Raw genomic sequence first — 114686 nt, 5'->3', positions numbered from 1 at the left:
GCCTCTTTTATCAATCATCCAATAAACAAGTGTGATAAAACAGATGGATTGTAATTGAATTATAAACAAACTAATAAACATCTAAGAAGTAGTATCTGATTATTTGGCACTTGTGTTTAATCATATAAAGACTTGATAAAAAAAGAAACACCAGCGTGTGCAGGTAATTAGCACAAACAATAGAAACACTGTTACACATTACACCATAATTTCAACCTTATGCTTCATTAATAAAAATGCATTCCAAATTTCAGTTAAATCTTCAATAATTGTTAAATTCTAATTAGATCAGAATATTTATTTCAGTCTGAACGGAACTCCTCGTCTTACCCTCTCCCTAAAACCAAAAAAAGAAATTTTTTTAGGTATTTCTTATTATTTCACTTATTACATTCCCCTCCTTTAACCGTCTTTGAGTCCTTTCCTTTTTTGGTTCAGTACCTTCTTAGTGCTCTGCTGGTCTGGATGGGTTGTGTCGGGGACTGTGCATACCGCATTGACTTGTTGCTCTTTGTTCTATTTTTTAATTTTACATGTATGAACAATCCTATAATTAAGTATAATCTCTTACATAGTATAATTAAAAACAAAAGTATCGAATAAAAAAGTTTAATTTTTATTTCTCAAAATGAAAGCTTTTAGTTTTTGGTGTCCTGATATAGTTTAAATAAGAAGTATTTTTAAAAAAGATACTCGGCCCAAGTAAAACTGGTAAACATGCAAAATTATGTTATTTCTCAGTTTTCAATGCAAAAAGAAATGTTAGCAATGCTTGCATTATAATCATGTCTTGAACTTAAGACAATACCCATATAAACATTGAAATTAAATCATAGCATAATGATATTAATGATTTTTCAGAGTAGTACAACTATCAAAACTATTCCTTACATTTTATCTTAGAGCTATCCTTAAAATTTTATTTTAGAATGGTAAGGACTTAACTTTATATTTTTATTTTAAAATGGTTAGAATTGCCCTTTACATTTTATTTTGGAATGACCAATTTGATTCACCGACTTCAGTTTTGTAATTTTAAAATGAGCAATGAAATTTCCTCTAATATCCAGTCCTTCACTGTTATTTTTACAGGAAGTCAAACTGATAACAAACGGACTTCGTCCAAAAAAAACAACTTAAATTGTGAGCAATCACCTGGATCAGCCTTTGCTTCTGTTACATTTTGGCAATCAGTACAATTATAGTGATTTAGTATGTTGTATTGAAGTCAAGATACTATTTTGTTTTTAAAAAAACGCTTACTTTCTGACGTATAACGTGCCTGTTATATGAAGAATGCATCCGGGAGTTACAATCCCACTTGTGACTGATACTGAAGTTCCCGGAACTGAAGTCGATAATTATGTGTTCAAATAAAAAAGTAACGAGCGTCTACAAACAATTGGAATGTACTAAATATTGACAGTTGTTCACTTTATCATTCTTGCAAGTAACCGCGAGTTGATAATACTTCCGGGTGCATTCTTCAGTTTGTAAAGATGCTTTTCTTTTTTTATATAACTTTTGTAAACATGTTCTTTGCAATAGTGTTTGGCAATATTGACCGTAGACATTTGAATATTCAATGACCTTTTGTCGGTAATTGTCGGATTCAGAAGTAGATCATACGATTTTAAAGAATGACATAACGGTATACATGGTTTATGTATAACTTAAAGTAACCGAAACAAGACTTGCCTAACTAGCCTCGGTGATGAAGGTTGCAGGTTCGAATCTTAATGAAAAATAGTTTTCATTGTGTTATTTTTTTAATCATATTTTGAGAAAACCATGACTACTTCTAAGTTTTTGTGCATGCCAATCACCCATTGTACGACTGTATAAATTGAAATTATAAAAATACATAGACATTTATATATCAAAGTAATGATTTTTTTAAGGAAAAGACACAAAAGAATTAAAGAAATGATTCATCCACTAATGTTGCATATAATTGAAAAATAGTAATGGAAATATAAAAAAAAAAGGTTTGTTGATGATTCGAACTTGTAATTCGCGATTGATTTGCTATCATACTATACTGTGCTCCTCTTAGTTCACGGTACTAAGCGCTTTAAACCAAGAAAGAAAACAACAGATGAAACTTATGGTACAAAATTTTTTATAAGCTGTAACATAAAGGTATTTTCTGCTGTATGACACAAGGAAACAACAATATTTTCAGTCAAAATTAGTTTAAATGGGCCAGACGTAGACCATATGTCGGTCATTTTGAAAACCGTATGCCATCATTTACATCGCGGTAATGGTGTTTTATTTCATTTTTTTCAGTTTATTCATGTTTCAGTCAAAATGCCTACATGTTATTCTACTTAATTTTTAATATGAAAACTATCTTTACTTTGTCACTCAAAATTTATTTCTTCAACAAACAAGAACATTCAGAAAATGATGATTGTTTCAGACGTATGCACGAATTTAACGGACTATTGTTGCTTTTTGCAGAAGTTTGTAAAATGTTGTTCTGTTTTACGTCAAAATCTACAGATTTAAAATATTTTGCACAAAAACTTGTATGGGTGTTTGAATAAAATATGTCAATTCTGGCCAATTTTAACACTGGTTACATGAAAATATGCCATTACCGTGGAATAAGTGATGTTGAGTATAACCACTAGACCACCGGGACGTTAGTATAAAATAAATATCGAGAACTTTCCAATCATTAAAAATCAATTAGTAAATCGTAATAAATTACGGAAAATGAGGAAAAGGCTTCCGAAAATTAATAAGTTTTAGGTCAATATTGCCAAACATTAGCATTTAGCTTGCTAACCAACATAACAACAACATACACAACAAACGTACAAAAAGATCATGTCATTTAGCTTAGAGCCACGCCAATTGTTTTATCAGATGTACCAATGTATTTTTATCAGCATCTAGTTTATCAGCGTTCTCATTTTCCTGTATGATGTAATGACTATAACTATAAACAAACATTATGAATAATTGGCATTCCAGTAACAACATCTCATAGACGAGTACTCACTCAATTCATGATTACATAATATACATAAACGACTGTGCCGACATATTTGAAAAGAATTCGTGTTAAATACTGACAAGAAAAGCATTGATGCAAAGCATCAAAGGGCGTCCAAACAGCAGGTGCAGATGAACTAGTAGATATATGATGACAAGATATTCTTATAAACTTTTCAATGGTTCATTGGGTTTTACCAGAATTGTATATCACTTTTGAATGAACGGACGAAAGACATTGTTCATTATTTATAACTTTGATCGGCATGCTAGAAATTAGAATATTACTTGTTATTTCTTTATGATCGTGGTTATTAAAAGTAACGGATATACATGTATACAATCATTTATAATCCATATGTGTAACGCATGATCAACACCATACTTGTGTAATTGTCCCTTATTATGTTATTGCTATTAACGAGGACCCCCTCTTAAGGTATCTGCTCACACTAAAGTAACAAATATGACACTTGTTATATTACCATGTTTGATCATGTTGAGCATAATGGTTTATTATACAATAAATGTAATTTCTATTTTAATAAAAAAAATACAGATTTTATGAATATTGTTTTCTTTTCTTTTTTTTGTGTGTGTTTTTATGTGCTATTTTAATACTGAGTTTTACGTTTACTACTATTTTAAGAATTCAATTGTCATAATGATCGACGATTATAAGTCAAAACTTAACTGGAAAAAGTCAGTAAATCATGGTTAATCTTTCAATTTATAATATTGTTTATTCTTAAACCATATACATGTACATTTGTATTTTTCTTTATCATTTTTTAAATTATCAATCAATTGAATAATTCATAAAATCTGATTTGTAACTTTGAATAATTCCTCGGAATCTTTACTAAACACGAATAACAAATTATATAAAAATGTTTTAAAGTTGATAGTGTCATAGTAATGCCATAAAAATGTACATTTTTTCTCAATTATTGTACATATTTATTGTTTTTATCTCATATAGATAAAATATAACATGCGATTTGTGTTGTTGGTTTTTTTTTCGAATTGTATGTTTATGTATAATAATAATCAATCAATTCGAGAGTTGATCTGTGTTTATTAATTATTGTAACCAAACTAAGTGACAAACATTCATTTTGAAAAAAGCTTATTTATCTGTAAAATATTTGTTCTGTTCTGTAACGATATCTACTCCAAAACTGGGAGAGACCGGACAATAAACGTGTGGTACTATTCGCCGGTCATTAGTAAATCCCGGGAGAGACCGGGAATTACCTAGGAGTACATCCCTCTATAAATAGATTTTCGGAATATTAAGGTCATCAACTCATCATTCTTTTAACAGCTTTCGGAATAACATACCATAATAACCCACTGTGTACTACAAAATGATAAGCAAAAATGCCCCGAAGAGCGCGATTTATTGACGGAAAAGGTTATTTCATTTGAAAATGTTTGCATTGCGAAATTCTCCAGTTCGCCATTCATTGTACATATCGCGACTAATTAACAATCAAGCACCCTCATACCGATCGGAATGATCGGCTTTTATTATTGGCAACTATAAAAGGCTCGAGAATGTCGCCCTTTCACAAAATCTCATTTCATTCCAATAGGCGCCGCGCTTCGGCGCGGACGCCAATGATAAGGTTCAGGTGAATAACCAAGTCTATGGACCAGAATAATTTCATATTCATCGCTTCCTATCCCTTAATAAGCGGACGGAAAGCGTAGAAAATGTTTACCTATGTTTGGCATTGGATTCTATTTTAACGTGGGTAAATGTTCAAAGTAAACTGCTGCAAAACGCTTTTTTGTTTTTTCTTGCATTTTTGACATGAAGCAGCCTATTTTTTGTAATCTATGATTTATTTTATGTAACGTTTATTTGATTGGTCGGTTAGTACTCTATATACTGTATATAAAGATAAAATTCCTAAATAAATCCGAAACGGCAGAACTGAAAATGTTGCAGGCTCGGTGTGATTGGGTCATTAGCTCCTGGTTTCTTATAACAATGTCATACGTAGCGATCGCCCCAGGTGAGTACAATATGCCTAGGGAGATAATAACTGTGAGGTGTTTACTCATATTATAGGGTGTTAAATTTAAAGCGCCACTCTTTATGACGTTATAACGCAGTTTGTTTTGCACAATATAACAAGGTGGCTATCCCTTTCTATTGCACTGGGATATTGGCAGTCATATATTAAAGACTTGCATCACACCCCATGCCGCTTTTTGCTACTTTAGTGTGAACGGTAACTTGCACTTTCAAGTACCGTCCATGAACAGGCTCAATCAAACCGAGCCTGCAACATTTTCAATTTTGTTGTGTTGGACTTTCTTTAGGGATTCTGGTTTTCTCTATTTTGTAAAATGGTATTGCACGGCCGTGCATATATTTTGGTGTGACATTTTTTGCGATATATAAACATAGCGTTTAGACGCGCTAAATGTTAGCGTTTTACTAAAGGCGCGTCAATGAAAAATGGTACTTTTTTAAAAATTCAAATCTCTTTTTTTTTGGTTGTGAAAAAATAGAATTTTAAAATTGGGTGTAGCTTAAATAAGGGAATTTTATTGAACTCTTTTGAATAAAAAAATTTTAAAATCCCTCGCAGAGGCCCATATAAAATTTTTAATCAACTTTTTTAAATAATTTAAAATTAAATGTCGTCTATTTATTTCACTACTTTAATGCCCAAATCTATTTGGGCCCTTTTTAAAAACCAAAGGGGATATGCAAAATAAATCTTTAATCAGACCCAAACCCGTAAAAAATACGCCTTATTTAAATTTAAACCAGGGGACAAAAATTTTAAATGCATACGAAATTCCGATATACCCCTTTTTCTTTTTTTAAATAGTCAACATATCAATATCAAATGCATATTACATTGTATAGTCCATCTAGCCTTATGTTCATTTTCAGTGTCGAACAATTTAAGCTGAAGTAAAAAAGTACTCCTACAATGATGCTCGGAGGAATTTTTTTTAATGCGTTAATGTCCTGAATACAGCCTCGGGACTAAGTATACATTTCAATCATAAACAGTACTTAACAACCTTTTACTGAGAGCCCATTAGTTTGATATCCTAGAGTCATTAGTTTTGACGCCCTTAAGCTGTTTAACTAGTGCATTTTTTATATTTAACTTGATCAATATAAAGTTACTATGACATGTGGTTTATCACTGCAAACCATTTTTATGTTTGTTTAAAGTTCAAAATCACTAAGTTTTGTACTTAAGTAAACATACCGTGGAGGCATCCATTGTTGTTTACAGTCATACGTAATAACGCCTTTTCATTGGGTGGTTATTTTTAAAGGATATTTCACTGTAATGCAATATGTACAGCAAAAGAAGTTTTTAAATGAGCAAACCTGTAATGTATCAACATTGTGAAAACTTAAAATTATATTTTATTTCATATAAAACTATCCATTATTTAGTAACCGCCTCCGTGGTCGAGGGGTTAGAGTCGATGACTTCTAATCAAGTTACCTCTCTGGCGTGGGTTCGATCCCCGGGAGATGCTTTGGTAGTTTAGCACGGAGGAAGGTAGTCTAGTACTGGTGTAACTCTCCAGGAACGATGGTTAGGAAACTACCCGCATATATGACTGAAATACTGTTGGGAAAAGGCGTAAAATGAAACAAACAAACAAACAAACAAATCCATTATTTAGGAATGCCATACACCCTGGCAGTGGTATTCATACGTGCATTTGTCTCTTTCACCTTGAATGTATTTACCAATAATCTTGATGAATAGCATCTGTTTTTGGCTTACAGAGCTGAAAAATATATCTAAATGAAAGATGTTGTAAAGATATGTATACTGTTGATTAAAAATGATTTATTGTCTTCTTTTTTAAATTATATACAATAACTTTAACTCAATATGTATAATTTTGTAACGTTGTAAATTTTTTTTTTTTTTTTTTTTTTTTTTTTTTTTTTTTTTTTTTTTTTTTTTTTTTTTTTTTTTTTTTTTTTTTTTTTTTTTTTTTTTTTTTTTTTTTTTTTTTTTTTTTTTTTTTTTTTTTTTTTTTTTTTTTTTTTTTTTTTTTTTTTTTTTTTTTTTTTTTTTTTTTTTTTTTTTTTTTTTTTTTTTTTTTTTTTTTTTTTTTTTTTTTTCCAGTATTTTAAATTTTATTAAGTTTAAATACATGCTTGCAGTGCAGTCAGCAAATTATTACGTCAATCGAGGTCGTTTTCACCAATTATTAGGTCAAAACAAAAATGGCGTCAAAATAGATGAGCGTCAAAAGACATGACCGGACGATACTATCAGAAGGAAAAGAAAATATGTCGTGCATCATTTGAATTTCAAAGAGCACAATGAAGAATGAAAAAAAAAATAATTAAAACCCCCCAGGGCAAGCAGTTCTTTTGTTTTTCTTTTAAGCAAACGTATTACACTCCAGGTATTGAACAGATAGGAATAATATTGACAATAATTGCCTCTTGATATCTGGGCATCTAGTATTGACAATAATTACCTCTTGATATCTGGGCATCTATCAATCCTGTTTCGCCTATGATTATTTTATTGTCGTTCAGGGGCCCTCTATTACACTGTTGTAATTTCAACAAAGAAAAGTAGGCTACGGAAATGTTTGTTTTTTTTACAAACCATCGGAGGGTTTAAATACAGGGTTTTGTGTTCTGCTGTTCTACTTGCCGGTAGTTCGGTGTTGTTTTGTTGTGTTGGGGGATGCGTTCATTCTTTCTTGTTGGTATTTGTTTTCATATTAAATACCGAAAGAACAAATAACCGCATCAACTAACGTCCATATCATTCGACATCTGGCGGTCATTGTTCTTGAATGAGAGATTTATTTCTTATGTTGCTGTAAGTAGGAGCCTCAAACATATTACACTAGCCGTTCTGCATTAACTTCAGACTAACGCTAGCTCACCGTGAGCTCCGGAATAAGTTTTACCTAAAATACGTACATATTTACATACAAGCAGACGAAATCTCTAGCAGGATCAAATGCATGGTTCACGCAGACTGTGTTCAAGAGTGTTTTTTTCATAATGTTACCGTAAAAAGGGGCCTATGACACTGGCATATACGTAGCGGTTTAAAGCTTCGAACTCCTGAACATAGTTTTTAATTTTACATACATTCAAGCAGACGAAATGGCCGTGTAGTAACACTCGGGCTTTGGCGGTCATGTTCCTTTGGATTGCTCCATGTGCCTTATATTGACGTAAAACAACACTCAAACCTATTGCACTGTACGATTTGCAATAAAGTCGCATGAAAGAGTAGGACTTCGGTACATGGTGATTTTAACAAAATTAAACCAATGGGTACCTTACTGTGGGTTCCAGAATATAATGTGTTTTTGTTTCTTTGCAATTTATCTTGCTCACTCTGATTTTATTCTTAAGATTTACTATACTTTACATACCTTTAACGCTGACTTAAACGACTATAATTCACAAGCATCTTGTGGTCATGTTCTTAAGGCAAGCTCTACATACCTTTTATTGCCAATATAAGGCAACACCAATTTATGGTGTTTATAACGGTTCGCTTCAGGAAATGGTGCTTTTTACGAAAAGTCTTAGACTTTATATACAGAAAAAACAAATTGTCGATCCAAAAAGCGCCACGACGTGCGGACCTCTCACGGCTATTTTTCTTGAGTTAGACCTTTGGACCTTATATTGCTGTAAATAAGAGCCTAAAAAACTCAGCCCTGCAGATTTCTTGGTCAGATCATACGCATCAAAACTCCTAGCCGGTGTTACGTAGCCGATAAATACCGCTAAGATCGATATCGATCATGTCTTAATTACAAAACAATGTTTATTAAGCTGCATTTCTCAAATACAAAAGGATGATAAATATCATGTATATTAGAAGAAAATATTTAGTTCAAAGCATCAGAAAACAATTTGCAAATAATAAGTTAACGAAACATCCCAAATTTAAGCGAAATATGTCGTCTTAAATACATATAATAAATGATAAATAAATGATTTGAACATAACGAATTATTTGTTTTGAACAAAAGAAGATTAACATATACAAGTCTTTTACAAAATAATATATAGTTTCATGCATGACATTTGAATGAAAAATTCAAAACTCATGGCTGTTTAAAGGAATGCTTAAGCATTAGTAGCAAAAACTCTGGAACGTCATGGCTGCTTTCTATACAAATTTCTAAAGTGGTATTGTCCTTTCGTAAAATGGTACTGTGATTTTGATATATGGTGATGTCGCTTTGATAGATGATGATGTCGTTAAGGTAGCTAATGATGTCGTTTAGATAGCTGATAATGTCGTTAAGGTAGCTGATGATGTCGTTTTGATAGCTGATGATGTCGTTCAGATAGCTGATGATGTCGTTTTGATAGATGGTGATGTCGTTTAGATAGCTGATGATGTCGTTTAGATAGCCGATGATGTCGTTTTGATAGATGGTGATGTCGTTTTGATAGATGGTGATGTCGTTAAGATAGCTGATGATGTCGTTTAGATAGCTGATGATGTCGTTTTGATAGCTGATTATGTCGTTTTGATAGATGGTGATGTCGTTTTGATAGATGGTGATGTCGTTTTGATAGATGGTGATGTCGTTTTGATAGCTGATAATGTCGTTAAGATAGCTAATGATGTCGTTTAGATAGCTGATGATGTCGTTTAGATAGCTGATGATGTCGTTTAGATAGCTGATGATGTCGTTTAGATAGCTGATGATGTCGTTTTGATAGATGGTGATGTCGTTTTGATAGATGGTGATGTCGTTTTGACAGCTGATGATGTCGTTGAGATAGCTGATGATGTCGTTTTGATAGATGGTGATGTCGTTTTGATAAATGATGATGTCGTTTTGATAGATGGTGATGTCGTTTTGATAAATGATGATGTCGTTAAGATAGCTAATGATGAACGTTTAGATAGCTGATGATGTCGTTATGATAGCTAATGATGTCGTTTAGATAGCTGATGATGTCGTTTAGATAGCTGATGATGTCGTTTAGATAGCTGATGATGTCGTTTAGATAGCTGATGATGTCGTTTAGATAGCTGATGATGTCGTTTTTTGATAGATGGTGATGTCGTTAAGGTAGCTGATGATGCCGTTTAAATAGCTGATGATGTCGTTTTGATAGATGGTGATGTCGTTTTTGATAAATGATGATGTTCGTTTTGATAGATGGTGATGTCATTTTGATAAATGATGATGTCGTTAAGATAGCTAATGATGTCGTTAAGATAGCTGATGATGTCGTTTTGATAGATGGTGATGTCGTTTAGATAGCTGATGATGTCGTTTAGATAGCTGATGATGTCGTTTAGATAGCTGATGATGTCGTTTAGATAGCTGATGATGTCGTTTTGATAGATTGTGATGTCGTTAAGGTAGCTGATGATGTCGTTTAGATAGATGATGATGTCGTTTAGATAGCTGATGATGTCGTTTTGATAGATGGTGATGTCGTTTTGATAAATGATGATGTCGTTTAGATAGCTGATGATGTCGTTTTGATAGATGGTTATGTCGTTAAGGTAGCTAATGATGTCGTTTTGATAAATGATGATGTCGTTTTGATAGATGGTGATGTCGTTTTGATAAATTATGATGTCGTGTAGATAGCTGATGATGTCGTTTTGATAGATGGTGATGTCGTTTTGATAAATTATGATGTCGTTTAGATAGCTGATGATGTCGTTTAGATAGCTGATGATGTCGTTTTGATAGATGGTGATGTCGTTTTGATAGATGGTGATGTCGTTTTGATAGCTGATGATGTCGTTAAGGTAGCTAATGATGTCGTTTAGATAGCTGATGATGTCGTTTAGATAGCTGATGATGTCGTTTTGATAGCTGATGATGTCGTTTAGATAGCTGATGATGTCGTTTTGATAGATGGTGATGTCGTTTTGATAGATGATGATATCGTTTAGATACCTGATGATGTCGTTTAGATAGCTGATGATGTCGTTTAGATAGCTGATGATGTCGTTTTGATAGATGGTGATGTCGTTTTGATAAATGATGATGTCGTTAAGATAGCTGATAATGTCGTTGGGATAAATTATGATGTCGTTTTGATAGCTGATGATGTCGTTTTGATAGATTGTGATGTCATCTTCATATATGATGATGTCGTTTAGACAGATAATGATGCCGTTTTCATATATGTTGCTGCGGTTTTGATAAATAATGATATAATTTGGGTATACGGTGTTGTCAGTTTATCTAGAGCGCTGAGATTTTCATTACATTGAATGTTCCAAGAGTACGCATTATAAACACATCGGCGGATGTTTCTTAATTCAAAATTTCAAAATTTCTATGTTTAAATATTGACTTTTGCTTAAAAGGTGTGGACGGTAGCATGCATTAACCACTACCATCTACGAACAGGCTCAGTCAAACCGAGCCTACAACATTTTCAAGTTTGCCGTTTACGCGTTCTTAATGAATTCTAGCTTCTAATAAAGAAATAATTATATTGGATGGTCACGGGGTAGAATTAAAAAAGAAAATATCAGATTTTAATTAAAATGGAATGGGCGCATTTTCAATAGATAGTTCAAATATTGATAAAAACTATAGAAATGATTATTTCTTACAAAAAAATCATTAGAATAATGTTGATGAAGTTTCAATTTATTTAGGATGAGCATTTAGAAGATGAATGATAATATTCTGTTCCAGAACATTTTATTATCTGCTATGTAAATAAATCATGTATTTCACACTTCCCAAAAACTTTTGAGCATATTTAATTATTTCGTGGGTGTTGTTAAGTCTAATACTGAATGCTATCAATAATGAATGAATGATTATTCATTGTATTATAGACCTTGCATTATATACCAGTTCACTTTAATCACTAATTCTCACTTAAGTACGATATTCCATGTCTTCAATATTCAATTACAATTGGTAGAAATATATAAACCCGAATATTCCTGTAAAATGTTTTAACAATTGGTACTGCATCAAAGATTTAGTTTGAGCGCAAGTTTAATAGCTTATTGGTCTGACTTTGCTAGCGACAATCGCTTTTGCATGGAAGGGGTAAGAAAAACAGCATGTCGAAGTATGTTTCATTGCACGTACCGTTGTACAAATTATCGTGGTTGACAGTACATAGCTTATTTTCGTTATTATATTGCAGATTTTGACACACAAAACTGTTTTAGATATTACGAAAATTAATTTTCTCAAAATCAAATTTGAATTGCCTGTCTTCATTAACGAGTCTTAATTGCCAAACAATATAAATAATACATGGTAATGTATTAGTGGTTTATTCAGTAGTGATAGTAAGTCTACAGTAATATTTTAGCATAAAATATGAAAATTAAGAGTATCTGTGTAACCATTTTGTTCAGGATTTCACGTTAATTTGGATTTTATAAGCGTAATTTTTACAAAATCATTTACGAGGCTCTTAAAACCATGCGTACTACAATATATTTTCAATAATATCAATGTTATAATACTTCAGATATCTAGAGCGGATATTTGTCTTGCTTATATTCTGTTATACATGTAAACCATTTAACAATTTCTCATAAAATTCCCCTGTCAAACAAATTTTCAACATTTACGAGCCTATCATTTACGGGACTCACCCTCTTTCACTTTTTTTTGTGATTTATTCTGCTTGATTTGTTGAATTATATCAACTTGTTAATGGACGTTGGTATTATTGCCACAAAATCAAAAAATATCCGTGTTTTTAAAAATACGCATTTAATGTGTGTTTTTGACTTACACTTAGCTCCTAAAAATCATAATTTTAATATTGTTATTGATATTTAGACGTTTTGACTATTATAGAGTTCAATGGATACCTACTTTCATAAACGAATACATTTGAACTTTGCAATCACAAAAATGATGTAAGCATGAAAACAGACGTGTCCCGTATCTACGAAACCCCGGTAGGGCCATTTCAACTTCATGAATTCTTAATTTCATCTTCATGAATTCCCGATTTTAACTTCACGAATTCACGATTTCAACTTCATGAATTCACGATTTCAACTTCATGAATTCACGATTTCGTAAAAACGAAATATTATTTCGTTATTACGAAATATTATTTCGTAAAAACGAAATATTATTTCGTTATTACGAAATATTATTTCGTTATTACGAAATAATATTTCCTAAAAACGAATTAATATTCCGTAATAACGAATTAATATTTCGTTATAACGAAATAAATACTATGCGTTAACGGAATCAAAATATGCAAAATAGCCTCTTTCGCTCTTTCTTGTCGGCTTACATTGTACCTATGGCTTTACTATTTATTATTTAGTGTTTTTATGATCGCATGGTGCTAATGAATAAATTTAAAGAAAATATATTTAAAGTGAAAATCTGGAAGCCAGCCCCTTCAAGTTTTACCAATGTGTATGATAAAATGTAAATAATACTATAGTCATTTGCTTTTTTTAGAAGAAACATGTCAGAAAAGATTAATTGTCTCAGAAATAAAAACATTTTGATTTTTTGCCAGCTGTTTGTAATGTTTTTGGAAAAGGGGTAAAGAGGATGTTTTGGATTGAAAATGACTTCTAATTCAAAAACCCTGTTCACTCAAATATAATAACTTGAGAGCCATTACACTTATTATCGTTATATTTGGTGGCAGTGTTGATCCAGGCTCGTAAATAACCACTTTTGATTAATGTGAGGTTAGAAGATTCTATGTCAAACTGTTTATGGTTACTAGAAAACGAATTATTATTTCGTAAAAACGAATTAATATTTCGTAAAAACAAAATTATAGTTCGTCAAAACGAATAAATATTTCGTAATTACGAATTAAACTTTCGTAAAAACGAATTAATATTTCGTAAAAAATGAATTATTATTTCGTAAAAACGAATTAATATTTCGTAATTACAATTTAATATTTCGTAAAAACTAATTAAGTCCCGGGGAAAAAATGTAGAAAATGTCACTTTAGGGGCTCCGTAGGAAAATTTGATTCCATGCTTATTGGTGTAAACGCAATGATAATGGAGTATATTGTGTTAATTGTAAGATAGAAGGTTTCTTGGAGACAGAAACCGGAGGAGGAGTGAGACTAAAAATGAGCACTGGTATGTATGAATTTTTCAAATACGCAACTGAATGCTATTATTCCTCTGATAAAGTGAACTATACAAAGAAAATCATACCAGTTTGTGACAACAAAGGGAACCTCGTTGAAACCATATATAAAATGTCAAACGGGCGTGCAAGTATCACAGTATATAAACGATTTGAACCCCAACCGGATCTTGTGAGAAGATTTTAGTGTCAGCCATATTCTGCCGCTTCACTTGTTTACGATATTGGTATTTATATTGATACTGATGGACGTAAGGTTAGTAAATCTATATTTATATTGTAAGAGAGAAACTTTATTAAACGTCTAAGTTATGCAAAACATAAACGTTAGCACGAAGGTTATAAAATAATCGAAACTCACGAACTGCTTTCATGTGATCAACACTGAACACGAACAAAAATCCGTCTTATTCCAAGGTTGATTTAGTTTAACATTGAATTGTGATATCGAACTACTAAAGTAATCAATAACAAACGATAATTTAGTCATATGCATAACATATTGCTATATCTTGAACATAAATTTAAGAGTTTTACCAAGGAGGTCATTTCCGTAAACTGAACGTTACTTGCTGGTGATTGTGAACTCTACTTGTGAGTTTACGAATTTTATCTGTACCCTGACTTGTGAGTACTTCTAAAGATTTATTGGAGAAAACGTTTACGTTAATTGCGATTTTGTATCAATTATTGCGAGAAAATATAAATGATTGTAATAGAATTTTATTATATAAGGTTGGATCTAAAGTATTTACCGAGAATTGGTTTAACTGATACTATTATTAATCATTTATGTAATAAAATATATAGTGTTATGTATAATTTTCTTTCAGATCACCATAAAAAAATACAACTGCATATACTGTTCAGTAAAGACTACATAATTATGTACGAATTTCAATACCGTCATTGACCACATAATTAATCGCCATCCAGACTGCAACTTGAAAATAAGAATAAATAATGATCAGAATAAAATTTCCTACTTAGAAAATTTCAGCGTCACAGCCAATAACGTAAAAACAAGAAATTTATAACACCAATAGCTGAAACACTGACAATTAAAATTTCAAAAATTCCCGAATATTCTCCGTTTAAAAAGATGCCAAAATTGTCGATACCTATGAAAGAAAAAAAAGACGTTTATAACTCCAATAGCTGAAACACTGACAATTAAAATTTCAAAAATTCCCGAATATTCTCCGTTTAAAAAGATGCCAAAATTGTCGACGCCAATGAAAGATATACAAAAATAAAAGTCGTACATGTCAGTAATAGAAAGTCAATGAATTTCTGAGAATATAAAACCTTGTTTGAAAAAGCAGAATGAAATCAACGGTAGGTGTAAAGCTTTCAACATGTTGCAAAAATTCTTGTAATCTTGTAATGATATTTCGAGGTTTATTGATACGTGATGTTTTATAATGGTCACGTCAAAACTAACAACAATTCCGTTGAACTAAATATAAGAAATTTATAGTACATACGTAATATTTTAGCTTTATATCTTTCCAAAGAAAAATGAATGGTAAGTGAAGATGAGGTTTGTTAGTTAATTATTCCAAGAAATAATTGACTTTCTGGTTCGCATAATGCTGGTATTTTCGTACACAGTGAAAACATGACGAAGCTCCATTCATAAGCAGTTTTAGTTATTTACATAGAACTAAAACATGTACCATGCTCTTGTGACACAAAAACTTCGTATTTTGCACAATAAAATTTGGATTATATGATAAAAACACAATAAATATCATCAAAAGTGACTCGCAAGTAATGGTTCAGAGAAAACACAAGTAGGGTACAGATCATTAAAATTGTTTTAGCAAGACGGGTACAGTTATCAGAAATGTCGCCTCTATTATTTACTATGTTTTATCAATATTCAAAGCTATTTTCACAAGTGTCTGTCCGGTAATATGAGGTTAAGACAATAAAGTAAAGATTCAGATATGAGTTATAGTGAAGTAAAACAATTTTGAGCATAAATTTGCTAGTGTAATCGGCGTGTGTTGACATAAACAAAACATTAGGCGAAGAGCACAGCGTTGTACGCGCATATATTTTACGAAGAAGGTTATGGATGTATATATAAGCAAAGATAAAGTATATCTCAATATGTTTCAAATGTTAACATATCGTAACATACTGAAATTAAGCCAAACTTTAATAGTTTAATGTGTCATCCCGCCTAATTGTACGTTTATATGCTGAGATCTTCTCACAAGATCCGGTTGGGGTTCAAATCGTTTATATACTGTGAGTATGTTTCCTTTAAATATGTACCACACAACATCGTCTGCTCTTATCAATGGCCGGGATACAGGACATTTTATGAGCAATGATCTTTACGATCTTCTACACTGCATAGAGTACGAAGTTCAAAAAGGAACATGTACCGTAGGGAATCTAAATAACAACATTAGACAGTTGATTTTAAAGCACCTTAATAATAAAAAGTGTGAGTCAGAACCAAGCCAATGCTCACCGTTGTCTATAGAGTGTTATAATTCAACTGATGTCGATGTTATTTCTAAATCCGACAGAGACAATCCTAACACTGATAACACCAATAGTAGATCTGATATTTCGGTACAGACTGAAACACCGTGTGATATAAACAGTCATTACATCGTTGAGTTGTTGCGCGATATACAAATTGAATTGAAAATAGTGAAGGCTTCTCTAACACGGGGGAGGAAGTGTTACACGAAGGATGGAGTTCTTATGATAACTTGTTTGGAGTTCTTATGATAACTGTCACGGAGTTCCTGGAAAATGTTACGGATTTCTGTGGAAAACTTTTCTATATACTTGGAGAACTCGCCTAAAAAATGGTTATTTTTAACTTTAAATGGGAAGTTTGAGGTGCTAAATTAAACTTTGATAATTAAGCTTGCCCTACATATTGTATTTTGTTTCAGAAAAAATCGTTTAGTCCATATTTTGTCGCCTTTTTTAAAAAAAATCTGCAGTTTTGAGAAAAATTACCAAATTACTTGCTAATTCGTACATATTGACCTTTTCATTTGTGATCTTCTTCGTTGCTATACTTAATTACCTAATTATTATGGAGAGTCGCAAACATAAAGCTCGGGCTAATAAATTTATACCCGATTTTTCAAAATGTTACGGAGTTCTTGCGATAACTCAAAATATGTCCTGGAGTTCTTATGATAACTTTTGTTACTGCCAGTGTGTTTTTGGTGCTTAATCACGGCGCGTTTAAGCGTAGTTTATTAGACAATAAGTGTGTAAATCATTATGAAGCATAGTACGCTTATCATTTGCACAAAATTTGGTTATATACCGTTGGTTTTGATCGTGTTTTTCAGTTCAAGAGATATTTTTCTTACCTCCGTTTCTTGTGTTTTTTTGTGTTTGTTTTGGTCTTTTTGTGTGTGTGTGTGTGTTTTTTTTTATATTTTATTGGAATGACTGTAAACATACTTGATGTAGAGCATTTACTTACAGGATAAAAATACGCTTTGAATCATGATTTCGTCATTATATACATTATTCCTGGCAGTTTTAAGAGAACATTAAGTAACTAATGCAATCGGTATGCATGTAAATGTTTTCAGCAAAATAGGAGGTAGTATGCACTACCTTTATCTAAATTTAATGAGGTTGGGTGTCGTCTTTATGTTTCAACGGGTATTTCAATTTCTAAAAGGTATCAGTTTTTGTCATAGAAACGTATAAAGTTCTATGACAATGATCACGGTGCATATCCATATCGGTACCCTCTTTGCGAAATCTGCTCAAACGGTACCCTCTTCGAACATGCACAGGTCATTCTCTGATAAAAAACAAACCAGCGATGGATAACAATCCAGTAAAATTTCATGGTAATAAGGAAAGGAGGTATGACACGTAGAAAAGATGTATACCACGGAACACTAGAATGTTTTATTTATGTGCTGATTTGTCATGTGCACGTTTTCATGTACTGCAAATTCACAATAAGCTACAAAAAATCGACATGTCTTGCCTCGCCCATCACATCGACATATTTTTTCGGGCTGAAATGAACCTATGGCTTGATTATATATGCATCACACATATTTAATATGTTCATATACATATCATCTTCGGACAAATGGCAGTATATATTGAAAAATTCATAAAAACACCCTACTTTCGGTTTTGCAGCGGCACTGGCTACCTCTCTTCATTTGAATTTTTATATCACAGGTACCCTCTCATTTTTGAACACATAGGTACCCTCAAAGCACGACATATGCTTTTATTTGCGTTAATCGTTAAGTATGTATGTAATATTTCTTACTTTTATGTAAATATTACATACTTAGCGATTAACACATAAAAGTATATGTCGTGATTAAGCACAAAAACACACTGGCAGTAAACAAAAGTTATCATAAGAACTCCAGGACATATTTTGAGTTATCGCAAGAACTCCGTAACATTTGAAAAATCGGGTATAAATTTATTAGCCCGGGCTTTATGTTTGCAACTCTCCATAATAATTAGGTAATTAAGTATAGCAACGAAGAAGATCACAAATGAAAAGGTCAATATGTACGAATTTAGCAAAGTAATTTGGTAAATTTTTCTTCAAAACTTGCAGATTTTTTAAAAAAAGGCGACAAAATATGGACTTAAAGATTTTTTCTGAAACAAAATACAATATGCAGGGCAAGCTTAATTATCAAAGTTTAATTTAGCACCTCAAACTCCCCATTTAAAGTTAAAAATAACCATTTTTTAGGCGAGTTCTCCAAGTATAAAGAAAAGTTTTCCACAGAAATCCGTAACATTTTCCAGGAACTCCGTGACAGTTATCATAAGAACTCCAAACAAGTTATCATAAGAACTCCATCCTTCGTGTAACACTTCCTCCCCCGTGTCTAACTTATCAAGCGTTGAGCTACCAAAATCAAGTAGGCCAATTACGAGATGAAATAATCAGCATAAAACGGCAAGTATCGCAAATAAATTCTAATGCTAATGATCGAGTTGAATCGTTGTGCGATAGCACTTTGAAATTAGATAATGACATTGCCAAATATTCAGAAACACTGCTGAAGAAAGTACAGTCTGTTCATGACATTCTTAAACACTTCCACGACAAGGGACACAATTTTTTCACGCACAGAAACTGAAACACCTAATATTATCCCCCCTGTTCACACACCCTCGGAATCCAGAACTCCATGACAGTAATGAACAAAACTTCCATAAATGCTAGGACTCCGTACAATCAAAAATCTGATACTGTCATTCTCGGAGATTCAATACTGAAAGGAATAAAAGAGAAAGGCCTCCGTTCAGATATAAGAACTGCGTGCATTTGCGGAGCTAGAGCCAGTGATGCGCTTTCACGGGTTCGTCACTGGAATATTAATGAATGTAAAAACGTTGTGATTCATGTAGGCGGAAATGGCATCTCTTCCAAAAGCTTCACTTTCCACAACATGTGATGATATTATAAAAACTGTTACAAGTCTTCAGAAACAAGAAATCCGTGTACATTTGTGTACAATTTGTCCAAGATCTGACGTAGACGTCACACATCTAAATGATGAAATCCGTGCAATATGTACGTCAACCAACGCGACTCTTATTGATGTGTACAAATCGTTCGTGTACGGAGATGTTGGGGTCGTTAAGCTGTTCTTCCACCGTGATGGGATTCATCTTAATGAAACTGGATCTAGAACACTGGTGATGGCAATAAATCAAGTGCTTAACATCATTCCGCAAAAACGCTCGGTTTATGAGAAGCATCTTTCTACACGTGCAATCGTAACGCCGCGCTCGCCACGTGCTACCGGAATGCCGCGATTTACACGTGCAAACGGAGGTAGTGACTATGAACAAATAAGGGAGTCGGACAGGCACATGGGTCGGCGCCATCAGCTCTACAACAGGATTCATTGCGACAACTGTGAACGTAATAATCACGTTACGGCTCAGTGCAGACTAACAAATGATGTTACAAATAGCAGACGACTCGATTATGGATGGAATCAACCCCCTGGCCGACGAGATGGAAAAACTAAACTATATAGACATATGCATTATTCACATTAGGATATTTTTGACAGGCACTCACATGACACTATGTATAGCTCAGAAATTAGGTATGGGTTTTTAATTAGTTTATTTTATGATTGTAATTCATACAAATGTAAATGTTTTTATGAAAATAACTTTAACAATTTATCTAACAAATTTTATGAGGTTAGTAATATAAGTTACAGCGTTAGTCTTAAAAATGCATGTGAGTCTTTTAAAATACATTATCTATGTACATCGGAAACAGAGGAACAATATGATACAGTAATATCAATTATCTCCTATTCATTTTACCAATATCTATGGATACTGGCATTTATAAGCGTTGTTAAATTATGCTGTAGCGTTCATACATACACATTAATTTTTGGGGAGGCTATGCCGACCCAATGTTAATAACTGTTCGTCAAATCTTACTGCCGCGGTAATCAGGTCACTGCCGCGGTAATCAGGTCAAAAAATAGTACCTTGATCTTTTCTAAGCTGACTCATCACTCATCACAGACATTTACAATATGAAAATATTTTCATTCTTTAATTTCATATCTGCAATTTGTAAAGATAATAATTCTCTGAAAAATTCTTGATTTTTGTTTAAATCACTACTCCGTGACGTCATACTGCCGCGGTAATCAGGTTTAGGCATACGTGCGTCTGTAATAAATAGTTCTGGTATGAAAACCCTTCAAAATAATAATTTTATCAATATTTTTTTAACAAAAAGCATAAATGAAAATTTGTAAGTAAATGCTTTAATTTAGTGGCAAATATTCTTTATTATTCTTGATAACAATTTTCCAATTACTACGCAGCGACCAACTGTTTATGACGGGTCATTAACTAGAACGTTCCAACACCGTATTCTCCATTGTGTACACCGGTCTTACTGACGATATTTGAGACCGGTGTATATACAATGCCGTATTCTCAATATCATGCATGTTCTTTTGTTGTTATAAACCATTAAAAGTCCTTAATATTTTTTAAAGACAAATAATTGTAAACTGTCGCTTACATCAGAGACATGGATCATGCTTGCGTGATACCTAAGGAAAACTAACTTATTAGTACACCCCAGGAGGCTGTACGCGGAAAACGGTCATAAACCGCTATATCATAGCTGTTAGTAAATATTTTGCATACATTTAACTAAAAATTCAGTGATGGTGATGAGCATATAGTTTGAAACATTATATTCTTGAACCATTATCGCCGAAAAAAAACTATTTAACTACAAAACCCCTATAAGGACCTTCCGACAAAATTCCAGCACAATATTACATTTTACATTAGCAAAATAAAAAAGCAATACTTATATTTTCATCTTACATAATTCATTAATCAAACTTTTAACATAAAAGTATATTTGGCAATTGACAGATCCCTACTCTGATCTTTTATTTGTATAGGAATAAATTTAAACATGTGCTCTTTTGTTTAGGAATATTTTGTAGTGAAAGTCTTATATATTCACTGATCTCATAATTAGAATTAGACAGGTCAGGGATTTATACAACCAGTTGTTTACTTAACTATGCTCATTTTAATCCCAATAGAAACATTCAAATATTTGGGGTAAAAAACATGACCAAAGTACCTAGTAGTCGTTTACCCGGTGGTGATATCCCATTAAACTGATTATAGATTCGAATTGATTAGAAAACACAAATAGAAACATGTGTTTCCGTACATCAAAAATCGGAAGTAAAGTGAACAGTTAATTGACAGAAATATGTGGTCAAATATGTTTAACAAAATAATAATTATTTCAGAGAAAGACGCAAAGATCAGTATGACCCCGTATTGTGTAATTAGAAAGTTTATTCAATTCTAGGGCATACATCATAATTTGATAGTCCATGTGTAATAAAATTCAAATTTTCAAATACAGATTATGAGATACATAAAAAATATAAAAGAATAAGAAAGCTTTAATTAAAAAAACAAAAACAAAAAAAAACCGCATACATATAGTAATTACTTACAGTCGAGCATCGGGAAGTCATTAACATATCTTACGAAACTTTAATTTGAAAACGATATTTGCGCGCGCTGAAGTGATTAATGTTTATTTGAAAAAATAAAAAAATAGAACTTTTATGTTCGTGTTCTAAAAATAATCGGCGGCATAAGAGGAATTTCTTATTCATTTTACAACACTTGAAAAATTACTACAGAAAATGTGTTGTTGTTTTTTTGTTTTGTTTTTTTCAACAAAACGTGAGTGTGTTTAAGTTTATTTATACTCGGCGCCGGAATAACCATATGTCCGAGATTATAGCATCTGGGACGTCTTTTTCAAGCAGATTCTTCCTGGAAGCCCATTCTTCGTTCTTTGGTGGTAAAGGAGACGACAATACCGTCAAGGCATCAACTTTCTGACTGACGACAACAAAAACGGCATCTATTAGCGCCAAACCTCCAGAGTAAGTCACGACAGGTCAACCAATCACCTCTGGTACTTATGATGACTTGACTATGTCCTTCCGTGTGCCTTCTCCGCGACGTGCACGCCTCTGGAGGAAATTGGAGAAGTTTCAACAAAAACTAAGTTTCAACAAAAACTTCCAAAACACGCCATTTATAACATCATTCATAGCACTGACGGCTTCGATGTTCTCATCTATTTGCAGGAAATGGTCGACAGGGAAAACCCTACGTAATAACCGCACACCCTGTTAACAACAGATTTTCCGCAGTATATATTTCAAGCTAGTGAGGTTTAAAAATACACAAGCTATCGATTAACTACCATTAGTTGGTTGAGTGTTGGCGGTAAAAAAAGAAGATATAACTTCCTGATCAATTTTTCACTTAGGTTGATTCAGTTTTGAAATAAGCTTGCAGATATGTATTTTTTTTCAAGAAATATTTAGCTTTAATATTATCCGACGCCGTCAGTAATGAAATGGGAATAATTTTCTGAAACGTGATTTTATTCGAGAATTGCTTCTGGAGAAGACAACCTTCTGTCCGTAGAGCATGAATATTAATACTCATCACAAGACAGTATCTTATTGATCTCAATTATGGTACATCTAAACGTGTATAATTTTTATGTTCAATAAAAATGTTGCATCACTTGCAGTTGTTAAATATTATCATTCAATAATATTAAAATGACATAAAGTATTTATGATGAACAGTCCTAGAATATTTTGACACAGGAACTTGAAATTCTATCAAAAAACCAATATTAATTATAATATCCAAATATACCTCCTATATACTGATTAAAACTGCTATCAAATTTGTATCGTTATTATCGGTATAAATCGTGCTTTGTTGATCATTTATTTTTCAATACGTTTAATAGCTATTATAAAAGACGACTACTTAGTTTAGAATATAATGTAAACAAGAAAAAGCTTACTACTTTACATAAGCCTGGAAATGGAAATAATGTTACAAATCAAAACAATATCAACACTTTTGACTATTTTTCTAAGGGCTTGCGGTTTGCGTTCGTCAATATACAACATTTGATGCCAAAAATGGATGAAATCAGATATCATCTAGGAAAAATGAACAAACTAGATATCTTTGGTATTTGTGAAACATATCTAAATGAAAATATTCATAATAATGAATTGAAAATAGAAAACTTTGTTTTTGAAAGAAAGGATAGAAATGGAAGAAACGGAGGGGGGGGTGATAGTTTTCATAAATGAGAAAGTGCCCTACAAACGTCGAAATGACCTAGAAAATGAAAATTTAGAATCTCTTTAGATAGAGATAAACTACCTTAATACAAAAACGTTTCTAGTAAACTATGTATACCGCCCTCCAAAAGTACGTCAATTTTTTCTGTCAATCCATAGCATCTGAATATTGTGTCACTTACGGGACAAAAATCATTTACGAGTCCGTAATAAGTTGTCAATATATGAGATGACGTAAATTATTTCATATTTGACAGTTGATTAATAAATAAGTAGGCACCATCAAGAATTTGTCAGTAATTTTCACATTTTCTTAACCGTCCATTGTAAAGATCTGTGGATTTTGTAAGGTTATTCATTTTGAAAGTGAGATTTAAGCATTTTCGGTACAAAATACATTTCTATGAGTTGTTTTAAAAAAAGTGTATTTTTTGTTAGTTCAATGATTGATTCCCATTCCCAGATGTTCATTTAAATTAATGTACTTAGTTGAGAATGAGTGTAATACAGAATAATGTTAAACTGATAAAGATGAAACATTTATGTGCTGGTATTGACAAATATAAACTTTATAAGGATTTTTAGGCGTTTGGAGTTTCACATTCCAAGTCTCTGTGGCCTATCCCAAATGATGGCAAAATTGCCACACCATCTCATCAAACTAATTCTGTCAACAACCAGATAAAGAAATTAGACATCATAGTAATAAAAATGATAGAACCAGTAAAAATACTCCATACGGTGAAATAACGGCTCTTGACAAAAATTTTCATACGCTTACGAAAGCAGGTATATGTAGACTCAATGTTTTGGTTCAGCCCCATGTTCCGTATATCGCTGTAAAAGAAAACATCCGGTCTATCAGTTGTGCTTATCTGGAACTGAATTTGAAGTAAAGGAAAGATGGCAGCCACCATACTATGGTGGCTGATTTGGAACGCTTTTGTGCGTCGTGTTGGCGCTAGCGACAACAGGACAAAGCGCCAAACGGCGCGTTGTTAGACTTTCGTTTTATCGTCATCTTGTCCTGTCGCTAACGATGTACGCCAAACGGCGCGTTGTCGTGCGGCGTGTTGTCACGATGTCACGTTGTCGCTCGGTTCAAATTGACAGATTGGCTTATAAGCCAGGCGACAAGGCGACATCGCGACAACGCTACGCACGACAACGCACTGTTAAGCGTGCTTCGTTAGAGAGAGCACAACAAGACGACAACGCGCCGTTTGGCTCTTTGTCGTGTTGTCGCTAGCGACAAGACGAAAAGGCGATAACGATATAGGTTGCACAACGCGCAATGTACCAAAAATATGTACGAAATATTCTGCTTTTACAAAATTCTGCAAGATTTTGTAGTAATAGAAGAAAAGTACTTGAATATTGACGCCTATGCCATGCGAACACAATTATGGTGCTAACATGCATTTCACTAGCGTCATGTGCCTGTAATTGTCGCAAAGGGGAGACTAACAGTTAAATCTTGAATTAATCAGAGAGATTATTTAAGCGTGGGCTCCGGGAAATTATTTGGTACTGCAAATCCGAAGAAATCCCATCACTCCCTAACTTCAATGGCGTATGACAATTTTGTGACTGACAGCATAACTTCATATTTAGCTGTAACGGGCATCCTCAAGATTGTTGTCTGAGTCAAATTGCAAATAATTGTAACGGTGTGCTTCAGAATTTTGACAAAAATGCGTGATTTTTATTAATTTATAGAAGAATCGACTCGAGGGGTTAAACGCTTATGAGACATGGTTTGGTGATTTGGTGTCATTGTCCTTTAGTATCATAAGTTCTAACATTTTAAGTGTTGAGAATTGAGTACCGCTAAAGTTGGTGTCAAGGGCGTGAGGGCTGTTGCACTTTTTCATTATCTCTATTGTAAAGACTAAATCAAACCGAGTCTGTAATTTCTTGTAATTTTCTTGTGATTAATACTTCCGAAGGATCACATTTTATTCAGTTTTTTAGTCATGTGGCCTTTACTGTCGTAAATAGGACAACAAATAAGTGTTACAGGTGCTTAAATAGACAAGATAAATATAATCCTGACACAGTATGCTGACTTGTGTTTGTTTTTATCCTTCAAATATATTATCCAATCATTAAAACATCGTTTTAGCTGTAATTATACTAATGTATGTAGCTGTAGGCCGTAGCATAGTCCGTAGGATGCCGTTTCAGGTAACATTCTATTTATCTAATCTTTCTAACTGTGCACTTCCTATTGTTGTGCTAAATATTTAAGTGTATCGACTGATCGAAATGTACAATATCAATGAGACTACCATTTAATCATTGAATTGTACGTACATTCGATTTGAAACTACATCTAAATAAATACAAATATATATAAGTCGTGCTTATAAACCCTCAATCCTCAGACGACAGACTTATAAACCGTATCTACAGAATCATATAACATATATATGAGAACCCATACTGTAAGACCAGTAGGTTTATAGTGTAATGATACGACATTGTACCCATCTCAAGAGCCGTAACGAAACGTCCATGCTACAACAAGTCGGATTAAAGGGTACGTGACATTGGCGGCGCAAGCATTACGCGCCTTTTTTACTTGACATGCTCCATGTTTTTATATAGCCTTTAAGAGGAATTTTAAAACTATTGCATTAGCCAATCAGTAGTGAAATCGGACCAGTTTAGGTGCAAGAATGTCCAGGAAAGGTGTTTTCACTACGGAAAAAAGTTAATTTTCATCCATGCTCCGGAGGACGGACAAAATAACAAACGGACGGACGAACGATAAACAGAGTAAATAATTATACAATACATATATAAGCAAATCATATAATGAACGTATATTATTACACGTGTTTCCTTTTAAATATATTGATAATATTGATTTTAAAGTATATAGATATACATGTATGTTGTAGGAGTCAAAATTCTGTATAATGAATAAGAAAATAAATACTTTTGTGCAGTAAACCTCTCCTTAATAAATAACCATGAACAAAATAGTGTTTGAGACAACTTAGATAAATGTCTATATAAAATTTAGAATAAAAAATGTATGTTATTTCCATTGCCTTGAACGAGTTGTAACATATATGAGCCGTGTCATGACAAAACCAACATAATGGCTTTGCGACCAGCATGGATCCAGACCAGCCTGCGCATCCGCGCAGTCTGATCAGGATCCATGCTGTTCGCTATCAGTTTCTCTACTTGTTATAGGGTTGGTAAGCGAACAGCATGGATCCTGATCAGACTGCGCGGATGCGCAGGCTGGTCTGGATCCATGCTGGTCGCAAACCCATTATGTTGGTTTTGTCGTGACACGGCTCATATATGTTTTTTGTGATTAAATAATCTTTGCACGTAAACAGAATAGGATGTCCGGAAACAAATAATATGCTGCTATTTCAAGAAGTTTTTTTTAAACCATTTAGCAATGACTTCATGCAGTCGCTATTTATTCTCAAGAAAACAACAACAAGAAAAAAACAATATTTTTTTTTAACAGGTAGAATCTTTTTTGGAAACATTCTTTTTCATAGTTTATATATTTTTAAAGTGTTGGGAATTAATTATAAGAAATACTATGTTCGTGAAGTTGGCAGCCTAGCAGCCTATCAGCCTGAAGTTGGCAGCCTAACAGCCTGACAGCCTAACAGCTGACAGCCTAACAGCCTAAAGAAAACTAAGAATAGTACAAACATGAAAACCGTCGGAAATACATTAGTAGCACTTCTTTAGATCATTCCACGCCTTTTTCAATATCGTGATCTTTATTTTTTAAGATGTTGAACTTTATCGTAACATATTTATTTTATTCTGACGCTTCGAAATTTGTGAAGTTAGCAGCCTAGCAGGATAATAGAAACATGAAAACCGTCGGAAATGAATCGGTAGCAAATACTAAGACCATTCCACGTCGTATTTCAGTATCGCGTACTTTATTTTTCTTTAAATAATTCACTTTTTTTTTATTTTGACACTTCGAAATTTGTGAAGTTAGCAGCCTTGCAGCCTGGCAGCCTAACAGCCTAGCCTAGCAGCCTAACAGCCTAAAGAAAACTAAGGATAATACAAACATGAACACCGTCGGAAACGAGTCGGTAGCACATACTTAGACCATTCCACGTCTTATTTCAGTATCGCGAACTTTATTTTTTTAAATATTGAACTTTGTTTTTTATTTTATTATTTTTTTTTTGACACTTCGAAATTTGTAAAGTTAGCAGCCTAGCAGCCTAGCAGCCTAAAGAAAACTACATTTAAATTGTCTGACATATTATAATTAATAAGAATTGCTAGAATTGATAATTTATTAACATTAATTTTCCAAAATTTTTAGTTTTGTAAACATTTTAAACTGGACACATGGCTTTCAGCATCATCACTTGTATTTCGGGAAAAAATCCATATACAGAACCGTTTTAAAAGTGGGTATCTAACATTAAGTTATAAGTAAGTGTTAATTTCAAAAGGATCAATACAATTTTAAAGCTCTATCTTAATTTTTTACTTTTTTATCATCACGTTTGATAAATCTATGTTATTTGCATAATATTCAGTCGATTTCCATTTTCTCCTGCCGGAGTATATTGACATAGTCATTGTCAGAGGTTTTCAAATAAAAATATATACGTTTAGATTAACACCTGACTGGATTATGTAAAGAACAAACTGGGGGGGGGGGATTTTTCTACATGTTCACCGGGTGGTCGCTAGGACTACCTACGCGCGACGCTTTAATAGAACGGTTTAATCATACTTCTGTGACAGAGATTGTGTTACCAGACCTGTGTTTACTTGGGTTTTAAAAAAGACAAAGTGATTTAAACAATGGAGGAACAGGTAGGACTTTGCTATTTTTTGTTTGAAAAAAAAAACATTTTAAAACATGCATTTATTAGTATATGTACTGAAAAAAGTAGTTAATGGTTATTTAGGAAGTACAAAACTGTAGTAACAATTTGATAGAAGAATAAAAACTTCCATTTAAATCCATACAGATTAAATCTTCGGACCGAAGTATTTTTAAACACAATGCACACGTATTAGGATTAAGATTATCCGGTTTAAATTGTTTATAATTCCGTGATAAATCTTTGCCAATATATATCATTGTAGATTATTATACTTTCTATATTGATTTTAAGGCTTGTTGATGTTTTAAATAGTAGTAGTTATTTGCATTACCCGACCAAAAAAAATGAAAAGGGGATTCTATCTTTTAGATTAATTTGACAAACGTTTTAGATCTATATAGATTTACTAAAAAGGCAAACAGAAAAGGAACAAACAAATAAAACATTTCTACTCTGATAAACACGTATCTTGGTTAACAAAACCATGATAATGCAATAATTATGATCTTATGATCAACGTGTCTATATAAAAAAAAACCTATTCATTTAAAGTTTATCAATGCCGATTTATAATTTGATATTCTGATTTACTTTGGCAGTGTAAAACTTGCCGGATTTATTGAGATAATACGTCTTTATACATTCATTGTCAGACTTTGATTTGAATTTCAACTAGCAGGGTAATATTACGGTTTGTAATAGCTTACATAAAAACAGAGGGCACTAGGATTTTTCGGAAGAATCTATAGCTCGCATGATAAAATGATTTTTGATACTACTAACAATATAAATCATGTTTATGTGACACATTATCTCGGAAAGAAAATAAGAAAAGTGTTATATACTGATAAAGATATCTCGAGGACAAACTAGCAATATATGTACAGAGTAGCATAAAGTGTAACATCTACAAAGCGGTCATTTGAAAGTAATAACCTCTTCATAAAAACGGTTTTATTTCTGCCCCTTTTAAACACTTAATAATAATGGCAGCCTCTTTACAACAACACCTTTCAAAAACAACCAAGATCATTGTCTCTGAAATGGTATTGATCTGCATAGCCTGTTGCTAAGTATATGTAGCCTTTATAAAAAAAAATGCCAAAGATGAATGAATTAATTATTCAGACATAAAAGTAAATATCGTCACAAGCCATGAACCGTACAATTATATAAGTGCACTGCAACATTATATAGAAAGTCAGAATAACGAGAAAAATAAATTCCTTCAATACCAATTAAAAAGGAATACAATTTTATTATCATATAGAATGCTCTTGCTAAACATAAAAGATGCAAAAAAAGGGACCAAATGAAATTGGGTGGCAACAGATAAGTGAATTTTGTGAGATCTTAATCTATCTAGTCCTTTAGTTTTGTTATCTTTGCACGTGTTCTCAAGCGTCATTTTGTACGAAATCCTATCATAATTACCTGCAATAAATTACCTTGCATTTCTATAAATTAAAAACAAGCCCCACTTAGTGGCTTTAAATGCGTATCTCCTTCACATAATCTACTTGTTTTGTTTTCAAGAGTTTTCAATATTCATAATTTAATACTTCACTGTTACGGTTTTTGTCGCAATGAAATAGATGTGTTTAAATCAAATGTGTCAGCGCAAATCATTTGCTGTTATGCATTGAAGTGCCTGTTTGTAATAGACTTTTTTTCAATTATAGAAGCGCCGGATGTTATAAATATGGTATCGGTATACATACGTGGCACCGTTCAATATTTAGTGACAGGCACGTGTTGTAACGTGCGAGCGATTCTATATGAGACAGCTATGTTGTTTAAATTAATTAATAAAATCATAACTTTCACTAAAACTGACGTGCATTGTTGTCGAAACTTCATTTTATTTTGCATAAATATTAAGTGATATGAAAATTATCCGTCGTCATATTTACAAGACTTTGTAATATAAGGTATATATTATATACATGTATCTGTTTATATGTATAGTTGGTATATATTAAAAAAGGCACTGTTAACATTGTTGGATCGATTGATCTTTCATTCATTTTCCTTTTCAAATTCACACAATAAGTTAAACGAACAATTATATGGAGTTATTGAACGAATGTTTTCTTACGCTCGAAAGCAGTAAAAGGTCTATAATTTGTAATATCCTTTCTAGGTTATATGGCATAAAAGGAAATATCGTTCCAGATATTCGGAGCAGGATATTAACAGATTGCATGACCTGGTTTTTAGAATTTAATAAAAATGCTAGAACTTTGTAAGGATTTTTTTTAAAGTATATATATATATATTACAAAAATATCGGATCTTTTACGTCCATGACATGTATTAAACATAAACCTTTTTAATGCAAAACAAGATCTATTCTATAAGTATTCCGAATACACTTTTTCATTTTATTGGCATTTGAATTATATACTTGAAGTAAAACGACAAACAAGTTTCTCTGATATAAGCTTTATTGTCCCATTTATATTATTGTGGCTTTGTCCGTAAGCTATAATGAAATTAATGCCAATAAAATCAACAAATCAACAAAAAGTATATGAATATGCGTTCCTATTAGAACTATATGCCTGTAGGTAAAGATCCCAATTAAGTCTCTTGTGTCGAAAATAAGAACGTTTATTGAGATCATATCTAATTCTAAACCGAAAAAGAAATACGTATGAATGTTGCGACCACTATTTATCACTTGAAATAGATATGAAATAATGTATATTTTACCTCTATTTCGTCGTCTATGATTGGATGAAGTAAGTTTATTGCGATCATATTTTTTTTCACTTAAAAAGGAATAAATACGTGTATTTACGCTGCGACACTTGAAATAGATATAGATTAGATATATTTCATCCTTTTGGGGATTAAGTACATACGTTGCGATCACATGTCATTCTGCCAAAATTCATTATTTGCGATAGAAATAAATAATTACGAGTTACTTTTATTTGGTCGCCTTTAACGGAAATAAATATAAGTATAACATAAGTTTGAGTGTAGGTGTAACCATTATATCTCATTATATGTTACATTTTAGTGCAGCCACGTTTCAGTTACGACCACTTTCTTTAAACGATGGTCTTTGAAAGGTAATATAAAAAGATTTCACATTGCTCGTGCCATACTTTCTTTCGTCCTTTCAAATTTCTTTTTACGTGTACCCATTCATCTTGTCTGTCTGTAAAGAACATTTATTAACATGTCGGGTATTAATAGACACCATTTGTAAAAGACCGTTGATATGTGTAAACACTGAAATCTTTTGATGAAAAAAAACCTTTAAACGCCGGGTATACCCACCGTCTCTTCCCCTTCTATTGAAGTAAATCGCCGTGATATTCCGTTGTAAAGACGGCGGTTAATGCTATTCTACTCGAGTGTAGATATCCATTAGATTGCACTAAAATTGCTCCGCTGAATTACTTTACAGCATAGATTTACAATTTATAATCTGTCGGTCTTTTGTATCCTGGGCCTTGAAATTCTCATAAGATATTAAAGAGACTTTGCAACATATTTGTCTGCGTTTGATATTTAATTAAGATCTATTGAACTTTGTAAGTAAATTGTCAGTTTGTTATTAGGTGAAATTGTATAGAATGACCTAAATCTAATGAATTACAGTCAAATTACAAATACAGTCGAAACTGAAAATAGCGGCTCACTGAATAGAAAGGTTTATGCCTACATAACCTATTGTCATGTTTTGAATCCAAGAAGCATTTGTTAAAACAAGTGAACAACCAAACACTGTATAATTTGTATTTACTCATACAAAATTAAAGGTATATCAATGTGTTTTGTTTTCGACAAGAATAAATAAAAATCCCATGTATCGTCGAGTCTCAAAAAAGTAGGATCTGACCCCCAAGTGTATGGTGTACAAAGCTTCATTCATTATATTATGTACATGAGTCTTAAATGAAAATATATAGCTTTCCAACGTTAATCTACATAATCGGTTTAAACTTTAAACTGTTATACACAGGGAATTCGTATTAGCCCAATATTATTACACTAGCATTAAAATCATCGACCGGTCTTGAATACAGTAGCCTTAATATAACCGTGTTTATCTAAACTCTCTCAAATATTTACTTTTTCCTTCACGGTATCTGTTAGAATAATTTGTCTTCAAGCTTGTTCAAATTGTTGAATTTTCAATCAATAAAGTAAATAAAGTAGCGTAGTAGTTATCAACACCCCCACCCCACGAACTTTTTATCCCGAGTTCGTCGTTGGAATTTTGTCTATTCTATATTTATTAACAAGAAGCTATTTCTTCCCTGCAATTTTGTTTTTTAACTTCATGGAGAATTGCGTAAGCTTAAAGAATTTAAACTCTTTAATCTAGATCGATATACCATTTTAATTTTGACTGATCTACTTTATACAGATTATGATTATCGAATCCCTTGGTGTAGTTTTAAGTGTAATTTGTCACGCGTTATTCAATAAATTTTGTCGTCAGCCCATAGCGATTTTAAAAACTACATTTCGTATTGATTTGATATATCTTAAGTTTTTTTGGAATTCATTTGTTCATTTGTTCGTTCGTTCATTCATTCATTCATTCATTCATTCATTCATTCATAAATTCATTCAGTTATTCATTCATTCATTCAGTTATTCCTTCCTTCTTTCCTTCCTTCCTTCCTTCCTTCTTTCCTTCCTTCCTTCCTTCCTTCATTCATTCATTCCTTCCTTCCTTCCTTCCTTCCTTCCTTCCTTCCTTCCTTCCTTCCTTCATTCATTCATTCATTCATTCATTCGTCCTTTCTTCACTTTTAATGGCTTCTCCGTCCATTCGTCTAGGGGTATTGTTTGTTGTTGTTGTTTCTTCATGTTTCTGTTCGGTCCATATTTAAGAATCCAGCATTTCTGGATATTGTGTGACTGTTGTTCTCCCTTGTTAGTCTCTTTTATTTTCCCATTTTTATTATCAAAAATGGCATATCCATTACTTTAGTGCAATCTTTAAAAACAATAATAAGGTTTATTATTAGCTAAAATTGCAGGATGCATCCTGTTGATCACGTTGGACGCTTGGTTGCTCTATATAGCACCGCATTAAACACATATCAGTCTGAACGGTATAATGTATTGGATTATGGAGGTTTGGATTTGTGACACGTGCATTGCGTAAAGACGTACGTTGGAAAGCACAGCAAATGACTGCTTTTCTTTTCTTTTGGTCGTGTTTAAAACTTTAAAAAGTTCTGTCCATCCGTAACCCCCAAATTCCTCCGGCCGCTTCTCATAATATGATGTACATACCCCAACGCTAAGCTTAAGACAAGGGACACTTATGATTTCAACATGGTGTAACTTAAATATTCTGTTTGCACCTCCTACTGGCAATGTTTTCGTGATCTCGTCCTGGCTGCAATACATTACTTTACGATAAATGGTCGGAAGAAAAATCTTTATTTTAATATACCTCATATCATTGCTTATTACAATTTGAAATTTCTTGTTAATGCATGCGCATAGTCATTTGCAAAGCCATTATTAGGAATGAATGTCGTATTTTAAACTTTAACGAGCAGCCATCGTTCAATGATTACTATATTTCACTGTTACTTTAATTTATTTACCTTTAAAGTGAAACAAAATACTTCAGTTGTTAACTCGCCTGCTTTAACTTGTCAATATATTCACGGCAGACGATAATTCTCATTCCAGACGCATTAAGTTTTAAAAAAAGATAGGGAAGGAAAAAAATATAATTGAATACAAACTGGTGTACTTGATTATTTCCCTAATCAAGTGTTAAAGATTTTAAAACAATATATTACTAATTCATTATTTTATGCCAGGCAAATACTTATTTGTTACTGATTTGACCTTGACCCTTGGAATATTCAAAAAGCTATTTAAACACGCCGTTAGCTTAATGGTTGCTTTTTTCATCTGTTATACAATGTACTTTTTTATCCACAATAAAGATTTATTATCAATTGTTAAATGTCATTCGTCCATCATGCGTAGTATAATAATATACAGTACAATTGTACACACGTTTACTAATGAATAAAACATGGGGAATTGATACCTGATCAAGTAACGATATATCCCGTAATGTCGTACTATATTGATCGGTTAATAAATAAAGACAACGAACTTTGATATACAATCATAAAATGAAATGTTTTGGGATACTAACACGGTATAACAGATATTGAGATGCTGGATAACGCAAAGCTTATCTAGAAATGATTTTTTTTAAAAACGAGTCCATGAAACACGAAAATAACGATAAGGTTGATTTTCATCATTCATTCATTCATTCATTCATTCATTCATTCATTCATATGTAAAATAGTTAGTAAATCCATTCATTTATCCCTTTATTTTTTATTTATTCACCTATTTAATGATTTATTCATCAATTGATTGATTGATTGATTGATTGATTGATTGATTGATTGAATTATTGATTCATTCATTCGTTCATTCATTTATTCATTCATTTATTAATTTATTCATTCATTCTTTTCTTCCATTCATTCTTGTCTTTCATTCATTCATTAATTTATTTATTTATTTATTTATTTATTTATTTATTTATTTATCTATTTATTTATTTATTTATTTATTTATTCATTCATTAATTCATTCATTTCTTCCATTCATTCTTGTCTGTCATTCATTCATTTATTCATTCATTTTACATGGACATTGTCATATATCTACTTTCACACGGGTTAAACCATCCATCTCAGTTAAATCTTTGTACTCCATATCTCATTGAAATCAATTGATATTTTCTGAACACTTGTCTTGTTTCCAGGGCAACGATGACGTTGAACAACAGAAGAAGGTCAAGTTTGAGGAGAAGAGTGATGAGCAAGCACCTGCTAAGAAGGAAACAAAAGAAAATAAAGAACATAAAGATGAAGAAGACGAAGAAGAAGGTAGGTTCACTGAATTAATTATTTTCCACACATTTCCTTGTTTTAATCATGTTTTTGTATTAATCCACCATAACAGTTTGCAAGGTTTTGGTCACTAAAAACTTGTTTGGTTTTTAAAACAAAATTTAATTTGATTAGGTTTAAATTATAGTATACGACATTTTTGTTTTTATATATATTGTCAAGATATAGAACTATTTGCTCTTACATAGAAAACTAGCTATTATGTCTATATGTGCACATTTAGATATTTTTGTTGAAGCTCTTGCTTTTTTATTTCTTATTTAAGTTATTTATGTAGTTGTTATTGAACTATTTCATGCTTCTTTCTAAAGGCATTTTTTTTGGCGATGGCACATAACTTTTTTATTGTGTATTCAAGAGCATAAATTATTTTCTCTCTTATTTTCAACTAACTTGTTTATGACTCTGATTTAATTATGTGAAATGAGAAATAAAATTGAAATGGTATTCGTCAAGGTGCTATTCTTATGCCGCTTTTATTGCATAGGGAATTTTGACTTCGTACACAGAAATCGGATGCCCATACTTTCGAATAGCGTTTCATTCTAGACTTCTTTTTAAATTGATTTATTTGTGCTTTAATATTTTCTTAAATATTGATTTCTGGTATTCGCTGATGTACTTTGATAATTTCTCAGAGAGATTGTAATGGAAGTTTTATTATCAAAACATAAAACAATATCAGAACTATGTTTTGAACGTATTTTGTGCTATTTTTTTTCTATTATTTTTTTCCTCATCCGACAAATAATCAGTTTAAATTTCAAATACAGATAAAATTTTATATTGACTTTGTCTGGACCACAACTTGAATAGCTAAATGTATAGAAAAATATATACATTTTTAATTTTCAAGCACAATCAATATAATATTATCAACAAAAGGAGATGATGTTAACCAGCTTCACTGGACGATTTATGTTAATTACCTTTTTTTTATCGAGTTCTATCAAACGACATTTTACAAAACGAGAGAGCCCAACTATTGGATGTTTAAATTTTTTTTCTGGCTGTGTGTTTAGGTCGAAGGTCAAGGGCGAGTCGATCAAGCAGATTATGTAGCGCTGGTAGGCATAAACTAACAGAAACCTTAAGCAAATCAAACTAGTTTGTTTCTTGTCGTTCTTTTAAAAGCAAATAATAACTTATTCTTTATTAAGTAGTGTTTCAAAATGAAAATGAAGCCATGAATCGGCGATTTTACTCAAGGGCCAAAAAGAACGGCAAGAAAGATAATTTTATAGATAGTGGCCTTTTACAAGTTTGCATGATTTGATGGTATAAAGGAAACGCTTTCAGCCTGCTAGCTTTTTGACTTGATTTCTGTCATTCTCTTGAAACTTTTAACTCATATAATTATATTCCGGTACTAGAAGCAAAAAAACATTTCAGTTACAGAACTGTAAAATAACTTTGTCAATAACTTAATGAATTATATTCAAATAACTTGATAATCAGATCATGCAGTTGAAGTTATCTGTCAATGACACGATGCTTAGCCCATCATGAAGATTTTGTCATTTTACACTTGACACCAACTTTAATACTTACACCAACATATATAATGCCCGGATATGTTATCTTTTTGGATTACCCGCTTCTGACACCATGTGATAATGGTGTTACACCATGTGATAATGGTGTTACACCATGTGATAATGGTGTTACACCATGTGATAATGGTGTTACACCATGTGATAATGGTGTTACACCATGTGATAATGGTGTCGTTTTTGGCCGGGAACCAGGCGAGACAGTCACTTTTAATATGGTCTATTTCCCTATTATGGTTCCTATCCGAAATGGCTTTAAAGAAGAACCCATTTTATAGCGCCATCATTATACTAATTATTTAACCTCAGTCCCACACTGCTACGGTTTTTAAAACTTTTCTTTACTAAGATGTCTAATAGAATTCCGAGGAGTGTATTTTTATCAATTAAAGTGAATTCTTTAAAATAAAAAAATATGTTTTGCCTTTTATGATTGGCCAGTATTATGCTTTTCAGGTCATTTTGTGTAAAGTGTATATTTAATAACACTTATTTTAAAATTTGTTGTTCTGTGATAAATTTTACATTTCAAATTTCCGGTGTTTTAGCTTTTTTATTTTATGTGTGTAAGTTTCTCCTTTTTATATTAATCGACAGTTTATATTGCATTTTTGGATAATTATATAGTAAAATAAACACTATTACTCGTCTTGAAACCAAAAGAATAATGAACATGTCTTGTTCTCGGCGACCTATTACTTACTTGTACCCGTTTAACAAAATAAATTGTACCAAATAAAATTTTAATCAAGCGTATTTAATCTCGATTTACAGTAAAAATAATACAAATGTACTTGTAACCGTCGTTAAATATAATGAACCTTTATTTGACTTACATTTTTATAGCGTGTTGCAAGCTGTCAATTAACATAATTTAACATTTGAATAATTTCTATTAAAATGCACGTTTTAAAACATACTGATATGTTTAACATTAGCGCAGACTTTTATGTGTTTTATTAATGTTTATATCATTTCAAGAAATGATGTTATATTATTTCATATGTAATATAATCTAATCGCATAACAATAAGCATTGTGGTTTTGTTGGCATCAGCGTTCTCAGTATTCTTCTGTACGCAAGCGCAGCATTGTAAGACGCCATCTTCTATACGCATGCGCGATATTGACATATGGTGTCATTTTTGTTTGCATTCAATAAGTAAAATTTATTCTTTCACTTGTCTTCCATAGCGTTTGCTTGAAGTTTCACTTACAATGCTTACAATTCTAATATATATGAGTATTTTTCCTAATCTCTTCTGTTTTTTTCCGCTTCTAACATGTCCTCTATCGTTTCAGGACGGCGACTGATAAAATTATATATGTTTATAAATTTAAAACAGACAACGAGATAAGATTGATTATAATGCAAGTGTTTCTATGGACAGTAGTTCTGCTACAGTTATTTTCCAATTTTAGTTGTCCAATTTTAATTTAACATTTCTTAGTTTATAAATAGGGGTGAGGAGATAATGGTTAATATAGTGGGATTCGTCTTCCTGCATGTCTATAAAATGTCAAAATTTTAATTAATACTTTGAAATGAAAAAAGTTATTATATTTCGCAATGCCTTTCCACACTGGTTTGGTCGTTTTGGGAATTGGTTTTCCGTAAAATAAATTTTAAAGATATGCACTTTAAATTTAAGCTTCAAAAGACGGACACCAATGTAACAAAATTTAGGTTAACAGCTATAATTAAAGTTTATTTCGTAAATGTAATTCAGATTCTTTGGTTGGGAAGTCCGATGACGATAAGCATGCTCAAAATGATATTAAATCTGCAAATACAGAACAGGAGAAAAATAAAACATCCGCTGAAAATAATATTGATAAAAATGATGGATTAGGAAATGATTTGGAAATGCTTGAGGCCGCTTATAAACGTGAAGGAGAAAATAACCAAACCTCTAAAAATGAACTAGATAAAATTATTGAAAATAAGAATGAAAATCCAAGTGAAAAAGAAAGAAAAACAAGTACTGCTTCAAAGAAATCAGACTCTGTAAGCGACGAGGAAAAGGCAAAACTAAAGAAAGAAAGTAAAACTGTCGAGTTTGATAGAGTTAGCAACGCATCTGGATATTCATTAAATAGTAGACGATCGAATGGTGAACGAAGTGCTCTGACAGAGACCGCCAAAAGTAAATCACCTGAAAAATCTAATGATAAAACGCCTAAAAGGTCTCAAAATAAATCACCTATAAAGAAAAACGAGAAAAGGAAAGTATTAAAATCAGACGATGAGGACACATCTGATTTTCGGACCTCTGTCGAGTCTCTTTCATCGGGGGTTGGTAATCCTAAGGAATACAAGATAGCAAAGGACGCGCTTTCTAATACGTCGGACGACTATAAATCTAAAGAGCAGCCTAAAGAAGTCACGGAGAAGAATACTGTCAACAGGTCAAATACAAGTTTGAGGAGGGAACCAGACAACGAATCAAAGAAGGAACATTCTAAGGATTCTGATAAGGATCTAGTCAAAGAGTTTACAGAAAAGTCAGAGACAGACATGAGAAGAGAACCAGTAAAAGTCTTGTATGGAGAACCAGAAAGTGATTTAAAGGAACCAGGTCAAGTATCAAAGGTTGATCACGATTCACCGAGGGAAGAATCGGGTAAAACTACAAATGCAATAGATGATGATAAACAATCATCTAAGCAAGACGAAGGAATTAAGCATGTCATAGATAAAGATGATCCCCAGTACCAGGTTGACGAAGATGGTGAAGAATCTACATCATATAAGTCAAAGAAAGTAAACGAAACTAAAGTGACTATGCAAGTAACTGTTGATGACACCAAGCCTTCAAATAATGAAGAACCAACGAAACCAGTAAAGGAACCAGAGCCTAGATCTGTAACTGTTACTACAAAATATAAGAAGCCACCTGCTAGCACTGCTAGTTCTTCAGTAAATTCGTCATCGAATCAAAGTTATCCACGACCAAGTCGTACTGAAACCATGTCACCACGTGACATTGTTGCAGAAAAAAGGAAAGAACGTCGACAGCAGTCACAGAGTGCACGATATCCATCACAGAGCAAATCTTCCGCTCGTGACGCGACTATGGCAACTCGAACTTCATCGAGGGCTTCCACATTTAGAAGTTCAAGACCACCTAGCCGGGCTAGGACAGCACTGAGCTTCTCTACAGGTGAACTCTGATGAATACATTCATCTTATTTTATAGACAGAATAAGAAAGTATAGCGCTAGAAAATCTTGTAGAAGTTTCTCAATGGTGGAACTGATCATGTTTTGTTCTTTTCTTGAAATTTACATGAGTATATCATAGGTATAAGATGTATTGGTTTATTGCATGAGATCGCATGTACCATGAACTGCTTTGACCTTTGTTTCACGCTATTTTGCACGGCTTTTCCGCACCTACCAAACTAACACCTATTAACCGCACAAAACTAATTGCATGGTTTTAGGTATAAATTTTATGTTAAAAGTATAATTGTCGTTTTATTGAATGTTGCTAAATTTACTTAATATAAAGGGTTAATTAAGTTTCTTTGACACAGTTATTCTGAACTTATTTACATACAGTTGTAAGAAATTATTTTATGCCGATGATGATGCCTTACGTATGTCGGTGGTATTACAATTTATATGACTGAATCCATTTCTGAAGTAAAATAATTGATATGCCATATACATGTATCTGTACATTTACTTCCCTTTGTTTTCTTTGTTTATCTCCTTTTGTGATTCTTTGTTATTATCCCCTTTGTTTTCTTTGATTATCTCATTTTGTTTACCTCTTGTATGTTGTAATCACTTCACGCTTAGATATAATTATTTCCTCCTTTTCACCAAAACAAACAAAACCCCAAATTCCTCTACATGTTTGTTCATTTACCTTTTACCTGTTGAATTTGTGTCATTTTAAACTCGGAACAGTCGAGTCAAAGAATTCAAATTGAGCTCCGACCTCACTCCACTCTATACTAGTGGCAAGTTTGTATTCAGCAGGTGAACGGTTAAATGTCACTTTGTCTTGTTGTTGTTTAGTGCCATGTAAGTTTTGTTTGGCAATATTGACCTGAGACATTTGAACTTGTCGGTAATTATTGGATTCCGAAGTAAATATTACGGATTTTAAAGTATGGCATAACGGTAAAGTACATGTATGACACAACGGTATACATGGTTTATGTGTAACTTAAAGTAACACAGCATTTGCCTAAATAGACTAACTGACAAGGAGTTTCAATTTTAAGGTAGAGTAGGTTCGAATTTAGTGAAACACTTCTTGTTGTTTTTATTTAAGAAATAATATATCCCAAACTGTGATTTTATCGCTCAATAATATCACTGTTTGGAGTTCGGATGCGAGGAATTATATCACGAGGGCGTAGCCCGAGTGATATAATGATGCGCATCCGAACGACAAACAGTGATGTTATCAAGCGATAAAATCACCGATTTGGATATATTATTTCAATTCTAACACGACTTCAACAATAAATGTTACTGTACCTGATAATAAGCTAAATTGCACCTGATTTGTTTCCGTACTAATTTTCAGCGCGTCGCATTTTTAGTGGTTACGTCTCATGTATATAGAGAATAATAGGTTGGTGCCGTGGATGAAGAAAGTTTATCTGGTGAGGCGGAGGAATTTATTGGGTGAGCCGAAGGCGAACCCAATAAATTCCGGAGCAGAGCCAGATAAACTTCCTCCATCCACGGCATAAATCTATTATTCTATTTATCCTGTCACCGTTTTTTTTTTTAAAGAATTTTTTATCCTGTCACTTGTATCAATTTCGGCCCGATAACAAGGTGCCGTATATTTTTACTGATCTACGGCACTTGATCACGTGGTATGCATGTTTGTCGGACTACTTTTAAAGAAAAAATATAAAAACTGTCGTTAAATCTTCTGTGTGTAGAATAACGAATTTTGGAAACGTTGATAAAACTTTGTTTGTTTATTTTATTTCACTCTATAATTTTTCAAGCGAAATAAAAATTGTTAAAAGTTAAATAAATGTAAAACTTAACTCGTTTGCGATATTAAAATAGCGTACTTGATTTGATTGTTTTGCACGTGCTGTTTGGCGCTACATTGTGACGTCACGTAAACAATACTTTAAACGTCTGTACAGCGTTAACGACTGAATAAAAGATATTGGTGTTCGAATTAATTTTCTTAGTTAGACCATTTTCTTTCATTCTAGATAGTTTTCACAACAAAATTCGACAAAAAAATGTTTTTATTTATCACATTTTTCAAACAAAATGACGCTCTCAATGTGAAAATACACAGGGAGATAATAAGAACGGCGAGTGCATTGTTGTAGAATAATTAGGGCCTTCTTTGTTTATAAAGAAACATTTAAGATAGTGTGATTAAAGGTAGTTTGCCAAATAAAATTCTTTAAAAAAAACGGTGACAGGATAAATAGAATAATAGATTGGTGCCGTGGATGGAGAAAGTTTATCTGGCTCTGCTCCGGAATTTATTGGGTTCGCCTTCGGCTCACCCAATAAATTCCTCCGCCTCGCCAGATAAACTTTCTCCATCCACGGCACCAACCTATTATTCTCTATATTAGGCAAACTACCTTTAATCACACTATCGGAAATGTTTCTTTATAAACAAAGAAGGCCCGAAGCGTGCATTATTCTACAACAATGCACTCGCCGTTCTTATTATCTCCCTGTGTATTTTCACATTGAGGGCGCCATTTTGTTTGAAAAATGTGATAAATAAAAACAATTTTTTGTCGAATTTTGTTGTGTAAACTATCTAGAATGAAAGAAAATGGTCTAACTAAGAAAATTAATTCGAACACCAATATCTTTTATTCAGTCGTTAACGCTGTACAGACGTTTAAAGTATTGTTTACGTGACGTCACAATGTAACGCCAAACAGCACGTGCAAAACAATCAAATCATGTACGCTTTTTTAATGTCGCAAACGAGTTAAGTTTTACATTTATTTCACTTTTAATAATTTTTATTTCGCTTGAAAAATTATAGAGTGAAATAAAATAAACAAAGTTTTATCAACGTTTCCAAAATTCGTTATTCTACACACAGAATTAAAGTCCAACATTATAATAATAATTATATTTTTTCTTGAAAAGTAGTCCGGCAAACCATGCACACCACGTGATCAAGTGCCGTAGATCAGTAAAAATATACGGCACCTTGTTATCGGGCCGAAATTGATACAAGTGACAGGATAAATAATGATTACGTCACAAATCTAAATATAGAACGTCAACAGTGATTTTGTTGCATAATAACACACACTTTCGGTTCTTCTATGTTCAATAGGGAAAAATGCGGGTCGTGTTAGAATTGCTGATATGAACCTGCAACTTCGCGATTACAATGTCAACCTTGTTACCACAAGGGCATCATATTGTATTTGTGCAAATGGAAGTATCGTGAACTTTACTATCATTAAAAATTAATGTGTAAATCGTAATAAATTACGGAAACTAATGAAAAACCTTCCCAAAATTGATCAGTCTCAGGTCAATATTGTCAAACAGTATTTCATAAATATGAATAAAGTTCTGTAATGTTTTCTTTCCCGTTCCATTCCGTCAAAAATACTCTATACAAACAACGAAATTGCGCTTTTTAGCTATTCATTTAGAACAGACTTATTTCTTTGAAGTCGGTTTATTAAATTATGCTTTCAGTTCTTATAAAGCCCGTGTTAAATTTGCAAAAGTTGATTTAAACGGCACTTGTCCATGTTGTACAGCCACAAATACGGAAATGATGAAAATTATTATTATTCATGTCAAGAACAAAATATAAAACAATTCTGAAATAATTTTATTATGATAAACACCCTTATGATTTATTTACCTTTGGTCAAAATGTTTAACTTTCCGGAGTAATGAATGTAACCATGCTAAACACGTTTTATTTTCCCCGGGGTATTAAATAACGGAGGAGGAATTGTTACACGAAGGATGGAGTTCTTTTGATAACTTGTCAGGAACTGTCACGGAGTTCCCTGAAAACGTTACGGATTTCGCCGGAAAAAAGTTTATATACCGAAGAAACTTGTCAAATATGGTGATTTTCATCTTTAAAAGAGAGTGTGAGGTGCTAAACTCTGTGACAGATATCACACGAACTTCTGACAAGTTATCATAAGAATTCCATCCTTCGTGTAACAGTTCCTCACCTGTGTTAATTTTGCATGATGACCCTGAGGGCGAGGGAGGAAAAGACCTTTTTATGATGAGGAAACCTTTATCTCAGGAAATGTTATGTTGCCATGTTCGGGAAATTCCTCCTTATTAATAATCAAAAGTAATGAATAAACCCAATATTCACAAAACTAGTCTTAACATTCTTGCTACACATAAGCTGAATTAATTAACTAGAAATTCTATTCACTCCTGATAGTATGCATGATACAACTTATAAGGCTAACTTATTCTGGATTCTCTCCTGCTAAATTAAATTCCTTGGGAAAGGATATGCAAATATATACAGCTTTCACAACTGATTTTTAACTCGAAAGCTTACATGATTTTCACTGTCCTCCCAAGAATTAATTAAAACACTAATAATCAAATTTTGAAAATAAGATTAATATAACTTTTTCTTGATGACGATGGCATGCATTGAAACTGTCCTTCATTCCAGTCCGAGTATGTATGTACGTACGTACGTACGTACGTACGTACGTATGTATGTATAGTTACCTCCCTTTATTGTGATATAACGTTTTAAAGATGTGTCACGTGGTACCTGTCCTCCACATAATTCACAACCATTCATAACTCTATTCTTAGCAGAATATGTGTTAGGCATATCAGTTCATACCATTGAAAAACTGTCTACATTTCTTTTCTATGTGTCTATAAATAACTTTGCCTTTGTGTCTAAAAATAGTTGTTTTGATTTCTATAATTAAATAGCTGTCTTATAGCATCGTTTTCTCATTATGTTTAACTCTTCTGCATTAAAGATAAATTTTGCACATATATACAGGCATACATGTAGGAAATATAGTTTGTATAGTTGAATTCTAAAAACTGCAGATTAAGCTTCTTGCACAATGATAACAAGCGTCTGGCTTTAATGACTTTATGTAATTTGCATAATTTATTCAGACGAATGCAATTAATGAATATGTAAATGTGGCTTTAATCTTATGACATATTTGTGAAGTCTCTTGTCATGTCGGTGTACATATCATTTTATGTATGTCTGATAAATTTAGTTATAAATTCTTTAATTAAATCGCCTGGACCTTTTTTGTCCCCAAACAGAAAGAAGACGGAAAGAGCGGGAGTTTTTCCATGCGGAGCTACAGCGTCTGAAGGATAGTCTAAGAAAAGAATCGAAGAAAATTAAAAAGCCAAAAGTGTAAGTTGACCCTAAATTCATTATCGTCATATTTGCAAATAAGATAGACCGGCTATTCAAATAATTGTCCAAGCTTCCGTAAAAGATCGACTAAGTGATTTGCACCTTTAGAAATAGTCTTCAGTCGTTTAACGATCAGTAAACTTCGTCTTTGTCATTATTTCTTGCTTTCAGTATGTAATTTTTTAGGCTTCCAGCAATTTATGTATAGAAATAGGATATTTGTCGTGTTTTAATTAATAGAAAGAAAATCGATACTCAAAACTTTCTGATTTGTGCAAGAGGGTGTAGCCCCAGAGTATAAATCAGATTGTCAAGTGTTTTGATGTTCTTTAGGCACATAGAAACACGTTCCCTGACGTCACAATATGAAATCCAAGAAGGTCTCCAAACTGTGATACAAGTAATAGTAAATTTGTTTTATAGTTTGGAGAGCTTTCTTTTGAAATGTGTCTCAGTTATATCGTATACCCATGCATGCACAGTGCATTAACTGGAGCGAGGGTATTAGGAACCTGCACTTTAGTTACCGCACTCTCTGGCAGGGATAACATAAAAGAGTATGCTCGTTGATTGGCTCATTTTTTATACGATTTAGATGCTCGTACAATGGTTGCTTTTTTCTGAGATTTAATATTGTGACGAAAAGTTTTTATGTTTGCCTATGATACAAAAGAAAATAGCTTTAAGATACTCGGCACTCTGATTTATAAAAATCTTTAAAATGGACTGGGGTCGAAGTTACCGAATTTACCTACGACAGAAGTTCTTACTCTGCTTTGAGTTTAGAACTTTTACTTGGGGTTAAGAATAAAAGAAATCTAGCAGCCACTATTATAAAGACTTACTTGTCAGATTGTCTGGCAAATGCATATCATTATTATTGCAATTTTCTAAAATACTTATTGCTTCACAAACCTCATTTATTTCAAAAAAGATTTATTAATGAGGAATATTCTGCAGACATGTCTTTATTAAAGGAACTCCACTGAGGTCTAAAAGCACAAAAATATAAAAATTGAAATTCTTTCTTTAAACAGCTTGGGTACTTAAACTAGAAGTATATGGCATAATGCTAACAATAATTAAGACATATAGATTTCTACTCAGAATTAAATTGAAACTTGTATTTTTGTGCTTCTCTTGTCCCAATTAGGGTGAAAAGCTTTCAGTTTAAGGTAATTTTTAACAAGTTGAATAATTATCCTGGGAACAAACAAAAAACTTTTGGATTGAGCGAATGATCTGAATTTTTGCAAACAAGTTGTTGGTTTTGACCAACATCAAATGGAACATTAATCTCAAAAGAAACTGTTTTCAGCCTCGTCTTGTCAAGAAACCACAGTGGAGCCCCTTTAATTTGATTCCGTTTATCTTTATTTATTGGTTGTTATTTTTAATACCTAGACGGGACCATTACCCCGATGTGTTTACAAGCCTAGCACCGTACTTCGACACGTACACAGCGAATTTTCTTATCAAAATGGTATGTTAGTTTTCCTTCAAATTTTAGATTTATATTGTGTGTCCCTCTTTTGATCTTTGTACGTGTCTATTGTATTTATCTGTCTCTTTATTGAAAACATTCAACATATAAACAAGAGCTATCATCTTCATTTTTGATGTAAAATGATATGACCTTGACCTCTAAATCAGACTACACTTGAAATAATCAGGTGGCGAAATGTACCGAACATTTCCGAGCTTTGGACTTATACACTATTGTACTATAAGATGATATACACTAGACTGGTGATAGATAATGTAAAATTGCTCCTTGAGCTCTCACATAATGCATATCTTATTTCATACAGCCTGAACTTGGGTACAAAGAAAACCAGCCCCCTGAGGTAAAGAAACAACCGACCGTTGAATCCGAAGAGGTAAGTTTCCAGAAAAATGATTTTGAATGAGAAATTATTGCATTCTATAGTCATTTCATTTAATCGAATGGGTATAATAATAATGAAAAGCAAACTTGTGTGTCGTAACGCAATCGACTTTCTAGAATTGTTTGTAAAATGAAAAATGGCGCACTGAAACACCATTATAAGGCAATAACAGTTTTAGCCAAATAAGTTGATGGAAGGAAAAAATGTAGTCTTAAACTATGTCATGATTTATTTTCTTGTAGACACACGATTTAATGTACACCACTAGGTGTACGGCAATAGGACTGTGCGACCCATGTGTGAGTCTCAGTATGGATAGGAATGTTTTACCCAAGTTGGAAACAGCTGAGATCCGCAGAAAGAGGATCGAACAAATGCATGCCGGTGATTCAAAACCTAAGTCGTAAGTTTGTACTGAATATTTTAATAAGTGCCACCTCTGCAAAGCACCACCCTTTCTGAGAAAAAGTTTGTCGTTGCTGCTTAAAGATTTATTGTGAAGTCCTATATCTGGAATTACCGATACTGTTTTTAAAAGGTAATTGCTCTACAACGGGCCGCTTTGCCAAGGTTGCACTTCTATATGTTATGAATTGTCAAAAATATTCAGGTTTGGCTTCATGTGAATTAGTTTTTGTATTCTTTTAAATGTAACTTAATGTACATGTAATTGATTTGTAGTGATTTAAGTTTTTAATCCCTCTATTTATAAAAGACCGGCCGCTTCGTTAAATATGTTTTATTCAGTGTTTCATCAGAAGTGAATTTTCGTTTAATTCTGAAACTAATATGGCTTGTATATGCTGTTTCATTTTGACTATTTAAAAAAACGTTTATTAAATAAGGCACTGTCACTTTGTAATGCAGATTATATAAGAACACCGAAGCAGTGGTCGGTCTTTCATTGATATCTAAATTTAGACTAGATTTAACGACGTCAAATTTTTATCAACAGGTGCCTTTAACAAATGTTACGTCTCTATAATGCATATTTTTATGTTTTAACAAGTGAAATTTTCGCCTCAGTTTTCTTAATTTACATGGAGTGTTCATGAATAACTTTTGCAATAAGTGTGGATGGTGCAATAACTTTTGCAATACCAGTATTATGTTTTTACAAAAACGTGTATAATGATGTGTTTACTTTTGCAATACTTGTAGAGACTTAACTCTTGCAATGCATTTAATGTAATGTATTTTGCAATACCTGCATTATGATTCAAACAGTTTTGAAATACCTGTAATATATAAAATGCAGCATGAGTATCGATGCAATAACTTTTCTGATAGCTGTATTTTGGTGCATAAACTTAGGTCATGTGATATTATTTGATATATAGGTAAATTGTATGCCTATTATTTAATAGGTACAATAATATTTATGATAATCGCACAAGTTTTACATGTATTTCAAAATTGATTGTAACAGCACGAGTCTAGTATGTACATGTTCTATAGCGTAGATTTCCTCGTTTTAGCACGAGTTTTAATGTACATTAACGTAGACTGCCTTATAATAGCACGGGTTGTACATGTATTTAACGCATTTATAATTCAGAGGCAGGGCTTCTTCTAATACAGACAGGAACGGAAAAACGTAAGTGCACATTATAATAAAAAAAGCTATCGCAGTATGTCAAATGTCACATTTTGAAACACGAAAGACAGCCATGCAACAACAATATATAAAATGTATTTTTATAAAAGAAAAGGCAATGTGTATCTGTTTAATTTCATATCTTTTTGGTTTTCTTTTATCGCTGTTCAAACATTTTTCTTACTTACCTAACACTGGTTGGCCAATTTCTGAACCAACTATAGGTTTTAGAGATCTAAAGCCTATTATTTATCTTTCTAAAAAAGCAACACATTATGGATTAAAAATTGATATATTTTACTTACAGTCTTTTTAATGTAGTTCTTTTCGCTTCGAACTGTATAATTCAACTCCAAATGAAATCTTTGACATTGTACAACGTTTAGCCAAGGTTTTTCTTTTTGATTTTAGAATTAAATACATTTTTTAAAACTATTTTCTGAATCTCTGGTTACAGAGCTAGATATTGCTCTTAAATGTGACATAAACTTTAATAAGCACTTTACTTTAGACTGACACCTTCTAATTAACTTCTACACTAGTTATCTCCCCTTAGTTCTTCCCCACTTATCCCCCATTTTAGCCACTCGTTTATCACGTGATCATAAGCTTTAATTGTACCAGTTTGAAAAATGAAGATGTTTATTTAAAAGCGATCAAGTAGTTATTAGATATGGTTAACTAGCAGCAGACGAACATTTTTTACCCCTTCATTTTCAACACTTGCTTGTTCTCGTTTGCGAGAACTATAACTGCAATTTTTATTTCAATATTTTAAATTTTATGTGTTAATAATATACATGTTCGTGCAATTTTGAAACTTTCTTTCATTCAGAGGCAGTGAATCTAACAATGCGCACGATCCAGAGTAAGTTTACACATTTTATACAAATAAGTATTGTAATTATGGTGCCTACAGCGCTTTGATCTGCCTATGTCGACAGTAGGATGGTAGGTCGGCTGTTTTGAACGTTAAAAGAAATTGTATTGTTTATTATATACGTAAAGGAATGTCGTGTCGTGGTTTGTTTCTGTTCATTATTTAAAAAATACTTGTATTATACTTAACAACAAAATCATTTTAAAGCACATCCAGTCAATAGCAATCTTAGATTTTAACGAAACAATTCGTTGAATTTCTGTTGTTATTTTGTTGTTACACCACATTAGAATTCACCATGTATTATTTATATAGTATCTTATAATCGCATTTTTGCACGTAGCTGCTTTTTTCCGTATAATATCTACAGACGTAGATTTCGTAGACTTAAAAAAGTAATGACACATGCTCTTTAGTGGGGCGGGGTAGGGGTACTGTAATCTTGTGAAGAGGAAAATTTAAAATGTTAGCCGAATATTTGAGGAAAATATTACTATGGCAAAAAAAACTAAACTATCCTAATATGTATATTATCCTACTTCTTTTAATAAATTCAGAACTGATCAGAATAATAAATAATAATAATTATATAGATATATTATCCTACTTCTTTTAACAAATTCAGAACTGATCAAAATAATAATAATAATAATAATAATAATAATAATAATAAAATAGCAATAAAATCTTTATAAAAAAAACTTCATAATATAATGCATTGATTTAGGGTTGTTTCTAGATACCATACCTGCATTTCGCATTTTGTCAAACTTGTAACAACAACAAAAAAATCAAGTTAAAATTACACAGGATGACGACCTGAAAGGTTATTGACAATCGAGTTTTAAAAAAATGGAGTTGAGTCAAGCGTTTTTAATCTTAAAAAAAACTTCGAGAGATGACAACCAATATGGCTAATTGAACATTAATTTTTGTAAGTAAAGCAGTGATTTCACATGCCGATAATGCATCAAAGTATGCAATTTGTTATAACATCAAGCGTCTATTCTTTCTCTCTTTCTTGTATTACTGATTTACGTTTTTTTAAACTATCATCGAGAATGGACAAACGAAAGAAACGGTAAACATTTTAATCATTTTTTTTTATTCAGATCTCCACGCCAGAAGCGACCGGAAGCTAAGCAGGGTAGCACGAGATTGCCTAAGTTCCCAGTGATAGCGCCACCTAACTCTGACCTTACCACTAAAGAACTTCACTACGGTGATGTACCAATGTTGAGGTGAGTTCCGAATGAATGTATCCTTCATAAATAAATAGTGAAGGTACAAAAAACATAAAACAATGAAACGTTTTCTCAATACCAAGTTTGTACGAGGAATGACAATGCACATGCTTTTTACAAAGTTATTAAATACAAATATAACAAAATATTTGTTTACTTGATTTTTACGAATCAAAATAAAACTTATTAACACAACATGACATTAACTGCTAATAATAACAGCTCCTTCCATAGCCCAAAATAAAAGCATTCCATAAGAGACGACGCCGTTCACCGGCGTCGCCAATAAAGAAATATCAGTTGAAATACAGTAAAACTTTTGCAGAACGGCCCTCTGTTGAGCAATAACCTCTTTACAACAACAGCATCAATTGTTTCAAAAGTAAGACTTGACAATAATTTTAAAATCTACATCAACCCCTCTTAACAACAACCAAAATATTTGTCTCCCATAGGATGTTGCTTTGTACAGGTTATACTGTACATTGATCATTGCATTTGTTTTAATAATGTAAACACGGATAATTTGATAAGATACAACTGATTATAGATCAATCAAAATGTAACCGATTTCCATTAGAGGAAACAAAAGGATGTCTTTAAAAGCACATCGATCAGTGTTAGAATTATATAGAATTATTTACAAAATTTCCCTTCTTCCTGGTCTTAGACGGTATTAATATTATTATCAGTCACAAACTATGGTAATTTCGCCGATGTTATTATCTTTCATAAGAAATTAAAGCGACAGTACTTATGACCATATAGCAACTAGTATACATGTACATTTCCGCGGCCAATAGCTTTATAGTCTTAATCGCGTGACCTCTCTTGGCTTCTTTTCAATAAAACCATTACCATCATGTATTTTTTTACATAAAACGCCTGTAATATAGCGGCCATTTTTGATGTCAATGCCAAGCGTCTTTATATATAGCAAAATAAAGTTAAAAAAGGGCCGTTTTGAAGATGACGTAGATTGTCGAGCTGTACCTATAGATAGAATCTATATATTTATTTATGCTGTATATTTTGCAGGGATGAAATGATCAAATCTTTCAGTCACTATGGTGAAGGCAGGAAAAAGTCGGACTATGACAGAACAAAACAAGATTTCTACCGTATGGAATTAGACAGGTACAAAATGGCCTCTTAAATAAAATGGATACATTACAAAAGTATCACATACTGGTGTCTGAAATTTAGAAATATTACATCTATGATTTGAGGCTGTAATTATAGTTAAACATTTAACTTATATAAAAATTGTACCCAAAATGTTCAAAACAGTTATGCAAATGAAACTAAAAGAGTTTTTTAGTGTATTAATAAACAAAGGGTCAATTAGCAATGTGATTTATAAATAAAGTAAACGAAACAGTAAAATAAGGAATATGATGTGTATAAAATGCTTAAACCTTTTTCCAACTGACAGAAACTTAAAGGACTTGGTACTTTTTTAATATTAATTATATACCATTATGGTATTAAACAACCATTAAGACGTTACCAGGCATTTCATTCAGAAAAATATACCAGCATATAATGTTAAGGAAAATATACCAGCATAATACCATTACAATGAAAACGACATATTTGTTTACAGCCTATAGCAGACACATATATGAGCCGCGTCACGACAAAACCAACATAATGGGTTTGCGACCAGCATGGATCCAGACCAGCCTGCGCATCCGCGCAGTCTGGTCAGGATCCATGCTGTTCGCTTACCAACTCTATTACAAGTTGAGAAACTGATAGCGAACAGCATGGATCCTGATCAGACTGCGCGGATGCGCAGGCTGGTCTGGATCCATGCTGGTCGCAAACCCATTATGTTGGTTTTGTCGTGACGCGGCTCATATATTTTATTTTATTGTATATTCAGATTAGATGAGTATCACCATACGACGAGACCCCACATGAGGGCCGCTTACTTCGCGTACCTTCAGAACACGCCTGGTTCCCGTAAAGCAATATACGACTGTATGAAGGACGTTTCAAACCCGAAGAAAAAGGAGGAACAATCCCCACAGGCGGTGGCATGAGTGTAGAGACTAATTAATATTCTATAAATAATCATAATTTATCTTGAACTTAAAGAAAAATGAATCGTTATATATTTCTAACAAAGTATGAGTCCTGCAGTTGCATTAAAGTGAAATATTAGGATAATTTTGTATCAAAAATATTGTGTACTAATAAATATCTTAAATAAACATTCTAGATTGACACAGAGTTCAGTGGAGGATTTTCTTTTCACTTTTACTATCAAAACGAACTCCAAGTTGCATGAATCTTATTTTCTTTGTTAAATTATTGTCCAAAGATGGAATGTGCGACCTTTTCTACTGATGAATTCATTTTTTAACGAATTCTATGACAAAAATAAATGGAGTTTATTATCAGTTCTTAGAACCCTTTGTTTTGGCAATAAAGTGTTCATCCGAAAGAATATCTTTATTTAGTCTTGATTGAATCGGAGCTTGTCTTGAAGCTATCGTGCTAGTCCTGAACCAATAGAAATAGAACAATTTGTCTTATTAGATTTTTATTCGTTTTTAATGCCATGCTGTTCGCTTACATACACTATAACAAGTAAAGAAACTGGTAGCGAACAGCATGGATCCTGATCAGACTGCGCGGATGCTCAGGCTGGTCTGGATCCATGCTGGTCGCAAATCCATTATGTTGTTTTTGTCGTGACGCGGCTCATTTAGTCTTGATTGAATCGGAGCTTGTCTTGAAGCTATCGTGCTAAAATGGCCAGTTCCTGAACCAATAGAAATAGAACAATTGTTCTTATTAGATTTTTATTCGTTTTTTTTTATTTGGACAAAGTGTATTGATATATTAAACGTTCAGAATTTGTTTTTTATAACTAGATGTTTATCAAATGTCATTCATCAATGTTTTTGATGCTGCACATGGTGGTTATATATCACGTGGCAAATAACACGTGGCAATGTACACAATTTATCTGATGTCATGTCTGTGATAAAACCCAGTATTTATATATGTATTGTGATTGTTAAAGTTGTGAATATGTTCTGTTTCTGAGATTTAACTATATGTTTACTCATTTTTTTCTTTACTTTATTGACTTTTTTTTTCGTTATGAAAGCCAGGTTATATTTGGTCGATTGTAAGATGCATTTTATTTCAGTTAAGTTTTGGTGATAATCTTGAAAAACATTAAATAGAGTAATATGTTTTTATCATAAAGAAGACTTGATTGATTGATTGATTGATTGGTTGATTGATTAATTGGTGGATTTATCATTCAATATCAAGTCATCGAGATATTATAAGTAATATAAAACTTTTCTATATGCTGTAATAAGTTTGTTTTTTCATATGTATCTAAATATATATTGTTATGGTATTTTCAAAAATGCACGTTTTTCACGATTTTAAGCATTTAAATTCACTGTCATTCATTCCTGTTTCTGTATTAAGGTACATTATGTTTGGTGAAAGATGAATAGCCTCGAATGACTTCTTTATCTGTTTTGCATGTATTTTCTTTTAAATCTTTTTTTACTATTAAACTGTTTTTACATCGACTGTAAGAGTTTAATTTTTGTTTCCTGTTTATTGACACAGTGTCATTCTATTTCCTTCATAATCGTGGGGATGGGGGTAAAGGGTTTAAATCCCGCCAAGGCTTTCGGATTTCAAGAAGCTATCCATCCAGTTTACAAAAGGTGTTGGTTCTATTAAGGCACCCTCTCTCTTGCCCAGATCGATTCCATGAGTTGCATCTTGTACTGAATGTCTGTAGAGCTATAGAAGTATCCTTCCACATTACAAAACAACAGAAATTTATACTGTGCAGTAAAACAAAAATCCTAACCGGATAAAACGAATAAAAAGAACTATAAAGAGACCATTAAACGATTGTGTACCTTGATGTACAAACGTAGGAAAACTTACTTTTGCTAAATTTATGACCTTCCTTGGAATCAATAGCAGCTGTGTTACTTAATGCAATCGCATATAAAACAACTGATGCCGGCATTTTAAAATGTAATGATCTTAAAATAATTATATTGGAATTGGTAGGCAACATTTGTGTTGTTTTTTTTTTCAACAAATTTAGGGTTCTAAAATAAATTCTTGACTTTCAGTACAAAATCTACAAATGGCAAAATATTTTCAGGGTCGTAGAGACAACACAAGAACAGTTTTGAATTTGTAAACTTCATAAAAATATTAATTTAAATTTGTTATATAGATAAACGGAAAAAAACAAGTAACATTTTACAGAGAAACCTGTGTTGAAGACCACCTCTGAATAAAGAAAACCCTGCAAATAAAAGCAGGTCACGTTTTATAACCCTTCATTTAAAAAACATGTGACCACCAAATAAAGACGATTTAACTCATTACAGGAATCTAGACGATTGCAAAATTCATGATCACAAAATAGACAAATATCGTTTTCTTTTCTCCGATTATTACATTTTTCATGCATTACCATGCGGAAATCGGTGTGAAAAGATGAATAAGACCTTTTAAAGTTCATTCCGTTGGGTAAAAAGACAAGATTTTAGCATTTTATCATTCAAGCCCCTTGTCCGGTATTTACCGGAATACGGTATTTAGTGTGGTGCTCCAATCCTTTTTTTAGTCTCATTCAATATAGACCACTTGTCTAAAAAGGTCATTACGTGTTTCTCCCTTGGTAGCTTTAGTTCACAAGTTTGACATTGACGTTAGAGAATATCACGAAAAATAGTCGTCACGGTCTTAGGAATAAAATGTAAAGTGTGTTTGGGATTTATAATGAAAAAGCAGCGTTTTTCTCTCATCTGTATTTCGATCTACACATTATATAGACATTTTATTACAAATATAATATCTTCAAAGAAAAATATATTTACATAACAGCGAACAAAAACTATGCAAAATATAATAATTATAGTTATCACAGTTCATGCAACAATGCTGCTGGAATTTTACTGCAACAAAATGCTTAAAATATCTACTTATCATTATATGAAAATATGTTATAAACATTTCGCATAACATCTAAACATTTCGCGTAACATAGGCAAAATTCAGTAATATCCGTTAAAGCAAATGCAAAGTTTATTCTACTTTAGATTAAAGGTGGTATACCACGATTTAAACAGAATGCAAATTATTACGTCCTGATTTAACATACCAACTTTATACGTTTAAGAAATTTAGGCACCTGTTTTAATTTTAAGGTATATCAAGGCCCGTTACTTTGTTATGAATATTGTAATCTCAAATTATTAATCATTATGTTCGCATGAGTTGTCTCTCTTGTCACCTACAACTATGCAACTATGGCGTACAATGAATGTTTTTGTACGGCGACGTTGACAGGCCAAAAGGCGAAATCGCAACATGCGACGAGCATGAAAATTGCCATTCTTTCAAACTCTCACCTTTTCTGTCCGCCACATGCATCTTTTCAATTTCATGACATAAATCAGCCACCGTATTACTGTTATCAATTTTGACCTGAATGAATATGGCATTTTTATATGTAACATATGAAACGCCAATGTTTATGATACAAACTTTTCTTTCCATAACAGAGCATTTACAGGATATTCATATAATCACTCCCATAAAATATTACATAAATGATTTAAATATCTCAAACGCAGGTAACTATCACTGTTCGCAGCCGCCCTTCAACAAAATACATTGGATTCTCTTATAAACAGATAAATGTTCGCTGATTTCATGTAAATTGGTCCCAATTTAAATATTTCAAAAATTATGAGAATAAACTTATAGGAACTTTAATAAATTTCCATAACACACATTTACTATAAATAGTGTATACCTTAATGTACCACTTCCTGAATCTTAACTCCTGGAGCCAGTCGTCAGATTTTCGAGTACTTAAAAAAAAACAATTGTTCAGTAGACACTTAAACTCGTGTTGTCAGGATTTTTGCCGACCGGAAGTAGGAATATCAAGTTGTCATGGTTTATTAAAGAAAGGCCGAAGTTTCTAAGAAGTCAGTAAATAGAGTTTCAAGGACACTCTACTTTTAAGACGCAATAAATTATGAGTTAATTCAATTATGTTTAGAGCAGTTCCACATATATCTATGTCAGTAGATAAGAGAGTTAATATCTTCGTTTCTTTTGATAGTTATTACGCCACCATTTTGATTGTTAGCAAATGTCCGCCATGTTTACACTACATTCTATTTGTTTCGTCACTGTTCTTGGTTTAAAATCTGGAACACAGAATTCTACAACACCCCTCACATTACACAGCCACTCTGTTGAAAGAACGGGATTTCCAATCATGAAAACCTGAATTGCATCAGGTGTCACTTTCTGTTACAATGGTTACACCTGACGTCATAGATTCGGACTGAATGGTCTCACTTTCACTTACTACAAATTTAACACTCTTTTCATTAGGAGGCTTATACAGTTGATGTGCTAAAACAAACAATAAAATAGAAACGATTTTAAAAGCGGCGACAAATATGAAAAAGTTCAAACTAAGTTCATCATTGCTATAAATCCAACACGAGGCATGTTTTCCACATTTTTCCCGCCATATAATGCAGGTGTTGTCAATAATTGCGCCGAACATGATTGGACCCGGTACTGTGCCTAAAACAAAGAAGCAAATAATTCTCTATGATGACATGTTTAATTAAAATTTCACTTAATGTATTTAAGTTCACCTAAATAAAAGTCCTTATTACATTTAAATAAAGTTAACATTGCCTGAATAAAGTCCTCATTACACATTAAGTCCTCGTTACACGTAAATAAAGTTATCATTACACATAAAGTCAGAGTTACACCTAGAGTCCTAAGTACACCTAAATCCTCATTGCACCTACATTACATAAAAATAAAGTTCTTATTTCAACTTAATAAAGTCATCATTACACTAAAAGAAAGTTCTCGTTAGTCCTATTACCAAATATATTAAGTCCTCATAATGAATACATAGATATACCACTGCTGGGAATTACGTAACTCTCCAGGAAGCGCGTTCTTTACATTATGGCGGCCACAAATCGTCAAATAAGAGACAATTTTCAGGTATTTTGGCATTATGTTTGTTTAACAAATGTAACATACATTAAGTTATTCTACTGTATAAAGTCTTGTAAGAGAGATTGAATCAAAGTCTGGCATGTCAATAGGCGACATTATAACCGGCCCATGGTTACTTTAGGTCGAACTATTGGTATAAACAATGTAACACAAAGATAGAAGCTTACCTAGAAGTCTAACAATGAACCACTTTAAACCAAGACCCAAAGTCCGATGACTGTCATGTATACATCTGGAAAAAAAATAAAAATAGCAAAATGAATTAGTAACGTTTAACCGAAATTGTATACAAGTAAATCATTTACAATTATTTTATATGCATTTCTTTACCCTTTTAATACCCAACGTGACTACATCCAATACAAAATTTGAGATTTAAAATATCTCTGAACGAAATTGTTTATCTATCTACAAGTTTGCGGAAATCAACAAATAATTGAAGTAGAATTATAAATCCTAAAATTTCAATCTTGACTAGTTTTAACTGTGCCTTTCCATAGTTTTTTTAAATAAATTAAATCACGTTAGTTCATTCTTTTAAAAATAAAGCAAGTTCTCAGAAGATATCATTACAATTTATATTTATACACTTCATATTCATAATTTAAGAAATGGAAGAACTATTTAAATTAGCTTTACCTGCAAACATCATTAAGTTCTATAATACATGTACATGTAATAGGCTATCTCCTCCTTGAAATTGGAATATTTTGTTAATATCAATCGTTTTTGTGAGTGGTTTCAATATCATAATAAGCTACGAACAAGCAACCAAAGGTATAAAGCTTGGTCAGGCAACATAGTCTTCAGGGCTGACCAGTTCTGGTAATTTATTAAATCATAGGCAAGAGATTATCGGTACAACAAGCGTCCATGTTTCAACTCAATACAGTTACATCAGTGTCGCAGCGAGCGTTCATATATTTCATCATTTAACTATAGTTAGCCCAGTGTTGCAGCGAGCGTTCATATATATCATCATATAACTGTATAGTTACCTCAGTGTTGCAGCGACAGCGGGTGGGGATGGAACAAACAGCAGAAATATTGCTATGAACACCATTGGTAGGAACACATACAGCATATCACAATTATCCTGGCACTTTCCAACGGTCACCATGGATACGTTGCTACCTGATTCTGGCATTACACACGAACATGAGCTATAAGACTAGAACAAATATATAAAAAGGTGATACTGATTACATTATAGCAATGTGTTTTATAAGGTAACATTGTCCACACCCCTAATGACATTATTAAACCTAGTGTTAGGCGAACGAGTTCATACATTCCCCTTACCGGTTCAATTTCTTAAATAGATTTGTTTATTAAAGGCACTTAAAGCCTCAGAACTGATAACATTTTTTTATTCAGAAAAGGCAAACATTTGTATTATACTGTTTTAATAATGAATTTAGAGCATGTTAGGTGATTTTAACTAGAATAACTTGGCGCTGAATGTGAAATTTTGTGTCATAAAAGCAAAGTGGTATTTCGACTTCCATACAAAATACTAATTTCCTATAGCTATACTAAATGTCAAAATGTAAAGAAGTTCACAAATATTAAACTGCTCTGTTAAAAATGTGGTTAACAAACCTCTGCATCTTTTGAGACTACAGAACAGCCGGCATGACAAGGTGAGAAATATTGCACGCCGTGAGAATCACACACTGGTTCGTACAACTCCGTATGACATCGGCAATCCATATTGCACGGGTGCGTAAGCTGGGGTAACGTCGAATCCGTACTGTAATGCATGAGGCGAACACATTATTTATGTGTTAAATGATATAAGTGTTTTATTGTTAATTATACTAAAACATCAGATGGACAGACAAGCCTGAGACTATATGCCCTCCTTTCGCATGACATGCGACTTTTGTAGTGGGCTTGGTATTTCGAACCAGATGAACCCCCGTAAGCTCAAGGTCAAATAAAGTTTTACAGATAAAATTATAAATACAGTCTCATTCCCCGCAAAGGTTACGTCTCTAAACTAATCAGGGGGAGTAACTGCTGCAAGTTTAATTTTAAACATTGTTACAATAAACGTAACATTAGTTTCAAAGATGAACAAACATTTTCTGCATTCTCAACACTGCAAGTTAATATTAACATACCATTTCACAAGTAAAACAACACATATAATAACTATAAAATCAAACATGAAACATATTTCCACATAATACCAATCTTTATTATTACACAGTTTGCAGGCAACACTGTCAACACGGTCAATATGGTAAAAACAGTCCAAATATACAATCAGAAAACTACGTAGAGTCCGACTTAAATTTGAAGGGGAAATTATTTTAACACCTAACCCCTGAATGTGTGTAAATGATCGCCCTGCTTTGAATTTGGATTATACGGATAAGTCCATTTAAAGTTAAAAGAATTTTAATATCAAATTACAATATTTGAGCTAGTAACAGTATAACTTCACTAATGTACAAGTTCGTCTGGCTCTCTACTGGTGGCAAATGCTAATCATACTTTCGGTTCCAGCAGGTTAGGGGTAAAGTAATAACAATAAAACTATTTTATATGCTTACCTATTTGAATATTCTCGTGATACCCCTGCTACGTTGTCATGGCTACATCTTATCCATAAAACAGAAGACACTAGCAAAGCACAGCTCGAACATATGATGGCAACCCGTATACAACCTTTTACCTTGAGTTTCAGGCACTTACACAAATACCCGCCAAAAAACTGACCTCCGGCGGCACCAGGTACAGCCATAAATCCTGGAAAAATAGTACAAAAATGCTTGAACGACAACCGGAAGTCAACTGATAAAAATTATGATCATTTCCGGTGGTGAGGGTAAAGAAACCAAACGGTCAAATGGCTTCTTGTTTCTTATTATAAATATAAACAGGTTGTTTTATATACATGTTTTAGCAAAACTGAATTCATGCAAAGAATGATAATCAACCAAATTGCATTAAAAATATCAAAAGACATTCGAAACCTTAGAAACGGTTGTTTTTAACTGACTGCTGTCTTTCTTCTCTTTTTGTTCATTGTTTGTCCTTTCTGACATATATATCAATAGTCTCATAAATATATGTGCAATCGATCAACAAACTTTATTTAAATGCATCGTCGCACAATAAACGACGCAAAGTTATTGAACGGACAGGACAGAAATTATCCGAATCACATCGGGTTTCCGGTTTCACATTTTTCGGGAAGACGTGAATTCATGTTGACGCGAAATAATTATTTTGGACATTTTGCCTCAAATTCGCGAAATAAGGTTCTCGCGAAAAATAAATGTTTTACAGTAACTGCGAGAAGAATAACGTTGCATTAAATCAAATGGTTATATCTCACGCGCGTTTATCATTAAGATATACATTATGACTATGCATGTATATTTCATTAAAGAGAAAAGGAGTCACGTGACTAGGCTATGTTGGATGACAATACATTAGTGCAATCTGCAGACACTTTTATTCACAGACAATATAATATAATAATAAAATTGGGTCAATACTTTATTATAAATTATAACAAGCGTTGTCACTTACACCGCTCTTGACCGTTTCAAGTGCTGGGTAATTAAACAAGAACAAGGCACAAAAAAGGGGGAAATAGTTCAAGAGAATACATCCTAGTTATGGGTCTTAGATATTACAATAAACGTGCATGAAGTTTTTAGTTTTATACCGCCATGAGTTGTGTGGCATTTGTGGGGCGAAACGTTACATATGCAAAATTTTAACCTGATTTTTTGGGGTACATTATTCAGCTAAAATGCCATGCTGAAAATTCCAGTCTAAGTCAATGATTAAATTTAAGATCAACATGACATGTGTAGAGTTAAACAGAAATTAAAGTCCATGTCAAACTTTAAGGAAACGTTATGATTTGCCAACCATGAAGCTGTTGGGAAAGAAGTAAACTTGTGCCACTATACTTTGACTTGTCGAGCATAAAGCTTTTTAGGCAAATTTGTAATATGGAAAGTATAGACTTTCATACATAAATATAGTTAAACTTTGACCAAGTATTCATGGGGGCATATATTGTGAAAACGGACAAGTAGGCTTCCTTCAAATTAGCACAGTACAAACCTCTTCAAACAGAGACATAGTCCATGAGTTTAATCCATTATTTGTTATTCTTGTTTTAAGTGGGATGCCCACGTGAGACTTTATATATAAAATAATTATAATACAAAGAGGGTATTCTTTAAATAAATACTGACTATTTTCATCATTTGTAATTTGATTCGAACACAGACATAATAATTTGCTTATATTCCTTTGCAGGTTGTTTTAACAATGTCGTCTGATGAACCGTCACCAAGCAACGGTTTCATAAAGATCAATGCTAAACGAAAAAAGTTTTGCCTAGACGAAATATTTTATCGGAAACTAAGAAATATCGTTTTAATTACAGTTTGCTTTTCTTATACTGAATCATGTTTGAATCAGTCGTTTTTGTTGTTGATGTTATTTGTCTTTCGCTTTTGCATGAAAGATTGTCATAGTTACTTACCAGTGAGCATGGCCGCCCATCCAGCACTGACCCCGAACTGATTTTGTATAAACTTGGGCATAAATGTTGCAAAGCCGGATGTTATCATCCCTAAAATGTATAAAACAACATTTTTTAACAAAAGAAATAAAATGACTAAAATAGACATGCTTAGCAAATTCATAAATGCGTTGTACGAAATGTTTTGCTACGCTCCAAAATTATAATTAGATACTAAATAAAACAAATTATAAAAATTATGCTAAATCCTATAATTAATATAATAATTTGACCTTGAAAGTCAATGCCATTTAACAGTCAAGGTCATATGTTAAAACAGTGTGTTAACTGTGTTGTGTCCATACAAGGACAGACAAGGCAAACCAAACTGACAATTTTATTTTGGTTGAGCGCATAAAAAACAAAGCTATTTTATTGTGGGTCTTCTAAATTTAGTGCTAATTGCAATTTCGATTAAGAATGATTTTTTAAATCATTATTAAATTTTCAATCATGAAAATCATTCTTTAACTATCCATCAATGGTTGCTCATTAATGACCGTCAAGAAGTAAAAATTGGTACATTTAAGTTACGATGGTAATTATAGAAGTAATGCTGTATTCACTGGTAGCAAGACGGTCCAGATCAGGTCATCTGATTTTCGGATCTGCACTGTTCTCTATTCAGTAGTTGATACCAGTTGGATAAATGGACAAACTTCATTTCAGATTTTATATTTCACATGTAATAATACATTTAAAGTAACAATATGCCGAAACAAGTGTAAATTGTCAGTGAACAGGTACAATTGAAATTATCTTGACATTTACTCATTTAGTCATAATTGTGTTCAATTTTATATTTTACCATCTCATTTTATATTTTACCATTGCAAAAAAAAACCAGTAATCCATGTGACCTACGATAATTTCTATAAATATCGATAATTTCTATAAATATCGATAATTTCTATAAATATCGATAATTTCTATAAATATCGATCAGAATATACAGGTAACACTTAATTCTTAATAAGAGTGCGGCAGTCTTTATTATAATAGAGGTAGTTTTTATAATGTATCATACACAGTTTTCATTATCAATTATTGGTAAATCTCTTCTTTTGAAATCTAACAATAATTCAATTCAACTTTGTAGGGACAAAAATTAGCATTATGTCACTTTACCATGGTAAGGATTTAGCAATAAAAGGTAGAATGAAATACCTTCAGTCGCGCCAGCTAAAGTTATGAACAAAAATGGTGGTGTTTTAAGAAGTTGGAGTATCTGTGCAGGTAAATATTTTAGGTCCCGGAGTTTCCTCCCCTCCGAGGCTAGGGGCACGGCCATTGAACCGTCATCACCGTGCATCTCTGAAACACGGGTTTCACGCACATGTCTGGCGGCTGAAATATTGAAAGCAGCAGATTTAAAACTAGAAGACTGAAATATAAAAGCAGTCAAGCGTATCTAAAAACTATAAACTTTTGTAATGATATATCAATTCATTCATCTTTTTCTTAAAGGCACATTAAGCCTTAGAAACTGCATACATTAAATATATGAACATTCTAACGTGGGCTTCATGATGTTTTAATCACTGATTTAGAGAATGTTAAGTGCTTATCACCTAAAGGTGTATAAATGGTAATTATTGTTCATAAAAATAGCAAAATGTAAATAATCTGAAACAATCCGATATGCACTAAACAACAGACCTAGACGCAATTTTGATTGTTCACAAATATTATAAGACTACTTTCCTGGTGTGACCACATATTCCACCTCGAATGACTAGATTTTCTACGATTGTAAAAATATCAAATCTTGAATTGGTTCCCGAATGTACTAAGCATAAGTTTAAAGTGTCTTGCTCATGGACACATCTGCTTGCCCCTGACAGGTCCAACGCGTAAACCATTCGGGCACTCTGCCATTCAAATACCAATCTTTGATATAATAAGGGAAAGTACTTACTTGGTAGCTCCGCCCCAAACAGTGATATTGGTACGGCGGCTAATACAAACAAAATTGAAGCTATGACAAAACCTATCCACCATGCCCCAACCCACCGAGGATCATCCGGATTTATTCGGACACTGAAAATCAATAGTAACATGTAAACGTCGAGATTGAGAAAATTATAACAATTTACAAATGGCATGCCAAGTACAATGCTTATTTCATGTTAAATTATGCTATACTACCAAGCCCAATGAATTATTTTATATTTAAACGCACCATATATAAGTTTATGTTTGGCCTATCGAATGCAATACGCCTAAACTCAACATGTTTCGCACCATTAGGATTTCCTTGAACCAGTGAATATAAAATATTTACGACATAACTACTCTCATAAAATCATGTATCATAAACTTATATAAATGAAATATTGAGAAATATTGATGAAATAAAATGCGTATTTCCATTTTCCGTATTTTCACAGTATTTTCACAGTAAAATATATATTTGTAACTACACTGAAACATATTTTCCGTATTTTCACATGTCTTGCCTGACTACTTAATTGAATAACCTTATGTAAATATATTGAAAAAAGATGAAACTTGATAGTTTTTCCTTACTTCTAGACCTTAATAGAATTTAATGTATTTAGCCAAAGTTTTTCTTCGATATGAAATCCTGAGATTCTAATGGGTCACGTGACTTACTCTGATAAAGGCACTGTATCAAAATCTACATAAATATCTAGCAGTTGTCCACCGATGATGTATCCCATAGCTGGACCTAGAGTCGCAAAGGCGTACATAATACCTGAAAATTATAATATTTTGTTTTTAATTTGTTTGCTTGATATCTTAACAGATGTTTATATAAAAAAAATCAAGTCTTATTCGGAAGTCTTTAATAAAAAATCTAACGAGACGTTGAACAATCGCAACTTTTCGGCCTTTTCGGTCAAACTTTCTATAATCGTGAAAGGCGATGTATTTTATTGTACAGGCGAGGTCACTATAATTTCTAGTTTGTAATTCTATTTCAGCGATATCCGATACCAATTTGGTGTTTACTTAAGCTTCTTTTTCGTATTTATTATTAAATGTCAAATATAAAGTGTCCGTAAATTAACCTTGCAAACGTTTCGTATCGCTACCAAATGACCGTTTATGAAAACACCACTCAAGGCTACGATAAAAAAAAAAATATGATGACACCGCGAAGAGATACAGGCGATAGAATGATAACATAATTATCTTAGTTTTATTTACTTTATATATGTAATAGATATCTGTTATCAATTATATCTTGTACATATTTGCTGACCTAACACTTGGATGATAATTATATAACCTGTTTTGATTGCCAATAAGCAGGCAGTTTGGACCATGTCAAGTTAGTCAGAATTCACTCAAGATTTGCATTTCGAATTTTTCGATATTGAAATCCGTTTTACCTACAGTTAAGAGTTAAAAGCAAGACAATTTTATTATAGACAGGTAGCATGGTTAAATGGATAGAGAAGAAATTGTTAACTATTAAAATAACCAGAGTAATCTTTAACTAGCTGAGTCTGACTTTAAGCGTGGCATTCACCTCAAAACCATCCACTGTGTCAAAAAAAGTTTTGTGAAGTTTTTATTGTATTTAGAGAATTTAAATGTGATATGGTATGTGTCACATGTTCCTTGATTTCCCAGTATTTACGACTGAGTCTAAAAACAGTATGTGCCCTTCCGGGAATTTTTAACAGGAATTTAGGTAAAAAGTGTCAATATTAAGTTCGGCTCGATAATAACACCACTTAATTGCAATTCTTTACAACAAACCCATCTGAAAGACTTTCAGAATACCCCTGAATTACCTGGTAATAATCTATTGATTTAGTATGACTTCAAGGCGTAAATGGATAGTTTTCTTACCTATATACATCGGTGAGCTACTGGCGGGGACGCTGTCGTCAATCAGCGACACCCCGACGGTATATAACGTCGTGCCGCCGAGACCGTGCAACAACTGGCCCAGTATTAGCACATATAAATAATTCTGTAACTCCGAGTCGCCGTCACAGTTAGCTGTAACATCTGAAAGAACAGAAGATTTGATAAACACTACTTCCAAAATACTCAGTTACAGCTTAAATGATATAGGTTTTAGTATGATATAATTATACATGTATTTATGAAATATACAGTATCAAGGACCGAATAAAAGCAAATTTCATCTTTGAACATATGACAATATAATGGAGATTGATCCTAATTCAAAGAAAGCACCAGAATGATTTTCACCCACTTCGTTAACGTACAGACACGTGATGTTGGACCACCGACCATATTTAAGCTAGCTTGACAGCTTCAAGACACGTAAAAATCCACCGGTAGCGTCATTGACAGGCAAACCACGCACATATATCAATAAGTGCAACTCTCATATTAACGTGACTGAGGGTTATATTTGCGAAGTTTACCGCATCCGTCCCCTCTAACACCGCGACTGACAACTGTAAGCACTCAGTCTTTGAATAACCATTCGTCTAACATTAATAATCGATATTTTTAGCTTTATTTGATTAAGCTGTTTTTTATTTGCATATATCAGTTACAAAGGTTCTTTAAAGAAACCTTTTACCATTTTGAAGTAAACTATATAGATGGCAGCTATCCAATCAAACTTTGTACATGTACACAAATATTTTGTTAGGGAGCCAACACTGTATATACATGTTTATATACCATAAGTCTAAAATGTTAAAATGTTGTTTATGCTAGAAGTAGTAAGATAAATGTTGCTTGTCACAGTACTGTATATAGTGTGAAAAACTGTATGGTGGATAATTATAGCCACTTACATTTTTTTGCATGTGACAGAATGTACAAAAATTCGAAACCACGACAGTAACGAACCGAAGCTTTTCGGCCATTTCCGTAGAAGTTTGGGTTATGATTATTGAGAATCGGATAACGTGGTGTTTCCACACATTTCACATACATACATGTACATACATGTTCTTGGAACACATATTTCACCGTAATTGTCATATAAGTGGTGTCGTATTGTAGCGTTAACATTAAAAAATAAAAAATAACGTCTTACCTTCTTTTGTACATGCTAGTGCTATATTCTGTCCCCATTCGTATTTTCCGGATGTAAAATGGGGCAGAGCCATAACAAAAGACCCAACTGCCATGGTTAGACACGCCCATGCTAACCATTTCGCTTTCTGACGCCCGGAGCCCATAAAACTTATAAAAATTCCTAAGATGGCAGCCGACAGGTCATAGGAGCTAGAGATCATACCTACACGGCTGCTAGGCAACTGAAACCGTCTCTCAACAGAAGTTGTACTTACATTGTTGATACCGTTTACCACAAAGCCTGCAAGAACAAAATATAATTATATATTATATAACCGACGTTAGGTATAAATACGGACACCAAGGGCCAACTAGGAATATTAAACAGTTACTTTAACATGCAAAATGATGTATAATTATGTGTAAATCTAAAACACTATACTTCACATGACCTAGGTCAACAGTCTCGCGCTAAAGACTCCGTCTCATGTATCTTTTTTAAAATCTATTTTTCCCCTCATATGGAAAAGTTTAGTGGACTTTTTACGTCTGAATAAATTATAAGAAGATTGTGTTAAAAAAGATATACCATTCAGCCACTATTTTCATTAGATTAATCACTATAGACCATGCTTTTACAAGATACACTGGATATAAATTACAACTTATACCCCCGTGTGTTTAAATTATAAAGATTGTAAAGGTCATTTTGAATCTGATATCAATGTATACAATATAAGATGTCAAAATATTTGTAAAAATAGGCATCTATATAAAGTTTGTTTCTATTCAAGTGGTGTGAAAGTAAAATAACGAATAATGTATGTACGGATAAAAAATGTATAACCGTAAAATTAAAACCAACCTTGTGCCATTGCAAAGAAAGACAGAAACAGAAGAAGGCATTTTGGATTATTGCAGTTTTGGAGGATTTTAGGACGGCATGACCAGTATCCACATCTCAATTCCGGATTCTCATCCTTGCATTCTTTGACCTATTAATCCGTAGAAAAAAAGAAGAAAAACGTGTGTAGAAAAGTATTAAAGTCACTGTGTTAATTATGTCTTTAGAGGCACTTAAATAGGCACTTGGGGACAATGGCATACATTGCACTTCCTTGAAAACATGTAAGCGACTTCAAAGATAACGTGACTTTACTGCTCTGCAAAAACATCTTGACCAATAAATGCATTCTTCAAGACATTTGATAAAATTGTGACGTCATTCATCTTTTCATTCGTTGTACCGTTGGGGGTCATCGTAAAGCCTCGGTCTCACTTACTCCCGGCAGAGCCCAGGACCATCCCGGTAAGTTACCGGGATGATCCGGGACGATCCAGGATGAAATTATTGTTGCGGTCACACTTACCTCCGGTCAGCACTACGGTAGTTCCCCTACTAACACCCGGATGCGCTCCGGATCATCCAGGCAGAGCCCATGTGAAGCTACGGTTCATGCCGGTGCTTTTCCCGCGGTCCGTTCCCCCGATGACCCCGGAAGAGCCCCCGGTTGAACCCAGGCAGAGCCCCGGTCGATCCAGGCAGAGTGGCAGAGCCCAGGACGAATCCCAGCGCAGAGCCCCGGGTAGAACCCAGTGGATTGAAAAAAGCCCTGAAAATGATAACATTGATACATAATTTTTATTTAAAATAATAATATCTATTGTTCCAGAATAGTAATTCATGATGATTTCTGAAAAATCCTTATGCCCATAACTGGATAGAAGGGGAAGGGAAGGCTTTTAATACAAGCAAGTGCAATCATCGCAAATTGTCGTTATTTTCTTTTGAAATGATCCGGGCTTTGCCGGGGTCTGCCGGAATCAACCGTAGCTCTACCTTTATCCTCCGGGGCTCTGCCTGTAGTTACCGGGCTCTGCCGGCATTTACACGGGGCTCTTACCGTACTCTACGGCTATAGTGCATACCCCGGATTCATCCCGTTTTGTGCCGGCAGAGCTAAGCGGTGCTTTCCCGGTAATAACCCGGTCGTTCGGGCAGAGCTAAGGATGAAGCCGGCAAGCTATACCTTCCCGGATCATCCCGGACCACCCGGTGATATTAAATATTTTTCCATCCGGGGTCGATCCCGGATGTTCCCCGATCATCCCGGATCATCCAGGAGTTGCCGCAGAGTTACGGATGTACCCCGGTTGTTCCCGGGGTAGTACCCCCGGTCGTTCCCGGATCACCCAGGATGTCTACGGGGCTCTGCCGGATGTAAGTGAGACTGTAGTAGCTTAACATCGGCGACCTAGAACAAACCTTGAATAGTCAAGCAACAAAACAATGTGCCGAATCTACTAAACAATATGCCGCTGCAATAAGACGATATGCCGAAACGATGGTATGATAAGAAAACGCGAGATAAATATCGTAACATCTCATCGTCTCACACCTCATTCGAATGACCCTATCCCCCTCTTCGCACCGGCGCACCGTCTTGTCGCTTCAGCACATCATGCCAACAAGAATTCATACGTACTTTTACTTGCAAGTTAGCATATTAGTTGTAAAAATAAAGTGAAAAAGGGCACGTGTCAAAAAGTTCTAAGTACTGATTTTTTAAACACAAGAACGACAGAACTCCAATGAATCGTGAAAAATAGCTTTTATTTTTTTTCAAGGAGAGGAAGATTTTTCTACTGTGTTTTTAAATGTCCCATTCAAAACCTAAAAATACACATCTTTTTCCAATGAGTATAATAAAAAAGAAAATGGCAAAAACTTGCGATTTTTTTTAAATCCTCCCTTTTTTGTAAATAATATCACCTTTAGTAATCCATTTTCGAGGGGAGTGCAAAGGGGGTCTCAAAAGTTCTGGTACCCGGGTCTTGGTCTGTTCTTCCATTGTGTCCGAGTCAGTTGAGAGTGCGAGGGGAACCAACTCGTCGTCGGTGGCAGGCTCGGACCGCCGTCCGTGCCACTTCGAGACCTGAAATTAGATATGGCGGAACATGTGGATAATGATGTATCAATCGATAACATAAATTTGTCTACAAATCTTGATACATGTTTGATGAGGGCTTACTTTGTTTACTTGGTTTTACGGTACACCAACAAAATTCAAGCCGAAACACAAACAGGAAAGATTTTTTGTGCTACAAATTTAAAGCAACATCGAGGGTCAAAACGACCACACCTGCTAAAACTAAGAGATGCAGAAACTACAATAGTTCAAACCCATTTAGTCGCCTCTTACGATCATATGTGGTATGTGGTGTTATGTGGTAAACGGTAGTTGCAATTCTGATGCCTGGCAACCCGTCAGCCACAATGGCACTGAAGGCTAACTTATCATTGCCGACGTTAAGTGTGTACGTACATTTTCAGTGATAGGTAGTTAGACAAGAGTTATGATAATGCACAAATGCTCGATATTACAAACATAAATAATTCAGTGAAAAGCACTATTTGAGTTATGGGTCTTATAGTAGGCAGTGACCTACAGTTTATGTTCATATAGACATGTGTGAGGTTTCAATGGTATTTTTCGAACTACAATATTTCCCGGGTTTTAAAAATTAAAAAAGGAAATAAAAAAAAAATTGCTTTTTTACATCTCAAAGACATTTCCCAAAAAAGAAAATTTTTTTAAACTTTATCTATTCCCCCCCCCCTTTCCCTTTTTTAAACAACCCCAGATCACGTTAAAGGTGCCCCAAAAAAGTGCCTTTCGGTGGCCCTTTGGCCCTATTTGTCAAGGGCTCGTGCCATGAACGTTGTTTCCCAAATTTTTTAAATATTTGTTTTTCGCTTATATTTTAAAAAATTCCCCGACTTTTTTCCTTTTTTTTAAAAAAACTTTTGGCAAAAAACTTTGGTTTAAAGCGATCAAATTTAAACAAGGCAGGGGAAAATTTAAAATCTAAATCCATGATTATGACAATTTTTAAACAGTTTGTTTAAAAAAATTTTAAAAATGTAGGTTTTATTTTCCCTTTTTTATGTGAAAACCCAAAATCACCCATATATAACAATTGTCGAAAGCCCGGGTTTGGGACATTTCAACTTCATGTTTTCCCACAATTTAAACCCTTTCCAAAAAAAAATTTCCCTTGAATTTTAAATTTTGGTAAAATTCCCTGTAGTTCAAAATTTTAAAAATTTTTGTAAATTCTTTAAACCCCCGAAAAATTTCAAGAGATTGGTAAAGGGCCCGAAAATTCCCAAAAGAAATTCTTGCATGCCAATTTTAGTTTTTAAATCAAATTTTAAACCCTGCAGTTTTTAAAGTGAACAAAATAAAACAAGATTTTGAGATGGGGAACTTTAACTCTGACCTGAAACAGACCCAAAAAGTTTTTTTAAAGTAAAAAAAAAGTTTAAACATAATTATAACAAAAAAAAATCGGGTTTTTTGGCCAAACCCTTTAGATCATGCCCAAACGAAAAAACTTTTTTAAAAAAATTTTCAAAAAAAAAATTTTTCGGGCCTTTTTTAAAAATTTTTTTACAAAATTTTCTTTGTAAAAAATTTTTCAAAAAATTTTTTCAAATCAAAAAAAAAAAAAAGGGCAAGGGAAAAAGCTTTGCTCACGTTAAGAGTATTTTTTTAAACAAAAAACTACTTTAATAAAACAAATTTTCCATTTTTGGTTTTTTTCCCCAAATTGGGATAAAAATTTAAAAAGAAAAATATTGGTTTCTGAAAAATTCCCCGGGGCCCCTTTTATTGTGGAACCATTGAAGATAAAACACATCTGGTTTTTACCTTTTTTAAAACTAAAGTTTAATTTTTACCTTTTATTTTTATAAAATTCCACCAAACTTAAGTGGTTTATTTTAATTTCTTTTTACGTACAAAAAATTCATCAAATTTTAAAGGGGAAAATAAAACTTCAACAGTTTATTACATTCATCTTTTTGAAGTTTATATTATAGTACTGAATGAAAATAATGGGTACATGTCTCCTCAAATAGCTTTTTCAAACACAAAACAGTCAATGGTTAGAAGTTTAGCGCGACTAAAACCCGTTTGCTTTGATAAGGATTTTTCCTTCGGAACAGCTTTCGTCGGTGACCAAACGAGAAAACCTTGGTTTGAATTTAAAGAGTTTCAAACTTAATGTGAAAATTACTCTGAATTTCCGACCATTTACGCCATACATTAGTACGACAATTATTATTCATAATAGTTATCCAAAGATTGACGGAAAGGGCCAAGAAGTTACGATTGACTTCAGTACAGAACATTATGAAACAGCGGCAAAGTGGTCAAGATAAATTTAACGAAAATGGCCTTTCTTCATCACTTCAAACTACCTATTGTAGAAGACTGTTTCACTGGAATATAATCATTTGAGGCACCTCTACTACTTAACGTTTTTTTTTACCAAAGGATGCCGAATAGGATCGGAACACAATATATTTGTTGTTAAAGGTCACACATTTCGTTTATTGCCTGAAACGTCTGCAGAACTATGTAATTTGTCTTCCGTCTTCGTTTATCAAACATATGTCTTGGATTGGGGGACGAAGCCTTTGTATTTGGAAATAAGGTAATATACGGATGTTACTCTCAGAGTTCGTATAACTTAATTTTTGTTGTCACGTGATTTCAAGCGCGTTTCCCCCTGTGATGTCATAATTAGGAAACTACAAATATGGCGACCCTTATACATGCTCATTAGGGAGCGTATTCTTTAATCTAGATAATGTAAGACTGTAGTATCACTTTCAGTGGCAAGCATGCGGCACTTTAAGACATTAAAACTTTCTGTAAAAGAAAAACACATATTTCCACATTGTACAGACTCGTAAATTATAGAAGTTATTGCAGGTTTCACACATAGCTAAGTAAGTTATTTTATCTCGAACAGCGTGCGGTACAGACTGGAATTACAATCAAGAAAGTTTAATCAATTCGAGAGAAAAATATCTTGAAAAGTAAAATTGTAAGACAGGATGCGAGAGTTAAAACATTACAAAAAAAAAAACGAAACAAAAAACAATATTAAAAAACGCGATTTTTATTGCGACACAATGCGGCCTCCGTATTTTGATTTGGTGTCGACATACAGTATAAACAATGTACATGTAATATCATTATGTTCAAAGTTCGTAATTTTGCAAAGGGAGGCGGGAACAGTTTTGATTGTGTTTAGCAGATTCGTCCATGCATTGTTTCAGAAAAGATTAGCAGAGAACAAATGGCCGTTTATAAGGAAGTTGGCTAACCGGCTTTGAAGAACGTCTTTTGGATAACACAAACGTTCTGGGCTGAAAATCACATGTACCACCAGCAAGTATATAGAACTAAACTGAATGAGTATGTAAGTAAGGGGACAGCAGACTTATTCAAACTATGGCCTCGGTCAAATTGATAAATAACACGGACATTGGTGCTCTGAAGGTCACACTGAAAACTTCTGATATTTCTTTGTCATTGTAATTCTTTCTTGTTTGCGTGTAGGAAATGATAATATTTTTTTCTGTTATTTTATCCGAAACTTAACATTTTGGTAGCTTTGTATTAAGCATTGCAATTGACAGTTGCCGCCTTTGGGTAAAAATCTAAACGTATGACTGACAGTAAATTCGACATCTTTGAAAATTCCATTGATTGCACAGTGATTGCGCTGTGTGTTGGTGATTCTTTTAAAGAAATCAAGCGAACGAATTCTGAGTATCTGAGTCCTTCGTGAATAAAACTTATATTAGTATATTTTAGAAGTGATTTTTGTTGGGTTGGTGTTAATATAAATTGCTGACAGTCTTTATTTTTCAGAGCAATGCATGTAAACTACATGTATAATTTTCTTCAATGTATGTCATAAAGCTGTGCAACCGGTATTCTGCCTTGCAAAAGATTTTGAAATATTTGGATTTGTGTTTCTGGCCACACAGAACTTCAAAATTGCTCATTTTTAGGTCCCTGTCCCCTTTAAGAGTCCATGTACATTGTAACCCATACCTACTAAACAGTTTGTATCATTCAGACGTTTGGGTAGATTTATAGGATACAAGACTCAAACATCCGGATGATACAGTTTAATTAACAAATCTTCAATCTCGCGCTAGTCACTATGGTGACACCGAACTTTTCACACATTTCGGTGAGGTTTAAACTCTGCACAAAACACACGAGCAGACGAGTATGTGAAAATATTTACCGACTGTATCAAATCACAGCGACATAAAATAGTGACAGGTCAAAGTACATAAAACTATCCTTAACATCACTATTACTACGGCAGCCACCATGTTTTAACTGTTTTAATTGACACTTTACTAGACAGTCCCGACAGCTAACACGCTAAATCTTGATTCCGATGGTGTAACTCCTCGCGCGTTAGCCTAGATATTGGACAGGAGCAGACGGGAAATCTCGTCTGCTTTTTATGTTTATCCGTCTTATGTTTCTGTAGCGGAGAAAAGAGCTTTTTCTTTTGAATTTTAAATTGTTCATTATTATGGCATTTTTCTTCCACCAGATAACTATTTATATGTAGTTGTCGCGATAATTGTATAATTCATCATCTGGTGTCCCAAACTTGCCACCATAGTTCATGTATTTGTGTCACTGTGCCATTAATCTTGAATGTATGGCATTGTAATTTCAATTTAAAAGGAAGAGTTAATATAAATCTGTATGCAAAGGAAATGGACAATGTTAGGAAAGCCTCAGAACCTTTGGTCTTCAAATGTGTCCGTCCGCCTGTCTGTCTGTGTGTTTGTCTGTCTGTAATTGTTATCTCCATGAATCCTATTATTTTACCGTCATACTTGGAAGGATATGAGATTAAAAATGCAGATCACGAACTATGATTACACTTCACACTGCTTTTGCAAATATAAAAGATATCTAATTACCTCTACATAAACATTGTTATATTTCTAGGATTGGTAAAGATTTTAGTTCGATACCAAGCGCGTATAATCATTACTAAATTTAATTAAAACATTGAGCGAAGGTGGGTGGGCAGCAAACCTTAATTTACATCATTAAATATAAAGGTAATCCTAAAAAAATGTTACTTAATCACTTGCGCCAAAGAAGATTTTTATGAATTTTAAAATTCTATGAAACTTCGCTTCATACAAACATCATGCCTGGAGCAATTGTAAGTGTCGTCCAGTCTGTTTTCTTGTCTGTTCTGATAATATTTTTAAATTCGTTCGTTCATTCAATCTGAATAAAAAGAGTCAACTCTCTCATTCATTTGTTAGTTTGTGCTTCCGTTCGTACTTTGTATGTGCGTATGTACGTTCGTCCGTCCGTCTGTACATTAATTCAGTTGATTATTTATTCATTAACCGTCCGTGTGTCCGTTTATTCGTTCATTCGGTTATTCGTTCGTTCGTTCGTCCGTCCGTCCGTCCGTCCGTATACTCGTTCGTTCAGTCAAATTTAAAACTGTTCGCTCGGCCATTTTTTCATTCATTTTCATCTTAAAGCATTTCTAAATGCATGCATGTATCAATCATGTTGTTATTAATCAATCAATCAATCTTTTAATCAATCAATCAATCAAACAATCAATCAATCAATCATTCATTCATTCATTCATTCATCCATTCATTTAAAAACTTTGTCGTTTTTATCAGTCAGTCGGTCAGTCATTCAATTATTTATTTATTTATTTATTAGAAAATCATTCAATTAATTCATAAGTATTTGCGTTAATTCATTAATTCATTCATTCATTCATTCATTCATTCATTCATTTATTCACTCACTCACTCACTCACTCACTCATTTATTTATTCCTATATTCATTCATTCATTTATTCATTCATTTATTTATTCCTTTATTCACTCACTCACTCATTTATCCCTTCATTTATTCATTCATTCATTCATTCATAAATTCATTTCCTATCCTTTTCTTTTACAAACATACATGAAATACCGGTAAACAAAAATGAAAATCCTTATCATACCAAATACAGTGACAAAAATACAAAATAGTATAAATATAAAAATAACTTTATACCTCCTTCGTTTCTCCATTATTTGCTGAATTCATGTTTAATCCAAATCCTATAATCAACAGAAAAGCGAGATTTTATAGTGAAGAGTGCATTTTAGACTCGAGCCAATACCGATGTAACACTTTATCACAACGTAACAGATTACGAACTAAAAATCTGTTTTCTTTAGGTGGAATAATCCGTTACGACGCGTTCGATTTAACATTCGTTCGCACAAAATGTCAATATGCAAATAACATTAGCGTTGACACTCAAACTTCATTATTAGTCCGCCGGTTCGCTTTACGCTGTTTGAAGAAAGAAAATCTACACACTTTGCGATAGAAATTGCCAAATACATGACATTTAAATATTTTTAACCAACTTTTAATTTTGTTAACGTTATCAACTTATTATAAACGTTATCATTTATCAACTTCCAATGAAATTCGTCGACAGTCAACATGAAACATATAACTTTAAACTCCCAAAATTTATTCTTCTTTTTTCACATGCTTTGTGTTTATGTATTACGTTATCCCCAGAGAGTCCTAGATCTACATTATCAAAAGTAATTTTCTACAATTTTATCTGCATCTGGTAGCAATCTATTTAAATTTATCTTTGAAAAGTGGCTTACATTATATACCTCCATTAAATTCACTGACCCATTTACAAGTTAATATAGACACATATACATTGTACAAAGTTAATGCTATTTTAAGTTAAGTTTAATCATTACAACGCTCTATTACCAAAGGCATAAGGCTAAAATAAGGTAAACAATTGGTTTTCTGACAAGTGTGTTAAATAGTATCAGATAACTGAGAGACAAAACTAATTTAAAACTAGAAGAAAAATAAAAAGTAGTGAATGAAATGAGGCTAGGATGAGTTAAAACTTGGTTGTCTGACAAAAATAAATAACATACAATAAAGATATAATTATATTAGGTATTCTGTAATAAAAGAAGGCCAAAACTGTTTATAACTTGGTGTTCTGGTAAGAAAACAATTATTATGTTGAAATAAGGCCAAATTAAATTTGAGTTCTGTTAAGAAAAAATCTGAAATAAAATGAGGCAAACATTAGTTATAAGTTGGTTTTCAGATAAAAGACAACAAGTTATTAAATACGACCAGTCTAAAATAAACTGTTGTTTGTTTTTCAGACAAGTATATATAAAAGCACGAATGAAATAAGGCCAAATGAGGTATCGCTTAGTTTTCAGACAAGTGCGCAACGGTTTGAATAAAACGCCGACCAAGTTAGTTTGAAATTCGTTTTCTAAAGGAGAAGCATAAATACAAAAAAAATCACACATACATGCATTTATCAAACTAGTACAAACGGGTACAAAATTGACGAGGCCAACACGAATTATAATAAGGTTACACTGTATGTAAAGCACTAAACTGTAAGTAAAGCAGACTTTATCTAAATTGACTGAAATATTTATATTTATTCAATGTATCAGTCACAAAATACTATTTCTTAATCTTTATCACGCCGCGCAATCCCATCAATGTACCCTTAACGTCCGTGATAGATTACCAACTATCACAATTCAAATACTAGGATGTAAATTTCATCAAGATAAGTCACCGCTTTTCCGATATTGTGACTAAATCCCATCAGGGTTAGATTGCAAGTCATTACAAGTACATGACGTTCATTGCGCATGGTCTAAAATCGAATGATGGCGGACCGCGGCTAATTTTGAATTGAATCAGATGGGGGTCGTTGTAGAAAAAAGCAGGGATTCAGTAGCATCAGCACCCCTTCCCCACTCCTCTGATAAGAAGCAACCAATGGAATGAAAGAAAACAAAAATGAATAACTTTCCCAAGTTTGCTGTGGCGTGCATCTGATTCGCCGTTGCAGAGCGCGCTAGTAACTTCCGGTAAAATGCATTTTTCCTACTCAGTTTCAACAAGGATTAACATGCATATGTCTGTGCTGAAGCCGTGCATATTTCTTTTAATTTTGTACAAAATTACATGGATTAAATTTCAATATTTTACCAAATAGACACTAACGATACTTTATTCCCGAAAACTTATAGCAAACGATTACGCCGAAAAGTTATAGCAAATGATTATGCATTTCTCGGAAAGATAGTTCAAATCATATGTAATTTACGAAAAGATCAATCAAAAAATATCCAGTACTCAAAAATAAGATATAGCATACTTGGAAATAGATCAGGACAAACGACAGACATTCATGAACAGTTGAATGCAGTATCAAATACCTTCTCGTCATGCATGTAAATGGGTATGAAAGCAATCAAATTAAGGTTTTTGTCTAATTTAATTTATGGATACAAAATACAGCACACTCATCCCATAAATTATCGAAGTTTTCATGGCTTAAATAAATTATTTTCACAGTGATGCACACTATTATTCGAGTATTTGTTATTGTTCGAATATATCATGCCGTCTTTATCGTGAGAAATTCATCTGCAAGCTCCATTTTACATATTTTAAAACACGGTGGTAAAAAGGATGCAGTCATGTGTGGTATTTCAAAATATAAATGAAACTGCATAAAAATCTCATAATTCGAATAAAACATGCAACAAATCCACGTTTTCGTGAATTTTGTGATTAAATTTTAAAGACATTATGAAAGAGAACAAATTTTAGGGTCTTTTACTTAACTTCTTATTAAATTCGCTTTCAAAATTTTGACCATATAACACACTTAAGCTGCACGCTTTTTAAAGTTTGTGATAATAACGTTTAAAACTAAAGTAACGAGATAATGATTTTTAATCACTTCCGCATGTAGGGATAAAAAAACGGAAGATATTCAATCATGTATGCTGCACACGTAACGTACTTAGAATTCTACTCACAGAATTGGCGAATAATAAAGCATTTCAAGTTATTTTGAAAAGTTCCTTGAAATTCCCCAATAAAAAATCAAACATGACAGACAAATTTACGTAATCGAGCACGTCAAGCGTAGTTCTTGATTAATGTCACATACATCTCACAAATTACTACGGACAGAACATGTTCCCAATATTTCTCTTCAGGCAGACCCAATAATCATAGTTTCTGTTCCCAGAAAATAAACATCAATACATGAAGATTTAATAACCCAGCACGAGCAGGCGTTGATACATTGTAACAATGATGAGTGCTTCTTGAATGGTTTTCTCTAAATTCAGTATTGACCGGTGCGGTTGTAAGAAATTGCAAATGTTACACGCGGGAAATCGAGTTGTAAACATATCGTCTGCTTCAAAAAATCAAAGGATTCATAATTCATGATTTGGTTTTCCGGGAAACAATTATATATAATTCATCTATCGTACAAATTATTCATATCAAAAACGACGACTCTGGAAGTCATATCAAATTGAAGCATATAGGCAAAGATTGCTTGATCAAACTTGATTCATTTTCAAATTATTTGTATATCAAATACATCAACTATTAATTCGTTTATTCGGAACATTTCCCCCATGATTGCTGAAGCCAGTTTTAACGACATTTCTCAGGATCGATTTTTGAAAACTAACTGTTGTTACCGATGCAATCTCTCGCTGCATCGATTTTACATAATTTAAGTGAAAAACTACAAAAATATCCCTGGTTAGATGTTTTGTTGGTTTCCTGCCAGACATCGGGTACCATCCCAAGTACATTTTAGACTATGTAATGTACAGAACGAATTTCAATATGAAATCCAATTCCGGCTTACAGTTTTACCAAAATTTATACCAAAATATGAAGTATTTTGCTTAAACAGAAATTTGAGTCAAAAAAGTAAACTGATTTTTTTTAATTATACATCAGACCAGCTTCGAAATTCAACATCTTAGCTAATAGCAGCCAGCGTGCTCTAGGGTTAACTCTATTCGGAACACTTCACCGATCAACAATAATTACGGAAAGTGCTAAAAATATGCGAATGGGATTTACTTCTGTCTCCGGACAAAAGCCTCGTCAAATGCAATATAGTAATGTTTGCAAATTAACAAAGTCATTTCAAATCTTACACCGACTTTTTTCCCCGCATTCACAAGTCTTGAACATTTATTTAATTCAGCACCTGACATATTCAACATATCCTTCTAAATTCAGCACATTGTTATATAAATATGAAACATTAAAAAAGACAAAAAGAAACTGTTAAACTTAAAAAAACTTGAAACAATATAAAGAAATTTAACCAAGAAGAACTGTATGATTTCAAACAACTTTAGAGTAAAATTGACTATATTTTATCATTAATTTTATTAAGATAAATATGATTTTTATTTGTTTGGGTCGTCAGACCAAACAAATAATGGTAGCGAAATTTCAGAGTCTAATGCTGTTAATTGCAAATGCCGAAAGTAGTCCACTTTTTTGAAGCGGTTACTTCCCTTTATATGTACACTAACGCCGAAAAATTCAGGGGAGATCACTGCGTAAAGATGGTCAAAGACAGGCAAATTAATTTTCAAGCAAAATAATTCCCGAATGGTCGAAGATTTCTAATATTGTTTAATTGTATTTTCTGATCGAAAATAAGTAAATACAAAGCGGACATTCAATCTCTGACACAGACGTTCACGACAAACCTAACAACAAGTAGTTCTCAAAGCAGCTTTAAACTAGCGATTTAAAAGAAAGAAATATTTTTATTTTGTTACAAGTATCCAACAAATTACAACGCATTCAAAGTTTAAACATAGCGTTGGCTTATAGAATTGACAATAAATGCACAATCACAAATTACGCGGATGAATATGATTTTATCAATGAAAATACTATTTTTAGCAATGTCGATAACCGAATACTACACAAACCAAGTAGTGGAATTTATAGATTCTACATGTCGGACTGTTTGGGCGAGAAGATTTTCGCTAAATTTTTTTACTTCAACTTTAAACAACAGGTTTATCCTGAACAAAATACCTCGAAATTAATAAGGATTACAAACCCGAAATGCAATGGAAGTTCTAAATTTAGAATGACTTGATGTTAATCAGATATTGTTGTATAACTTCTCCGTGGTGCAGGAGTAACGCGCTAGCTTAGTGAGTAAGAGGTCTGGAGTTCAAATCCCAGTCGAGGAAACTTTTTTTTTTAATTCCTTTTTAAGTGTCCTTGTTAAGGAAGTAGCCATGATATGCAAGGATAAAGTGTGGCTGTCGTAAAAAGTGAACATAAATGATTTTTTGATGCAAATCTAGTTATGCAGAATTCCGTATGTATCAAACTCTGGTGCCTTGCAAAATGAATTATAATACATACAGATATACAGTATAGAGGTCTGGAGTTCAAATCCCAGTAAAGGCAACTCATTTTTTTTTCAAATGGTTTAAGTCAAATACAGTAAACGTTGGATTGAATATCAGTGTTGCAATTAGTCTTATAGCCAATTTACTACAATTAAAACGCTGGAAAGCATTGGTGGCAATATACATATAATCTCACAACCTGTACCTTTCTTACATTCTGAGACCCAAACAAATTCAGCGCCTTCTGTGCTTTGATTATTCTCTTGTAACTAGTGTTACCAGTAATGATCATAAAAAGAAGCTGTACACGTTGCCACATAAGACACTTTGTAATGTTTAAGCCGATGCTAAGGGGCGTGGTGATGTTGTAGTCCATATAGAATCTCATGGAAAGACTCAATAAAACAGAGTCTGTGATTTTCACCTTTTTATCTTTTGTTTTCGTTGCTCATTTTATAATTTTAATAACTTTTGATATTAACTATACAATCTTGTGCCTGCAAATCTTGGTCTGCACTTTGTAGCATGGACATAATTATTTGTTGCCAGCAGGCTGTAGTATAGGTATGAAATCAAATACGTACATAAAGGTTTTACATATTGTAAAAGATTCGAACCCTAACAAATCGGTAAATATCGACATATTAAGTCGATTACCACCGAAAAAACCCGAAGACACACTGGCCTTCTTTCGACAGTTTTCGTGATACCGATATTTTTAAAGATACTTTAAAAAAAATTGTAATACGTTTATCAATGTGGCGTCATTATTTTAGAAAATAAGAATACTTTGTACACAATCCTTAAAGTTACTTGTTTATTATATAGTAACCGCGTCTTCTAAGAAACTTATCATATTTAAAAGTGCAGTTTTTAAAAATCTAGATCAAGCTCAAGTCGAGACGGTGTAGTTTATCTCAACATTCCAGACAATTAATAACACATTTAATTCTTTCTTGAATTCTAACTAGTGTACTACTGTATTTTATCTGGAAGAAATTCTCTCTCGCGCAAGACTATTTCAATGCACCACTCTACCCGCCCGCAGGCTGAGAAAAAAAAAAACACCCAGAAAATGCATATTTTGCATGTTTTTTTTCTAGAACACACAAACTGTTTGCAGATGTTACATACTCAAAATTAAGTTTAAGGTGCTTCATCCATTTTTACTTTTCAGTAAAATCTCGACTTTTGTAACAATGCACCGGAAGTAATACAACAAAAGGACAACATTTGCGAGATGTTACTATAACTCATACATATTTGAAAAAATTTAGAACAATAAGTTCAGTAACCGCAAAAAGAATTAGACGAAAACGAAATTTTAACATTTGAAATACATGTATAATTATAACCATACCTTTTAACTAGAATTTTGTACTATATTTTGGCAAGCTTTAGATATGTGCTGCATCTTGCTAGAATGATATGGCGTTTATTATCATCATCATCATCATCATCATCATTATTATTATTATTATTATTATCATTATCATTATCATTATCATCGTCATTATTATCATGATTATGATTATTATTATCAATATTATTACCATTATTATTATTATTATTTTATTATTATTATCATTATTATTATCATCATCATTATTATTATCATTATGATGATTATTATTATTATTGTTGTTGTTGCTGCTGTTGTTGTTGTTGTTGTTGTTTTGTCGTCGCCGTCGTCGTCATAGTTATCATCATTTATACACACAATACTTAAATGAAACAATATTAACATATTGCCCCTCACCCTCTGCAAGAAACTGTTAACAAAGCTATACGTAATTAGTTGGGCGACAAGTAGGGAAGTCTCCTTATACCCATCATACCTTAAAACATAGCAGGCAGACAAAACACTTTAAGACAGAAAAGTAAACAAAATGTATTATGATCTGTAAAACAGTTTTAATAAAACAATAAAGCAACATAATTATTATGCTCATTTTTCATTGTCAAAGTGAGCTAAATTCACAATCTATTTCAAACGACTGACTGTTATAATAGTGATTGTCCAACAGCTGATGTTGAAAAGTGTTTTGGATAAAATATCAATCTGCCTAAAAGATATAAAAAGACTGTCCCACTCTTAAATTGAATATTACAGGTAAATTCCAATGGATCCATGGGCCATATGAATTATTTAAAGTTCATGCGAAGTGAATTTTAAAATTGAAAGGAATTGGACCAGTTGCTATTGCAGCTCTCGGTCCGGTTCCTTTTCAATTATCAACTTGTGTATATAGTCGTGAATATAAAATAATGTTTTTTTAAAAACCAAAATTGAAAGAGATGATGGCCAAATGTAAACTCGTTTTACTTTCACCTGTTCACTCACTATATACCCTTGGATGGGCATATTGTTAGGAAGACTGTTCTTACCTAATTAAAAAATATATCATATTAAAAGCACAACTATTGCTCATTTAAACCAGACTTCAAAAGAAGCATGATTTTCTCAAAATAATTCTCATATATCATCAGATTAAAAAGAAGAAAAAAAGAATACATATAGACTCAATATAGAGGAGGGCTTATTCATTCTCTGCTGTTGTTTGTTTTGTTTGTAGCTTTTGTTTGTTCGTTTGGCTATTTTTACATCATGCAAAACATCAAACCCTGATCCGATCGGAAACATGCAGACTTAACTGTACACAAACACCCGATACTAAAGCCAAGTTCTAAAAGACCTTTCTTGCAAATATCATTATAAAAGTGGTGTTCTCGGTCTCAATGTATTAACAATCTATGCTTTTAGTTAATGAACTTGTTGGAAAATGTCATGATGATAGATCGATGTAAAGTAGCAAGATATTTGTAAAATACTCACACGATAGATAACATAGGAGAACAAAAATGAATACAATCACGCAACGTTTGACAAATCTTTGACTCCCTCTAGCATCATGGCATTATTGAATTATTTTTATAAATGAATAAACACCGAAAGATATGAGTTGATGTACTTTTATTGATATAATGTGATGTGTTCTAACGCTGATGGACATCTGTAATTGACAATTCTTGATTTGAATTCGAAACCGTCAGTTTTAAGGGGGTCAATATCTAAATGTTTTTAAAACGTTGCTTGGACAGGGGAACTGATCTAATATTTTAATATTAAACAGACTGAAGAAAAACCCTTCTTAAAGTCTCCGCGTATAATGGAGTCATTGCAATATATTTTTATTGGCGCTTTCCTTTTTGCTTTTGTTTTATTTACACATTTTTTATACAAGCTAATGTCGATTAAATTGTATATAGAATTTTAAAACTTATAATAAAACATGCCAGCGTTAGTTGTTTAGTTTCAATATGTAAAGTATCCGGAAACGAATAAAAAAACAAGCAGGAAAATCTTGATCTATCATCATAACAATATTACTGTAATGGAGCAGTCAAGACAAATTTCCTCAAGTGGAACAATTGAACAAGCGTTGTTGTCTTGCAATGCGTATTGGTAGTATGCTCTTACTTCATACTCACTTTTCTGGAATGGGTGTGATTTATAAAAGCATAGAGGGGCACGGTACCGATTTTTGATAAATAAAGTTATCAAAAAAAGTTTGTTGAAAGTAAAAATCAAATAAATTGAAATTTCATTTACTTCGGAAATTGATCGATTTCATTCTGCTTGGTACAGATGCTATATTCTTATCAAATCACGTGACAGAAACATGGCAAACTCCGGTTACGTCACGCTTTGATCAGTGGAACTAACAGCTGTAGGAAGTTTGCATAATAAGACTTGAGTATCGAGAAGTTAGCACTGACATCGAAGATCGAAGATCTTAGACTTGCATAATTTGGTGTTTGCAACTTCACTGTCATTCGCGCCAAACTTCAGTAACCGACAGGGTGTTCCAAATCCCGGAATGTATGGAAGTCGGAGTGGCAATTGAAATTGTCTGTTATGAATTCGTATCTTTAGTTATATTTATTAAAAATGGCTGAGACCCTCGAATCATTTGAACATTTTGTACATAAAGTATCGCAAATGAGGCTTCGAATCGGGTAACTTGCGATCATATTGGTTCTGTATTACTTTATTAGTAGCAAATGTTACGTATCCTTGGTACGTATGTATCAGGACAAAAACAATGAGGGATAGAACACTGAGACAAAATAAAAACCGGTTAGGAAAAGTGAAAAGTGCAATGTATCATAAGATAACTATCAAACCCAATGAGACAATTAATATTAAGGGATACATTAACAACAAAATTGATTATAAACCAACTGTAGCTATAATGCAAGAAGCAAGTAGTACAGCTTTACCAGACTTCATTGATGTAGAACCAAGTATCATCAACTACAATTATTCAAACTCTAGAGAAGTCACAATAAGTCTGTCTAGTTTAACAACAAATACAGTAACCATTCCACCAAAATCAACACTTTGTGAGTTACAGCCCCTTACAATTGCGGATGAAGTTATTGAGAGAGCTGAAGAAGAGGAATTAAAAAAGAATAGAAGGAAGCTAAGAAAATCACAGAATTGCAAGTATTACTTTAACGTATATATAACAATACAAACATAAATGATATTTAAGTCTGCAGTTGAAAAGATCTCCCAGCATGGGAACCATTTTAATTTATTCCGTAATTGAAAGGCCATGATTTGCAAAACCAAATTCAAGAGATAATCCTACTGTGAAAATACTTCTGTGATTACAGCAAATTTCGTACATAATTTTAATGATATATTAAGCATTTCTTTATTTCCTGCATAACAGATAGTGAATGATGACCATTGAGAAGCCAGTCAGGTTTTATAAACAAAGAATTTATACTGGAAATATGCGGAATGTTACAAGAAGCCTTTTCAATTAACGTTTTATGACAAGGAGAAAAAATGAAAACACAAGCGTACGGACACAACGCCATTAAACAACAAATAAAATACATTAAAATAGTAACATTATAACTAAAACTGAAAAAACATATTAAACTACAGCACCGGTTCTAGAGAATTTTTAGCACGCGACAGAGCCTTAAACAGTTACCCTCAAGCCAAACATTTCGACCAGCGTGTGACTCCCGCCAAAAATGATAAATATAAACGTTGCCCATAGAGTCACTAAACATCTCTGAAAATTTCACAGAAACCATAGTGCATACCGACAAAACCTTCATTTCATTTTTTTCCAGTAAATATTCTTACAGATTCGGTATCTGTACATTTATCTTTCTACGACGGAGACTGGTATACTTCAATTTTCTCTCAAAATAAGCATTTTTGTAATTATGACGCACAGTCTATATATTCCTATTTTCAATATGAATGGCTGTCTGAACAATTTTTGCTTACAAAGTAGTTCTCATTGATCTGTTTGTACAAGGAACGCCGTAAAAACCGTTTGATGCGATAATCTAAAATGACCGAATGTGTCAAAACGCCAGAACTTATTCCCTGAGCAAAACTGCAGTTGTTTCATCTGGCATTGGCGAGAAAGCAATAAACAGTATTAATGATAGTAAACAGACTTACTTTAACAAACAGATACAAAAGGTTGATTTGTAATTATATACATGCATACAATTGAATTCGTTTCAGCGACAATTTTGTACATATTTCTCACTTTTGGGAAGTGTTTTTAATTGTTGTTTTTGTTGTTGTTGCTCTGCATTGTGTCAGGCTTGAGCAGGCTTACAAATAGACTATCGATTTTCTGTTAAAATGCCGAATAACATTTTTTTCAGATGATGGGATTCCAACCAAAGGCGGTGAGGGGGGGGGGTAGTAACATTTCGACCACGGAGGCCCCGTTTTTAATAAACAGACATACTCATACACAAACATTGTCTTTAGAAAAATAAAGTATAATCGTGAACCTTAAAGAGTGTGTCGTTACACATTAAGAATAAAAGTGTGGACATTTAAGAATTTGACCTCATAGTAAAGAATGGAAGTATGGACCTTAAAGGATGTGACGTCAAGAACTGACTTGTCCACCAACAACCAACTATAGAGACATTAAGATGAAAAATTATAGTAAAGAACCAAATTTCACTGATGTGCACAAGGGCCTGCTTTTATACCGGTGGCAAATGTTACTCACTTTCAATGCAGAAGGACAAGGTTAAATAACAGTTCATTTCAAGTACATCAAAATTGTATTAAAACTTTAAAAGCGCCTACGTTGACAAACATTACCTAATCCTGGTCACATAGACGCTCTTTTAGTTTAAACATATTAATTCGATGCACATGAACAATATTTACAGATTAGGAGCTTATAAGTGTCCTATTCTAGTTATAACATTTTACATATACATGTACCCTATATAGCCCCATTTTGTTTATTAATTAGGAACTCAAATTGACACCTAACTTTTTAGCGTTTTCAAATATTTTGATATTTTTTTTTTAATTTTTATTTGCAAGCCTATTGCTAATCTATAGGAATAAAACAGTACATAAATTATTTATTTATAACTACAAAATGACTTGAAAATCCCTACTGATGATCAAATCTGAGCTAATTTTATTTTAATCAATTAGATACTGAGCGTGATTAAAGTTTGAACATTCTTCATGCGTTCTTTAAAGGCACATTATGCCTCGGAAATCCATATTTCTTAATTCTTTAGAAAAGTCAAATATGTGTTTAATGGTATTTTAAATATCAAACAACTAAAGAAAGTAGCGCAGAATGTGCGGTCGAAAGTTATCAAAATGTAAACAAAGTGGTATTTTTACTTCCATACAAAATACTTAATCGCTATATAATCATGATACAGAGCTAATGAAACAAAAGACAGTTCATGTATATGGCAAATGAGAATGTTTTATGCAAACTGTAAATAAAAATGATATAAGCATTTTTGAGGCACAATGGGCCTTTAATGAATATAAACAAGTTATTGAATATAAGTTTTTCAACATCATTAAATTCAAGTAGGTAATTCGTTATTGTAGTCTATTTTACTAAATACGTGAAGATGATAGTATCATCAAAGATCACATCACGTTTTAACCACAAAACATGACGGTTTTCTTTTGATAAAACATTTTTTATACATATACAATAGATTAAAGAATTTAAACAAAATACTGTAAAGGTTTTAAAAGCATCTTTTTAAATGTTAACAAAAGATTTTTTTTGTGACAAAGCGTTGACATCCTTTTTAACTTTATGTTTTTTATTTACTAACTTCTTAAACTGTAAGTAGAAGTGTTTAATGCCGGGTGTTTTGTTAATTTTTGTTCAAATGAACAGGAAGTTGTAAATAGTTATAAAGAAACACGAAATAAAGATATATATTCACGCATGTTGCCTTATTCAGTTTGACTAAAAAAACAAACATGTATTTCTGTTAAAACCACGCGTTTGACCCAAAGATTAACAAACGTGTGGTTCATTCATTTTGTAATTAAGTATAATCAAAGCATATTTCGAATACTGTAGAGATCTAGAAGTAATAATATACTCGAATAATTTACAGGTATAAATTAAATACATAATTCCTCAGCGTTCCCGTAAACACATATAAAATTAATGTTTATAATCATTTTAAGATGTAAAACATGCAAACACAAGTGTCATAAATGTGTACAATATGTAAACTATAAGAAACGCGTGGTAATATGAAAATGTTCGCCTACCTTCATGTTTTAAATTCCTTAGACGTTTCCTACTGTGTTATCAGAGGAAGTTTCCCAATATTTATCTGAGAGTCATAGCGTTGATAGCAGACGACACTAGAACCGAGTTGCAGACGACACCGTTTATACACGATATTGACAATTATGTGATCACACAAAATTCGATACACACAGAGCCAACATAACAACTGCTCAAACATGCGTGTAAAATGAGTCAACTAAATCCTTGAAAACAACATTTTAGCGTGTCTTGTGTATTTATAGATCTACTTGCTTATTAACTAACATAAAACACTCTTACATGTACATGTACATACTCGTCGATTATTAAACGTCCGCGTTTTTAACCCCGGTTAATTTCAAAAATCGGACCATATCGATTATTGCGTTACTATTTTAAATTTGCTATTAATGACGCGCGTTATTTAGATATCATAACAGAAAGAATTATTAAACTACGAAAAATATTAAATATACCAGTATATTATGTACTTAAAATTCTTTAGAGAATTAACGTCATTTATTGTTTTATGCTGCTGCTGCTGCTGCTGCTGTTTGTTGTTGTTTTTGTTTCTTCTGCTTTTTGTTTGTTTGTTTTTTTTTTCGTGGGGGAGGGGTTGGTGTTTTTTTTTCTCTTCGAATGCGATAAATCGTCTTCTCATCTCGTTGTGTCCTCCTATATATGCACAACAACGACAACAATATCTTTACGCGTAAGAAAATAGTTCTACGGCGTTTCCTTACAACTTCCGAAAAAACAACAGCAGTTCTTAACCATCATTTTGTGTGCGTTGCGTTGGGTTTCACACGAACACTAATCCTTTGTCAAACCAGAACATAAAATATTCAGCATCTATACTTCAACAGACCAACTGAACTTTACTTTAACTTAGAATAAAAGGTGCACCGGAGACTCTGGAAATGGAACTTGATTTTCTTTTTTCACATTAAGGAGCTGTACAGCAGTTTTTTCACATTAAGTAGCAGTGAAGCAGCTTACCTATGGAAGGTATACGGTGCCACTATCAAAGTGCCTGCTCGTGCCTCAAAGCCCTGAAATAACATATACCTATATGGAGTGGTCCTCAATCAGAATGTCGCAATGTGACATTGGCAGTGTCGGTGTGACGTTTTCAAGGAAATATTTACCTTCTTTTAAACGGTTTAACGAAAAGATTAATCATCATAATTTCCCTTATACTTGAAATAGTTTGAAAAATATAAATTATACTAACTTAAGTTTTCCTTATTGTGCCAAGTAGAAACCGTGTACATATTTGAAAGTTTCTTAATCACGTTGCAACCCCGTTTACTTTTAGGAACTATTTCAGACGACAAAGAAAAGTGGTTGAAATTTCAAACCGTTTCTATCAAAGACTGTCGTCTGCTTGAAATTTCAAACCATTTCTATTAAAGCAGTTTCGTCTGGCAGGGAGAAACGATGCTCAGTAGGGACCATCCATCATTGTTTCGCAATTTTAACATTTTCAACGTGTAAGCAGACGATACGAAAGTTCAATAATTTCATACTTATAGTTACTAAAATATAAAACGGTACAAAATACAATACAACGATACGAAAGTACATTAAAACGATATGAAGTACTGTAAGACAAATGAAAGTGCATTGAAACGACATGAAAGTAAAGAATGACTACATGACACGGTACGAAGGTACTATAAAGCGATACAAATGACCAACAGATCGAAACAAAAGTTAAATTAGTCGATGTGATATTATAAGAAGACCACACAAAGTAAAATTTGACGCGAATGGAAAGTGGGGAAACGGAAAAGAAAATCCACTTAAGATTAATATTGAAATTGCTGTTCCTTTTAAAACCATTGCTGTCTCGCAATCTTGCATGTTCTTTCCAAATCAGTGCACGATAAGGTAAGTCAAACGTGTTTTGCGACATTACATCAATTCTCGCGCTTTCTCGATGTATTTTCAATCTTTTTGAGACAGCAAGACAATGTTATCTCTACCGGAAGTGGGAACATAGAAAAATGGCTGCATGAAATCACAGTTTTGACTTTAGGCTGTACATTTGAAGTTTTCTTTCTTGTTTATTTGCATACAATATCATTGTTCTGCACTATTTTCGTTCGTCTCGACCTAAGCGGGATTTTTTGATGTGTAACGTTGATGTTAAACATGTATATATACATGCATGTCAATATGTCAATATCGAGGACAGTCTATTTTAAAAACGATGGCTGTGTTAATTAACCGGTAAATTGCTGATAGATAATCAAATCAATCGCATGTAATTTATGCAAAACAAAATCTCTTATCTAAATTCAAGCTATTTTATTCAGTTACATCGTCGTATCACCATTTAAATATGCATTATCTTTATACCCAAAGGAAAATACGAAAATTAATGTAAAGTTCTTTAACTTTGAAAACAACAAGTGAAATAGGGATTTATCCCCTTAAAAATGGATATAACGCTAATAAATTGAATCGTTAAATGTCGATCATTTTCGGATTATATCGTAAATTTAAACACTTTCAATCTCTTTAGTATACTTTTGTCACGTGACAGGGTGTTTTTCCAACGTGACGTCATTTTTTAAGAAATACCAATATGGCGACTTGCATACATGCTCGTGAGAGTCTGTTAGTCTTCAATTTCTCAATTGGGAACTGTAGAATAATGGAATGTTCTTATGTACAAATGCAAAGCACTTGTTTGCAAAAAAAAATGACTGAACAGAAACATTCAAGATTCTCCTAAGTGTATCGTGTTTCTTAAAAAAACAGCAACAACAACAACAAAACGAAACGATTCGGATACTTTACTTTACAATTTCCAGAGCATTAATTCTTAACCATTGGTAATTCCTCCTTTCCGAACGGATTCAGGTTATCTTGACAACTGAGAAAAATATTTGATTTTTTTTCTTTGGAATGCCGTTGTTACTTTGTAAAGGGGATAGTCATATAATAAGGAATTACATATGATTTTGTTTTGTCTCGCGTCTTATTTCAATTCTAAAAGATTCGGAAAAGATAGATTGTACGCATTTTCTCAAAGACAATTTTAGTTAAGTTTGTGCCTTTTAGAGAGTACTGAGAGTACAAAACCTACGAGCGCTATCTAAGTAATGAAATTAACGTACCTACTTTTTTAACAACGTCTTCTTAAAGTGTCCTATGCGTTATGACAATTCTATATACAATCCACAGTGAAATGTCTTTTCGACGAATTATAAAAATCTGATGTGGTTTTCGAAACTTTCAAACTGTATTTCTTTATTTTGATTTATTGCTTTAAAAAGTACACACATGTTCTTGCTCACTAATTGAACTGCATTATGATGTTAGTAATATCCAATTAGTTTTAACAACAATTCACATTTGTACTAATAATAACCATCTACTACCAAGTAATCAAACTGATCCACTCGTTATTAAGTGGTTAGGGTTGTACGTCAAAAAATAGTCACACGATCACATTGTTTAATTGGCAGGAAGAAGTAAAAAAATCCTTAATAAGTTTTTGACAGCATATGAACTTGTATGTCACGCGAACTTACATTTTGAGTTGATATTACTGGCCTTTTTCGGTTCGACCAGTTTACTCGTGTTGTCTAAATGTGTAAGATTTCTACGTTTATCCCCGTTTTGCGTCCCAATCGCGAGACGTACCATATTGTAGTTGCGTTCGTAAGAAAAAAGTAATCATAATTCTTAAAGAAAAAAAAACCAACAAAACACTAAACTAAACGTAAATTGAGCTGAATAAGGTATATATATATATATATATCGAACGAGTGAATATTAAAATGATAATTGACAAGTAAATGATAATGAAAAATATTAAGACAAAATATAAAAACTGTCTAAAATATAAAAGGACTGCCCCACTCTTTCTATCACTCCAACATAGCATAATTTCACGTTTCTACCGATTCAACGTTACGTAATTTCATGTTTCTACCACTTCAACGTAACATAATTTCATGTTTCTACAACTTCAACGTTACATAATTTCATGTTTCTACCACTTCGACGTTACAAAATTTCACGTTTCTACCACTTCAACGTGACATAATTTCATGTTTCTACCACTTCAACGTTACATAATTTCACGTTTCTACCACTTCAACGTTACATAATTTCATGTTTCTACCACTTCAACGTTACATAATTTCACGTTGCTACCACTTCGACGTTACAAAATTTCATGTCTCTACCACTTCAACGTTACAAAATTTCACGTTTCTACCAATTCAACCTTAACATAATTTCATCATGTTTCTACCACTTCAACGTGACATAATTTCATGTTTCTACCACTTCAACGTTACATAGTTTCACGTTGCTACCACTTCGACGTTACAAAATTTCATGTCTCTACCACTTCAACGTTACAAAATTTCACGTTTCTACCAATTCAACCTTAACATAATTTCATCATGTTTCTACCACTTCAACGTTACATAATTTCACGTTTCTACCACTTCAACGTTACATAGTTTCACGTTGCTACCACTTCGACGTTACAAAATTTCATGTCTACCACTTCGACGTTACAAAATTTCACGTTTCTACCACTTCAACGTGACATAATTTCATGTTTCTACCACTTCAACGTTACATAATTTCACGTTTCTACCACTTCAACGTTACAGAATTTCATGTTTCTACCACTTCAACGTTCCATAATTTCACGTTGCTACCACTTCGACGTTACATAATTTCATGTCTCTACCACTTCAACGTTACAAAATTTCACGTTGCTACCACTTCAACGTGACATAATTTCACGTTGCTACCACTTCAACGTTACAAAATTTCATGTTCCTACCACTTTAATGTTACACAATTTCATGTTTCTACCACTTCAATGTTACATTATCGGCATCATGTCACATTAACTATGGTTGAGAGATAAGCACACCTAAACGAACTCGGCTTCTGTTTTATTGCATGTGCGTGCAATACATGCCCTGAAGGAAACGTTTTGAGGTTAGTTTTGTATTAAATGACAAGCCACATATCAATATCGAATGTCAACCTACATATAGCATTTCATAAAAACACGATTTGTATTTGTTTCATAATTATAAGAACGAATAACGAGAAAATCGCCCGCCTTATTTTAAATGTGTATTACTTTAAATTATATAAATGATTTTCTTATAATTTATCATGCTTATTTACTCGCCTAGTATACCTGTTTCACACAAACCGTTGTGTTCGCTTAAAGGCCCATTATACCTCAGAAGTGCTTTTATTTGTATTTCACAAAAGCTTTTCAATTTTGGTGTACTTTGATCTTTGATAGTTTCCAAAAAGTAACTCATTGGCCATTTCCCGAACCATCTTTTTCCATCTGTTGCTTTTTGACAATAAGTACAGTAATAGTAGATATGGAAGCCAAAATACTACTTTGTTTTACATTTTCTACTTTTATTACAAATAATTTCATATTTATCGCTACTTTCTTCAGGTAACAAGCATCTAACATACTCTACATCATTATTTACTGTAAACATTAAAGACTTTATGCTTGCTCTTTCTAAATAAGTAAAATTGTATTTGTTTGAGATGAATAATGCGCCTTTAACGAGAAAAGTTCTAAAAGACGCATTTTTCGTTCTTTGTTCTTTGAATGTTTGTTCATTGAATGCTTGAAATATATTATGTAAACATGTACTATTATGTAATAAATGGGTCGTCAGACCAAACAAATAATGTCAGCGAAATTTTAGACTCTGATGCTGTTAATTGCAAATGCCGAAAGTAGTCCGCTTTTTTGAACGGTTACTTCCCTTTTATGTGTACACTAACGACAGGAGATTACTGCGTAAAGATGGTCAAATGACAGGCGCATTAATTTTCAAGCATATAGTTCCCGAATTGTCGAAGATTTCTAATATTGTTTTATTCTTTATAGATATACATGCTTATAGTAATCTCCATGATTATTTACATCTGTGTTAAACAACAGTTAGCGTTGTTACAAAAGCTAATTTAGAATAAAATGGTTTTCTTCAGGCCCTTTATATAAAACTTCACCGTGGCAGAGGGGTTTGCGCGCTCGCTTAGGAAGCGAGAGGTCTGGAGTTTAAATCCGAGTTAAGGCAACTTTTTTTTCAAATTGTTTAAGTCAAATAAACATTGAATTGAAAATCAGTGTTGCAATTATTCTTATAGCTAATTTACTACAATTAAAACACTGGAAAGTATTGGTGGCACTATACAAAAACAAATTGGTTTATAATTTCACAAACTTCGCCTTTTTGACATTCTGAGACCCAAACAAATTCAGCGCCTTCTGTGCTTTGATTACATATGTTGACCCTTGTTGGGTAATTAATGGATAAGAAGTTATTGTTTTTGTTCAATTTAAAATAGTTTACTTTTTAATACATTTTAAAAATTTCTATGAAAATTAGCATAAATCTAGAGGTATGCTGTTTAAATAACAATTCGAAAATTTATACGAATATTGTCGAAAACAGACGATCGAAACGTAAGCAGTTTTCGATCATCTCCACATTTTCCTCGTGGATTTAGATATTACTCGACGAATGGATATTTCTGCGGCAACAATTATGACGCGATTTCGTCTTACTTCTCGCAGACGACAATATGAAGCTATGTGATTAGAATCGATGTTTTGACTCGAGTGAAAATGTCCACATCTCCTGAAATACAACTTAGTTTGATCAGTAATTATTGCTGATAAATTTATATGACAATTGCAATATGAACAGTGCGAGATCTGTCTCAATCACCGTCTTTATCCCGCCAGACTCATTGGTAATCGGCGAAGTCATTCAAGTTTCGGAAACTTGTAGTGTTCAGCCCCTTGGTTAAATGATACTAATTGAGGTGATAACAATTTTTTTCTAATGATTGATTATTTCTGTTGGTTACCGTTAACTTTTATTGAAATGATTGAAGAGACATAATTATATTAACGTGTTTGGTGTGTAAATAGAGAACTACCAAAGTACCTTTCGTATTTCAAATGACACTTCAGATTTAGAAGGAGGGGAAAATCTTTTAGAAGATATACGTATGTCTTTGTTTTCTGTGCACGTGTCTTTACGTTAGTTTAAACGTCGACAAGTAACTCTTATCCAGAAATAGAAAAAAAAATCGCACATTGTTCTGAACGGTCATATATTTATTAAGTGGCAATTAAGTTAACTATTGTCTAGATACGTTAACCACATTAGTCACTGCATTCCAGCAGTGCAATGATACACTTTATTTTGTAATGCCCCCTTAGATTGATATGCTAGCTCGGCATTACGGACAGCAATTGTATAGTTTTTACACTATATATATATGAATGCCCCGCTACATTGCTTAGCCAACTGAGCATACCAGCAGAGCATTTTAACACTTAATTTTGGAATGCACCGCTCGATTGCTCTGCCAGGTCGACATTACAGTAGAGCAATTTTATAGTTTTTACACTAAATATAAGAATGCCCCACTAGATTGCTTAGCCAGCTGAGCATTCCAGCAGTGCAATGATACAATTTATTTTGCAATGCCCAGTTAGATTGCTCTGCGAGCTCGGCATTACGGAGAGCATTTTTTTAATTTTTACACTATATATAAGAATGACCCGCTAGACTGCTTAGCCAGCTGAGCATACCAGCAGAGCATTTTTCGCACTATATTTTGGAATGCCCCGCTAGATTGCTTACCCAGCTGAGCATACAAGCAAAGCATTTTTCACACTACATTTTGGAATGACCTGCTAGATTGCTTACCCAGCTGAGCATACCAGCAGAGCATTTTTCGCACTATATTTTGGAATGCCCCGCTAGATTGCTTACCCAGCTGAGCATACCAGCAGAGCATTTTTCGCACTATATTTTGGAATGCCCCGCTAGATTGTTTACCCAGCTGAGCATACCAGCAGAGCATTTTTCGCACTATATTTTGGAATGCCCCGCTAGATTGCTTACCCAGCTGAGCATACCAGCAGAGCATTTTTCGCACTATATTTTGAAATGCCCCGCTAGATTGCTTAGCCAGCTTAACATTCCAGCAGAGTACTGATACACTTTATTTTGTAATACCTCCTTAGACTGCTTTGCCAGCTCGGCATTACAGGAGAGCAATTTTATAGTTTTTACACTTGATATAAGGATGCCCCGCTAGATTGCTTAACCAGCTGAGCATTCCAGCAAAGCACTGATACACTTTATTTTGTAACGCCCTGTTAGATTTCCCTGCCAGCTCGGCATTACAGAAGAGCAATTTTATATTTTTACACTTTATATGAGAATGCCCCGCTAGATTGCTTAGCCAGCTTAGCATTCCAGCAGTGCAATGATACACTTTATTTTGTAATGCCCCCTTAGATTGATCTGCTAGCTCGGCATTAAGGAGAGAAATTTTATAGTTTTTACACTATATGTTAGAAAGCCCCGCTAGATTGCTAAGCCAGCTGAGCATTCCAGCAGAGCATTGATACACTTTATTTTGTAATGACCCGTTAAATAGCACTGCCATCTCGGCATTACGGAGAGCAATTTTATAGTTTTTACACTATATGTTAGAATGCCCCGCTAGATTGCTAAGCCAGCTTAGCATTCCAGCAGAGCATTGATACACTTTATTTTGTAATGGCCCGTAAGATTGCTCTGCCAGCTCGGCATTACGGAGGGCAATTTTTTTAGCTTTTACACTATAAATAAGAATGCCCCGCTAGATTGTTTACCCAGCTAAGCATTCCAGCAGTGCAATGATACACTTTATTTTGTAACGCCCAGTTCGATTGATCTACTAGCTCGGCATTACGGACAGCAATTGTATAGTTTTTACACTATATATATGAATGCCCCGCTACATTGCTTAGCCAACTGAGCATACCAGCAGAGCATTTTAACACTTTATTTTGGAATGCACCGCTCGATTGCTCTGCTAGGTCGACATTACAGTAGAGCCATTTTATAGTTTTTACACTATTTATCAGAATGCCCCGCTAGATTGCTTAGCCAGCTGAGCATTCCAGCAGTGCAATGATACAATTTATTTTGCAATGCCCAGTTAGATGGCTCTACGAGCTCAGCATTACGGGGAGCATTTTTTTAATTTTTACACTATATATAAGAATGCCCCGCTAGACTGCTTAGCCAGCTAAGCATACCAGCAGAGCATTTTTCGCACTATATTTTGGAATGCCCCGCTAGATTGCTTACCCAGCTGAGCATACCAGCAGAGCATTTTTCGCACTATATTTTGGAATGCCCCGCTAGATTGCTTACCCAGCTGAGCATACCAGCAGAGCATTTTTCGCACTATATTTTGGAATGCCCCGCTAGATTGCTTACCCAGCTGAGCATAACAGCAGATCATTGATTTGAATGCCCCGCTAGTTTGCTTATCCAGCTAAGCATACCAGCAGAGCATTTTTCGCACTATATTTTGGAATGCCCCGCTAGATTGCTTACCCAGCTGAGCATACCAGCAGAGCATTTTTCGCACTATATTTTGGAATGCCCCGCTAGATTGCTTACCCAGCTGAGCATACCAGCAGAGCATTTTTCGCACTATATTTTGGAATGCCCCGCTAGATTGTTTACCCAGCTGAGCATACCAGCAGAGCATTTTTTGCACTATATTTTGGAATGCCCCGCTAGATTGCTTACCCAGCTGAGCATACCAGCAGAGCATTTTTCGCACTATATTTTGGAATGCCCCGCTAGATTGCTTACCCAGCTGAGCATAGCAGCAGAGCATTTTTTGCACTATATTTTGGAATGCCTCGCTAGATTGTTTACCCAGCTGAGCATAGCAGCAGAGCATTTTTCGCACTATATTTTGGAATGCCCCGCTAGATTGCTTACCCAGCTTAGCATAACAGCAGATCATTGATTTGAATGCCCCGCTACTTTGCTTACCCAGATAAGCATACCAGCAGAGCATTTTTCGCACTATATTTTGGAATGCCCCGCTATATTGCTTACCCAGCTGAGCATACCAGCAGAGCATTTTTCGCACTATATTTTGGAATGCCCCGCTAGATTGTTTACCCAGCTGAGCATACCAGCAGAGCATTTTTCGCACTATATTTTGGAATGCCCCGCTAGATTGTTTACCCAGCTGAGCATACCAGCAAAGCATTTTTTGCACTATATTTTGGAATGCCCCGCTAAATTGTTTACCCAGCTCAGCATACCAGCAGAGCATTTTTCGCACTATATTTTGGTATGCCCCGCTAGATTGCTTACCCAGCTAAGCATAGCAGCAGAGCATTTTTCGCACTATATTTTGGAATGCCTCGCTAGATTGTTTACCCAGCTGAGCATAGCAGCAGAGCATTTTTCGCACTATATTTTGGAATGCCCCGCTAGATTGCTTACCCAGCTGAGTATAGCAGCAGAGCATTTTTCGCACTATATTTTGGAATGCCCCGCTAGATTGCTTACCCAGCTGAGTATAGCAGCAGAGCATTTTTCGCACTATATTTTGGAATGCTTCGCTAGATTGTTTACCCAGCTGAGCATAGCAGCAGAGCATTTTTCGCACTATATTTTGGAATGCCCCGCTAGATTGCTTACCCAGCTGAGTATAGCAGCAGAGCATTTTTCGCACTATATTTTGGAATGCCTCGCTAGATTGTTTACCCAGCTGAGCATAGCAGCAGAGCATTTTTCGCACTATATTTTGGAATGCCCCGCTAGATTGTTTACCCAGCTAAGCATTCCAGCAGATCATTTTTTGCACTATATTTTGGAATGCCCCGCTAGATTGTTTACCCAGCTGAGCATACCAGCAAAGCATTTTTCGCACTATATTTTGAAATATCCCGCTAAATTGTTTACCCAGCTGAGCATACCAGCAGAGCATTTTTCGCACTATATTTTGGTATGCCCCGCTAGATTGCTTACCCAGCTAAGCATAGCAGCAGAGCATTTTTCGCACTATATTTTGGAATGCCTCGCTAGATTGTTTACCCAGCTGAGCATAGCAGCAGAGCATTTTTCGCACTATATTTTGGAATGCCCCGCTAGATTGCTTACCCAGCTGAGTATAGCAGCAGAGCATTTTTCGCACTACATTTTAGGATGCCCCGCTAGATTGCTTACCCAGCTGAGTATAGCAGCAGAGCATTTTTCGCACTACATTTTAGGATGCCCCGCTAGATTGCTTACCCAGCTGAGTATAGCAGCAGAGCATTTTTCGCACTATATTTTGGAATGCTTCGCTAGATTGTTTACCCAGCTGAGCATAGCAGCAGAGCATTTTTCGCACTATATTTTGGAATGCCCCGCTAGATTGCTTACCCAGCTGAGTATAGCAGCATAGCATTTTTCGCACTATATTTTGGAATGCCTCGCTAGATTGTTTACCCAGCTGAGCATAGCAGCAGAGCATTTTTCGCACTATATTTTGGAATGCCCCGCTAGATTGCTTACCAAGCTGAGCATAGCAGCAGATCATTGATTTCCCTATATAAATTGCAATGCCTTTTTGCTCAGCTCACTGTTAACTGCTAACTTCTCACATATAGTTGGATACATCATAATAACACTTGCGTAATTCTTTGAAGTTTGTTAAGCTCATTTATAAAACAACAAATGAAACATTTGGACCGGATGGACTAAACAAATCATTTCCTGAAAAGAAAAAGAAAAACACTTGCATTGTTTTTGATATTCATACCATGCGTTAGTCATGACACTGATTTCAGAGAACTGTTAAGTAATTGTTTATTTACACAGAAAAGACCCTAATTGTTTCCGTTTCGTCACTTGTTTTTCTATTTTAGAAGGCGGCATTGGAAATAATGTATTCAGATGTTGTATTTTCTTTATGTGTTACCTTCTCTAAATAAAGATATTATTATTATTATTATTATTATTATTATTATTATTATCATCATCATCATCATCATCATCATCATCATCATCATCATCATCATCATCATTATTATTATTATTATTATCATCATCATCATCATCATCATCATCATCACATCATCATCATCATCATTATTATTATTATTATTATTATTATTATTATTATTATTATTATTATTATTATTATCATCATCATCATCATCATCATCATTATTATTATTATTATTATTATTATTATTATTATTATTATCATCATCATCATCATCATCATCATCATCATCATCATCATTATTCATTATTATTATTATTATTACTATTATTATTATTATTATTATTATTAATAATAATATTTTATCATTATTATTATTATTATTATTATTATTATTATTATTATTATTATTATTATTATTAAATTACTTCAAACCGAAGTGCAATATCAAATTGCCATAAAACATTGTACAGTATGATATTGTCATTAAAAATATATTGCTATATCATATTGTCATACAATCGTAGTGCAGTAACATATTACCTAGACATCGTATTCCAATTTCCTAAAGCTCAAAACTGTATTTTAAAATCATTTAACAACAAAAACGAGTCGAAATATCGTATTTCCACAATGCCGTATGTAGTGTGCATTGTCGCGAAAACGTATTAGAATTATATATTATTCCGTTGACCGGAAGTCAATTTGCAATATCGCCGTAATCTGGTGTTGCAATATTAATGTTGTCGGGAAAACTTTGTTGCAAAATTGTTTTCGCAGAATTACATATCGCAACTTTATGTGGCCAGTCAAATTAAATGCAACGTCAAATTGCCACAAAATCATATTGCCATATCACAATGATTTTTTTTTAAAAAAACCATTAAACATTGTGCCATATCAGATTGCCGTTAAACAAATTGCCATACCATATTGCCATTAAGACATTATAATGTAAAGTGAAATTTAGGTAGTTCCGACAAAAAATAGATAATGACTCACCATCATAATATAGAAAAGAAGTATTGCAACCCATATTGCAATATACGTAATATTGCGACATATGAAAATGATAACCTGCAAGAAGTTTACACAAAAAATTTGCCGAGATAAAACCCATAAACAAAATATCAGGACAATTATAAATGATAAAACATATATACCATCAAGTGGCCCGAACTTTTAAAAATGTCTTGAAATTACAAAATATTGCTAATAGAAATTGCTTACCGTTTCGAAATAGTGTTTCTCCTTATTCACGACTTTAAGTCCAAATAAGAAACTGAACACAACATGTACAGCCCCTCTTAAAAATGCCAAATGTGCGTTATATTGCTTTGCATAACAAAATTTTTATCGTTGTTATTTAAATATGTTCAGTTACTGGATGTTAAGTTGCTTATATAGCGTAACAAGTTAAGACGACACTGATCGTCTTACATAAAGGTAGAACTATTAAATCTTTTCAAATGACTTATATACACTTTTTTATTTTTCTCGTTAACTTGCTTATAGTTTTGGAGCACTGGACTCTTAAATTCAGCATATAATAGAATCAGATATCTGGGACATAGTTTAAATGTTAAGTTACAATACATATTTTTTGCTAAACATTCGTACAACCGTCGTGTTATATCGGACAAGTTTGTCATTTTCCGTCCTTTAGAAGACATGTGGCAACAATCAAGTTTTCTTACGTAAACTTGTGTTATTGACTAAAGAAAATCCATTAACTATGTTAATAAATGAAGCTGTCAAAATGATTTTAAAAGTGAATATAGGTTATTTTTATGAAAAAGGTACAAACATTTTATTCAGATTAAAATAACGCCGCTCTTAAAAAAACATAATTGAAAGAAGTTTTATGTTGAAATGGTCAATTCGTCACAAATCTGCGTATATTGTAATAAAGCAGAACACAAATTTGTTACATCTTGTTACAGCTGCTTAACAGTGCCTCCCTTTCACAATATAATCTCTCTTAACTAAGGTGTTGGTCATTATTTGGCTTATTAAACTCATTTAGGAGCTATACTTGTGTATAAATTCAAGTAATTAATTTATTACGAGCAAATGGCAGACGAAAAATTAAACCAAAATATTTCAGGACAGTTAAAAAAAATTCACAGATGCCTGTAGAAACAAGATCTAAGCTAAAGTACCTTTATAAGTCATTTTTAAAAATTCTATAGAAGTGTTGGAGATTTTGTATCTTATTTAACATATTTTCGGTGATTTTCCTTTCGAAATGAGGTCGGGGGAAATATCGCATCTTATTTCAGTTCATAATATGACACTGTGAAGCTAAAATTTATATTGAGCATAGCGAGCTCGTCATTTTTCGTACTCTATATCTAAGGTTTAAGGAATAAATATTTTATAAATAGCAAAAAAATAGCAAACATTTCTTTACACACACACGTCTATTTGAAATATCTTATCCTGCTATTTTAATCTAATTATAACAGTTTTACAGTCAAATCTTATGTTTTTACACTTACAAATTCCTTATAATCGAGTGTGTATTATATCCGAGTACGCTCTAAGTTAAGGCCACTATGATCCTGCAATGCTTCTTCCTTGATAACGAACGGGGTTCCTTGCTTCTTCAATTGAATCTTTTTGTTCAAATGGGACTATCAACCTAAGTCTCATGCATTGATGTGTTTAATTGTTAAATCAAAATCCAGACTCATGCACATGATGCAATATTCTCGAGGATTTAAAATACTTTATAAATATCTAAACTCTCGTCTGGAGAAGCCGCCCATATAGGTATTCGTTGGCGATTTTAAAATTAATGAAGAGCAAACTATTCTTATATTTATCAGAGTTTCATAAATGCAATGTATATCCATGCAATTTTCTTACAACTTGAGAGATGACACGCTCTGGTATATAACATCAATATCTGCTCGTTATGTTCGTGTCAATCGTGAAACCCTTCGGCAACAACAAAGGTCGACGTACAGTTCCGCATTTAATTAACATATTAAAGGTTTCATCATATATTAAAGGTTTAACATATGTTAATTTGTTCTCAATAACGATACCGCATGGTTCTTTAAAGCAGCGTGCCTCGAGATTCATGCTAATTCTCATGAGATTTTGAGTAAAATATTGTGAAGTAAACAAAGAGAGTAAATTACGCATTAAAAGCACTTTCACATACAATCCACGTGATTTACCAGATAGAGGTAAAAAAATGCAAAAACAGCCCTTACTGCGTTAGTCACTCATTAGAATTATAGTGATTGATACTGCAAAATCAGTCATTAAACGTACACAACATGCACCATTAATGATAACCTTAATCTGAAAACTTTTTACTTTTCTAAAAGTCTTAGTACATTTTTCACAATTGTGTTTTGTTGCAATATTTCGGCTCATCTGTAGTCACTCAGCTTTAATTAGTAGGATGTCATTCTTTAAATTTAAGTCAATATCTTGATAAACTTGATCAATTTCTTAATACATGACTGTACAATTTAAAATGCACATAAACCCTATTTATTTAATTTTCTTCATCAAAAAGGGCAATATGTCTGTTATACTATTTCAATAATATAAAGAAGTAGCGCTTAATGTGATAAATTGTGTCATTAAATTAACCGAATGTAAAAAACCACTAATCACTATTATAACCGACGTAATTCTAAAATGCAAAAGAAGCAACAGATAGATCAGATGTATAGCCAATAAGTAACCTTTTTGTTGGAACTGGGACAGACACCAAAATAAAAGAAAATGGGAAATAAAAGTAATGTCGTATTGTTTTTGACTGACCATTGACTGACCATGAAAAAGAAATTAGAATTGTTAGCTTCGCCATTACTCTTTCTCTTGCTCAGAAAAGTGTTGTCTGCTAAAAGTGTCTTCTGCTTATTTCAAATTTTTCACATTAACCAAAAATATAAAGGATTATATTTATATTCGTGACAATTAAGCCATTTAGCAGCTAAGACTGTAAACACAAATAATCGTGGCTAAAAGTTAATAACTTACACAACGTCTGCAACCCTCCAAAAATAATAAATTAAAACAAAGTCCAACCATCATGCCGGCTATTGAGAACGTCAGGGGAAGTAACTGCAGTCACGTTATAGAGCAAACTCCTACGCAGTAGTTTCCCTTCGCTTTGCTACACATACCACCGTCATTATCAAAAGTTTGATAAAAGTAATGCAGAATAATTAATTTGATAATGATATATTTCCTGTTTGTGTATTTGAATGAAACGTTCTGCCATTTAATTGCTGGAAAATAAAATAAAATGCATTATTATGCGGGTACTTTCGATCGTGCACGCATCAGTTTGTAACTTCGTAAGGTAAAATGATTGCAATCAGTTAAGAAACAATCTTCAATATTTTTGCCTGAAATTATATTCAGTTTATGAATAAGTTTGGTATTATTCGCCTTATTTCCATCATATTGACACAATGAAGACTCAAAAAATTTTCTGTAGCATAGTTATAGTTTGCCTCCGTTTGAAATTGTGTGTCGTTTTTTTATGGTCACTTGAATTTTGTGGAGGAAGTTAATGAAGCCATTTTAAGGAGTTTTTTAAAGAGACAAACTCACTACAGCAGTTACTTCCCTGCTCAATATAACATAATCATGATGCTAACGATGCAGGGAGACTTAGCTCAAAAAGTAGTACGTCGCACATGAAGGGAATACATGTCTTAACCCCCCACCCCACCTCACAAGAAGGTCGATAACCACACTATATATATATAAATACTAAATATTCCTATTACATTAAAAATCAAAGCACAGAAGGCGCTGAATTTATTTTGGTCTCAGAATGTCAGAAAAGTGAAGGTTGTGAGATTATAAACCACATATGTTTTTGTATAGAGCCACCAATACTTTCCAGTGTTTTAACTGTAGTAAATTGACTTTAAAACTAATTGCACTAATTGCAACACTGATATTCAATTCAAGTTTATTTGACTTAAAATAGTTATAATTTTTTTTTGATCTCCCTGAATTTTTCTGCGTTAGTGTCAAATAAAGGGAAGTAACCGCTTCAAAAAGCAGAATACTTTCGGCATTTGAAATTAACAGCATCAGGGTCTGAAATTGCGCTACCATTATTAGTTTGATCTGACGACCAAAACAAATAAAAATAGTTGCCACGACTGACATTTGAACTCCAGACCTCTTACATTGTAAACGAACGCGTAACCCCTCGGCTACGGTGATGTTATTTAAGAAACGTCTGTTTAAAACCATTTAGAATTTCAATTTATGGTTTCTAATTCTTAATAATTTCTAGCTAAACCTGTTGTTTAACACTGATGATTTTGATTTGGTGAAAATCTTCTCGCTCAAACAGTCCGACATGTATAGATTTCACTACTGGATAGTCAAATTTATTTGTGTAGGGTAATCGACAGTGCTAAAAATAGCATTTTGTTAACGCGCATTAAATTATCGGGCGCTTAACTTAGAAATTGATTATCGATCGTCGACTGCCCCACATTCGTCCCTGTCCTAGAGTCAACATCTTTACTTTTTTTAAGAATGTCTGAATAACAAATGTTCATTAAAGGGCGTTTAATTCCGATCACAATAATCCGAGGCCTTACGGAAATAGCCGAACTATTTTAATTGATTAAAATTATATTCATCCGCGTAATTTTTTGGTGTTCATTTATTGACAATTCTATAAGCCAAAGCTACTTTTAAACAATTGATAGATACAAATAAAAATATTTCTTTCTTTTACATCGCTAGTTTTAAGCTGTTTTGAGAACTACTTGTTGTTAGTTTTGTCGGGAAAAACTGTGCCTGAGATAGAATGTCAGCATTGTAAAAACCGTTACACGATCGGAAATACGCGTCGCAATCTGCGGTCCCATTTCCAAATTAATGTGTTGTTTTTTTTTCTTAAAAGGAAGGTTGCTGTATTATGAATTTGTTATTAAGATTCCTGACATGTTATATGACGCTGTTGCATATATGTAAGCAACCGTTGATATAGGGTCATATATATTGCCAAAATCATTATCACTTAAAGTTTATACGAGAGAAAAGCTAGTGTTATAGCTTGTTTTAAAGACAATTGTGGTAGTTTTACAGTCAAGTCAACGTACATTTTTTCTCAGGTGCCTGGGGAAAGAAAATAAGATATTTTACTGTGATTTTATATTAAATAGAATTATATGTTTTAATTTTGACATCGTTTTAACTGTTTTATTATTAGCAGAGGGAACAGTAAAACAAACAACTCTTTTCTTAGATCGATTATGTTTTACTGAGGGATATCAGGTTTGGCAGTGTTTTGTCCATGGCTGTATAGGAACATTAGATTGGAAATTCACGAAGTACAATATTGACAATTTGATGTATATAAGTTATAATATAATATGACTAAATACTTGTAAAGGGAAATAACTAGTATACATACGAGCATAATGACATGCCGGAATTGCCTCCCTTCTAATATACTGCTTTACTGAAATATACAAGATTAAATGCTTATTATTCTCAGGTCATCTCAAAATTATGTGCTAATGTAAACCAAGACGTCGTTCGATGTGCTGATTTAGAACACATGTGTTTGATAAAAATGTGAATGTTCCTTGCAGTTTGGGCGAAATCTAAGATGTCAGTTAGTTATTTTCTATGTATTGGTTTTCTGCATTGTACATTTAGTACGTCTCTGATAGTGGCGTTCTTTACTCGTCCGTCTCCGAATACAGATAGTCATCAGATATCGACGGACTAGTAACAAACACGTAATGAGCAGTTACCATAAGTCTTTGTGACGCATAAATGGTCTAAGTATGTGCTATCGATTCATTTGCGACGGTTTTCATGTCCTTAGTTTTCTTTAGGCTGCTAGGCTGCCAGGCTGCTAACTTCACTAATTTCATAGCGTCAGAATAAAAAATTATGTTAAGATCAAATTCAACATCTTAAAAAAAGATCACGACATTGAAAAAAGGCATGGAATGATATAAGGAAGTGCTACTGATGTATTTCCAACCGTTTTCATGTTTGTACTATCCTTAGTTTTCTTTAAACTGCTAGGCTGCCAGGCTGCTAGGATAAATACTTCAGGCTGCTAGGCTGCCAGGGTCAGGCTTTCAGGCTGCTAGGCTTTCAGGCTGCTAGACTGCCAACTTCACGAACATCACTACTTATTCTTAGTGTGTCCATCTAAAGTATGAAGCGCTTAAAAACAACATGTTTAATTTGCGTGAAATAAAAACATTTTAATTTTATGTTTACAAACAGACTCTGTAGAAATTATCACATTTTCAAATATCAAATTTAAGCTTACATGTAGTTAGCCCAACAAATTGTGCGTTTTAGGGCTTTTTATTATATAGATGATGGTCGGCCTTCGTAAAGACAGACATCTATGAAAAAATAAGATTATAAAATCAGTCGGTCTTGAAGTCAAAATATTGAGACAAACATGTAGTAAAGTCTAAATCTTCTAAATAACAAATAATATAAATATATATATATATATATATATATATATATATATATATTGTTTATATATATATAAACAACGAACAACAAGTCATATAATGAATTGTGTTTTATCTATGTACTTTTAAACTTTTAACATATCTGATTTTATCACTGTTAGTTTAACTGTACTCAGTTGTACTCAGTTGTTTATTTACCTGAGTAAGACGCCGCGTGACTCTCTATTAGTCATTGTGTACCGTTGCGAAATTGCGACCCACCTGAAGGCCGACTGATAAGGATACAAATTTATGATATTTTTGAAACAAAATCCCATTTGCCAAACCAAAGTTCAATTTTAGTCCATAAAGGTTGTATGTATGTTTGTAAACAAGAAAGCAGTTCAAGCTCGCAGCAAAAATCAAGCGAACAATTCCTTGACTAAACGAAAATGAAAAAAAATCATTGCACTTATTCCGTTTTTTAACAAAATAAACGCTTTTACTGATACGGACCTTTGAAGCGCATTTGATATATCATTTCAATATAATTTTAATTATATATTTGTATCTTTTTTCATGATTTTATTTTCGTATAAGTTATTTTGTTTTGTTTGGCTTTGTTTTTGTTGTTGTTGTTTCTGCTCATACTTATGTGTAGGCTGTCGAGTCTTTCTCAACTCATTATAGGCGTCCGTCGGCATTACGTACAATGTGATCTTCAAAGGATGGTAGCATACGATTGGTAAAACTTCATGTAAAATGTTCTATTTTTTGTGTTGTCTAATTACGTTAATTTCTTTTCAAATATTTCTTTTTTTTAATGTAGTCTAACACTTAAGAAACATAAATGTTTTTGAAAAAAAAAAGAAACCGAGTGATTTTCCGTAACATGAAATATATTATCCAGTCAGGGCTAACCGAATCTAAAGTGCCTGAAATCATGTACTGAAAGTCTGAAAGGCACCGGTATAACAGTACCCTACACAGTGTCGGTGTACAGAGAGTGGTAAGATGGGAATAATACCTAAAAAGATATCAATAATGACCTATAAATTGTACATGACCTGATTTTCATATTGAAGAGCTTTTTTGTCAGATAAATTTGTATGAGTCAAAATAAAGCACAGTCACGAGAGCGTTACAAATCTGAGATAAACAGAGTATACTGTACACGGTATCCGTATAAATACCGGCATTTTCGCACTGAACCCATATAATTCTACAAGATCATCAAAATGAGGACATTATCAATAGGTAAAATTTCATTTGAATTACTTCGCTATTTTATTAGACAACTACATGAAAAATACGATTTGACATATACGGAAATTATTTATAAATATTCCGTTCTTAGATTTGAGTTAGATCTGTCGGGTACCTATCTACTTTTCTATCATATAATAACACCATCTTTTTTTTCATTTCAGTTTTAGTACTATATACATTGACCCACGCAAATGCTCTGCAGGGAGTCAGTACAACAGAACCGTTTAATAACAGCCTGACTCTAGACAAGGGAGGTAATTACCTTCTTTTCTGGAACTTCAATAGTACCCATGTGACCTTTGAGGTCAGAGTTAAAACTAGAGGCTATGTTGGCTTCGGTCTGTCTCCAAATGGTAACATGTTCCCTTCGGACGTCGTTGTCGGCTGGGTGAAAGACGGAAAGGTCTTCTTCAAGGTAAAGAGTTATGTTATAATTTTTATATCATACACATTTAGATCCTATTTTCATTTAATAAATATATATTATAGATCCTCTTAGATCGGTCTATTATAGTTATTCGTTTATTTACAATACTATATCCCAACACATGTGTTATTGTCTCTCGCATCATTTCGGCTATTTTCGTCATTTTTCGATAAAGAAATTCGGCGTAGTGTTCAAAAAATGAGTACGGTCCTGACCTATTTGATTGACAAGAGTAACCTCTTATACTGTTTATGTTCGTCGGACCGAAAGGGCTGTTTCCCGACTACCATGGTTCAAGTCCCGGGTCAAACTATGTAATTAAACTGTTTCGCATCTTGCCATGTAAGACATTCTGGTCACTGTACCGGAAAGCATAACCAGCTTGTAATTAACGTAACTATGTAATATTTATTTGAATGTTGTATTTGCAGGACCGCCACACAACCGGACATTCAGCACCAGTTGTCGACAAGTCTCAAGATTGGATACTGTTACACGGCGAGGAGAACGACTTTGGAACGGTTCTCAAGTTTACCAGAAAACTCAACACATGTGACAAGGATGACATAGAAATAAACGTAAACTCTTTTATACATGTTTGTTTACTAAATATTTTACTAAATTTAGTAGCTTGTGATTTACTGCATGTTTTAAAACTTGTAAGACTTGAGTATTATTTTTCAATTTTTCGTTATTCAATACAGACGGCAAAGTGGTTCATTTTGGGCTATTTATTTTTGTTACATGAAAAACATGAAGAATTTGAAAAACCGATAGTAAACTGGAATTGTTTTATGAAATGTGGACTGGAAACGCAATGATTTCAAATAAATGCCATCATGATGAAATAATCTACAGTCATAAAGAAAGTATTGCATTTTGTAGTTGTATCCTTCGCTGTTGACCACAGAGCCAATGCATGCTAGTGCAATGAGCATAGCAAATACACAGTTAAATTTAACTTTATAACTTGTATTCTATACTTATTAAACAGAACGCTACACAGAGAGTGATATATTCTTACCATCCTGATGACCCTACTGATGAGCACAGCCTAATGTATCATGGTGGAGAGAGACGAGGGACCAAGAGCGTGTCACTGCTGAATAGCAACAAGGCCCCGGCATCTGTAAATTACGAAGAAACGAAAGTATACGACTTCACCGCCGGAAATGTACGAATTTTTATTAATTGCTATACAAAAATATTCAATACTTATGTATACTGGTGTGACATGTTAAATAATTGTAGTAATATCTCGTATAATCTCTAATAAGCGTACATGAATTCTCCATGTTCTCAGTGCCAGTTTTAGATGCAAAGTAATAACCTGATCTGTCAAAGGTATATAGTCTGGGGAAACGATATTCGATTTCGCTTCAAGCAAGTAAAGGGTAATAAATTTTATGCGATATAAAATGTATATACATGTATTTCAGTATATTGTCCCAGACAAGGATACCACCTACATGTGTGTAGCCCAAACACTGCCGGACCTAGGAGCTAAACATCATGTGATCCAGGTACGCCATCTCCGACTGTTCAATAACATGTTCCCATTTAACCAATTTATATATATTTTTATAGTTACAGCGTCATGTTAAATTCAAAGTGCCATCTTGTACATGTAATTAACAAATTGCTGTAAAGATTTAGATTGTAATGATGTCATAAGTTAAACGTTAATCGCTAATAGTCAAAAATTTCGTCAAGTCATCTTGTTGATAAAACAATATTGCACACTTTTATGGTAAATAAGGTCTATACATTTATTTATTGCACTCCTTTTCAGTTTGAACCAATCATAACACCCGGAAACGAGAGGTTAATCCATCATCTAGTTATTCAAAGATGTAAAGGGGATTTCCCTAATTTGAACCATGCGCAAGGGGAATGTTTCTTGTCCTGGCCAAAAGGTTGGCCAGTATGTTCGGAGATCTTCATTGCTTGGGCAACCGGTGGTGGGGTAGGTTTTACGAACACATTTTTGATAAAAAAGAACACTTTTATATTTACACATGTTTATGTAGAATACTTTAATTCTTTAAACTTGATGAAACAACCATTCTATAAAGAAAAGTAATAAGCACATATAAAATACATATATGAGCCGCGTCATGACAAAACCAACATAGTGCATTTGCGACCAGCATGGATCCAGACCGGCCTGCGCATCTGCGCAGTCTGATCAGGATCCATGCTGTTCGCTATCAGATCCTCTACTTGTTATAGGGCTTGTAAGCGAACAGCATGGATCCTGATCAGACTGCGCGGATGCTCAGGCTGGTCTGGATCCATGCTGGTCGCAAACGCATTACGTTGGTTTTTTCATGACGCGGCTTATATATATGTGGTAACAACAGTACATGTAAGCATACATTAGAAAATATGTATCTGGTAACAATGGTACAGTAAAAACTCTGATAACCGGAACCTCTGAAAAACTGTAAAAGTTTTCATTTTTGTCATTTTGCAGCCATTTTATTTCCCAGAGAACACCGGATATCCCATCGGAGGTCCAAACGATAACGAAGGTTCTCTAATGGTCATGCAGATTCATTATGACAACCCAACACATAAATCAGGTATTTTATGCAATTAGGGTTATTCGAGACTGTATAAATTCCCGATTCCGTGACCCGGATATTAAGATATTCGAATTGCTGATTTGTTGACGTAACATAATTAGTTTTCGAGACCATCTCTACCATTATTTCTATCAAAAATGTTTGTCACTGACAATTGCTGCACATGATATATATAATTTTTATCTTAACGTGGGATAACTGATAATTTAACTGTGAACAGAGAATGTAAAGATTTATGTTACATTCCTTGAAACTTGGCATTAAATTAGCAGAAAGCCTTCACTGTTTGACATACATTTGCCGTCGGCGAACAAAGTTATGCAGCCTGTATTTTATTTAAAGTGCCGAACACAAAAATTTATAAATATGGCATTTATTACGTTTTTGCTGTTGTTGTTTTGTTTCGTGTTCTTGTTGTTGTCAAATTTATTTTATGCTGATACATGTAATTTTACACGTGTTACAGGTATTCTGGACAATTCTGGAATAAGAATGCTACTTACCCCGAAACTGCGACAACATGATGTTGGTTCGCTTATTGTTAGTCATTCGGTAACACCATATCAAGTGATCCCACCAAGGGAACCAGCGTTTGTAACCAGTGGTTATTGTACTGAAAAGTGTATCAATAAGGTAGTTACAAATACATGGTTTGTTCATTATGCTCATCGTAAAAGAAGCTGGATTTGGGGAGGGGTTGGGGCGTTCGGGAAGCCATCCTATCCTAGTTATCCTCGTAACCTATTTTTAGAAGTAAAATGACTGAAACATTTCTTCTAAGCTTGTAGTGCTTAAATTTAATATGAACTCTCATAAGATACATATTCACGAGAGCTAAGTAAATAAATACACATGATGTAACAGAAGCTGGGTCGAAATACCATTTTCATTTTTGAAAAAAAAAGTACTGAAATCACCAGGAAACTCACCTAACTTAAGTTTTCGTAGTTGTAGCGCAATAAAGCAACCCGATCTGAGACGAACCAACACTGGTGCTCAAGATGTATGTTGGTGTATGTCTGCACAGAGATTAGCCAGTACACAGTTGAATGAAGAATTTTAACAGCGTTAAATTATATTGAAAGTTTGAACAATTTTTACATGGTTAATCATATAAACCCATTAAAAGGTGTATATAATGTCATTAATTGTCACCGGGTTATGTTTATAAATGTAAAATGCATGTAATTGCTTATAGAAAAAATGATGTTTTGTCTTTTAATTTTTATTAAGTTTTAATTGGTGATACATATTTCCTAACATAAAGTTATGTTTTAATTTTTCATTTAAAGGTGTTAAACAATGAAAGTATAGACGAGATCAGAATTACTGCGGTCTTCCAACACGCGCATTTATTGGCTTCCGGTATCAGAACGAGGCACTTTCGGAACGGAACTGAGTTGAAACCGATTTATGATGATCCAAACTATGACTTCTATTTCCAAGAAATGAGACCACTTAAAGAAGAGGTGGTTATAAAGAAGGTGAGTCATCTCGATTTGTATAAAATTATTTCATATTTCGTGTTTTCATATCTTTTGGTGAAAAACATACGCAACCGGTTATGAACATTATAATTGAAATCTAATAACTAAATAATACAACCATTTAA

At 33.2% G+C, this 114686-nt stretch overlaps 3 protein-coding genes and 1 long non-coding RNA gene across 7 annotated transcripts; 2 read left to right on the top strand and 2 right to left on the bottom strand.

The window, feature by feature from the left end:
• The first annotated feature begins 28472 nt into the window (after positions 1 to 28472).
• Positions 28473 to 53631, top strand: LOC132732474 (DNA ligase 1-like). 3 transcript variants are annotated; one of them, XM_060718894.1, is made up of 12 exons: positions 28480 to 28646; positions 35445 to 35568; positions 38876 to 40309; positions 45420 to 45516; positions 46924 to 47002; positions 47331 to 47399; positions 47651 to 47811; positions 48967 to 49005; positions 49841 to 49873; positions 50998 to 51126; positions 52168 to 52266; positions 53018 to 53631. In XM_060718894.1, exons 1-12 carry the CDS (start codon positions 28635 to 28637, stop codon positions 53175 to 53177), a joined length of 2436 nt encoding a protein of 811 aa, XP_060574877.1. In that variant the 5' UTR covers positions 28480 to 28634; the 3' UTR covers positions 53178 to 53631. The 3 variants fall into 3 exon arrangements, with proteins under 3 accessions (XP_060574880.1, XP_060574878.1, XP_060574877.1); XM_060718895.1 differs by lacking the exon at positions 49841 to 49873 and having other exon boundaries at positions 28476 to 28646; XM_060718897.1 differs by lacking the exons at positions 48967 to 49005; positions 49841 to 49873 and having other exon boundaries at positions 28473 to 28646.
• A 2363-nt stretch (positions 53632 to 55994) lies between these two features.
• On the bottom strand, positions 55995 to 68766 carry LOC132732473 (solute carrier organic anion transporter family member 4C1-like). The gene is made up of 12 exons (XM_060718893.1): positions 68607 to 68766; positions 67761 to 68042; positions 66587 to 66748; positions 65378 to 65480; positions 64680 to 64801; positions 63929 to 64108; positions 62723 to 62812; positions 60765 to 60960; positions 59806 to 59956; positions 59202 to 59374; positions 58371 to 58435; positions 55995 to 57747 (listed from the first exon to the last, which is right to left on the bottom strand). The coding sequence occupies exons 1-12, from the start codon at positions 68614 to 68616 to the stop codon at positions 57449 to 57451; spliced, it is 1833 nt and encodes a 610-aa protein (XP_060574876.1). The 5' UTR covers positions 68617 to 68766; the 3' UTR covers positions 55995 to 57448.
• A 1795-nt stretch (positions 68767 to 70561) lies between these two features.
• Positions 70562 to 102891, bottom strand: LOC132732468 (uncharacterized). Of its 2 annotated transcripts, none has more exons than XR_009626052.1 (3): positions 102588 to 102891; positions 89519 to 90571; positions 70562 to 70677 (listed from the first exon to the last, which is right to left on the bottom strand). It is a non-coding gene; the product is annotated as an uncharacterized LOC132732468 (long non-coding RNA). The 2 variants fall into 2 exon arrangements; XR_009626051.1 differs by lacking the exon at positions 102588 to 102891 and adding an exon at positions 92652 to 93272.
• A 6998-nt stretch (positions 102892 to 109889) lies between these two features.
• On the top strand, positions 109890 to 114558 carry LOC132732467 (DBH-like monooxygenase protein 1; the record flags this gene model as incomplete). The annotated part of the gene is given in 9 exon segments (XM_060718886.1): positions 109890 to 110047; positions 110221 to 110474; positions 110918 to 111064; positions 111481 to 111660; positions 111926 to 112009; positions 112279 to 112452; positions 112963 to 113071; positions 113541 to 113707; positions 114367 to 114558. Coding segments are annotated over 9 exon segments (1326 nt in total), but the record flags the coding sequence as incomplete, so codon positions are not given.
• Between the last annotated feature and the right edge of the window lie 128 nt (positions 114559 to 114686).

Source organism: Ruditapes philippinarum, unplaced genomic scaffold (assembly GCF_026571515.1).
Source record: "Ruditapes philippinarum isolate M1 unplaced genomic scaffold, ASM2657151v2 ctg1667_1_1_1_1, whole genome shotgun sequence".
In the NCBI taxonomy this organism is placed as follows: domain Eukaryota; kingdom Metazoa; phylum Mollusca; class Bivalvia; order Venerida; family Veneridae; genus Ruditapes; species Ruditapes philippinarum.
Note: the sequence above shows the minus strand (reverse complement) of the source record. Positions and strands in the feature narration are given on the sequence as shown.

Bases quoted from the DNA above. Each gene is read 5' to 3' on its own strand.
- LOC132732474 (XM_060718894.1), top strand. The intron at 40,310-45,419 runs GTGAACTCTGAT...GTCCCCAAACAG, and splicing joins AGCACTGAGCTTCTCTACAG to AAAGAAGACGGAAAGAGCGG. The intron at 47,400-47,650 runs GTAAGTTTCCAG...ATTTTCTTGTAG, and splicing joins CGACCGTTGAATCCGAAGAG to ACACACGATTTAATGTACAC.
- LOC132732473 (XM_060718893.1), bottom strand. The intron at 62,813-63,928 runs GTATTTCATTCT...TATACATTTTAG, and splicing joins TTTAGCTGGCGCGACTGAAG to GGATGATAACATCCGGCTTT. The intron at 59,375-59,805 runs GTTTGTTAACCA...TATTTGTTCTAG, and splicing joins TAGTCTCAAAAGATGCAGAG to TCTTATAGCTCATGTTCGTG.